This window comes from Engystomops pustulosus, chromosome 10 (assembly GCF_040894005.1).
Source record: "Engystomops pustulosus chromosome 10, aEngPut4.maternal, whole genome shotgun sequence".
NCBI lineage: Eukaryota > Metazoa > Chordata > Amphibia > Anura > Leptodactylidae > Engystomops > Engystomops pustulosus.
Window position 1 is genome coordinate 71,431,136 of NC_092420.1, and position 144,179 is coordinate 71,575,314.

General features: G+C 44.4%; 1 protein-coding gene and 1 long non-coding RNA gene across 6 annotated transcripts; one reads left to right on the top strand and one right to left on the bottom strand.

Moving 5' to 3' along the window:
- Positions 1-24,791: 24,791 nt before the first annotated feature.
- LOC140103576 (uncharacterized) lies at positions 24,792-105,380 on the bottom strand. 2 transcript variants are annotated; one of them, XR_011850133.1, is made up of 15 exons: positions 105,270-105,380; positions 105,000-105,130; positions 100,776-100,835; positions 92,847-92,882; positions 90,669-90,719; positions 66,659-66,724; positions 66,212-66,250; positions 63,543-63,587; positions 55,111-55,158; positions 51,083-51,121; positions 43,446-43,499; positions 43,273-43,341; positions 39,884-39,935; positions 30,864-30,900; positions 24,792-24,949 (listed from the first exon to the last, which is right to left on the bottom strand). XR_011850133.1 is itself a non-coding variant. In XM_072126715.1 (14 exons), the coding sequence occupies exons 1-13, from the start codon at positions 105,316-105,318 to the stop codon at positions 39,918-39,920; spliced, it is 705 nt and encodes a 234-aa protein (XP_071982816.1). In that variant the 5' UTR covers positions 105,319-105,380; the 3' UTR covers positions 24,792-24,949; positions 39,884-39,917. The 2 variants fall into 2 exon arrangements, 1 of the variants encoding a protein (XP_071982816.1); XM_072126715.1 differs by lacking the exon at positions 30,864-30,900.
- On the top strand, positions 69,216-86,313 carry LOC140103577 (uncharacterized). Of its 4 annotated transcripts, none has more exons than XR_011850136.1 (3): positions 69,219-82,108; positions 82,429-82,559; positions 82,839-86,313. It is a non-coding gene; the product is annotated as an uncharacterized lncRNA (long non-coding RNA). The 4 variants fall into 4 exon arrangements; XR_011850137.1 differs by having other exon boundaries at positions 69,228-75,909; positions 76,230-82,559; XR_011850135.1 differs by having other exon boundaries at positions 69,230-82,559; positions 82,839-84,118; positions 85,242-86,313.
- Positions 105,381-144,179: the final 38,799 nt, after the last annotated feature.

Sequence of the window (144,179 nt, forward strand, 5' to 3'; positions counted from 1 at the left end):
AACAAACATTAAATACAATTGAAATGAACAATATAGACACATCTACACACGATTGATGTACAGACCCCAATATGGATATGGGGACTTAATTCATCTTTTTCTATATATGCAATGTCTTGCTGACAGAAAGATTAGATTTTGACAATTAATAATATATAATACTTTTTTTTAACAATTAATAATATATAATGCTTATGAACAATATAGTGGTATATATCGTAATTTCTTAAAATGCGAGGATTTAGTTTATCCTGTTATCCCTCTCCGTAGGATCATATATTGTACACAATGTGAAATCCTATATTTTTTATTTTTTTATTTTTTATAGTGTCCCAATTTTTAGAGTGTCCCAATTTTTAGACAAAAGGATGAGTCCTTAGTTGATTCCTCTAGTGTAAACATCAATACAAAGAATAAGAAGGTAAAAATGAAAAGTACGTAAAAAATTCGTAAAAAATTGCATGCATTAAAATGAAAAAGTTAAAAAGGTAAAGAATTTTTCTGAGGATAAATTGGTATCCAGGAGGTTTTGAAGTTGCACAAGGTGTAGGGCCCTACACCTGTGTAGACTCTTACAGATCTTTTATAATGATACTTAAAATTTTGAGCACTCACGGTTGGTTGGTCTTATGTGGCTGTCTTTATGTTCGTATTTCTGTTTCTAGTTAGCGGAGATGTCTGGAGACGTTCTATTTTGTAGGGATTTCTTTGTTGGCCGCTTTCAATGCGCGATGGCGTCCTCCACGTGCAGCGGCGTCCGTATGTATCCTCCGGGAACGCCACCAAGAAGAACGAGTCTGCACGCTCCCCACTCCTTGGTCTTCTCCCTTCACAGTGCGGGCTCCGCAACCGCTGTGTGCCACGGATGATGTTGTGCTTGCTAACGTGCAGTGCTCTGAACAATGGACTCCAGCCCACCAGCGACCCGCAAGTGTAAGTCTTCCTATAGTTGTATAGAGAGTGGTGTGGTGGATCCGATTTTGGGAGTGTTCTAGTTTTGTAAGAGTCTAGTGGTTATAGTTAATGTCTATGGCTAAACGCGTTTCGAAGCGCAATGCTTCTTCCTCAGTAGCTTGAAAATTATCTTTTTTGAACTGCCCGCAATCCGAAGCACCATATGTGGGAGATTTGGCCCAGTAGAGACCGTGGTAGCGGGGTGCTGTGATGCAGTTCACGACAGTGACACCAAAGTACAGTCCAAAACAGGTCTAGCCTGCGTTTATTTCAGCAGGAATCAAAATAAAACAGCCTTCACATTCAGGCATCAAAACAAAATAATATCCTACCCGTCAGGGTGCTAACTAAACAATGGTTCTCTGACTCACCGCTAACAAAATCACTTGGCTGCTCCAGGCACAGAGGTCAGTGCTGTGTGCTCTCCAGCCTCCTTCCAGAGAGAGACAACATTCTGAGCTCTGCTGAGCGGCTTTATTAGCCTGATTGGCTGTTCCCACCACCTGTGTCCAAGGTGCTGGACAACACAACCTCAGCACTAAGGCCCCTTCTACACTGGCGTTTTTCACGCGCGAGTTCTGCGCGTGCATTTGACGCTCAGAACTCGCATTGCACTCTGTCCCATTGTATTCAATGGGTCTTTCTCCATTTGCGTGGTTTTCAACGCGCGTGCTTGCGTTCGTTTGCACGCGCGTCAAAATCGCAGCATGCTCTATTTTTGCGAGTCACGCGCAATTTTCACGCACCATTCAAGTCTATGGAGATGCATCAAGGACGCATTGCACTCGCAATCATTGCAAGTGCAATGCGAGTGCAATGCGTTTTTAACGTAAGGGTTGCTAGGTGACCAGAATAACATTATTTCCCCTGCTCGCGAACGATCATTTAATTAATAAAACACAGTGAAGAACAGTGAAGAATAGAATAAAATCATTGTACACAGTGAACACAGTGACCACAGGATCATTTAAGATAAAAACACAGTGCAGAACACAGTGCAGAATAGATTACAGATGTTCGGCACATCTGCTTACTTGTCGGGAGATACGCGCGGAACGGCGCGAACAAAATAGCATGTGAAGAACAATATATATGTGTGAAGAAGACATTGCAGATGTATGGAAACATCTGCAATGTGTTCTTTACACACATATATATTGTTCTTCACATGCTATTTTGTTCGCACCGCTCCGCGCGTATCTCCCGACAAGTAAGCAGATGTGCCGAACATCTGTAATCTATTCTGCACTGTGTTCTGCACTGTGTTTTTATCTTAAATGATCCTGTGGTCACTGTGTTCACTGTGTACAATGATTTTATTCTATTCTTCACTGTTCTTCACATCTGCTAAATTGTCGGGAGATAATATACGCGCGGAACAGTGAAGAATAGATCGCAGATGTTTGCAAATTATAAGAAGACATTATTTTTCAATTAAATAACACATTTTAATCCCAAACCATGGTCCCTTTGAAATATGCTCGAGTCTCCCATTGAATCGTGCGTCAAAAATGCGCCGAAAACGCAACAAAAACGCAAATTACTCTTTAGGAAAAATGGAACAAAAACGCAGCAAAAACGTCAGTTTTTCACGCATTGCACCCGCACGTGAAACGCAACGCTAGTGTGCAAGAGGCCTAAGGCCTTGCATAATAGCAAAACCTAGGGGAAACATACCGCCCATCCACAGTTAACCCCTTCAGTATCTCACAATATGTTAACCATCATGTAGCACTTGTACAACTGTCCTTCTCAACTGCCTCTATGTAGGCAAAATGTCCTTTCATATGTACCTCTTGCCTATGTTTTTATCTATCAGAAAACGAAAAACCAAATAAAAACAATATTCCAAAAAAGGGATATCTTAATGATTTAATCAGTCTCGCAGTTAAATTATTTCTGTCTAATAAATATGGAGATGAATCTGTATGTTCTTCATTCCACTATATTCATTTTTCAATGGTATATACTGTACTCCAATATTAAATACTGTTTGGACCATACAGCAGGTAACCTGTATGTTTATTAATGCTTATAGAGGTATCCTGGGAATATATATCTGATACAAAAACCTATAATGCTATAAATAAATGAATATAATAAAACTCAATGTCATTAGTAAACAAAATCGAGCTTAAATTGTTTGATTTTATTATTCACAAAATTTTAAAGGCTTTCTAAAGAAGGAGGAGTTAGCACCAAGAAGGCCGTCACTCTAAACTACAAGTCCCATAATCCTTTAGATCTCAGTGACTCCTCCTCCCTCTTATGCTCTGCTCCCAGTGATGATGTAACAGACTGTCCTGCTCTGTTACCATAGTAATGATGTGTAACTGCCATCCCTGCACATTACATCCTTGTGATGGCGTCTCACCACAACACCGGCCATACTGGATGCCCTGCAGGTGCAAAACTTGTGATATAGACATGTGACCAACGGCCATATTCTGTCCTATATCTGCTCCATGCAGAGAAAATCAACAGACTGATTAACCCTTTAACGACCCATGACGTAATAGCTCGTTACAGGTCGGCTGCAGGTGCATGGAGAGAGCTGAGCCCTCTCCAAAGCCGGTAAGTCTTTGCTGCATATCGCAGCAAAGACATACCGGTAACACCCGCAATCGGTGCCCACAGATCGCCACCCATCTTATTGGAGATCGTTGCTCCGCATGAGGTCATCAGGAGAGGCAATAGGTTGCCATGACAGCCTTGCGTTTCATGCAACACAAATCGGGTGGCGGGCTGTCGAACGATAAGACAGATTCCGACTGAACGCGGGATTTAACATTTGAATTTGTGTCACAAGCCATGCACTTACAAGCACCAGTAAGAAGATGGTGAACTCTGGTGGACCTGAGCGGGGAAGTGACACAAGCAGGAAATCGGGTGCACGATCTTAGTGAATCGCACTGAAGTCCATAATCATTGGACAATGCACAGCGGGATCCAGCAAGGGACGGTAAGTAAATGTGCGCCACAGTGTGGATTCTAGAGCAATTTATTGAAATAAAAACATAGAAATGATCCCTAGTTAACTATTTTAAGCCCCTCATCGCTATAGTCAAACGAATCCGCCGTAGTCCATGGATTAAAAATGCTTATTGAATAGGGAAAAGGTAGTTCACTAGTTGCCGATCATGTTCATTGACTAGTGGACATGCTCAATGGCAGTGGGGCGAGGGGCTGTTGTGGTGTGGGGACATCCAACTTAATGATGCCCAGTAGCCACTAGTCACAGATGACCCCCATTATCCATGCCAATAATTGCTGCCCAGTAGTCACTAGTCACAAATCGCCCCATTTTGCCATGCTAACCATTGCTGCCCAATAGACACTAGTCACAGATGACCCCCATCAGCCATGCCAATCATTTCTGCCCAATAGCCACTAGTCACAGATGACCCCCATCAGCCATGCCAATCATTGCTGCCCAGTAGCCACTAGTCACAGATGACCCCCATTAGCCATGCCAATCATTGCTGCCCAGTAGTCACTAGTCACAAATTAGCCCTAATAGCCCAAATCATTGCTGCCCAGTAGCCACTAGCCACAGATGACACCCATTAGCCATGCCAATAATTGCTTCCCTGTAGCCCCTAGTCATAGATCCCCCATCAGCCAAGCCAATTATTGCTGTCAAGTAGCCACTGGTGACTGATGACTCCCATCCGCCATGCCAATCTTTGCTGCACACTATAAAATAGTTACAGTTGCCCCTCTAGGAATCCTACCCAACTGCCAAATACATATTTAGTTGTGACTGACAGAACAATAAAAGAGTTTACTTACTTTTGGATAATGTAAAACTCTGGAGAGCCGCAGAACAACAAACAAACAGAGTGCTAGTACAACACCCCTGCCAATGCAAGGGTTAAACACGGTGTTGCAAAACTGAATCCATCTACATGCCATAGAGCTTTTAGCATGATTAACTCACTAGAGGTCTCAAGTGCTGAATAATGATAATGCAGCAAAAAATTCTCTGCCTGAGGAGCAATGTTAATAATGTAACCAATCTGATGCTTTGTTACTGTTCCTTTGTACAGAAGTGCTGGTTGGATGATTCCTTGAGCTGGACACTGCCCATGCACATGGCCTGCAGCCATCAGGGCCCTGCAGACCTCCACTACCATTATTCTGTCTCAACCTGCTGCTGAAGCAGCTAACTATCCTATCCAGCCTGAAGCTAACTTACCAGGCTGAGAGAATTCCTGTGGAAGGAAATCCAACCAGCCATCTCTATCCAGTTGAAGTTACTGCTTTTATGGCCATTGCCAAGTTCCCATAAAAGGACTGTAAATTAAATGCTTTACCAACGTTGCCTCTGAATGATCTCTGTGCCAGTCTGTTTATAACCAAGAGCGTCTCACTCGCCAACACCAGGGATCCTTACACCTAGGTTGCCCCAGCGAGAACTCTACACCTTAGTCCTCTCCCTTCATTTTCTTGTACATTCCACCTGTTTGAGACCTGCCAGGCTGTGGGCGAGGCCTCCGTTTCCTGGTACCAAGAACGCCAACAAGTGCTAGTCTGCGCTCAGCCAGCCACTCAGGTACCAAAAAGGCTAGGCTCCAGTGGGGTATGTTTCAAGTAGCGTCAAGAACAGGATATCTACTTCTGTCCCTTCTACTGGAATATTGAACTGTATTTTTTTTTAACTATGTTGCCTAACCCTGATGCTTATCGGGTTAAGGCCCCTTCGTGATTGAACTTTGCAAGTCAGACTGTGTTATTTTGCCTTGTGCTGCTGGCATCACAGTAACAGCTCTCTGCACCATCCGGTTATTCAACTCTATCTGTGCCCGTCAGTGTCAACATTGCAATTTAAGCAGTAACTTCTTGCTCCCTTCTCTATCATAGCTTTCAATCGTATTCTTATCCTGAGAACACCAATACAGTAGAAAGAAGGAGTGATAAATTCAGGTTCCCCCAAATAGGAAGAATTCTTGGACCTGAAGCCGGTGTAACATTGATAATCCAGATCATGCCACACCTTCCCATTCCTCCTGTTGTCTCAGGCAGAACTGTCACTTTAAGATAGCACTAGTCCTGGGCTGTCTGGGAATCCATGAAGATACCTTGTGTCCTCTTTGGTGTTGGCCTGGGTGCCCACAGTAAGGGCTCCGAGTGCCACCCCTGGCACCCGTGCCATAGGTTCGCCACCACTGCTCTATTGAATAATGTACACACATAACGCAGCCTGTGCATTATACACAGTGAGCCCAAATCAAAATGTCCCAAATATGTCCTAATTATTGTACATATAATCCTGTCCAAATTATGAATTTGCATACAGCACCCCTTAAATGCTAAGGGTGCAGTCACGCAGGGCATCTGGGGGCACGGTTCATCCTGATCACATATGCATTTCCATTAAAGTACATGCAATAACATATAGTAATGAGCAGCTGGTGTTTTTCACCTAAATTATGCAAATGTTTCAATGGAAATTAGAGCCCCGCCCCCGGGCGTTTGCATTGCATTTCTAAACACACCGTGTAACACTACCCTCTCCCCTTGCATCTTATATAAACCCCATCCTCCGTTAATTTTCTATATATTGCTCTGCCTTCTCCTTTGATTACCGTATTTTTCGGACTATAAGACGCTTCTTACTATAGGACGCACCCCAGATTTAGGCTTCCAAAAAAAGGAAAAATATATTTTACACCAATTAAAATATCCCTGTTGGTCGCACTAGAGCACAGCACACACAGACATATATACATTTACACACTCAGCTCTGCATCATCCATACACACACAGCTCACCTATACACACTCACACAGCTCACCTATACACACTCACACAGCTCACCTATACACACTCACTCAGCTCACCTATACACACTCACTCAGCTCACCTATGCACACACACACACACACACACCTATACACACTCACTCAGCTCACCTATACACACACACACACACACACACCTATACACACTCACTCAGCTCACCTATACACACTCACTCAGTTCACCTATACACACTCAGCTCACCTATACACACTCACTCAGCTCACCTATACACACACACACATACATACTTCCCCCATTCCCCTTCTTCTCACCCTGTCCCAGGGCAGTATGAGACCTGTGGTGATGTCAGAAGCATGTGATCAGTCACATGATTCTGACATCACCGCAGGTCCTGGACCTGTTGGACATCGGGGAGAGGTGAGAGCAGTACAGAGGCTCCTCTCTGGGAGATCGGGTGCAGCTCTATATCAGGGCATCACCCGATCTCCATTACAGGGTCAGGAGGGTCTGGCAGTGCTCGATCCTCCTGACCTCTGGTCTATAAGACGCAGGGACTTTTTAGCAAGATTTTATCTTGCTAAAAAGTGCGTCTTATAGTCCAGAAAATACGGGTATGTATATATTTGGCCCCCCTCCTCCTTTTATTTTATATATGCAGGCCCCCTTGCTCATTTACTTTTGTATATACTGCCCACTGCTTCCATTTTTTATATAACCCACCACGCTTTTATTTTATATATACAACAACTTTTTCTCATTAAATTTCATATACACAGCCCCCCTTCTTTAATTTTATGTATACCCTCCCACTCCTTTCATTTTGTACATACAGACCCCTTTTTTAATTTCATATAAACCCCCTTCATTTTATATATACTGCAACCCCTTCCGTCATTATAAATATATCCCCACCTAAAATATACTACACTGCTCCATTCTTGTATTAAATACTGCCCTCCATCCACCTTGGGCTGTAAGAAAAAAAACACTCACTCACTTTTTGCATCCTCTGCCTCTCTTCTCTCTGCAGTGGGAGTCACGAGGGATGGAAATAAGATTTGCGGCTGCACCATGATGTCATCACATGCCACACCTCCAGGGTCAGGGTACAAAGCGAGCCTGGAAGTCCCCAGCTGCGTCACTCTATCAACGACATCTGAAAGATGGCGATGTTAATGGAATTTGACTGTGCTATATCCATGCATGGCACATCTAGCGGCCACATCGAGTGCTATTATTATCTCTGCCAGTCCGACCCTTGTTCAGGGTAACATTGAAACCAGCATTGTCTGGGAGGGACATTGTCCATTGCTACTGAGGAGACATAGTGGTGGCAAGTTAAGCTGAGGGGTAGAGGAGCTATGGTGGTTAGATGTAGGGTGAGAGTGGCAGTTGGGGGATTATATATTACAGGTTTTTCTATTACCAGGGCTTAAATTTCAGCATCAGGTGCTATATGCAGCCATGGTACTGACGTTCTAGTGCACTTGAAATCATGTGCTCCAAATTAGTTTTGTGCCTGAGTCATCAGACAGGCCTAGTATCTGGGCTGCTGTAGCCAGTGTCCAATATGCTGCCATAGTCTTCATGGTGCATGATGTGCCACTGTCTCAGGAGTTCCTCCTGTCTTTGTTCAGTCCCCTCCACAATACAACCATCTGGAGTAGGGGCCTAAGCTTCTGGGGCTGATTGCAGGGTACAGGAAACCAATGCTGCTTAAATGGGAAACAGGAACTGGCACTTTGCGGGGGGCTGGCAGCAGGTCACTCTCCATGCTTCTGGGGCTTACTCCGCTGCTTAAGCAGAATGCAGAAATGCAGGAACTTGAGGCGCTGCAGAGATGGTGGTTGAGCCCCATCAGGCATCTGTTCAGACTTACCCATGGACTCCACTTTTCCTGTGGGTCAACCACAGCATGTAGCGTGTCTCCCCATGCAGGGGGTCAGCAGCTAGCGACTCAGGGCCACTGCTGGGCAGTTGCTCCAGGGGTGGTGAGCGCCTCCCCATGAACCTTCCATCCACCAGCAAGCCATGGATGCTGGCTGTGAAGGTTGAGGCCTGGCTCCATTGAGCACTTTTTAGTGGTTTCTAAGGCCAGAAGCAGGGCCCAGTTGGGAGAAGACATGCACCTGTGATTGTGACTAAGGCTGTGTTTAAAGGAAACCTACCACCACAAATCTACCTATAAAGGTAGATCGGGTGGTAGGTGAATCAATGGGACGTGAGGATAGCCCTTTTAAGGGCTAATCCTCACGTCCCCGCACTTTTTTGTAAACTTTTATTACCCTAATATATTAATTTTGTTATGCGGCTACTTGGGCGTGGAGTAGCCGCATCTGAGGTTACACGAGGCGGCTACTCCACGCCCCGGTAGCCACTTTACCCCTCCTACTCACCATGTTCGGCGCGCAGCTGCTCGTAGCTGCGCGCCCTCGTCCGCCGATCCTGCCGTCTGCGCATGCGCAGAACAGCAGGCCCGCGCCTGCGCGGTCACTGCTCCGAAGCCGGGGCTGCACAGGCGGGGGCCTGCTGTTCTGCGCATGCGCAGACGGCAGGATCGTCGGACGAGGGCGCGCAGCTACGAGCAGCTGCGCGCCGAACATGGTGAGTAGGAGGGGTAAAGTGGCTACCGGGGCGTGGAGTAGCCGCCTCGTGTAACCTCAGATGCGGCTACTCCACGCCCAAGTAGCCGCATAACAAAATTAACATATTAGGGTAATAAAAGTTTACAAAAAAGTGCGGGGACGTGAGGATTAGCCCTTAAAAGGGCTATCCTCACGTCCCATTGATTCACCTACCACCTGATCTACCTTTATAGGTAGATTTGTGGTGGTAGGTTCCCTTTAAGGCTGTGACTAAGAGGAAGAAAGGGGATAATATGCCGGAGCAGACGTAGGGCAGTCATCTATCACGGCACCATCTTGGTATTCCTCAGTGGTGTAACTAAAGTCCACTGGGCAAAATTCCTAATGGGGCCCCCCAATTATACCTAAAAAAACCCCTCAAAACCCTTTCTTCTAACCAACATTTCAGTGATTATTACATATTCTGCCCCCCACAATGAATTATTACATATTCTGTACCCCTCAACAATGAATTATTACATATTCTGCCCCCCCACAATGAATTATTACATATTCTGCCCCCCCACACAATTAATTATTACATATTCTGCCGCCCCCCACAATGAATTATTTCATATTCTGCCCCCCCACAATGAATTATTTCATATTCTGCCCCCCACACAATGAATTATTACATATTCTGCCCGCCCACAATTAATTATTACATATTCTGCCCCCCCCCCCCCCCCACACACACAATGAATTATCACCTCAAATTAATGATTTTATACAATAAGCCCCTTTTACAACTGATTGATTTAAAAAAAAAAACCTGTACTCACCTCAGGCAGCGGGTCCCGCGTCTTTTTTCTTCCACCCACGGCCAGACAGCAAGTGGTGCACGGCAGCGTGATGACGTCATCACGCGGCCGCGCATCCTAGTTCATGGAGCGATGTGGCCTGGGGTTGTCTTCCACATTGCTCCAGTTATAGTGATCGAGCGGCCGCTACCGACCGCATCGAGCACTATTCAGTGACGGGCAGGGTCCGATGGGCCCAGTCTCAATGGCGACCACTGCGACTGCGGTCGGTACGCCACTGGTATTCCTTTTTTACTTGGGTCCATATATTGCTTTCGCTCTTTTTATACAAAACAGCTTGCAAGATATGGACCTAAAGTAAATTCTATGTGCTGTTATTTTTGTGAGTAACCGTCCATGTACAAAAGGCACAGATTTTATATAACTGGTTTTGAACATACTGAATCATTATGCCATATACATGAGAATTTAGTAAACTAGATAGGGAAAGCTCATGTAGATATCTGCAGATATAATTCTCATAAAAACCTAACTTGTGGATTATAATAATAGTATAATATTATCATGATTCTCAAGAAGAAAAATTAAATAAGTAAAATGTAAGTAAGGTGACATCCAGTAGGTTGCATCATCCCATCTACGCTTATAGTTGTGTTATAGAACATCATAGGCAGATACATTGGCAGATGAAACTTTGTTTGCCAATGTAATTATATGTATTAATGTTCTTCTTCCTTCTAGGAAGTTTGCTTCATGAAACAGCTCCAAGGTATATGGACTTATTCCTACAAAGGTTACTTAGGGCAATGATACGACATGCAAACATTGCTGTCATTGTGCCTGAAAACAGACCTGATACTCTGATTTCTCTTCAGAATGCATATTTTATATCTAATCTAATGCGTATTTTATTTAATCCCACATTAACTTTCAATATAATACAGTTATGATGATGATTATAAAAGAAAAATTATGCAAAAATTATCAGAGAGATTCCTAAAAGATCTAAAAGAAGGCTGTGCAACCCTATGGAGTATCCAATTAAGTACCTGCCTGGCCAGTGCCGATTTTAAACTTTCAGGTTATTGGTGTCTTTGTCACAAAGTTCACCATGTTTAGTTATTAAGTCTTGCATTATAAACCTTCTGTTGGAGTTTTAAAAAATGTATTTCAGATAGTGGAAGTTATTTCTTAGTTGCAGTAAATAGAAGTCTTTTATAGATGTTGGTATACTCACAAGTCCATGTAGCTTCAGCTCAATGTATACTCCCAATTGTCTCTCCACTTGCACTGTGATGGATCCGTGCATGGCACTCGGCATTCTGGTAGTGTTTCTGCACATGTGCAGGATGTCGCTTCCTGAGTCTTCACTGACAACAAGGTACTCATTGGGACTTTAAATGAGAGAAAAATACTCCAGCTCACCTAGATCCGCTGTACTGTACACCACGGATCCACCCTGCTGCTTGGCAACAAATCCAAACAAAAATTTCATGGATCCAGTTCTTTGGAGAGATAAAACCGCCTTTATTGTTTAATCCTGTCACGGATGCACCCACGATCCTTGTTGCGGATCGCAGGCACACTCGTGCCTATCTGTGTGGCGCGGTGCCCCAGCCAGGACATACCTTTCCACCAGCCTGCTTACCGTCCTACTAGGCTGCGCGCTCCCCCGATCCCAGGGCACGTGCGCGCCAGCTCTCCTGGACTTAAAGGCATTTTCCAAGGAACTTCCGGGGTTTCCACACCTCCCTTTTAAAAAGCGGTTCCTGTTGAAGAGAAAGCCGCTCCCAGCGTTCCCATATGCCTCTGGTGTCTCCAGCGTTCTTATGTGCTCCTGTGTTTCCAGAATTCCCATACGCTTCTGTGTCTCCAGCATTCCCATATGCACCTGTGTCTCCAGCTTCCCTACTCTTCCAAGCCACCAGCATTCCTCCGTGAGTTCCAGCTCATCCTGCCAAGCCGTTCTCCTGCTGCCACCCTAGGCTCGGACTGTGGCCTGCATCTCTTGCCACTATTTTGTACACTATTTTGTGCTCTTACTCATGACTGAGGGATGTGGAAGGCTTCTGGTACTATATACACCTGGTGTTAACAATGGATACTCCTTCCTTACCACATAATAACATACATAATAACATATATATACATACTAAAAAACAGATTTCCCACAGAACAATTAGTAATATTCACATTGTTTTATATAAATTTCTGAGCGATACACTAAAAATTGGTGTGTAACATCTAGTATGAGTTGTCAGGGAAACCCACTGCTATTCATGGTTCACAGACACATGACAGCATCACGTGACCGCAGGAACTCCGTTTTCCTCACTTGACCACTCCTTCACATTCAGCAAGCACGGGTCCATCCCAGAGCAACCAGCAACTCCGAGCCCAAAACTCTGGTAACTATATAAATCACTTGAATAATATCATGCAGAAAAACTTCCGGTTGATCTAGCAATGGAAACTTTTCTCTAGAGTGGGATTTTCATTGAGCAGTAGTAGGTGTTTTAGAAAAATATTCTTGATGATTTGAAATTGTGGGCTATGACTAAGTACCAAAGTTGGTCTTTTTTTCTTTATCTTCTTCATTGACCTATTAACTTCCCCAGGTTGCTGGTCTTTTTTGTTGCTGAAGTTAATAGCAAGAAATCTGAGTAAAATCCACATAGTTGCAGCAGTGATTTTTGCTCCAATTCCAGGGTGTCTGTTTTGGGGGATCTGTATACCCCAAATTGCTGGTCTTTTTTGTTGCTGAAGTTAATAGCAAGAAATCTGAGTAAAATCCATGTAGTTGCATCAGTGATTTTTGCTCCTATTCCAGGGTGTCAGTTCTTGTGCTTCTGCATACCCCAAATTTCAAGTTTTTTTGGTAGATAAAGTAGATCTGTGTCAAATCAACAAAGTTGATTAACCAATATGTCAGACAGAGAGGTGGCAGGTAGAGCAGGCACAGGTCACGGCACAGTAAGGGGATGTTGTGGATGACTCTGTGAGGCCAGAACTGCCGGTGTCATCTAGCGGCAGTGTGTTGATAAACAACCCAAAGGTTCTCGATTGGTCGACTACGTCATCCACTTCTTCCCAAATGACATATGACAACCCAGTCAAGAGTCTGTGGGTTCGTCAGATACAACCCTTAGTTGGCATGGCCCAGGAACAGGTCAGAGGCCCTCACCTGTTCTCAACCAGCCTCTGTCCTGTTGATTTCCCTCAGCCAGAGATCTACTAGTTGGTCTGTGGTCAGTTATACAGCGAGGATGAATTCTTTGAGGCAGTCAGCAGCTGCTTGGCATCGAAGAGGTGGGGCAGACATCCCCTGCTTCGTGCAGTAGGTGGGAAAGTAGAGATGTGGAGAGTGGCACGGGAGGTTATGTTGCACTTGCAAGTAGTCGGGCTATGCATACTGTGACCATTGAGGAGAATACCATTGACAGGGAAATACAAATTGATGATTATGTAGCCGATCGCAGAAGCCAGGGGTTCATCATCCTCGTCGGGAGAAGAGCTTGTCAGCTTGCGCCTCAGGCAGCAAAGCAGGCAGCAAGTCGCTACTGTGGCTGTGAGTCAGCTGGGTGGCAGCAGTGCGAGGACAGGAGCCAAACAGCCACGTGGTACAAAACCTGCTTTGCAGGTCCAAGTAAGCAGTGGCACAGGGGCTCAGCGAGGCAGTGGCATTAGTAGTCACTCAGTGCAGAGTGTTGGCAGTAAAGTTACCACCTTTGCTGTATGGCAGTTTCTTGTTTGGAAACCAGAGGAGCCGAGTGTGTGTATATCTAGAATATGCGGGCAGAAAGTGAAGTGTGGCCAGGGAGCTAAAGTTGGCACCACGGCCTTGTGTCAACACATGCAGCGTCACCATCCAATGGCCTGGGAGAAACGTGGAACAGATGTGGAGGTCCATCCTGCCTCCGCAGCAACAGCAGCAGCACCTAGTGGCACACATGCCTCTGCCGAAGGGAGCTGTCTGTCTTTGACATCATCTCCCATTCCAGATGCTCCTGCTTCTTGCTACGCATGGCGCCAGCAGTCATTGAGAGAAGCGATTACAAAGAGACAACTGTATGCATCCAGTCTTCCTAAGGTGCAGAAGCTCTTGTCGAAGAGGAGGTAGAAGACGAGGCAGATGACCCAGAAACACTGTGGCAGTATATAGTGGAGATGGAGGCCGGGAGTCCCTCAGAGTCACTTGCACAGATGGCCCGCAGCATGCTACTAGTGACAACCAAATAGTCAAAATCCGGCATAGGGATGACTTTTGGCTCTCTGCCCTCTTGGCCCCTCGCTACCGGTCAAAAATGGGTGACTTTTTTCCAACTGCCGAGAGGGAGGAACAACTGGCGTACTATAGAGAAATACTGAAAAAACAGTTGGTTGCTACCTTTGTGCGCCATTGTCCATCCTCTGTCAGGTCTGACCGAGCGATTCCTGGTAGTGATCGCTCACGTACTACTGCCATGGCTGCTGTGGGGAGATGGGGGGTAGGAACAGTAGCAGCTCCATCAGCAGCAGCTTAAGTCTGGAGTCCTTAATGAGCAACTTCCTTCACCCCTCTATTGAGGAGGGTATCCGCCACCAGCAGCAGCAGGCCATGGCCTACTTGGACAGCACTTTACCACCCCAGGTAGAGTATCCCATAGGCAAACTTGATGCAAAACTTGCAGAGTTCTCAGTAGAGAAGCTGTCCTGCCCTGCCATTCGTGTGGCATCAGAGTGGGTGTTCAGTGCGGCGGAGGCCATCATTACCCAAAGGAGAACCCGCTTGTCCACCCATAATGTGGAGAAACTGATCTTTTTGAAGATGAATCAGGCTTGGATCGGCCCGGATATCAACTCACCAATGCCTTATGCATCAGATTAGATCAGCCATGATACCTCCTCCAAATGTTGAGAAATGTGTCTGGATTCTAACTACCTGCCTCAGTCACTATTCTGATGCTGCCACCCTCCTGATACCACACATCTGCTGCCAGTTGCTCCATCTGCCTCCTACCATCTTTACCAGGGACTGGAATCTTCTGCCACCTTCACAATCTGTCATTGTGCCACTCTGTGGCTTTCCATGTTACTGCCACCTACACACTCTATCAATGTGCCACTCTGTGGGCTCCTGCTGCTACTGCTGCTGCCTCTTCCACACTGTATCATTGTGCCACTCTGTGGGTCATGCTGCTGCTGCCACCTCCACACTCTATCATTGTGTCACTATGTGGCTTACCAGGTTGCCGCCACCTCCACACTCTATCATTGTGCCACTCTGTGGGGTCCTGCTGCTATTCCTGCTTCATCCACCAATTCCACGCTGTATTATTGTGCCACTCTGTGGGCTCCTGCTGCTGACTCCAACTCCACACTACATCATTGTGCCACTCTGTGGGATTCAGCTGCTGCCGCCACCTCCACACTCTTTCATTGTGCCACTCTGTGGGCTCCTGCTGCTGCTGACCCCATCTCCACACTCTATGATTGTGCCACTCTGGGGCTTTTCATGTTGCTGCCACCTGTGGGCTTCTGCTGCTGCTTCTGCTGCTGCCACCTCCACACTCTGTGATTGTGCCACTCTGTGGGCTCCTGCTGCTGCTGACGCCACCTGCACACTATTATTGTGCCACTCTGTAGGCTCCAGCTGCTACAAAATCACTGCCGACACCCTCGTTGCTCTTTTTGGGGGTTTCTACATGTAGCCGCATTTATCAGAACATGTTCTGTTGTAATCTATGGAATCATCTGAAGTCAGTGTAAAAAGAGTGAACTCATTGATGTTATAGTGGGATCTTGGCCCTCAGCTCAGTTCTTTCAAGCTGGCACAGACGTTACCTTGTCAGGTTGCGTTCCCACTTCACTTATTCGGTGAAATTGGCCTCTGTAAGTGCCCATGGAATTGAAGAGTGAAGCGATTCTAAGAGCGGTGACTGTCATGTGCGTGTCATACTAAAACACAGAATTGTTTGAAGACCAAACCACACTCCCTATGCATATTTAAGCATGGCACAAAGTTCTACAACACCCTACAGGCTCTCTGCAGTCAGGAAATACCTGCTTGATTTGGGTCGAATCAAATTTTTTCAAAAAATCTCTACTGCTCGAAAAAGGGACCATCGTGCACCGGAGCTGTCTTATCACCATGGCTGATCCTGAATGAGTACCGCTAGGGAAGTTAAAGTGAGGTAGAGATTGTTTCCAAAGCTAGGTGTATATTGGACCACCTCCCAGGGAATAGTGACTGTGCCTTAAAGGGACCACATCGTCATTATAAGCCATCATCCATAGTAACGGACATTGATAAGCCTCCTAGCCCTTCAGACTCAGGGATACCAGTCCAACCATGTCGGATCAGGAAGAGGACTCTGTGCTGGAGCAACTCCTGTCACCAGAACCCTCATCAGGGCATTGGAGTCTGCCAAATACTGCGAAGAGCCCGCCTAGTTCTACTACAACCAGTGGCAGCACGGTTATGCCCCTGACTATGCCACTATCTTGGAGCCCCATGGATACCCCACTTTGTAGGAAAGTTTCATTTAGTTCTCATTTACTAAGGGTCGCATATCACACTTTTGTCAGACTGTTTGTCGTTTTTGCGATTTGCGCAGCTTTGACAGGTATTTAACAGGGGTGTGCACTGGGATTGTGTTGCAGGCAATTGCATTGTGGCGCAGCTGATTCCAACTGATTCGGACTGAGCGCGGGATTTACCTTTCAAATTGTGTCACAAAATAATGCACCTACATGCACCACTTAAAAGATGGTGAACTCTGTTGGACCTGAGCGGGGAAGCAACATAAGCAGGGTATCGGGCGCACAATCTTAGTGGATCGCAGCAGAGTGCATTATCGTTGGACAATGCACTTTCGGTGAACTCCGTTGGACGGGTAAGCAAATGTGCCCCAATATGTGACTCAGTGTGACATGGCTGCAAGGTGGGGTGCAATGTGTCGTGGGTGCAATATGGGGGTGCAGTGTGACATGGATGTAATGTGTGGCTGCAGTATAACTTGGGTGGGGATGCAGAGTGACAGGGTGACATTGATGTTCTGTGGGGGTGCAAGGTGACATGGATTTAATGCAGGGTGAAGTGTAACATGGATGTAATGTGGGATGCAGTTTTCCATGCGTGGAATGTGAGGTGCAGTGTGACATGGATGTAATGTGAGGGTGCAGTGTGGAATTGATTTCATGTGGGTTGTATTATGACATGAATGCATTGCAGGGTGCACTGTAACATGGACATTATGTGGGGGTGCAGGGGGACAGATGTTATGTGGAGGTAAAGTGTGACATGGATTCAATGTAGGGTGCACTGTGACATGGATGATATGTGGGGAGCAGGGTGGTATGGATGTTTTGTGATGGCGCAATGTGATATGGATGTTATGCGGGGTACAATGTGATATGGATGTTATGCGGGGTGCAAGGTGACAAGGATAAAATGCGGGGTGCAGGTTGTGTCACTTGGAGTCACAATGGGGTGCTGTGTGTCAAGGATGTAATGTGAGGGTGCTGGGTGACATGAATACAATGCGGGGTGTAGTATGACATTTATGTAATGTGGGGTGCAGTTTGACAAATGTAATGCAGGGTGACATGGATGTAATGTGGGGGGGGGGGCAGGGTGACATGAGTGTAATGTGGGGGTGCAGGGTGACATGGATGTCCACCATAGATTGTAGGAGAGATCCCTTAGATATTGAACATCTCCAACAGACGTGTGAGGAATTTGGGGACATTTAAGAGAGTATGTTGGGTGGTTAGATATCACCTATATAAAAGCTTTTTGGCAGTCTCCAGGTGGTTAACACACCTAGACGCTTTGCTACTGGAAGTACTAGCAAGGTTCCAATGTTCATCTGTATATTCATGTTGGAGCTCAGTTTCCCATTTTTCCCTGTTGGGGGAATAAAGATTGAGTAAACTATAGGGATACCTTTCTTACAAGGTTTCTGGGTTTCAATAGACTCTACATATTTCAAGGGGACCAATACTTTGGTAAATTTTCACTTAGTAAGAAAATCATGGATTTGTAAGAACTTATAAAATCCCTCTTTAGGTAATTGATATGCCAGGGAGATTTGTTCTCAACACCCCTGCTTGCCCAATGGTTGTAATTCATATGTGGAGTAATATGGTTGAGAGTGAGGATTGGCAAGTGACATTGTCCTTGTGGATTTCCCTGAAAGCCAATATGGCTGCTTTCATAAAAGGAGTGACTATGGGGAGTTTTATTTGTGCAAATCTCATGGTCCACGTTAGTAATTTCAGAGAGAAAAGCCTGAGACATTCCTCTTACCCATAACTTGTCCGAGTCATCTATCTACCAGGTTATCCGCTACCGTGTTTCCCCGAAAGTAAGACAGTGTCTTACATTCTTTTTACCCCCAAAAGTCTCACTATGTCTTACTTTTGGGGTATGTCTTATATTGGCGAAAAAATGTAGATTTTTGTTTTAACCATAAAATTAACATTTATTAACAACCTGAACAGTATGGTATTCACCACAAAACAGTTTTATAAAAGCAAGTGCCAAGAATTACACAGTGTAGGGGGTGGTTATACAGTGTAGGGGGTGGTTATACAGTGTAAGGGGAGGCATTGTACAGTGTGGGAGGTTATACAGTGTAAGGGGGGGGGCATTATACAGTGTGGGAGGTTATACAGTGTAAGGAGGGCATTATACAGTGTAAGGGGGGCATTATACAGTGTAAGGCGGGCATTATACAGTGTGGAAGGTTATACAGTGTAAGGGGGGCATTATACAGTGTAAGGGGGGCATTATACAGTGTGGGAGGTTATACAGTGTAAGGGGGGCATTATACAGTGTAAGGGGGGCATTATACAGTGTGGGAGGTTATACAGTGTAAGGGGGGCATTATACAGTGTGGGAGGTTATACAGTGTAAGGGGGGCATTATACAGTGTAAGGGGGGCATTATACAGTGTGGGAGGTTATACAGTGTAAGGGGGAAATTATACAGTGTGGGAGGTTATACAGTGTAAGGGGGGGGCATTATACAGTGTGGGAGGTTATACAGTGTAAGGGGGGGCATTATACAGTGTGGGAGGTTATACAGTGTAAGGGGGGGGCATTATACAGTGTGGGAGGTTATACAGTGTAAGGGGGGGGCATTATACAGTGTGGGAGGTTATACAGTGTAAGGGGGGGCATTATACAGTGCAGGGAGGTTATACATTGTGAGTAGGGGCATTATACAGTGCAGGGAGGTTATACATTGTGAGTAGGGGCATTATACAGTGTGGGAGGTTATACATTGTGAGTAGGGGCATTATACAGTGCAGGGAGGTTATACAGAGAAGGGGCATTATACAGTGCAGGGGGATGGGTGTTTTAACACAAACCATAGAACTGTGCAAGAAAACACACTGACCCACACACTACATGCATACATTATACATGTAAATAAACATGCACACAATGTTCACATATAGATCAGACATCACACCTACATACACATTACACATAAACACATAAACATACATACTCATACCTCCCAACCGTCCCGCTTTCGGCGGGACTGTCACGCTTTTTAACCCCAGTCCCGCCGCCCCGGGAGGATAAGAGAATGTCACGCTATTCCCCGCATTGTCCCGGGCCAGGAGACTGAGCCGACTTGCCTGGCTGAGAGTAACCGCGGTAACCGCGGTAACCGCGAGGGGGGGGCGGGGGGTTCGGGTCGGCAGCGGCACACCTGCTGGCTGCAGCACACACTACCTCTGGGGATCATCACAGCAGTGAATGTGGTCAAGGACCTTCGATGAGGTCATGACCATGTGACACCTGTGTGGGAGGAGCTACTGAAGACCCCGGTAGAGGTTGCTGCCATGCATGCCGAGGTATGTATGAGAAGTTATACAGAAGCAGTGCAAGGAGGTGAGACAGGTATATAATGTGTGGGGGGGCAGTGTGACAGGTATATAATGTGTGGGGGGGCAGTGTGACAGGTATATAATGTGTGGGGGGCAGTGTGACAGGTATATAATGTGTGGGGGGGCAGTGTGACAGGTATATAATGTGTGGGGGGGCAGTGTGACAGGTATATAATGTGTGGGGGGCAGTGTGACAGGTATATAATGTGTGGGGGGGCAGTGTGACAGGTATATAATGTGTGGGGGGCAGTGTGACAGGTATATAATGTGTGGGGGGGCAGTGTGACAGGTATATAATGTGTGGGGGGGCAGTGTGACAGGTATATAATGTGTGGGGGGGCAGTGTGACAGGTATATAATGTGTGGGGGGCAGTGTGACAGGTATATAATGTGTGGGGGGGCAGTGTGACAGGTATATAATGTGTGGGGGGGCAGTGTGACAGGTATATAATGTGTGGGGGGGCAGTGTGACAGGTATATAATGTGCGGGGGGCAGTGTGACAGGTATATAATGTGCGGGGGGCAGTGTGACAGGTATATAATGTGCGGGGGGCAGTGTGACAGGTATATAATGTGCGGGGGGCAGTGTGACAGGTATATAATGTGCGGGGGGCAGTGTGACAGGTATATAATGTGCGGGGGGCAGTGTGACAGGTATATAATGTGTGGGGGGGCAGTGTGACAGGTATATAATGTGTGGGGGGGCAGTGTGACAGGTATATAATGTGTGGGGGGCAGTGTGACAGGTATATAATGTGTGGGGGGGCAGTGTGACAGGTATATAATGTGTGGGGGGGCAGTGTGACAGGTATATAATGTGTGGGGGGGGCAGTGTGACAGGTATATAATGTGTGGGGGGGCAGTGTGACAGGTATATAATGTGTGGGGGGGCAGTGTGACAGGTATATAATGTGTGGGGGACAGTGTGACAGGTATATAATGTGTGGGGGACAGTGTGACAGGTATATAATGTGTGGGGGACAGTGTGACAGGTATATAATGTGTGGGGGGCAGTGTGACAGGTATATAATGTGTGGGGGGCAGTGTGACAGGTATATAATGTGTGGGGGACAGTGTGACAGGTATATAATGTGTGGGGGGCAGTGTGACAGGTATATAATGTGTGGGGGGCAGTGTGACAGGTATATTATGTGTATATATGTGATCTAGTGAAAGGGGGTTGCTTTAAAATTTTTCTTTTTTTTTCAATTTTTAAAAAAAAATGTTACCATTATTTTAGACTCTCTAATATAATATACTGGAATACTAGTGTATAGCAATATTACTGCTGATCTCTAATAGCCTCTCATCTGCTATTAGAGATCATTACACATGGCAGGCCTACTAGTCTCAATGGGACTTTAGGCTACCATGACAGCCGATCACCAAGAGGAGGAGTTTGGGAAATCAGGAGGCTGCTGGAGGAGGAGGCTGGGGACAGGAGGAGGAGGCTGGGGGACAGGAGGAGGCTGGGGGACAGGAGGAGGCTGGGGGACAGGAGGAGGCTGGGGGACAGGAGGAGGCTGGGGACAGGAGGAGGAGGCTGGGGGACAGGAGGAGGCTGGGGGACAGGAGGAGGCTGGGGGACAGGAGGAGGCTGGGGACAGGAGGAGGAGGCTGGGGACAGGAGGAGGAGGCTGGGGGACAGGAGGAGGCTGGGGACAGGAGGAGGAGGCTGGGGACAGGAGGAGGAGGCTGGGGGACAGGTGGAGGCTGGAGCAGGCTGGGGAGCAGAAGGAGGAGGCTGGAGGACAGCAGGAAGATAGAGGATGGAGGGGCTGAGGGACAGGAGGATGCTCGAGGCGGCTGGGGGACAGGAGGATGCTCAAGGCGGCTGGGGGGCAGGAGGAGGCTGGAGGACAGGAGGAGGAGGCTGGAGGAGGAGGCTGGAGGACAGGAGGAGTATGCTGGAGGAGGAGGCTGGGGGACAGGAGGAGTATGCTGGAGGAGGAGGCTGGGGGACAGGAGGAGTATGCTGGAGGAGGAGGCTGGGGGGCTGGAGGAGGAGGCTGGGGGACAGGAGGAGTATGCTGGAGGAGGAGGCTGGGGGACAGGAGGAGGCTGGGGGACAGGAGGAGGAGGCTGGGAAATCAGGAGCAGGCTGGAGCAGAAGGAGGAGGCTGGAGCAGAAGGAGGAGGCTGGAGGACAGCAGGAAGATAGAGGATGGAGGGGCTGGGGGACAGGAGGAGGATGCTGGAGCAGGCTGGGGAACAGGAGGAGACTGGGGGACACGTGGAGGAGGCTGGAGGACAGGGGGGCTACAGGAGGAGGCTGGAGGGCAGGGGGGCTACAGGAGGAGGCTGGAGGGCAGAGTGGCTACAGGAGGGGGCTGGAGGGCAGGCGGGCTACAGGAGGAGGCTGGAGGGCAGGGGGGCTACAGGAGGAGGCGACAGGAGGAGGCGACAGGAGGAGGCGACAGGAGGAGGCTACAGGAGGAGGCTGGAGGACAGGAGGAGGCTACAGGAGGAGGCTGGAGGACAGGAGGAGGCTGGAGGACAGGAGGAGGCGACAGGAGGAGGCTAGAGGACAGGAGGAGGCGACAGTAGGAGGCTAGAGGACAGGAGGAGGCTACAGGAGGAGGCTGGAGGACAGGAGGAGGCTACAAGAGGAGGCTGGAGGACAGGAGGAGGCTACAGGAGGAGGCTGGAGGACAGGAGAAGGCTGGAGGACAAGGGGATACAGGAGAAGGCTGGAGGACAAGGGAATACAGGAGGAGGCTGGAGGACAGGGGGATACAGGAGGAGGCTGGAGGACAGGAGGCTACAGGAGGAGGACAGGGGGCTGGAGGCTACAGGAGGAGACTGGAGGACAGTCTATATGTTTTACATGTTACAGAGTTAGGGGATATTATATTGGTCCACGGGAAGGGGGGCAAATTAAGGGGCGTTGTAGCATTTGGGGACCATCAAGTTCGATATTATACTATGCTTGAGGGTGGGACAATGGGCGTGGCTTAGAATAAGGGGGAGGAGCTTTGTGTCCCTCTTTCTCTTCTCCAAAAGTTGGGAGGTATGCATACTTTTCAGTGTCACTGACTGCAGGGCTGAGTAGAGGCTGGTCCAGGCTGACATGTGCTCCCCTGCTCCCCTCCCCCTCCAGGTCCGACTGATGTAGCAGAGTTTAGCAGCTACACAGGAGGGGGAGGAGCTGCTCCAGTAACACAGACGGCAGCAGCACACAGCAGGAAGCTTCTCCCTGGCTCCATGCTGCAGACTCCACACTGTGCAGAGCTGCCTCCCCTGTCTCCTCTCTCCTCATGTGATCGGAGCCTGCACGGAGTAGCTGAGCTCCGATCACAGTCTTCTACCAGCCAGGAGCTACAGCAGTGACATGAAGAGGCTGCAGCTCCCGGCTCCGTCCGCTCTATGTCATACTTTCGGGGTACGTCTTACATTAGCCTACCCCCCTAAAACACCCACTATGTCTTACTATCGGGGGTGTCTTACTATCGGGGAAACACGGTATTACCGCCTGGTAGTAGTCTAACACATATGGGAATACCCGATCCTCCCTCTGACGTTGGTAAAATAAGGACACTCAAAGGGACTCTCTCGCTCTGTGTCCTTTCCATACCAAGGCTCAATGAAGCTTTAGGCATGTGGATGGGTAGATTCCAGAAACAATATAAAATTTTGGGTAGCACCATAATTTTTGCTGCAGCAATTCTAACCAGCCATTAAATATGGAGATTGGAGAAAGATTCTAAGTCTTTTGTAACAGTATGGGTGAGTGTATTGAGATTTGTCTAAGCTAGTTTACCAATGGGGGCAGTTAGGGTTATGCCAAGGTAGGTCACTAAATTCTCTGCCAATTTAAACGGATATTCTTCAGTCACCTTCTGCTGCAGTTTGGGGGATATATTCACATTTAGAATTACAGACTTAGAAGCATTGAACCTTTAGTAACTAATTGTAAAATGATGCAGTCATCAATTTACCAGATATTTCTCAAAATCCCTGCATATACAGGTTGGCAAAACTTGGGACAAATTTTGCCCCCATTGTTGTGCCCGTACTTTGTCTATAATATTTACCATTGTATCAAAAATGATTTTTCTCCAAACAGACTTGTGTACAATCTACAATACACTTATTTGCAAGGATGTAGAGTGCTGCAGAACCTGTTTCTAAATTTTTCTTAATTACTTCCAGTCCTATTTTCTAAAGGGGATGCACGTATATAGTGAGGACACATCAAGTTGCACCTCTCATTGGTAATTTTAACTCTTTCAATATATCAATTAAATTGTTGGGAGTCTCTTAAGTATGACTTCATTGAAACCCTTTTCTGTAGAAAAATGTCCCTGGGGTTTCAACCGAATCTTATGTACTTTGGGTAAATAGTACATGGCAGGAATTTAGGAAATTTAACTGCTAAATAATTGTATTCTTGATTGTAAATAGCATTTTGTTCTTTTGCTACTCCCAAGAACTTAACAATTTGTTATTTATATTTATCCATGGAATTAAACTTAAATATTTCATATGAGAATTCAGACGAGACCGCGGCAGAATATGGAGTCAACGAGGAGCTCGGATGTAAGGATTTTCCTGTCTGCCCCACCCCCTGACTGGAAGCAGACGGTGGTTATAACTTCATGTTTCTAGCTGTAGGCATCGTTGCCCTTTATAAAGACATGTCCAGCAAACAGGCAGGTGGCCAGATAAGGAAACATTTGGTGGTTTAAAAGCGATTTGGCTGATGGCAGTTAAGAGCAATTCCCTGTATAATATCCTTATTCCCTAACAGGGAAGGGATACAAACATTTACAGAAGTTGTAAAAAGAACTGCAGCACACAGGTTGATATGCTGGACATTTATTGAAATTAGACTTATGATTAGAAGAAAAATTGGCAACAATCAATCAAGAATTAAAAAATTAATCAATAAAAATCAATAAAACAGAGAAGTGATTATTTTCTCATGTCAGATTCTTCAATGTTGGGAGCCTGAGTGGTCCTATAAGGAATAAAGGAAAATATATTAGACTCATTTCTGGAAGGGGACAAACCTACAAAGCTTAAAGTCTGAGCAGCCTATTGATAGAAGCAGAGGACAGAATCAGGTGAAGTACCGAAGGATCCCATTCAGGCTCGGACTGGCCTGCCGGGGTACCGGGGAAATCCCCGGTGGGCCCTGGCCCCTGTCACTGTGCTCCCGTCCTGTCCTACCCCTGCTGTAGACTGTTTGGTGATGTGCATCTTCATTCTGAAGATCGCAGTCACCTTCCCCAGCACTTGTATGCAGCAGCTGCCGGAGTTCCGCGCCTGCTCCTCCCCCTCCCAGGCTCCCGCACACCAGAAAGTGATAGAGATTCCCGGACAGAGCTTGTGGAGGAGGAGGTGAGCAGTGAATATGTAATGACCTCGTAATGACTGTGCTGCAGCTGCTGCTTTGATTCTCCTCCTCTTCTGCTGCTTTCCTGTATACAGTGCGATGTACTGTATGTATTCATGTCTGCTCTGTGTATACTATAGGTGTATTGTGTACTGTATTAAGCTGTGGCGTAACTAGGAGAAGCTGGGCCCCATGACAAACTTCTGCATGGGGCCCCTCTTCCCCTAAAGGCGAATTCACACAAAGGAGGGGATGAGCGCTGCTCTTCCCGTCCCTCTCCTTAACGATGTATGGCGCAATACGGAAAAAGATAGGACATTAGGACATGTTCTATCTTTTCCCCGGGTACGGAATGGTACGGTGCCGCATGTGTCCTGCACCGTACCACTCTGTACCCCGCCATGCACCCATTGCCGGCTAATGGGGGGCGTATATACGTCCCCCAATGGCCGTGTGAATGTAGCCTTACAAAAATACAGTATACATACATGTTTATACATATACACACATTCTATACTTGTACACACATACATGCATGTATACACTTATACCTACACATTTACGTACACACGTACATACAGTATATAAAAGACATGCTGCATATACATAAAACATATATACATACGTACAGTATATACAGCATATACACACACACACACCATATTCATACACTCACACAGCACATTCATACACACAAAGGGCACCCACACCATATACACTCACAGCGCACCCGCATACACCATACACAGCGCATACACACACACAGCTCATGCACATACACACACAGCACATGCGCACAGACCATATACACTCACAGCGCACCCGCACACACCATACACAGCACATATACACTCACAGCGCACCCGCACACACCATACACAGCACATACACACACAGCTCATGCACATACACACAGCACATACACACACCACACACACAGCACATACACACACCCACAGCACATACACACACAGCACATACACACACAGCACATACACACACACAGCACATACATACACAGCACATACACACACACACACACAGCACATACACACACACAGCACATACACACACACAGCAGCACATACATAGAGGCACTTACAGTCAGCTGGCTATATTCGGCGGGAGGAGCGGAGGATCGGGCGGGCAGGAGGAGCGGAGGATCGGGCGGGCGGGTGCTCCCAAGTCTGTAGGCTGTGTCATCCGTGGGGGAAGGGGCAGGCAGTGAGTGGAGAGAGTTTGGGGAAGGGCGGCCAGCGTTGTGGCCGGAGGGAGAGTTGCCGTGCCGCTGGCTGTGGGGGAGGATAGTCGGCTGTGTTGGTGAGGTGGAAGGAGGGTTCCTCCTGGCTTCCCTCTAATGCGCACGGAGTAACGCGCCCAGCATAAAGACGACATTGCGCTGCCAGTGCTGGGATGCTTACCGTCCCATGCGCAGCTTCAGACACCAGTGTGACAGAGCAGGAAGTGTCAGCGCGCGTCCTGCTCTGTCACGGTATTAGAATAGCCGGCGGCACCCAGCCCCCCTCCCCTCTCTCCGGGAATCATTCAGTACTCCACCAGCCCAATGCGTGACAGGGGGGTCCGGGCCACAACAGACAGAGGCATCAGTGACAGCCCCGACCCGGGCCCCCCCCTTCTGATGGGCCCGGTCGCACTTGCGACTGCTGCGACCGTGATTGGTACACCACTGGTATTATGTATACTATGCATGTAAATGTATATATAGGTATGCATATTGTGTTTCCAGCATGTATTAATGTGTATATAGTGTGTCCATGTGTATATAGTGTGTCCAGCATGTGTTCATGTGTATATAGTGTGGCCAGCGTGTGTTCATATGTATATAGTGTGTCCAGCGTGTGTTTATGTTTATATAGTGTGTCCATGTGTATATAGTGTGTCCAGCGTGTGTCCATGGGTGTATATAGTGTGTCCAGCGTGTGTTCATGTGTATATAGTGTGTTCATGTGTATATAGTGTGTCCAGCGTGTGTTCATATGTATATACTGTGTCCATGTGTATATAGTGTGTCCAGCGTGTGTCCATTTGTGTATATAGTGTGCCCAGCATGTGTAAATGTGTATATAGTGTGTCCAGCGTGTTTCCATGTGTATATAGTGTGTCCAGCGTGTTTCCATGTGTATATAGTGTGTCCAGCGTGTTTCCATGTGTATACAGTGTGTCCAGCGTGTTTCCATGTGTATACAGTGTGTCCAGCGTGTTTCCATGTGTATATAGTGAGTCCAGCGTGTGTTCATGTGTGTATATAGTCTGTCCAGCGTGCGTCCATGTGTGTATATAGTGTGTCCAGCATGTGTCCGTGTGTATATAGTGTGTCCAGCGTGTGTTCATGTGTTTGTATATAGTGGGGCACATTTACTTACCCGGCCCATTCGCGATCCAGCGGCGCCTTCTCTGCGGTGGATTCGGGTCCGGCTGGGATTCACTAAGGCAGTTCCTCCGCCGTCCACCAGGTGGCGCTGCTGTGCTGAAGAGCATCGGAACGCACTTGAATACACCGAGGCCGGCTGAGTGAAGGTAAGTGCAAGCTCCGCGACACATTTTCCGTTGTTAAATGCAGCGGTTTTTCCGAATACGTCAGGGTTTTTTTTGTGGCGCTGCGCCACAATCCGATCGCGTGCGCCAAAATCTCGGGGCAATACAGGGAAAATTGGCGCAAAACGGAAATATTCGGGTAACACGTCGGGAAAACGCGAATCGGGCCCTTAGTAAATGACCCCCAATGTGTCCAATGTGTGTTCATGTGTATATACTGTGTCCAATGTGTGTTCATGTGTGTATATATTGTGTCCTGGAAACATTTATAGTAAATAGACTATGATATGTATATACATACACTATATGTAGTTAGAGTGTTAGTGGCGTAACAATCAGGCCTCATGATAGAAGGGGCCTGCTACCTGCGGGTCCATTACGGGAAGATAACACAAATACAATTGATTATTAGAGTTCACGGGCAGAGGCATGTCTGTACGCTTGGGGCGCGCACACTGTGTGACATTATACAGTATGCACTGGGATAGCACACAGACATGTCTATCCCCCCTCTACTGCATGGGGGGCCATGAGGAGACTGTCAATGGACATGTTATTATTAAGTGGAGGCTACCACTAGACATTTTATTAGTGAGGGGAGGCCGCTGCTGGGACATGTTATTAGTGACAGGAGGCCACTGCTGGGACATGTTACTAGTGAGGAGAGTCCGCTGCTGGGACATCACAGCTCTGGGAAGACACCTAAGACCTGAGCTTCTAGTCTCTCCTTACTTGAAAAAGGAATCGCCGCTGATTCCGAAACGCGTTGTGTTACCGAGACACCAATAAACAGTTTTTTTTGTGAAGTACTCTCCGAATCACTTTTGACTACCAGTGTGCGCCATAGTGACAATCACCCCATCATCCCGCTGCTGGGACATGTTATTAGTGAGGGGAGGCCGCTGCTGGGACATGTTATTAGTGAGGGGAGGCCGCTGCTGGGACATGTTATTAGTGAGGGGGTGGCAGCGCAATTTTAGATATATGGGGGCCCCAAACCAAAGGTCACATCAGGTCTCACTGGTGTCTTGTTATGCCACTGTATAGTGTATAATTAACCCCTTCCCACTCAGGCCCTTTTTAGTTTTTGAGTTTTAATTTCTTTACTCCCCACCTTCAAAAACCAAAACCTTTTTTATTTTTCCATGTACAGAGCTGTGTGAGGGCTTGTTTTCTGTGTAACAAATTGCACGTCATAGTGACGGTATTTAATATGAAAAAATTAGTAGTAAGTTAGACGGTATTTAATGAAAAAATGCATTTGCACCATTTTCTTGTGGGCTTGGATTTTAAGGCTTTCACTGTGCGCCCCAAATGATATGTCTACTTTATACTTTGGGTCGTAGCTGTGGGTGGTGACATTTTTTGGGGGACTTTTTCAATGCTACAATTTTTATCACTGTAGAGCCTTTTGATCCCTTTTTAGTTAACTTATATTTCATGAATGGCAAAAATGGCATTATATTTTGATAGATCAGACATTTTCGAACGCGGAGTTACCTAACATGTTTGATTTTTACTGTTTAATTATATTCATATCACTTCTAGGCAATGGGGGCTGATTTTAACTTTTAGGTTTACGTTATTAGCTATATGCCATATCTGGAGGTTGCACTTGAATTGTGTTTTGAAATGCATTTCAATACACTATTCAAGTGCAGCTTGTGAACCTGACGTTAGACCCCATGCACACAAACATATTTGTGAGCCACAAGCTAGTTGTGGCACCATAGGTTTATTGAGACACGCGTGAGCGTTCAGTTCCTTTGGAAGCCTATATTGTAAAAATTGTCGCATGCAGGAGGCCTTAGGCCCGTTCCACACTTGCGAGTGTGATGCGATGAACTCGCATCACACTCGCAACGCAAGCTGCCGGGAACGCACGGCCTGAACGCTGCACACCGGGAGTGAACTGACATGCTGAGTTCAATCCCGTGGTGCAGTGTTCGGGCCGTGCGTTCCCGGCAGCATGCGTTGCGAGTGTGATGTGAGTTCATCGCATCACACTCGCAAGTGTGGAACCGGCCTTAGACTGCGTTCACATCATGGGGGAGATGTATCAAAAGTGTCTGAGAGCAGAAAATAGCTGTTTAAAAAAGGAATCACCATAACTGATTGGTTGACGTACTAGTATCTCACAAGTCGTTAAGGGAATTTTTGCAGCCTTATATTGTACATGGAATATTTCCTCTTAGCAGTAGGTGGGCCCCCAGAATCAACTTTACTGGTGGGCCCTAGGCCCCCCAGTACGACCCTGATCCCATTATACAAAACAGCACAGAACGAATATTGGATACTTTGAAGATATTCACGATATTCCACATGGATATTCCATATCGTGGCCCATTTTTGTTTTTCATTTCCCTTTTTCACTCCCCACCTTCGAAAATCTATAACTTTTTTATTTTTACACGTAAAGAGCTCTGTGATGGTTTATTTTCTGCATAACAAATTACACTTCATAGTGATGGTATTGAATATTCCATGCCGTGTACTGGGAAGCAAGAAAAAATTCTGAATACACTAAAAAATGATGAAAAAACTCATTTGCACCGTTTTCTTGTGGGCTTGGATTTTAGGGCTTTCACTGTGCTCCCCAAATGACATGTCTACGTTATTCTTTGGGTCAGTACGATCACAGGGATACCAAATGTGTATAGGTTTTATAATGTTTTCATACATATCATACATGTATTTTTAGTATAATTTATTTTTTTAACTTTTTTTTTAATTTTTAATATTTTATAGACTCCATAGGGTACTTTAACCCTAGGTTGTCTGATCGATCCTACCATATACTACAGTATGGCAATATATGGAAATTTTCTTATTCATTACAATGTGCAATTAGTACATTGTAATTAATGGGTTAAAACGAGACAGCCTCGGCCGTGCGCCGCCATCTTTTTGAAACCACCGGCAGCTTTGCCGGCAGCGATCACGATGGTGACGGGTATGGCAATATGCAGCAAAGACTTACTGGCTATGGAGAGGGCTCAGCCTGTGAGGAAAATCCCCTGGTGGAAGACACAATGAGGAATAATGTAAATTCTTTTTGGAATGTCAACAGTTTAACCCAGGAAGAGGTACGGCGCCGCCTTGCAACCACTAAGATAGATAAATCACCGGGGCCAGATGGCATACACCCCCGGGTTATGCATGAACTATGTACCGTGATAGACAGACCGTTATTTTTAATATTTGAAGATTCACTGAGGACTGGTTATGTTCCACAGGACTGGCGCATAGCAAATGTGGTACCAATATACAAAAAAGGATCAAATAGCGATCCTGGAAACTACAGACCCGTGAGTCTAACTTCTGTGATGGGGAAAATATTTGAGGGGTTTGTTAGAGATGCTATCCTGGAGTATCTCACTGTGCACAACCTTATAACCGACCGTCAGCATGGGTTTATGAGAGATCGGTCCTGTCAGACTAATCTGATTGGTTTCTACGAGGAGGTAAGTTCCAGACTTGATCTGGGGGACGCTGTGGATGTTGTATATCTGGACTTTTCAAAGGCATTTGACACCGTGCCACATGAAAGGTTGGTATATAAAATGAGACTGCTGTGAATAGGAGAAAATCTGTGTATTTGGGTAAGTAATTGGCTTAGTGATAGAAAACAGAGGGTCGTCATTAATGGCACATTCTCAGATTGGGTTGAGGTTACCAGTGGAGTGCCACAGGGGTCAGTATTGGGGCCACTTCTTTTTAATATTTTTATTAATGACCTTGTAGTGGGTTTACACAGTCAAGTTTCAATATTTGCAGATGATACTAAGCTGTGTAAAGTAATAAATACTGAGGTCGATAGTTTAGCATTACAGAGGGATTTGTGGAAGCTTGAGGAGTGGACAGAGAAATGGTTGATGAGATTTAATGTAGATAAATGTAAAGTTATGCACTTGGGCCATGGAAACAAAAAGTATAATTATGTTCTAAACGGTCAAATACTTGGTAAAACTGGAGCTGAAAAGGACTTGGGGGTATTGGTGGATGGTAAACTTAATTTTAGTGACCAGAGCCAGGTGGCTGCTGCTAAAGCAAATAAAATTATGGGATGTATCAAGAGAGGAACAGATTCTCATGATAAAGACATAGTTTTGCCTTTATACAAATCCCTGGTCAGACCACAAATGGAATATTGTGTACAGTTTTGGGCACCAGTGTATAAAAAGGATATAGTAGAGCTGGAACGGGTGCAGAGGAGAGCAACCAGGATTATTAGGGGAATGGGGGGATTAAAATACAATGACAGATTACAAAATTTGGGATTATTCAGTTTAGAAAAAAGACGACTGAGGGGAGACCTCATTACAATGTACAAATACCTGAATGGACAGTACAAGGATCTCTCCAAAGATCTTTTTATACCTAGGCCTGTGACCAGGACAAGGGGGCATCCTCTACGCCTAGAGGAGAGGCGATTCCACCATCAACATAGATAAAGGTTCTTTACTGTAAGTGAGACTATGGAACGCTCTGCCGCAGGAGGTTGTTATGGCGGACTCTATGTACATGTTCAAGAGAGGCCTGGATGCCTTTCTGGAGAGGAAAAATATCACGGGTTATGGGGATAAAACATTTATTTAATTCTTAAAGGTTGGACTTGATGGACTTGCATCTTTTTCCAGCCTCATATACTATGATACTATGTATCCGCACCTGACACGCCGCACTATGGCGCGGGTCGTTAAGGGGTTAAAGGAGTATTCGCACAAAGACAAGTTTCTTAAATGTACTCGGGATATTAAAATAACATGTTCACTAATTCAGTGAACAAGTCCAATACAAGTCCAACCTGTCTCTATCAGTCCTGCTGTAGACAATTTCAGTTGCCACTAGTTTTCGATACTGTGGGGTAATTTACTAAAGGTCGTTCTGCTTACTTTTGTTGGACTTTGCACTTTTTTGAGGGAATGCGTGGCTTGGACAGGTATTCAACAGGAGTCTTCTGGGATTGTGGCACACGCAATAGTTTTTTGGCGCAGCTGCGCTGGCTTCCATGGGTCACAAATTGGTGAATTTCAAATTGTTTGCAAGCCAAGCAGTTACATGCACCACAAAATAGAAGGTGAACTCTAGCGAACCTGAGTGGGGAAGCAACACATTCACAATATCAGGTGCACGATCTTAGTGAGTCGTGGCACTGTGCATTGGAGTCGGACAATGCACTTTCTGTGAACTCTATCTCTGCTCCCTGCAGGGCCCCTCACCTTGCATTCCGGGATGGAGCTTACACTGATACACACACACTTACTTCCTGCTGCAAGCAGCAGCAAGGGGAGAGAAGCTACAGGCAGATATGTTTGTTATCCAGGGAGGGGGAGGCAGGCACAGCAGATTTGATAGTGTGTGTGTAGCTGATATGTAGTAAGAGCTGGAGAGTGTCATTGTGTGTAATATGCATCTCATGGATCTCATCTCATCTCATCTCTGATCTGTAATCTCTTTCTATGTGTCAAATACTAGTACAATGTTTAGAAGGTAAAGCCACATTGTAAGCTCACAGATATAAAATGGATTAAAATGGGGCAGATTTACTTACTGGTCTCTGCGCTATCCCTGAGGTACGTTCCCCGACGAGAATGCACAGCCGCCGCGATTCACTACGAGCGTGCGACCGATATCCTGCATCTGTCGCTTCCCCTCCGCCGGAGTTCACCTTCTTCTTCCCAGTGCATGTAAGTGCTTGGCTTGCGACACAATTTAAATGTTAAATCCCGCACTTAGTCCGAATGAGTCGGATCGTCCAATGGCCCGCCCCCCCCCGATTTGTGTCGCATGAAAGCCCGTGCCGATGTGCCAAAATCCGATTGCATGCCCCAAAATCCCCAGTTAAATGTGACGCAAATCGGAAATCGGCGGAATATCCGACGATAGTGTGGTCCGCGGACCCTTAGTAAACGAGTCCCAATGTGTCTGCTTAGAGTAGCCCTGCCCAAACCCTGGGATTTTACACTGACCAGCCTAGGGAGTGATAGTATCTAAAACAGCAATAATACTGAGTAAAATTGTAAAGTAAAGGGTTTAAATTATCTTTATTTTGTTAACATCACTAGGGAATTGAAATTTGAGAATTTTCTTTCAATGTTTGTGCTAAAAACCCTGAGTGAGAAGAGGAGCAGCAGTGAGCCCTGGAGGTAACTACTGAGTTTTTCTTAATATAACAGGGCTCCATGTGGAAGGCTGCTGGGCATATCATTAGTGAAGGCAGGCTGCTGGGCATTTTGTTAGCAAAGGAAGACAACTGGCATTTCATAAGTGAGGGGAGGCTGCTGAGAATTTCACTAGTGAGGAAGGTTGCTGGACATTTTAGTAGTGAGGGGAGACTGCTGAGCATTTTGTTACTGGAGGAGGGGGGCTGCCAGACCTTTCATTAGTTGGGGAGACTGCTGGTCATTTCATTAGTGAGGGGAGACTGCAGAGCATTTCATTAGTGAGGGAGGCTGCTGAGCATTTCATTATTGGGGAAGGCTGCTGAGCATTTCATTATTGGGGAAGGCTGCTGGGCATTTTGACACTGTCCCTCACAGATGCCTAAAATAAGATCAATTGGATTGAAAACTGGCTAAAGGATTGTATCTAGAGAGTTGTGGTCAATGATACCTACGCAGAATTGTCACTAATTATAAGAGCTGTACCCATGGGTTCTGTGTTCGGCCCACTACTATTAGATTTATTTATTAATGATATAGACTGAGGAAATAATTAATAGCACTGTGTCTATTTTTGCAGATGACACCAAAATTTGTAGTGTAATACAGTCTAAGGAAGATGTCCATGGGCTGCAGGGTGACTGAGTCTTTAAACCTCATTTGCCAAGTGGATGATCAATGTGGATAAATGTAAGGTTATTCACCTGAGAGATAAAATTTCACATGCAACATATATCCTTGGAGGAGTAAATCTGGGAGATAATTAGGTCTTTTTTCTATGAGAACTGTCAATCTGTGTAATAGCCTGTCTCCGGCGCTGGTCACAGTAGGAACAACAGAGAGCTTCAAGAAAGGCCTTTTAACATCTAAATAACATTAATGGTAATGTTTTATAGAATTATTTCCTTTAAATATCTTCTACATCCAATCTTTTCCGTTCCTTTTTTGAACTTGATGAACATGTGCTGAGTATTTTATTTGTTGGGGAGGCTGTTGGGCATTTCATTATTGGGGAAGCTGCTGGGCATTTCATTAATGAGGAAAGCTGCTGGGAATTTCAATAATGGGGGAGGCTGCTGGGCATTTCATTAGTGAGGGGGACACTGCTGGATGTTTATTTAGTGAGGGGGATGCTGCCGGACAGTTCTTTGGTGAGTTCATTTCTGGACATTTCATTAGTAAGAAACTGCTTGGCATCTCATTGGTAAAGGGTGCCTGCAGAGTATTTAATTAGTGAGGATAAACTGAGTAATTGTTGAGGGGAGGCTGTTAGGCATTTCATTAGTGAGGGGAGGCTGCTGGTCATTCTATTAGTGAGGGGAGGTTGCTAGGCATTTCATTAGTGAGGGGAGGCTGCTGGTTATTCCGTTAGTGTGGGGAGACTGCTGAGCATTTTGTTTGTGAGGGGATGTTGCTGGACATTTCATTAGTGGGGAGACTGCAGCACGTGCTGCTGACCAATGAGACCATGGCTTGTGAATCTTAGGCACAACCACACAGGAAAATGTGCAGCTTGTAGCTAAGAGGCTGAATAATATCCATAAAATGAGTGAAAATGTCAAGGTTTTTTCAATAACAAGCAAAGTTTCGGTACTATATAGCTTTAGCAACTAGAGAATAACGTAATTAGGAAGTGTCACATTCCTCTCCTCCATCACACCTCTAGCTTTTCCATTATCTGTCTTCTGTATCTATCTTATTTATCTATCTATTCTATGTATCCACTACATCTACTCTATCTATTTAAAACTGCAACACATGGGGCAGATTGGAGAAGTGGAGAGGCATAGATCACTGCTCTCCTCTCTGCCACTTCCTGCTGATGAGTGTGAGTAGAAATGGGAGGGGAGACAGTGACCCAGAGCTGTAGCTTCAGGTGGATTATTTGTTTTTATACTGGTATAGGTAAAGCTGAGGGTTAGGCAGATATAAGAGTGCAGGCGTTTTATTTATAAATTTTTTTTGAATCAGATATTTTTATTGAACATTTTTTTTTAAAAAACAACACACCCAACAAGTACAACTTGGAGGGGAGTACGTACATATTTTTACAATAAGCTTTGGCTTTGTACAATAATACAAACTCAAATTATACTCATTAAAGCGTTACAAGATAATTACATTTGTATCCATTTTCTCTTACAGAATGTATGTTTTATCATATATGCTTATTATTAGTAGCATACTCCCTCCCTCCCTTCCCACCTCCCCCCACCCACCCTTGCGAGCCAGCTCTTCAAGACCCTTCAGGTCTCATATAATTATTCACATGTTAAAGAAGACCTAAACCTATCTTTACTTATTTTACCAATGATAGTTGATATTCTAAGCTAGTTCTTAGTCTTCTTAAGCCCCTTCCACACTGGCGTTTTTCACGCGCGAGTTCTGCGCGTGCATTTGACGCGCAGAACTTGCATTGCACTCTGTCCCATTGTATTCAATGGGTCTTTCTTCATTAGCGTTGGTTTTAACGCGCGTGCTTGCGTTCGTTTTCACGCGCGTCGAAATCGCAGCATGCTCTATTTTTGCGTGTCACGCGCGTTTTTCACGCCCCATTCAAGTCTATGGAGATGCATCAAGAACGCATTGCACTCGCAATCATTGCAAGTGCAATGCGAGTGCAATGCGTTTTAAACGTAAGGGTTGCTAGGTGACCAGAATAACATTATTTCCCCTGCTCGCGATCGAGCATTTAATTAAAAAAACACAATGAAGAACAGTGAAGAATAGAATAAAAACATTGAACACAGTGAACACAGTGAACACAGGATCATTTAAGAGAAAAACACAGTGCAGAACACAGTGCAGAATAGATTACAGATGTTCGGCACATCTGCTTACTTGTCGGGAGATGCGCACGGAACGGTGCGCCCAAAATAGCATGTGAAGAACAATATATATGTGTGAAGAACACATTGCAGATGTATTTAAACATCTGCAATGTGTTCTTCACACACATATATTGTTCTTCACATGCTATTTTGTTTGCGCCGTTCCGCGCGTATCTCCCGACAAGTAAGCAGATGTGCCGAACATCTGTAATCTATTCTGCACTGTGTTCTGCACTGAAGACATTATTTTTCAATTAAATAACACATTTTAATCCCAAACCATGGTCCCTTTGAAAAATGCTCGAGTCTCCCATTGAATCGCGCGTGAAAAATGCGCCGAAAACGCAAAAAAACGCTAACAACACGCGCGTGAAAAACGCTAATTACTCCAAGGAAAAATGGAACAAAAACGCAGCCAAAAACGTCAGTTTTTCACGCATTGCACCCTGACGTGAAACGCAACGCTAGTGTGGAAGAGGCCTTAGGGAGCTTGATGGTAAACCAGGTGTATCTAACCACTTGCCCCAAATCTTTTCGAATTTAGAGACCCCATTCCTCTTCACATACGTGCTATATTCCAATAGTATTACTGCATTCAAACGGTCTATAAACTCTTTCTTGTCCGGTGGCCTAGGCCTAATCCAATGGGCAGCTATGACTTTTCTAGCTTGATATAAGGATCTTTGTATTGCAATATTATTAGGTTCTGTCAGGTTGTCTATCTTCAGGACTCCCAATAGACACGCTAGTCGACTTTTTTCAATAGTTACAGAGAAAACTTTACGCGTCAATTCTAATATAGATTTCTAAAAAGACTCCAGTTCCCTGCATCCCCACATCATGTGGAGTATATCTGCTTCTTCAGTTCCACATCTCGGGCAGGGTGTTTTATTTTTACATTAGTTAGGGCTCCTGGCAGCACATGACTGAGTGCTGGGAGCAGCATGTGGAGAATCAGCTGAGCAGTACAGAAAGGAGAGTGGGCGTGTGTGACATGTAAATGTACAATCCGTCTTCAGCACAGAGAGTACGGAGAGAGCATAGCAACATCGATCACGACAAAGGCTGATAGCACAGGGAAGACTGCTGTACAGAGGTGCAAGTAGCAAGATTTGGATGGAGTTTGCTTGTGACTGATATCCTGGCCACATGGAAGATTACCTTGCCCCTGTGGGACCATTTGGAGTTCCCTCAAGGAAGAGATAATGCCATTTTTAGACAATGGAAAGCCGAGGGGATTAATGTGGCAGGTGACATTTCCCACTAATAAACCAAGACTCCTCACGTTCAAGGAACTGGCAACTAAATATGGACCCTTCCTGGGGTATGAACAAGTGAAAGTATTGTACGCAATAGACTTAGGGACTGGATGAAGGAACATAGTCAAACATATTTAGATGATTTTGTTAGAGCAGTCTGTCCATTTCCTCCTTATATTCCAGACTACAAAATGATGCAGCAGTACAACGGTACAAGGTTGTTGTTCTAGAAATGGGAGGCAGTCCTTGATGTCAGGGACCTCTCCCCCAAATCCTTGGAGGTTTTAGTAGGGTCAGAAGGGTTGTGATCTTAGAAAGATAATAGACCAATTGGATATGGACATGGGTACCGATTAACAGAGATTGTCGATCGCTGTGTAACTGTGATACAACTGTGGTATTATAAATGGTAACCCAGTGTAAACGCACCTAAGGTGTTTAAATCCAAAAAAACACTAAATAGATCAGAGGGGTACCCCTTGCATTGTAGGGGAAGTTGGAAAAACACTAAAGACTGTTGTTAGAATAAAAGTACATTTTTATTGGTGGCACAATGCAAACATGTAAAAATATATACAAGTGACAAAAATGGGACACTGATATATGATTAAAATTGGTATGAAAAAATGGCAAAAACAGGTAGTGGGGTGTAGCAGAAACAGAAACGGGACTACCTGGACAAAGTGGAAGGAGATGGTATATACAATAAAACGAATGGAGCTGGGCCTGAGAGTGTATATCTCACTGAAGGTGTGATAGCAATCTATTAATACATCAACTGGGCATTAGTGCCCACCAAGTGGGACAAAAAGTAAGTATAAAAGCCAAGTGACAACAACAGCTCCTACCAGGTAAGGGATGTAAAGGTCCTCCACTGTCCAGGGTGTACCGTGTCCCCACCCTGGACAGTGGAGGACCTTTACATCCCTTACCTGGTAGGAGCTGTTGTTGTCACTTGGCTTTTATACTTACCCATTTACCTTTCCTCAGGGCATTTTTTGTCCCACTTGGTGGGCACTAATGCCCAGTTGATGTATTAATAGATTGCTATCACACCTTCAGTGAGATATACACTCTCAGGCCCAGCTCCATTCGTTTTATTGTATATACCATCTCCTTCCACTTTGTCCAGGTAGTCCCGTTTCTGTTTCTGCTACACCCCACTACCTGTTTTTGCCATTTTTTCATACCAATTTTAATCATATATCAGTGTCCCATTTTTGTCACTTGTATATATTTTTACATGTTTGCATTGTGCCACCAATAAAAATGTACTTTTATTCTAACAACAGTCTTTAGTGTTTTTCCAACTTCCCCTACAATGCAAGGGGTACCCCTCTGATCTTAGAAAGATATAGAGATCATCATTATAGATTTATCCACAGGCAAAATTTGGGTTTCAACATCCCTCCCCACTCTGCTGCCTCTCATAGGGTGATCTTATGCCCCAAATGTAACACCCCCATGACTGACTTACATGGAAGTGGTGGTGGGGATTTAATTGTTACTGTTTTTTTGGCTGTCAATGAAACATTGTGTATACGATGGAACTTGCACGGTAACTGAGCCTGTTGGCTCTACTTGCAATTGTACCCACTATGGCGATGTATTTTTGTTTTGGTCATATAGTTTGAAAACTGAATAAAGGAAATAGAAAACAATATCAAAAGTTGTTTTTAATGATGGCTACTCTTTATATACTTAGGAAATATATTATTAAGTTATATATGTATTATGTTTACCTACCGTAACTTGGTTCTGCTTCCTTTGCCTAACCACTTCAATTTTTCCAGTCTTCCTGTTTGAAAAATAAATATTTGAGTCAAAAGAAGTTAAAACTAAATACTCCACAGCTAGTCATAGTCATCATGTAATGAACACGTATGCCATTGTCTAATATACATTGTTTTATATTCCTCAGAGGTCATAAGCTTATTTATACTTCGAGAATAGAAACATTTTACAGGTTGGGTCTACTTATCAGTTTAGAGTAGATCATTTTATTCCAGGGGAGGTCAAAGATTATACAAGTGTATGCAGAGGAATGTTAGACGATTGTATATCTGTAACTTTGTTGACACAGTTACTGTAGCACAGGTTGGGAGTCCTTTGTAGCCCAGGCGAGCACACAGTCGTGTGCTGGAGAGAGTAGGGATGAGTTCTGCTCACCCCTCCACTTGCTGTAGGGAGAAAAACTCTACCACCCCCCCCCCCCGGTATGGAACAGGAAGGTGGGTGATATGTCCATCAAAATGCACAATGAATGGCATGGGAACGTATACAGCGTGTACGGCAACGGTACAGTACAGGTTTCGTACTGCCGTTTTCTTTGACTCGCGGCCATTGCATCACTTTCAGGGTTGATGTGAAGGAATAGCGGTGTGCACTGTGAGCCCTGCCATCAACTCAAGTGAAATTTCAAAATCTGTGAGCTGTATTACATGACAAGTTGAGTCTCCTGCTGACTTAATGCAGTGCCCAACTCTATATTGGTGCCCCCGATTTTTTAATAGGATGCAATACAAACTCATTTAGATATGATTGTCAGGTCCCCAAATATGGAATTTGTATGTTCTGGAGCTGAGAAGTATATTTATAATATTAAAACTCCTCTGGATAAACACATTGAGGGACATTTATCAGGAATTATGATTATTCTCCCCATGGGCTGGGGCAAGGCAGGAAGACCTTTTCTAGCACAGGCCAGTGTAGACTTGTTCACCAGCGTAGCCGCCACCTGACATTTCTGGCATGTGTACAGATCGGGGTTTGATCACACACTGGTGTAAACCAGTGTATGGTAAATCCCTCCCATTAAGATGAAAATATTGTAATATAAGGGAAAAATTCATGACTTTTATACAATATTGGCAAACTGAAAGTCAAGTTTTTTTCCTGATTTAGTTTTTTTCTGAAAGAAAACTACAGCATGCTGGAAAGGAAGGCAATGTTTCTGGTTTTTGTTGGATCAACTTTCTTTTACACCAGACTAAGGTTTAGATTCCTGTTTGAGGTGTTACTCCATTTTTTTATGAAATCCTTTTTGTCTTTTTGAGAGCTAATCACTGGAGGTTTTGATATGGGTAACTCTTTCTCTACATTGTTGTCCAATTTAGAATGTGACTTATAATTTGTTTTCAGACTTTTAACAGTTTTTTAGCCCAGAAAAAATTGGGGCCAATGTATAAAGTTTTCTGGTGAGCAAGGCATGCCAATTTTAGGCACACAATATTGGAATTAAGATTTTCTGGATCTTTTTATGCCATACGGAAAGACGGAGAACAAGTCAGGCCATAACATGGTAATATGTAACATAGATTGTAATTTACGCACCAAAATACTGACATATTGAACCCTCTTAGTAATTCAGGCACATCACAAATCGGCTGCCCCAATCATTAAGAGTCTTAATTCAATGGTCCCATTGTGCAAAAAGCTATCTCGGCTTATACTTGAGTGTATAAAACAAATTAACACTGTACTCACCTTTCCAACGCCCCCACACCTCAGGTCCTTTCTTGCTTCAGGTGCTCCGGCTCCTCTTTGGGCCCCTGCATGATGCAGGTGGTGCACAAACAATGACTTTGGCAAGCGATATTGTGTGTCGGCTGCACGCCGGGACCCATAGATGGTGCAAGAGGACCTGAAGAGGAGACGAAGCTTGCAATGAAGAGGAACTGCGGGGGGCGTTTCCCAAATGTTTCCGATTTGCGCCGAATTGCCCCGGGATTTTGGTGCATGCGATCGAATTGTGCCGCATCGGTGCCGGCTTTCACGTGACAGAAATCGGGGGGGGGGGGGGGGGCATGGCCGTCGCAAAACCCGACGGATTCGTAAAAACCGCAGAATTTGAAAAAAATTGTGTCGCAAAAATAGCACTCACATACACTGGGACGAAGGAGGTGAATTGCGGCGGACTTCAGAGCAGCAGCGACACCTAGTGGACATCGGGCGCACGACCTTAGTAAATCCCAGCAGAACCCCAATCAGCGTCGGAGAACGCGCCGCGGGATCGCGACTGGACCTGGTAAGTAAATGAGTCCCAGTATGTTTTACACTCCCTTTTTACATCCTAATTTATGGTGCCACAAATGGATCTGGAAAAATGGTTTATGGCCAGAAATTGCGTCTATTTCCCTTCTTACGTAACCACATGAAGAGGGGGCCTTGCAGTAGCGTGGGCAGGCACAGTTCAATTACTGCCTCATGCATATGCACAGGATATGGTATAATTGTACGCCAGGACGCACCTGCTGATGAACTCTCCCCTTGATATATCCAATGGGGGGTTTACCATCATATGCTGGCCATCATACATCTGCATATATCCACACAATATAATTAGGACACAATAATTGCTGTACTGTCGACTCTGCTTCATATAGGAGCAAAATACAGTATGGAAAAAATCTCAAGATGAAATTTATTAATTACTTCCATAAAATATTTTTTGCCATAAAATACACAAATCAATTTGAAAAAATTATACTGGGAGAGATTTATGAATCTGTTCATTGCAGAATTCTGTCTTTAGTTGCTCCAAATAATTAGGAAATACCTTGCACCACATATAAGGGTTTTGGACAGTTTTTAGCAGTGTTTATGATTTTAATAAAGGGGTTGGCCTAAGGAAAAGGGAACATGGATAAAGTGGAAAAGGACATGCTCCAAAAATTATACACCAGTATTTTTGCACATTTTTCGGGATAAAATAAGCCAACTAGTAAGAAGTGCAAGGTTAGACTACACAGACTTACAGTTTAAGACTGCCCCTCTAACCTCGACACTTATAATAATTACCCCAATGTTGTGATCATGACCACAGATCATATAATGAGAACTAGGTAATCTGGGTTTCTAATGTACAGAGAAGTAACAATCACAGTTGATAAAATTGGACTATAACTGGGTCCTGAGGAGGGGACTGGGACACTGGGATACTTCAGACATGGCAGAAGTCACAGATTTCACGCCTGCTGATAAGTTAAATGTTGAGCTTGGCCTAAACCTGTAAATCCCACAAAATGTGTCTATAATTTTATGTAACAGAATGCAGAAAATATATGTATATGTTGAATATGTAATGAATTAATGACTCATTTATAAAAGCCTAAGAAATAAAGCACAAGAATTACCACTAGAGTTTGAGCAATATTTCTCAACATTGGAGCAATTGCACGACCAAGTTCTCCATCAGGGTTTTCCTACAAAATATGAAATATCATAATAAATTACCGTATATTACTATATAGTGCTATTACTATTTCTGCTGATATCCTTCCATATGTTATGGACTGATGAATCTTACCTGTAGTTTATTTTGTATGTGTGCCATGTGCTCTGCCCCACAGCCAACATTTTTCTATAAAAGTCAGATGGCAAAATTTAGAATTAGTATTTCTGGCAAAATATTTTCTTGCAGTTTAACAACAAAATAGAAAACAAACAGAGCCGGTAATTTATCAAGAGATTTTGGCTCAATTTTCAATTTGCTCCTGGATTTATGCAGCAGTGTTGCTGGCTTCCTTGTTTTTGTTACATGTCTTAACCCCTTAACGCTCTGCGCTGTAGCTCTACCACGCAGAGGTATAAGGGATGTATGAAGAGGGCTCACGGGCTGAGTCCTCTTCATACAGAGGTGGGGGTTGTTGCATATTGCAGCAAACCCCCACCGCTAATAACTAATAGGCTATTAACCCTTTCAACGCCGCCGGCAAAGTCGCCGGCAGCGCTTAAAAGACGCCATCTTTATTGCGATCGCCGCGCCCCCGAACGTCATCGGGGGGCGGCGATCGGTTGCCATGGTAGCCTCGGGTCTTCGTTTGACCCGAGACTATCTGGCATCTGCAGATTCGTTACAATGAGCCAGTGGCTCATTGTAATGAATGTGCTGCAAAAATGCCATATATTGCAATACAGAAGTATATAAATTTGGTATCACCGCGATCGCACCAAACCAAAGAATAACGCTGAGGTGTTATTTTGAGTGCACAGTCAAAGTCGAAAAAACTGAGCCCACAAGAACGTGACGTTTTTTTTTTCAATTTTTCCACATTTGGAATTTTTTTCAGCTTCGCAGTACACGGCATGTTAAAATAAATAACATTACGGGAAAGTAAAATTTGTTACGCACAAAATAAGCCCTCACACAGGTCTGTACACGTAAAAATGAAAAAGTTATGGATTTTTGAAGTTGGAGAGCGAGAAATGAGCCGAAAAACCCTCCGTCCTTAAGGGGTTAAAAAGAAAGCATAGCTTACTCCCAGAGCTGCTAGTAGAAAGACTTATCTATTGTGTACAGTTGCACCAAACTTTAGCACTCTCGGGTTCCCATTAAAAAAAGACATCAAACATATGATAACTGTAGCTGCTCCTTTTAATTTGAATTGCACATATATTAGAGCTGTTCCACTAGTTGCGATTATTAGGGGAATGGGGTGATTTATTATGCTCCGACCCAAAGAAGACAATTTGTAACATATTCATTGTTTTTCATTAGATTTCTTTCAGACTAGTGTCATTTGCAGATCAATACAAAGCACATCTATCCATGGTCTGTCGGGTGTCCATATAGTGTCTGCATCTGTTTTTCAATTGAGTTCTTATTTTTATTCACCCATACATTTTTTTGTTCAATATTAAAATAATTTTTGGCTAAAATTAAATAGCAAAAAAAAAATGGTTCCCCAGCTTCATGGGAGAAAAAAATGAGGCTGAACAAGGATGACATTTATTTACTGTCCTTTTTTCTATCTAAAAACCCTTTTACTTCTATGGAAATCCTTGCTCTGCAGGCATGAAAAAAATATTACATGCTCCGATTTTCTCTCGACTGGTCTGTTCAAATGTAAAAAAGAATTAGATAAATAAAAAACAATGCGTCAAAATGCAATCATTACAAACTCAAAATCCAAAGACCCAATCTTTACTCCTTTTTCTAAACTCTAACACCGTTTAAAAGCTCATATTCCCATTTGACTGGAGAAGTGAGAAAATTGAGAAAGAAGCGATGTTCCCATTTTTGTTGAAAACTATGTTTTTATGGAAACTCCTGGAACACCCGCTCCCCATACACGTTAACAGACCCCAAATTCACACTTTTCCTTAGCACATGTTTTTTCAATATTTTCAACTTCAACATTTTGTAAAATATCATTACTACGGGAATAAGATATACAGTATGGCTATGATTTGCCTGTATTCACAAGTCAAGGTTACAGGCCTGAAACCATATTATATATTATAAACATGGTATCTTTACAAAAACCAACCCCATTAGACTCTAGGAAAGAGACTCAAACAGGTCTTACACCCCTAAAGTATGGTTGTTCTTTCAACTGATTGTTTCATCCCTACAATGAACTAAGCATCTAGAAGCTGGTATTACACTCCTGATCTCCTGAAGAAAGCCTATCCTTTAACTGCAGATTCTTACTGGAGAAAGTGCGGGAGGAGAGGGGAATTTACTCCATATTTTATGGGGATGTCCAATCATACAATCTTTCTGGAAGGCTATAAACTCATTTGTTTCGGACCTTACCAAGGCAATGTACCTAATCTGCCAGGAGTTGTAGTATTATTCTTGGACACCTCAGTAATTCTGACAAAATATAGACAATTAGCTTGAAAAATTTTCGACATGGCTGGTCCCGGGTGTCAGATAGTACCAGCTACATCTCCCGCAGTGGTCCAGAGGGTCCACTGGTCCACAGCCTACTCCTTACGGACTCTTCCCACAGAGACTTTTCTCCCTGGTACTCCCAAGTACCTTCTGTTGTCTATGTACTGTTACAATGGCTAAATTAAAACTTTGGATATCAACCTCACCTCCATAAACATGACAAATAGATATGAACAAACGATAGCTCCTGGAAGTGGACATAGCTGTTCATTCAATAATTTGTGGGATGTATGGGTAAAACATTAATCTATTTTTACCGCTTTAATTGGGCTTTAAACCCCTAACTTTCCCTGCTTACAATTATATAACTAAAAATATTAGAGATTAATACATCTAAAATATATTTATTTACAAAATCTAAAAAAAATATACAACTACACATATATAGTCCACAAAATAGAGAAAAAATATTTTCACTATGACCGGAGCTCCAAGGATTCTAAAACTTCGATGAACAGCACCAATCTTCAATTTCTCCTGCTGAAAGTATGTCACCATTCAGACTAGCACCATCGCATTCTCATTCTCCTCCTTTATTATATTGTAACTGGAAGAAAATATGCAGGCAGATGGTGTGGTACGTTCCAACAAGGTTAAAATTTATTCCAATTCATTATACTCACAAAAATCCAATAAAAATGCGCATATCACAAATTCACATAACGGGACGCTAGCTTTCTATCCGCCCGACCCAGGGTTTCGCCGGCAAAGCTTCTTCCGGGGCGTTGCTAGCATCTCAAACATCCGTCCCTTCTTTTATACATATTCCTAATCTACTATACATAAAACTTTATTTTCAACAAACATTATTCTGTATACATTCCAAACCCCTATAAAATCAGTTTACACATAAGACTAATAATATAAAATGATTAGTATTCCATTAGGTTTCTCATCAGAAATGTTTTTACATTTCCCATATAATTCCACATTAGATATTAGATACAATGCTACCACAACCATTACATTCCTCTAAACAAATGTTACAATGTTGCGATCGTATAGATAATACATGCAGTTTGCGAGTAGGGACGATTAAAATTTCCACCACCAGGTGTCGCTCTAACACTAGGATTCCTACTCTGTCAATTAATCTCTCCTGACTTCTCAGTGACACACCCCCCTTTCTTCTCCGTCTCTACCCGAAGCCATCGCTTAACCCTACTGCTTCCACTATAGTCTCCAGATGGATCTCTACCTCGTTTTTCCTCAGAGCTTGAAGCAGAACCTGTACACACCAAGCTAATCTAGTGTGCACAGCTACCCCTTCTTTTTCATTCCAGAGCTTCCTCAATAGGTGAGAACTCGGTGTTACATATAGCTAAAAACATAGTATAATGTATGCATATGACAAATTCCTATAGTTTAATTAGATTCCAAAATTGTCTACAAGTGTTTAGTGTCCTCTATATTGTGATATTTTATAAAAATGCCCATATTAGCCTATCTTCTAACTAAATTATTAAAGTGCCTCGTGCATTCCAATTTTATGCCATATGTGTTTTTTGTCTTAAGAGTACTTCTTTACTATTTGTATAAATTGTGGGTATTATCAAATCTTTTTTGTGTCTCTATCTATTGTTATTCACCCTATTATAATATATTTGATGTGATTCGATGTGTTTAAGATAAATTTATTTTAGTGTCATCTATTTGTGAAGTGTCCAATTATATATCTCTTTTCAATATAATATCTTTTTCTTTATTAGTGGCCAGACAGTGTGCATATAACCAAACTTAGTAATCTTTTAAAAAGCATTTTAATTCAAAATCAATATTTAGACCCCTCGGCATAAAATTGGAATATTATTAGTCTTATGTGTAAACTGATTTTATAGGGGTTTGGAATGTATACAGAATAATGTTTGTTGAAAATAAAGTTTTATGTATAGTAGATTAGGAATATGTATAAAAGAAGGGACGGATGTTTGAGATGCTAGCAACGCCCCGGAAGAAGCCTTGCCGGCGAAACCCTGGGTCGGGCGGATAGAAAGCTAGCGTCCCGTTATGTGAATTTGGGATATGCGCATTTTTATTGGATTTTTGTGAGTATAATGAATTGGAATAAATTTTAACCTTGTTGGAACGTACCACACCATCTGCCTGCATATTTTCTTCCAGTTACAATATAATAAAGGAGGAGAATGACAATGCGATGGTGCTAGTCTGAATGGTGACATACTTTCAGCAGGAGAAATTGAAGATTGGTGCTGTTCATCGAAGTTTTAGAATCCTTGGAGCTCCGGTTATAGTGAAAATATTTTTTTCTCTATTTTGTGGACTTTTTTCAAAGACTGTGTGGACTGGTCTTATACCGTGAGTAGCTCCTTAAGGGGCAAACTGTGCACCACGAACCACTGTGTTTTTATACACATATATAGGATGACTGTTCTAAAAATTAATTAGCATAACTATGCTTTTCTTCCACCTTGATGATTCTGTTTCTTCTTTGGAAGTTTTATAACTGTTGATAAGTTCATTTAGTTTCCCAGCTTGTGCTGGAACAGATTCTAGAGGTTGTGGTTTACCTGAAGGCTGGAATGATCTATCATGGCGACTGGCGCTAGTGTGGCGGATGCTACTAGACCTATTCAGTAGACAATAGGGCAGATTTACTTACCGGTCCTGTCGCGATTCCGCGGTGCATTGTCCGATGAGGATTCAGGTCCGACGCGTTTCACTAAGATCGTGCGCCCGAGTTCCTGCATCTGTCGCTTCTGCGCCGAGGTCCGCAGGAGTTCACCTGCTTCTTCCTGGTACATTTGAGTGCTGATCTTGCAACACAATTTTTTTTTTAATTCCACAGTTTGTCCGCCATGCCCCCCCCCCATTTCTGTCGCATGCAAGCCGGCGCCAATGCGCCACAATCCAATCGCATGCACCTAAAACCTGGGGCAATTCGGACCCCTATTAAATGTGCCCCAATATCTTTACAATAAAGCTTAGTTTAGCTACCATGATACGTGAAATGTGTGTAACATGTATATGCTGCTCATACTGTGCTCACCAGACTTCTCCTTGTTATTTAAGTTGGTTGTTATAATAGAATACTAAAACTTTGATAAAAACATATGAAACTAAAATAATTAAAACCTGTACAAAAAAAAAATCATAATTTTGCCATCTTCTGGAGCTAATATCTTTTTCATACTTCGGTGTACAGAGAGTTTTTTGCGAGTTGAGTGACTTTTTCATTGTCCCCCATTATGGGGAATGTATAATATTTTGATCACTTTTTATAACATTTTTCCTGTGTTGCAAAATAGTGAAAAAGTGTTGTTTTTGATATTTGGGCACAATTTTCTTTTATAGGGATTAAACACTGGGAATAACTGCTATTATATTTTGATAGATCAGGCATATTGGGACGCAGCGATACCTAACATGTTTATGATTTTAACTATTCATTTGTTTTTACTTCAGTTCTAGGTAAAGGGGTTTGAATTTTTTTTTTCTTCACTTTTTTTTATTTATTTTCTACTTTTCAGACCCCTTTGGTTACTTTAACTCCAGGTAGCCACAGTGTGGCAGTATATGGGGTTTTACTGATTATTTATTACAATGGCCTGAAAACATACAGGGGTTCATTTACTTACCCGGTCCATTTGCGACCCCGCGTTGCGTTGTCTGACGTGGATTCACATCCTTCCGGGATTCACTAGGTTCGTGCGCCCGATATCCTGCAGGTGCTGCTGCGCTGAGGTCCACCGAGGTCTGCCGGAGTTTATCATCTTCTTCCCGGTGCATGTAAGTGCGTGTCAAGCAACACAATTTATTTTTAAATACCATGTTTTTTCCGAATCTGTCGGGTTTTCCGACGGCCACGCCCCCTGATTTCCATTGCATGCAAGCCGGCGCCATGTGATCATGCAACACAATTCTTTTTTTAAATTCCGCAGTTTGTCCGAATCCGTCAGGTTGTCTGACGGCCATGCTCCCCCCCCCCGATTTCTGTCGCATGCAAGCCAGCGCCAATGCGCCACAATCCGATCGCGAGCGCCAAAATCCCGGGGCAATTCGGTGCAAATCAGAATGCGCCGTTTGGACCCTTCTTAAATGAGCCCCACAGTCTCAGGTCTTACAAAGACCCAGGTTGAACGTGGATCAAAGTTTTTTTTACCACTGCCGACAGCTTTACCGGCAGCAATCATAGGGGTTACACCCGCAAGGAGCCACCTGATAAATTTGGTGCTTGCGAGGGGACAGGGGCACCATCAAACGCCTATGATCAATGTCCCCAATGTCCCCATTATATTAGGGTTAGGGCTTATTTTCAAAATTCTGTCCTAATTTTTCCATCGCCAAAAATCCATATTTATTTTTTACCTTGAGTAAGAAATGATGAAACGCATAGGTTGTTGTGTGCACCTTAGATATGCACCTGTTTTAAACTTTACATAGACCTAACAATTTTATTTTTGTTGGATTAATGATCTTTCTTGGAACAGGCTAGAAGTGTCACATTTTAATCAGCTGTAATCTCCACTGTGGCGCCTAGAAACACAGTGCGAGTGGGAGCTGTATATGAAAATCACCATCCTGATAGTAAATTTAAAAGTGAATATCTCCATTTTTGTGGCACCTAAAAACCCCTGTGCGAAATTTGAGGGGAAATTCCCCTCTTTAAAATGATGTCAGAACTGTGTTTCTAAGCACCAAGGTTCAGTAGACATCACTGTCTGAAGTTAGCCCTCTGTAAGAGTTTTTTCACAATGGCGTTGTTTTTCAAATCCGTGGTTCAGTGATTTCTGTGATTCCCTCACAAAGCCATTGATTTCCATGGGTATTTTTACATTGGCTTATATTTTCACTGATCCGCTGTCCGTGGAAAAGAATTATGAAATTTGTCCTATTTTTTTCACGGAAGGCAATAGAAGTCTATGGATCCACAAGAAAACAAATGAAACATCAATTTTTTTTTCAGTGATGAGGCTGAAAAACCAGGTGTGATGTTTTCAGAGCAATGTTACACCTTCAGTTTTTTTATGTGGACACAGAGACAAAACTGTTGCATCACGGAGACGAAACCGAAGAAAAGTGGAGACACAACGGAGACAAAACGCAACAGATGCACAATTTAAGCTGAACATCAGCGCCGATGTGCAAGAGCCCTGACAGGAGTTGTTTTTAGGACATATTTTCAAGATAGATGTTATTTTCATGGAAACATATATATAATGTTCAGCAAAAGATTAAATTAGGGTGGTAGAAGGACATACTGGGTAGAGACCAATAATATATTAACCACAGAATCAGCTTCTTACCATACTTTCCACTAGGAGTTCAGCATCCAGTGTCTTTGACTGTTTAGAAACAAAACATTAGGAACACTTTTAGTTATAAAGTGTCTGTAAATTCTGTGATTTGTTTATGCAGGTTTATCCATGTTTTACAAGCTGAAGGTTCTCTTTTATATGAAGATGCTAATAAATAAGAGTCCTTAATGGTTCTAGACCATTTCCTCTGATTGATATACATATACATGATTGAGGACATTAGACAAGTTTATTAGTAGTAATTAGTGATGAGCCAGTATACTCGTCCGAGCTTGATGCTCGGTCGAGTATTAGCATACTCGGACCGGCTCGTTGCTCGGACGAGTATTTGCCCTGCTCGATAACGAGCATTTAATTGAAAAAAAAAGGAGTGAAGAACAGTAAAAAAATACAATTAAAACATTTAATTTAATCATTTAATTGAAGAACACGGTGAAAGAACACAGTGCTGAATAGATTGCAGATGTTCGGGAACATCTGCGATCTGTTCCGGAGACACGCGTGCAGAACGGTGTTCTCCGCAATAGTATTTGAAGAACAATATGTGTGAAGAACAACTTGCAGATATTTCCAAACATCTGCAAGTTGTTCTTCACACATATTGTTCTTCAAATACTATTGCGGAGAACACCGTTCTGCACGCGTGTCTCCGGAACAGAACGCAGATGTTCGCGAACATCTGCAATCTGTTCTGCAGTGTTCTTTCACTGTGCTCGTTCAGTTTGTAATTTTACTGAAAAATGCTCGGGTCTCCCATTGATTTCAATGGGGCTCGTTATTTGAAACGAGCACTCGAGCATCAGGAAATGTTCGGCTCGAGTAACGAGCACCCGAGCATTTTAGTGCTCGCTCATCTCTAGTAGTAATACAACATAGAATACAGAATAAAAGGTTTCTATGCAGTATAAAGATGCATAAATATAGTGTAGGCATGAAGGCAATGTGGGACTTTAAAATACCAATTATACTATATGTTTGTATATTTTGTTATAGGTTTACTCTACTCATATCTACCGTTAAGAAAGCATTGAGCCTTGTAGGATCCAAAATTTTACTGGATTAATCACTTACAAAAATCAAAATTACAGGGGAAATCTGGAAAATGGTAAATCTGAGCTCCTAGAATGAACTGACAATACTCATCAAATGGAAACTGTAATCGTATAATGGGTTGGTATTAGAGATGAGTGAGCTGGATCATTAGGCTCTGCTCAGTAAGAAGAGCCGGCTCTTCTGGCTCCTGAACGGCTCCCTATTAAATATATACTAGGAAGCTGCAGGCCAGTCAGGCGCTTCGCACCGCTCCACTTTTAACCCAATATTATTGGGTTAAAGGGGGCGTGGTCAGCCGTTTAGGGATGAGGTGTTTCCGGCTCAGGTCGTTCACAAACATGAGCCAGCTCTTTGTGCCGGCTAGTTCGTGAACGACCCATCACTACTTCCCTAGAAGTCGGGTCAGTGAGGGAGGGGAAGCTCTGCTCCCAGCTGGGTCACATCAGAGCTCAGAATGCAGAAACCTCCTGTGCCCACACTCCCTCTCCTGCGGCAGTTGGACAAAAAGGAGAAGGGTCTCCTAGACTTCATGTCTGCAGGGATCACAGGATGGAAAGCAGTAAATGTCTGCTTCCTGAGCCTCCTCCTCCCTGCATGTCCGCTTCTTTAAAGTCCATGCATCCTTCATTAAATGGAAGAGGTTTGGATCCATAGGGAAAACTTCTGCCTCCACTACAAGGGAATTCTTATAGGTTGGATTTGATGGACCTGCATTTTTTTGAAACCTGAAACCTTATATACTATGAATGTATGGAAGCAACTGTGTGCCGTATTAGTGAATAACTTGTATTGCAGCCTTTACACATAGCATTTACATTGCGTTATCATACGCAAACACCATATATACACAATGTAAACTGAACATGTAAACGTCTCCTTATTGTATCATGATGTAATTCCAGAGCACAGGTCTAAGTAAAATCTAGTTAAAATATAAAGATTTTAAAAATATAAACAGAACTCAGAGATCCGAAACTGTGTGCATGTACAGGTTTGAAATGTGTTTTTGAAATGCAATTCATAAGGCTGCAGGGAAGAGCTTGCCCCAATCACATAGGTGTTTACAATGAAATGTTTGTGATCAGGAGTGGGGACCAGTGGCGTACCTATCGCGGTCGCAGGGGGTGCAGTTGAGACCGGGCCCATCAGAAGGGGGGGCCCGGGCCGGGGCTGTCAATAATGCCTCTGGCTGTCGTGGCCCGGGCCCCCCGTCATGCATTGGCTACATCGGCAGCTGACACTTTCTCCCTCAGGCTCGCCCCCACAGCTGGCTACTTTTCCCCCAGCTCTCCGCGCTCTCCTGACCCCCTCCCCCTCACGGACAACACAGCCGACAGCCTCCTGGATGGCTCGTCTGCCGAACAGCACGGACTCCGGAGCACCCGCCAGCCCGCCCCTCCGCGGATGCTCTGCTCTGCCGGTCCTCCGCTCCACCAATCCTACGGTCCTCTGCTCCGCTGGTCCTCCGCACTTCCGTTCCGCCGATTCTCTGCTCCGCCGGTCCTCCGCTGCTCCTCTGGTCTTCTGGTTCACCGCTCCTCCGCCGAATGCGACAGCCAACTGTAAGTCCCTGTATGTATGTACTGTGTGTGTATATGTGCTGTGAGTGTATATGGTGTATGAGCTGTGTATGTTCTGTGTGAGTGTATGTGCCCTGTGAGTGTATGTGCTGTATTGTGTATATCGTGTGTATGTGTATGTGCCCTGTGAGTGTATGTGCCCTGTGAGTGCATGTGCTGTATTGTGTATATGGTGTGTGTGCCCTGTGAGTGTATGTGTCCTGTGAGTGTATGTGCCATGAGAGTGCATGTGCTGTATTGTGTATATGGCGTGTGCATGTGCCCTGTGAGTGTATGTGCTGTATTGGGTATATGGTGTGTGTGTGTGCCCTGTGAGTGTGTGTGCCCTGTGAGTGTATGTGCGCTGTTAGTGTATGTGCCATGTGCTGTGAGTGTATGTGCCATGTGCTGTGAGTGTATGTGCCTTGTGCTGTGAGTGTATGTGCCTTGTGCTGTGAGTGTATGTTCTGTGTGTGTTTATGCTGTTTATACTGTACATATGTGTATTTGTTTTATGTGTATGCAGCATGTCTGTATATACTGTATGTGTGTACATGCTGTATGTGCGTGTCTACAAAAATGTGGGGGTATAAGTGTATACATGTATGCGTGTAAAAGTATAGAAATGTGTGTAAATGTATAAACGTGTACAAATATGTATGTATATTTTTTTTACATTCACACGGCCATTAGGGAACGTATATACGGCCACCGTATATACGTTCCCCATTGGCCAGCAATGGGCGCACGGCGGGGTACGGTGCGGCACCATTCTGTACCCGGGGAAAAGATAGGACATGTCCTATCTTTTCCCGTAATACAGCGCTGTGCGCCATGTATCTGTATGTAGTGGGACGAGCATCACTCACCCCCTCCTCCTGTCCTGTGCGCCGTCGTGTGCCCGCTGTGCTACAGTATGGCGGGCACACGTTCGTGTGAATTTTCCCTAAGGGGAAGGGAGGCCCCATGCAGAAGTTCGTCATGGGGCCCAGCCACTCCTAGTTACGCCACTGGTGGGGACTACATTATAGTCAGAGTGTGGATTGGTGCTTGGTGCTACCTTTTTATCTTACTACATGATGTGTCCTGTTTATATGCAAAAAATGTGGTTCTTGTTCCCAATTGCAAGAGATTAGGTGTAAATGCATATGGAATTGGACCAAACATCTCCCCACAGCCACTGCATTGCTTTTCAAAACACAATTCAAATGCTGTGTGTGAATGCAGTCCATGCCAAGGAGATGAGTTGCCCTATGTGTGAAAACTTGTGGTCACATCACAAGCTGACTGTTCAAGGGCCATTCAAGGGCCCCAAACTTCCTAGAAGTGGCCCTGATGGTATCAGTAAATACAGTTTCAGTACAATTTTATTAGCAAACAATTCAATGATCTACTTATTCTTACCGCAGAGATGAGTCTTTTCAAGTTATCAACTACATCTTCAGCCTTGCTCTAAAATGAAAGACTTTATCAGTGTAAGTTGTAAAGTTAGGAACGAAGCCTACAAAAAGCTTTACCAATAAGTGCAGACTCCACACTATGTCATTGTAGTGCTTAAAAAAAAATCTACCATTAAAATCCTTTACGATAAACCAGAGCACTTTTATTATGCTGATGAGCACAAAGAGCCCTTTAAGTGCTGCAGATTCATAGGCTGTTACAATTCCCATTCCCATTGTGTGCCGTAAATTCCTGTTTTGCAGTGCGATTACACCAGGCAGAGAGAGGAGAAGTGCCGAGTGGGAGCACAGAGGCAGGAAGAGACAGTGTAACATCCTGTAAATCTGCAGCATTGAGCGGCCCTGGGAAAAGTCCAGTAACCTTCCAGGCTTATAAGCATACCGTATGCCGAGTTTTTCAGCACAAAAAATGTGCTAAAAAGCAGACCTCGGCTTATACACAAGTCTATAAAAAAAAAAACAACTTACATACTCACCTTTCGGCGCTCCCAATGCTCGGCACAGCTCCCCGCCACCCTGCTGGAAGAGTGACCTTGAAGGAGACCGGGTTAACAATTTGAGAAATAACAAAAGGACCTACAAACCTGGGCGCAAACTTCAAAGAGGGGACCTTCAATTTAAGTTTTTTTGTGGATAACCACAATTTATCCCCTACCACAAACGTATCGGAGTAAGTGCACCTTCTTTGAGTCTGTTGGACCATAGAATTTTGTGCCCTCCGAATATTCTGCTGAACTTGTGACCAGAGCATGTGAAGAATTACAGTGGTTATTAATAGCAAATTCTGCCAACTGAAGAAATTTCACCCACTGGTCCTGACTGTCTGAGACAAAGAGTCCCAGATATTGAATCGTCTCCTGATTCATTCTCTCGGACTGACCATTAGTCTCCGGGTGAAACACCAACAAGAACGGCAAATTCACTTCCAGTCTAAAAACAAAATCGTCGCCAAAACTTGGAGACAAATTTTACGCCCCAATCTGACAAAATATCATCTGGTATACCATGGAGACGTACAATATTTTGTATAAACAGTTCAGCCAACTCTTCAGCATAAGGCAAGTTTTTTAATATAGTAAAGTGTCCCATCTTAGAGAAATGATCCACCACCACCCAAAACACCGCGTACCCTTGAGATGCTGGCAGATCAGTGACAAAATCCATAGAGACTTTTGACCATGGTCTGGTAGGAACTGGGAGCGGAAGAAGAGGCCCCTCAGGACGTCTCCTGGGAGTTTTTCTCCACGCACAGACCTAACAGGCTTGGACGAATGCACGCACATCATTAGTCATGTGAGGCAACCAATAACTTCTCTTTAAGAGATCCAAGGTACCCCGCATTCCCGGATGACCGGCCTATACCGAGCAGTGCGTCTCCTCCAACACTCTCAAATGACAGGAAAGAGGAAAGAATAATTTGTCTTCCGAAAGGTCTTTAGGTGCAGATCTTTGTCCTGCTAAAATTTGAGAGGAGAGGTGGGAGGAGACAGCTGCCAGCACAACAACTGGTGACAAAATATTACTGGCCGTAGCCTCTGGAAGCTCAGGTGTCCCAAAGCTATAGGAGAAGGCATCAGCCTTCACATTTTTTGACCCAGGTCGGTAGGTGACCACAAAATTAAAGGTTGAGAAAAACAAGGCCCACCTAGTCTGGCGTGAGTTCAAGCGATTAGCCGTATCCAAATATACTAAGTTCTTATGATCCGTGAGCACAGTTATTGGATGAAGAGCTCCCTCCAAAAAGTGTCAAAAGACTCTCGATTACCGATTCTTGTGATTCCTCTCACAAGAAGAAAACTTTCTAGAGAAATATGCACAGGGTCTGAGTCTGGTGAGAGTGGAGGACCCCTGAGACAACACTGCACCTACTCCAACCTCAGAGGCGTCTACCTCCAAAACAAAGGGTTGAGAGAGGTAAGTTTGAATCAAACTGGAGCCGACGAGAAAGCCGCTTTAGTGTTTCAAACGCGGAGCAAACGGTAGGAGACCAATTACTGGGATCAGCACCCTTCCGGGTTAGATCCATGAGGGGTTTGGCAATCACGAAAAAGTTCTTAATAAAGTTCGGATAATAATTAGCGAAACCCAAAAAACTTGTAAGGCCTTAAGATTGGTAGTGCCGAACCCAGTCAGTGAGCGGCTGAACCTTACTCGGATCCATCTGTACATCAGAGGGAGTAACAACATAACCTAAGAAGGAAACCTTCCGGACACAAAAAAACCCACACTTTTCTAGCTTAGCGAAGAGGTGTTTTTTGTGTAACCGGGTAAGTACCTGGCGAAGATTCTGCTGGCATGAAACCAAGTCAGGAGAGAAAAATCTAAATATCGTCAAGATACACCACCATAAACACACTAATGTAATCATGAAAGATGGAGTTCATAAACCCTTGAAAAAACGTTGGAGCATTACTCAAACCAAAGGGCATAACCAGGTATTCAGAGTGTCCAAAAGGTGTATTAAAACCAGCCGGAGTCACAACGAGAGGGTATGTCAAGAGCAAAATCAGTATTTATCAGCATGGTTGTGAACTAAAACTTATATTTTTATTAGATATACCTTAAAATATACAAAGGTCACAGGTTGTGAATTCTAAAAACAACAACAACAATCCGTACTATAGACGCCGACCTAGGCGACTATACTGATCACCACAACCCCCAACGGTTGTGGATCAAACAATGGGGATACCACGTACCTGCAAATCACTGTGCCATGCACCATACCATCCAAAAAATACCTTGCAAAGAGGAAATAAAAGATGGTTCTTACCACAACTGGTATTGGTCTGTAGTTGTGTCCAGTGGTCAGCTGTGCTGTTTCCAAAGTACGTGTATTGACGGGAGCATTAAGATGGTAAAGGACATACCTGTATATGTTAGATCCAAAAACGTCACGAACTGTAACAAGGCTACAACTGTCCCTGTCCCCAGGTGTGATTAGCTCCCGCCCTGACAAGGGCAGTCCCAATAACTTGCCCTAGTTTAGAAAAAAAAAAAAAAAAAAAAAAAAAACACCCTGCATTCCCCTTCCCTGACGCGTTTCTTCCTGCTGTAGGTTCTTCAGAGGGATTGCGGTGGAATCAATAAAACATGGGGTCTCCAATGTAGAGGAGCATCCCTTGGGGTGTAGTAAATAGTCTGATAAACCCAAGTGTAGGGTCATCTACTGGGTCCCTGGTGTGGAGCCCCAGGCGTTGATCCCTATCTGATGGTGTAGGGATAACTTTCCCCATCAACTGACGGATAATATATACTCTCCTTAGTACATCCCCCTGTGGATCACTCACCAATCGGGGATCCTATCACACACATGTCCGTCTGTGGTGCCAGCTGCGTTCTGTAATTACCACACGAGCTGCCCTCACATGCCGGCGGAACTTCCGGTCACATGATACCGTCACGTGATCACCAGTCACGTGATCCGGTCACATGACCGCTCGGGGTGTATCTAATGTGGTTGTCATGAGTGCATGACGCTGTCATCTGTGAGAGCATCAGCTCTCTACTGATGATCCTTACACAGTTTAAAATGGCTCGTAAAACTTAGCGACCAGATCGGCTGAGCAACAAGTGTCTGAATAAGTGATCAACACAGGTCACGTCGCAACCTTTTTTAGAGAACAATTACCCCCTGCGGAGTCGGAACACAGTACAAAAAACATACCCTCCCAGACCATAAATATATCCAGTAAGATATTATCCCCTGAAGAACAAAGAGTATTAGATAAAGGTTTATCGTTCGTACCTACGTCTGACTTTAATATATTCGAATGGGTAAAGGACCTCCATCTATTTGCCAGACGTATACACTGGCGTAAGCACTTCAAAAGGATGGATGAGAGGGAAAGCCGGGAACTCGGGATACCTACAAACATGTTAGAAGATGTAAGATTGCTCTACCAACTGGGGGACACTTCTAACCTTGAGGGTAAAGGACCCTTCACCGACTTAAGATTGGGGAGCACAAAAATGCCACCCAAAGGGGAGGTCTCTTGTATGGATGTATTTGTTGAGGTGGTTACAAGGGATCTCGAAAAGTTGGCGAACAAACACATCAGTAAGAGATACAATATGTCCGAGGGAGAAATGCAAGCCCTACAGGGACTTGAGAGGGACAAGAATTTAATCATTAAACCCTCAGACAAAGGGGGTAACATCGTCTTACTCGATGCCCCCCGATATAAAGAGATGTGTTTGAACCTATTGGAGGATAAACAGTGCTACAATCCACTAGATAGGGACCCCACGGAACGCTTCTCAACGGAACTGAAACAGATTCTGTTAGAGGCAAAAAGAGACGAACTCATTACTGATGCTGAATTTGAATTCATGTTTCCCCGGACTCCAACATGCAGCACCTTCTATGCCCTACCGAAGGTGCATAAGGGCCTTGATCCACTGAAAGGCCGCCCCATAGTGTCGGGGGTGGGATCGTTATGCCAAAACATCGGCATTTACGTAGACAAAGTCCTCAGACCATTTGTACTGGCACTCCCTACCTAAATAAGGGACACGACTGACCTACTTAAACACGTAGGAGGCATCAATATAGGGAGCAACTACCTCTTAGCCAGTATAGACGTAGAGGCTCTCTATTCGTCTATCCCACACGACAAAGGATTAGAGGCAGTGGCATTTTTTCTTTCAAGTCGAGGCACCCAGTTCACTAAACACAACCGGTTTATTTTACGCTTGCTTGAATTTTCACTTAAACATAACTTTTTTCTGTTTAACGGCAAGATCTACCACCAGCTCAGGGGCACGGCAATGGGGAGCCCAAGTGCCCCCACGTATGCCAATTTGCTCCTGGGCTGGTGGGAGAACACGGTTTTATTTGGTGACACCCCATATCCAGGGATTGATGGAGCGGAGATATTTCTCCGCTTTATCGACGATATATTTATACTATGGAAAGGGGATAAGGAAAGCTTCAAAAATTTTGCAGAAAGCCTTAACAGGAACTCAATAGGGCTGCGGTTCACCTATGAGACAAATCCTGACAGACTCCCGTTCTTAGACGTACTTTTAACAAGAACTAAGGAAAACACGCTTGCAACAACCATCTATCGCAAACCAACTGCGACAAATTCCCTCCTGCGGTGGGATAGCCATCATCCTCTCCCACTTCGCAAAGGGATACCCAAAGGCCAATATCTCCGCATGCGGAGAAACTGTAGTGACAACAGGGAATACAGTAAGCAAGCGGGTGACCTTAGGAAACGGTTCAGGGAAAGGGGATACCCGGACAGGGTACTCCGCTCCGCTTACCAACACTCCTCACGGTTTAATCAAACAGAACTATTTGTGAGCACCACCAAAAACAATGAGGGGTCTGCAACATTGTCCCGACTAGTTACCACCTTTGACAATGGAGCAAACGAGGCGAGAGCCATACTTGAACAACACTGGCCAATACTAATGCTAGATGAGGACATTAAGGGAATGGTTGGCCCCAGACCGTTAATCACCTTCAGGAGAGGACGATCCATAAAAGACAGGATTGTCCATAGCCATTTCTCTCCTGCGAAACCAGAGGGGTCATGGCTTAATCGTTGTCCTAAAGGTTGTTTTAAGTGTGGGAAAAACTGTGTCGCTTGCCCCTACATCAAAACCACCAAAACTTTTTACAGTAATGTAATTGGTAGAACCTTTGATATACGTGGCTTCATCAACTGCCGATCGAAGGGTGTGATTTACAAGGCAACGTGTAACTGCGGACTTGAGTACGTTGGAAAAACCTATAGGGAGTTTAGGAGAAGAGTTGGTGACCATCTAGGGGACATAAGGCATGACAGAGACACACCAATAGCCAGACATATGCATCAGATTCATGGGGGGGACCCTAAACAAATACAGTTTGTGGGTATTGACATAATACCATACCCTGAGAGAGGAGGGGACTGGAACAAGAGGATTCTGCAAGTAGAGGCCAAGTGGATCTACAGACTGGGGACAGTGACACCAAGGGGACTAAATGAACAACTACAATTTACATGTTTCCTCTAAAAATTGTTCCCCACAAGATCCAACTACAGATACAACATTACATCTCCCCACCTCCGGGTAAGGACTGGGCCCCCTCAACAGCGCCGAGATTAAGCACCAGCCCAATAATCCTAGTAAAAATACCTTATGACTAATTTGTATTAGTAAATTGTATTAGTAAACAAAGGAATAAATCTCATTTTTTTTTTTTTGTTTATTTGTTTTTTTAAATAAAGAAGGGAGAAGAAAAAAAAAAAAAAAAAAAAAATTCACTTATTCAGACACTTGTTGCTCAGCCGATCTGGTCGCTAAGTTTTACTAGCCATTTTAAACTGTGTAAGGATCATCAGTAGAGAGCTGATGCTCTCACAGATGACAGCGTCATGCACTCATGACAACCACATTAGATACACCCCGAGCGGTCATGTGACCGGATCACGTGACTGGTGATCACGTGACGGTATCATGTGACCGGAAGTTCCGCCGGCATGTGAGGGCAGCTCGTGTGGTAATTACAGAACGCAGCTGGCACCACAGACGGACATGTGTGTGATAGGATCCCCGATTGGTGAGTGATCCACAGGGGGATGTACTAAGGAGAGTATATATTATCCGTCAGTTGATGGGGAAAGTTATCCCTACACCATCAGATAGGGATCAACGCCTGGGGCTCCACACCAGGGACCCAGTAGATGACCCTACACTTGGGTTTATCAGACTATTTACTACACCCCAAGGGATGCTCCTCTACATTGGAGACCCCATGTTTTATTGATTCCACCGCAATCCCTCTGAAGAACCTACAGCAGGAAGAAACGCGTCAGGGAAGGGGAATGCAGGGTGTTTTTTTTTTTTTTTTTTTTTTTTTCTAAACTAGGGCAAGTTATTGGGACTGCCCTTGTCAGGGCGGGAGCTAATCACACCTGGGGACAGGGACAGTTGTAGCCTTGTTACAGTTCGTGACGTTTTTGGATCTAACATATACAGGTATGTCCTTTACCATCTTAATGCTCCCGTCAATACACGTACTTTGGAAACAGCACAGCTGACCACTGGACACAACTACAGACCAATACCAGTTGTGGTAAGAACCATCTTTTATTTCCTCTTTGCAAGGTATTTTTTGGATGGTATGGTGCATGGCACAGTGATTTGCAGGTACGTGGTATCCCCATTGTTTGATCCACAACCGTTGGGGGTTGTGGTGATCAGTATAGTCGCCTAGGTCGGCGTCTATAGTACGGGTTGTTGTTGTTTTTAGAATTCACAACCTGTGACCTTTGTATATTTTAAGGTATATCTAATAAAAATATAAGTTTTAGTTCACAACCATGCTGATAAATTTTGAATATTGAGTGAACCAGAGGCAAAAACGTCCTTGATTTTGGGCCATAATAATACATGCTTTGTGTTTAGCAAAATCAGTAAGCAAAAGGGTAAACATCAAAAACTAGCCGAGATCACAACAATACAGAACAAGAGCAGGTCAAACTCCAAGCAGAGAGCAAGCAATGAAGGGAATTCAAACACTGGTACAGGTGACTAGTGAAGCTGCAATTTATGCAGCCAGAACCCCATCTCCAGAACCTGATAGGAGCTGGATAACTTCTGGAAACTAACCCCTCATGGTGCAGAACAACAAAGCACACTCGCAGACACCATGCAGAGGTACCACAACTCCCTGGAGTCCAGAACACAACCCCTAAACAGCGCGAGGTCTTAGCAGCCGCTGTCCGGAGCGCACACCAGAGACTGCTGATAGCAGATTAGAGGTGAAGTTGCGCAGGAGGACGGAGAACACTGCTAGCACCACCCCGAAGCATTGGAGGAAGGACCACAAGTCCCAGGGTTCTCCCCTGAAAACCCAACAGTCTGGTCATTAAGGAGTTAAGAATGCAGTTATTGAACAGCACACCCCTGCTAGGGGAATTCAATATGCTCTTCAGCAATGATAGAGAAAAAGTTAGATGAATGCTGAAAGTATAGAGAAGTCCTTCCATTCCCATCAGTTCTCATCAGGTCCCTTCCATGATGCTTCCATTATTATAAAGAATAATGTGGGCTGCAGCATTATTTTTCCATTATATATAACAGAAGCTTGATGAAAGGGACCCTTGTGTCCCCTTAGTCAATGGGAACTGAGGTTTAATAGAAAGTCCTAACTATAACAGAAGATCATAATGGAAACTCCTAGCAAACACCCTGTAGCACAAATTAAAGAAATTCCTTTTATCTAAAGGTTGCAAAAAAAAAAAATATATGTTTGATGCCTAAACTAAATGAAACTAATTTCCTGCAACACATTTTCTAGGAAAATGGGTATGTAATTGTGGTCCATGTCTATTCATGCATTTTATCTATGTAGTAAGTTATAGAGTAAACACTTACATCCACATAGGTTTCCACACACTTAGAGGTACTAGCATTTTCCAACTGTTAAAATAAATAGATATTATTAACAAGGAACAGAAGAAAGATCTGGAATTTCTGTAGTTGCCTTTAGATACTAAAGTGAATATACAAATTGTATAGAAGCAAATGGACAACATGGAAGATTTTATAATATGACTGTTATGATTGCTGTTTTAAAAATATGAAACTATGCTGCACATCTCATGCTGTTTCAGGTTATTGCAGATCAGCTCCCTTTCCGCTTAAAGGGGTATTCTCACGAAGACATGTTTCTTATATGTACTCAGGATAACAAAATAACACATTCTCTAATTCACTGTTATTAACAAAAATACAGCATTTCACAGATACAATTCCAACCTGTCCCTATCAGTCCTGGTGTAAACAATTTCAGTTGCCCCTAGACCCGACCCTGTAACTTCTGAATTAGGATCGGGGACGCCATCTTGGATTCCTGTGTGATGCCCGGAGCAGAGTTTCTGTCTTTCTCTTCTCTGAGCCTGTAGCCACGCCCCCTACAGCACAGCACGGAGCTCAAAGACACTCACTGACTCACTTCCTGCCAGCACCACATGGTGAGGACAGAGAAGCTGCAAACTACAAACTCCAGGCAGATAAGTTATCCTGGGGTAGGGGGAGGCAGGCACATGTCTGTGAGAGATGTAGCAGTGCTGACAGTGTAAAAGTCTGTTAGCCTCTGTCTGTCATGCCTCTGTATAATAGGCATCTCATGTATCTCATCTCTGATCTGTCTCATCTATCTTTCTATGTGTCAGTGTGTTAGTACAGTGTCAGAAGCCAGATGAAAGTATATATACACCTGTTCCCTGATAATGTAACCACATTGTCCCCACACAGCACTAAAGGGATCATGAGGTGTCTGCTTAGAGAGTCCCCGCCCACACCCTGGAATCCCTGGACCAGCCTAGGGAGTGATAGGAGCTAAAACAGCAATAAAACTAAGTAAAATTGTAATGGTTTAAAATGATTGTTATTGTGTTAACATCATAAGGGGCATGCCGGCTCCAGGTTTTAGTAGGCCCCTGGGCGACAGAGACTTAGTGGGCCCCTTTGTGGGTCGCCCTCCAGTAGCCATACTGCCCTCCGCCCTACATAGCCATACTGCCCCCCTCCCCCTGTAGACACACTGCCCCCATAACCCTGCATAGTTACACTGCTCCCCTCCCCCTGTAGCCACACTGCCCCTCCTCCCCCTGTAGCCACACTGCCTGCCTCTCCCTGTAGCCACACTCCCCACCTCCCCCTGTGACCACATGGCTCCCCATGTAGCCATTCTGCCCCCCTCCTCTGTAGACACACTACTGCCCCCCTCCCCCTGTAGACACACTGCCCCCATAACCCTGCATAGTTACACTGCCCCTCCTCCCCCTGTAGCCACACTGCCCCTCCTCCCCCTGTAGACACACTGCCTGCCTCTCCCTGTAGCCACACTCCCCACCTCCCCCTGTGACCACATGGCTCCCCATGTAGCCATTCTGCCCCCCTTCTCTGTAGACACACTACTGCCCCCCTCCCCCTGTAGACACACTGCTGCCCCCTCCCCCTGTAGACACACTGCCCCCCTCCCGCTGTAGACACATTGCCCCCTCCCCCTGTAGCCACACTGCCCCTCCTCCCCCTGTAGACACACTGTCTGCCTCTCCCTGTAGCCACACTCCCCACCTCCCCCTGTGACCACATGGCTCCCCATGTAGCCATTCTACCCCCCTCCCCTGTAGACACACTGCCCCCCCTGTAGACACACTGCTGCCCCCCTCCCACTGTAGACACACTGCTGCCTCCTCCCCCTGTAGACACACTGCCCCCCTCCCCCTGTAGCCACACTGCCCCCCTCCCCCTGTAGCCACACTGCCCCCCTCCCCCTGTAGCCACACTGCCCCCCTCCCCCTGTAGCTACAGTGCCCTCCCCCTGTAGCTACACTGCCCCTCTCCCCCTTTAGTTACACTGCCCCCCTCTCCGGGAAAGAAAAAACCCTCAACGTTCCTCGTTCCCCTGAAGCAGCGCTTGCAGCCGCCTTCTTTCTTTGGCATGTGCCTGCCCTACGTGCCGGCTCTGAAGCCGACACACGTGATGTGATGACATCATCATGTGTGCCGGCTTCAGAGCCATCGCATACAGTGCGGAGAGCCGCTTCAGGGGAACGAGGAAAGGTGAGTTTGGGATTCTGCCTCTATGTTGTACTCCCGATGAGCGCAGCACAGAGGTAGAAAAATACACAAGGTAATTTTTTTTACCAGTGTCTTAAAGCGACACTGGTACAATTGATCCTGGAGCCTGAGTCGGCCCATCCAGCACCCTGGGGCCCTGGCACTTGCCCGGGTCAGCTGGGTGCTAGGCCTGACTAGAGGATTGAGATGTGAGGATTTTCTTTTGTGGGAAAACACCTTTAATAGAAGCTAAGCTACAGCGACTCTGTTTGCCCACTACAAGGAGAACAGCGCTGTCTGCTTCCTGTCATCTTCCTCTTTGCTGCTGAGATGGGGTGATGGGTGTTGGGTGCTCATCCATCTGAAGCTGATTACTATTCTAGGCATATTTCATCCATACATTTACCAGTATTTATCTGTAATTTTTTTCAATGTTAATGAAAAAATATACATAGGAGAAAGGGATGTCGTCTTACCAGGTCGCACAACGAATCCAAAATACCACCTAGACCACCCTAAATGAAGGAATATATTTGCAAATTGAGCAATTTCCTGCATCATTAGAAAAGTTTGTATTGATCAATAAAAGTTATTTTAATAATAGTAGAAAGAGGTAGCGTGGAAAAACTGATCATACTTCTGATTATTAGTAATTGTGATCTATAAGTTTCTTGCTATTGTGTTTTGAGCTGCAATATTGTAGGCTGCTTCTTTACAGAACTGTAGCCATGACTTTGCAGCTGTCATTAGTAAAAGATCAATCCACTCTTACACATCCCATTAGAGTAAAGAAATGGACCCTGGGTCCCCCTATGTGAGACTGCAGTTTTTATTCCATACAAAGGGAAGTAGGAAGAGTGGTTCAGTGTACGCAGTGCACAGAAATTGCAGTAATGTGATCAGAATAAGAATAAAGCACTTACGAGCAGGCCCTTTATGGTTTTAACCAAGTCTCCTACAGTTTCACCACCTTTTTCTCCGACTGACGCCTGTAATGAATGTAAAATTGCAATTCACTTTTCATTTTACCTTTTTATGCCAGGAGTTCCAGGACATTTTGCACCTCTGCTGGTCAATTGTCAAATTACACACTTCCTAGGCTGGGTTCACATTGCGCTTTTTGTAAAGACTCGTTGAGAGGAGTTCAATGTTTCCTTACAACGTATGGCATAGATGTATGTGGCGGTATACTTATACAGTGGGATACAAGGGCTGACTGGGAATTTATAGTGGCTCTGGAAAAAACTCTAAAAGTGGCCCCATTCTGTGGGCGGGGTCAAAACATGTAGGCGTGCCCACGTTATGTGAGTGAAGTTACCAAACTCCACACAAGCTGTCTTAATCAAAATGTACAGCACAGAGAAAGAGACTCATACTGTCTCCCCTGTGAAGGAATAAAGCTTTTTTTTACAGAGAAATTAATACTGCCACATATATATATATATGTAAAAAAAACTACTACACTACCTTTGCTGATAAACAGCAATGTAACTACTATAATTGCAAACAGACATGAGAAAAATGGCAGTGGTAGGTCGCTCCTTAGTATGCTGTGCTCCATGGAGAGAAATTCTTGATCCCGTCCAAAAGAGGAAATAGGAACTATAGAAAAATTGTGTAGCCCATAGGGCACAACGCTGGTGGCTATGGACTACACCAAATTACTTTAGAAACTACTGTAGTACTGCCCATAAATAAAATAATAAATTATAATGCTGCATCTTATGTACAAGAATATAATACTATAATACTGCTCTTATGCACAAAATTATAATGACTATGATACTGCCCCCTATGTACAGGAATATAACTACTATAATACTGCCTCCTATGTACAAGAATATAACTACTATAATATTGCCTCCTATGTACAGGAATATAACTACTATAATACTGCCTCCTATGTACAAGACTATAACTACTATAATACTGCCCCCTATGTACAGGAATATAACTACTATAATACTGCCCCCTATGTACAAGAATATAACTACTATAATACTGCCTCCTATGTACAGGAATATAACTACTATAATACTGCCTCCTATGTACAAGAATATAACTACTATAATACTGCCCCCTATGTACAAGAATATAACTACTATAATACTGCCCCCTATGTACAGGAATATAACTACTATAATACTGCCTCCTATGTACAAGAATATAACTACTATAATATTGCCTCCTATGTACAGGAATATAACTACTATAATACTGCCTCCTATGTACAAGACTATAACTACTATAATACTGCCCCTTATGTACAGGAATATAACTACTATAATACTGCCCCCTATGTACAGGAATATAACTACTATAATACTACCCCCTATGTACAGGAATATAACTACTATAATACTACCCCCTATGTACAGGAATATAACTACTATAATACTGCCTCCTATGTACAAGAATAGAACTAATATAATCCTTCAGAAAACACCATCATTCACCATCTCCTATTTTCACAGGTAGATGAGACCAGGTGCCGAAATCAGGAAAGGTTCAGAGGATTGCGTCCGCTGGCTACGGAGCTATGTAACGGATACTTGAAAACGAAAGCATCAATCTTCATAAAAGCAGATCTTTATTCTTGCATATTAAAAGTCAATGGCTGAGCAGACAGCGGACACGTTTCTAGGGAACACCCTCTATATCAGAATATAAGAATAAAAGACATTTTACACAGACATTTAAAATACACACCAGCCAATCACGGTATTCTTGGAGAAAACATCATATCCCCTTACATATGGATACAAATTAGGATAGAGGAAAAGAAATACAATAGTAGTATAACATTCATTTACAGTATCAATATATAGTGATGAAATCATCGTGAAAATGCATTCCTTTAGTGGTCCTGGTATTCAACATAAGAATCCATAAGGCTTTGTGTTTGTGAAGCTTTTCGATCCAGTTTCCCCCAGTTACATTCAGGAGCGCGCATACCATGAGGCGAGTTGAGAATCTCGCCTTAGGCGGCAGGGTCCCTGCTGGTTGTGGAGTTGGCATTTTGAGGTCTGAATGTAGGAAGCCAGGACGTGTCACTGTAAAATGTGCCGGCACATCCTGGCTGCCTGTGACTGCAGGAGGAAAGGTCTGGGAAGACACTGCTGGAGGGCTGGGGGGGAGGGGGAGCTGCACTGGGGCACTGGTTGTTCGGGTTCCTGCTTGTAAGCAGAGCGGGTGACTTAAAAGAGGAAGAAACACGCTAAAGAGGAGCAGAAGAGTCTTCAGGTAACAGCAGACACACGGCAGACACCACAAGATAAGATTCAGTGCGTGTCCTCCCCTAAGGGGTGTACCAGGGCTGTCTGCTGCCTGAGGCGAGCCATAGAAAGCCCCCCCCCCCCTCCTCCCTCCCGAACATATATGTAATATTTCAGGGAGTGTCAGGACCAGATCCATCATATTGGTTTGGTGTGAAAATACAGCAATGCAAAATGCATACAGCGTACCGCCATGTAGTATAAAATGCATACAGCATGCCGCCATGTTATATAAAATGCATACAGAATATCGCCATGTGGTATAAAATGCATACAGAATATGGCCATGTAGTATAAAATGCATACAGCGGCCCCCCCATGTAGTATAACATGCATACAGAATATCGCCATGTAGTATAAAATGCATACAGAGTACCGCTATGTAGTATAAAATGCACACAGAGTACCGCCATGTAGTATAAAAAACATACAGCATATCACCATGTAGTATAACATACATACAGCATATCGCCATGTAGTATATAATGCATACAGCATATCGCCATGTAGTACAAAATACATGTAGTGTACCGCCATGTAGAATAAAAAGCATACAGCGTACAGCCATGTAGTATAAAATGCATAGGGAATATCGCCATGTAGTATAAAATGCATACGGAATACATATATACACATATAAACACATACATATACACATTACATACACACATCACATACATGTACACATACATATACACATATTTATATACATTACATATGTTAAGGAGGTCGCACTGGTTTCGGACGCCATCTTGACTACTGTCCGCCATCTTAGATACAGCGGCCATGTTCCCTGACCATTTTCAAGTTAATGTCATGATTCAAACTTCATTTTATGTAACATGTTTGCTCGCCTGTCAGCTAATACCCTTTGACATTTAATGAGAAGCCAGTCTGTCCTCGATGCTGCATGATATTAGGATTCTGGAGCCACTTATCACCTTCTTCTCAGCAAACTAGTATAAACAATATCTGTGTACAAGGTCTCTGAGAACTGAGCACAATTAATTCACTTTTTTCCCAGAATGTGCTGATGTCCAATAGCTTTGCAGTATACTATTCACGCCCCTTTGATGACTCTTCTGTCTGATATATATTATGCATTTTGATTATTAAACGAGAGAAGATCTTGACTAAGAGATTGACGTGTATGTCTTGGTCTTTATGTTCAATCATGAAAGGGTTAATTAGGACTCACCTTACAAAAGTCAAGAGGGCTGTTGGGGCCCTGCATAAAAATCCCTAACAATATTTGGCGTCCTTTCTGGGTGGGCTTAGAAGTGAGCAACAACAGCACCAAGACAGCCTCCGTGAAGGGTCCCCGCCGGCTTGGTGAACAGAACTGACCAGAGCGCTCTCAGGGTAAGAGATTAATTTTTATTGTCTACCTTGATATGTCACTTCTGGTTCACTGGTTGGACGGACCGGGTAAGACTGTCTCTGTGTTATGTATTTGCCACTGTTGTTCACCTAAGCTCAGAGTTTTTGGCAAAGAACCACTTTGTAAGGTGATGGACAGAGACTGAACAGAGACTGGACAGTGACAGATGCTCAGACAGTCTGTGGTGTTAGCTGAAGCTGTGAGACGGGAAGTAGTAACCCTTAGATGTCTGCAATGCTAGAGTGGGAGATATTCTGTTGTGATAGTCGGATTATCATAGTGTCTGGGATACTGTTTGTTTGGGACTGGTTTTTTCCCATAGATTGTGACAGAGTTCAGATTGCGGAGACCCGCCCTGATCAGGCGAGCGCTAGACTTTCTACGGGAGTCTGAGCGGTCTCGTGTGGCTGTGAGAACTAGTGGAGGATGGCGGCATGTTTTAGTCAGTCTGGAAGACAGTGACTTGGTATACAGTCAGTCTAGTCAGGCAGTGGCTTGGTGTAGCGTCCTTTGTGAGATATTCTCTGGTAGCTATTTTCTTTGTTTGTCAATAAATCGAGATGTTGGCATCCGCTGAATCTTTGGGGATGTGTCCCTGTAACGGTATCGTAGTTGTAGATACAGAGAGCACAGCCGAGTGAATTGGAATTGAGCCAAGTGCGTTGCATTGCAGACAAAGGGATAAGGGAGATTGTGTCCCACATGAAGGGGAAAGATGCACAGAGACAGAAGGTTGTTGAGTTCAGTAGGACTGATGGAAAAGTGTAAGTTGACATGATCGGACATAAGGGCTGGTAGTTTTGTGTTGAAATGAAAAGTGATATTGAAGGTTTGAAGGTTTTGGGATGTGTCAGATGATCTGATGATTGTACAAGTGAGAAAACTTGATCAGATTTGGAAACAGACACTTATAGCCTCTGACTGACGGACGGACCAGGACAGAGTGACAGGAATCCTTCAGAGTGCCCAATGAAGAAAGAGACAGGCGATAAGGGACATTTCAAAGTTTTTGATGTGGAAAGAATTTGAGAAAAAGAGATTTAATTATATTTTCCTTGGAGTGAAAAATGGCCCCTGTAATCCAGACTCCACCCCTGTATCTGGTGGTTAGAGAAGATGACACGCCCTACCATTCTTCAGTGGCGGCCATCTTAAGTCAGTTTATTTTTCAGTGGCGGCCATTTTAAGTTATATTCCCTTTAAGTCCCTGAAAGTTGATTGCTGTTGGCAGCCATAAAAGCTGTTGTGGGGCTTTGTAGGATAACAGCTGACCATGCTTGGGCCGCCTACTAGGGGTCTTGGGAGTGAGGGATGTTGTTTGTTTGAGTATTATTAAAATTTATTGATCCCGACAATTAAAGAAAAATTACTATAAAAAGTGTTACAATGTCTCCGGTACCTGCTTTCTGGCATTTAAGGGGTTAACAAAAGGGTGGGGGCTGTTGGAGCTGCGTTTTGTTTTGTAAAGAACTGACATGTGCTGTGTCTGTCTTATCTACGAGAGAGACGATAGTGACCTTGATGTTCACGGAAAACTGAATTTCTCCATATTGAGTTGCTTGGAATCTGTGTTCTGTTATCTCGTGGTTTACAGGCTAGTGAGAACATTCACATTTGGGAGGGGTAGATTGCTGCGTTTAGAGTACTCCCTGACAATCTAAAAAAGACTTGAAGGAAGTTATTTGGTTGCGGAACAGGGATACAGTATGATGTGATGTCCTCCTGTGTACCCCATGAACAGACTAAGCAAGAACGAGCCCCCCAACTGTATTAAAGAGCCTATGACTGACTTTTGTTCCTTTTTGATTAAAAACCATCTTAAGTGTACCTGGATTTTATTGAGACGTTGGAGTCTGGCCAGAACTTTATAGGTAGCACAGAACACTGGGCTGGAGATGTGGTGGAGGGACTCTGACACATTGACGTACAGAGGGAATAGAGGATGTTTCACAGACCACGCCGAAGTGAGATGGACAACATCTCCGGAAGTCTCAACCGACCAACCCAAGTGGGCGTTGCGGGGAGGCGACATTACTGTAGTGAGTGGCGGAGACGGCCCCGACAGGGCAAGGGGGGTGGTTATGGACAAGGATGTCAGCGAGAACGGCCCCCCCAAACAGAGTTAGTGCCTTTCATTGTAAAACTGATGTGTGACTCCCCTGCTAGCCTGATGATGATTTTAACCCATTTTCGGTTAAGAAAAGACCCAGAAAGAACAGCCGGATACATGTAGCATGGTCCAAGACCTCTAAGCTGCCAATGAGTGTACTGAAGCCCAGTGGTCCCTAGCCCAAACTGGTAGCAGTCCCCGGGAGTGACATATTATTCACTGTTATTGATTTGGCAAATGTTTTCCTCTCTGTGCCCCTACATGAGGATTGCCAGTACCTATTTGCCTTTACCAGTTCAGTATTCCAGTATACCTGATGTAGATTCCCACAAGGAGGGGTAAAACTCACCCAGCCAATACCCCACGGCCCTACAGGGAGTAGACTGGCAGACTATCCCCTTACTGGATGTTCTCCTTTTCAGTATGCGGATGACCTACTGTTCTTGTTTGCCAGGATGCATTTATTGACCTTATGTTTTCTGTTCCAGAAGGGTTACAAAGTTTCCAGAGACAAGCTCCAGTACTGCAAGGAGAAGGTGGTCTTCCTAGGCCACTGCTTCTCAGCCACAGGCAGACACCTGACAGAGGAGAGAAAGCTGGCAGTCCAGAATGTGCCCCTGCCCTGAGGCCCTAAGCCTCTTCACCTGTTTCTAGGACTGGCCAGCTCCTGCAGCCTGGGATAAGGTCTGCTGCCTCCAGCCTGATGCTGCCCCTTTCTGACTGAATTGCCTCTTCCCCATTTGCCCTTAGTCAGGAGGCAGTTGATGCATTCCATAGCCTTAAGCTGGCAAATCCTGTCTGCCCCGGCTCTAGGCACATGCCACTGAACCAGACCTTTTATTTTATTTTGCACAGAGTATCTAGGCCACAGGTGTCTTAGCCCAGGAACGCGGTGGCCTCCCCAGTGGCCCACAATTAGGCCCGGTTCGACTCAGACGTGAGGGGAGCCCTGCATGTGTCAGTAGCTGCAGCCAGCAATCTGCTCACCAAGGCCAGTGAGCTGATCCTAGACCAGCGATGGCGAACCTTTTAGAGACCGAGTGCCCAAACTACAACCAAGACCCACTTATTTATCGCATAGTGCCAACACAGAAATTTAATTTGTGATTTATACTCCGTTCTCTTTCACAGCTTTCATTGATACCAGCACCCTGGGGACACCAATAAAGCAGAAAATAGAAGAAATTTGGATGTTCATTGTAGCTTCTTCCAGGGTCCCATAAACAGGAAGAATTGTCAGGGCCGGAGCAGGAGCTACAATGATGATCCAGATCTGTCCACACCTTCCCACTCCTCCAGTAGTCCCAAGTAGCACTGTCACTTTAAAATAGCTTTGTGCACAGCAAGTCCTGGGCTGTCTGGGACTGCAGGAAGATACCTGGAATCATCTCTGGTGATGGCCTGAGTGCCCACAGAAAGGGCTCTGAGTGCCACCTCTGGCACCCGTGCCATAGGTTAGCCACCACTGTCCTAGACCCTAGATCACTCAGTTACAGTGTGAACCCCACATGACTTGCACAGTGTCCTCACCCAAGTACAGCCCAAGCATCTGAGCAAAGGCCAGACAGCTCAGACTCCAGTGTGCACTCCTGATGCCTCAGGATACACTCATAAGGTGCACAGCTCTGAATCCTTCGTTCGATCGCCAGTCTTCCAGGATTCAGAGGGGGGGAGAGAAGGGTGATTAACCCAGATGTTGAGTTTTTTTCTCATAGATGGCTCCAGGTCTGCAGGAGAAGACAGACGGTTCTACACTGGATATACAGTGGTCAGTGGCGCACATGAGGTAGTACAAGCAGAACCACTCCCTCCACACAGGTCAGCGCAGGAGGTGAAGTGATGGCACTCAGGGAAGCGCTACAGCTGGTGGAAGGTAAAAGGGCGAACGTCTATACTCAAGGTATAGTTCTGGGGTCTAAACACGACTATGAACCCTTATGGAAGGCCAGAGATTTCCTCACCTCTGCAGGAACCCCCGTTAAGCATGGCACGCTGGTTAAAGAGCTCATGGATGCTCTCCTACTTCCACAAGAGGTGAGGATAATAAAAGTTAAACCACACACAATTTGGTAACTCCACAAGCCAAGGGCAAGTATGTGGCCGACGGGATGGCAAAGGCAGCTGCACCGATGGAACCCAGAGACTGTTGGGGCCCTGCATAAAAATCCCTAACACTAGCCCAAACTGACAGCAGTCCCTGAGAGTGACATATTATTCACTGTTGATTTGGCAAATGTTTTCCTCTCTGTGCCCCTACATGAAGATTGCCAGTACCTATTTTCCTTTACCAGTTCAGTATTCCAGTACACCTGGTGCAGATTCCCACAAGGGGGGTAAAACTCACCCAGCCAATACCCCACGGCCCTACAAGGAGTAAACTGGCAGACTAACCCCTTACTGGATGTTCTCCTTTTCAGTATGCAGAGGACCTACTGTTTTTGTTTGCCAGGATGCTTTTATTGACCTTATGTGTTTTCTGTTCCAGAAGGGTTGCAAAGTTTCCAGAGATAAGCTCCAGTACTGCCAGTAGAAGGTGGTCTTCCTAGGCCACTGCTTCTCGGCCACAGGCAGAGACCTGACAGAGGAAAGAAAGCTGGCAGTCCAGAATGTGCCCCTGCCCTGAGGCCCTAAGCCTCTTCACATGTTTCTAGGACTGGCCAGCTCCTGCAGGCCTGGGATAAGTCTGCTGCATCCAGCCTTTTGCTACCCCTTTCTGACTGAATTGCCTCTTCCCCATTTGCCCTTAGTCAGGAGGCAGTTGATGCATTCCATAGCCTTAAGCTGGCAAATCCTGTCTGCCCTGGCCCTAGGCACATGCCACTGAACCAGACCTTTTATTTTATTTTGCACGGAGTATCTAGGAGACAGGTGTCCTAGCCCAGGAACGTGGTGGCCTCCCCAATGGCCCACTATTAGGCCCGGTTAGACTCAGTTGTGAGGGGAGTCCCGCATGCGTCAGTAGCTGCAGCCAGCAATCTGCTCAGCAAGGCCAGTGAGCTGATCCTAGACCCTAGATCACTCAGTTACAGTGCAAACCCCACATACCTTGCACAGTGTCCTCACCCAAGTACAGCCCAAGCATCTGAGCAAAGGCCAGACAGCTCAGACTCCAGTGTGCACTCCTGATGCCCCAGGATACACTGATAAGGTGCACAGCTCTGAATCCTTCATTTTTATCACCAGTCTTCCAGGATTCAGAGAGGGGGGAGAGAAGGGTGATTAACCCAGATGTTGAGTTTTTTTCTCATAGATGGCTCCAGGTCTGCAGGAGAAAACAGACGGTTCTATGCTGGATATACAGTGGTCAGTGGCACACATGAGGTAGTACAAGCAGAACCATTCCCTCCACACAGGTCAGCGCAGGAGGTGAAGTGACGGCACTCAGGGAAGCGCTACAGCTGGTGGAAGGTAAAAGGGCGAACATCTATACTGAAGGTATAGTTCTGGGGTCTAAACACGACTATGAACCCTTATGGAAGGCTAGAGATTTCCTCACCTCTGCAGGGACCCCCTCTAAGCATGGCACGCTGGTTAAAGAGCTCATGGATGCTCTCTTACTTCCATAAGAGGTGAGGATAATAAAAGTTAAACCACACACAATTTGGTAACTCCACAAGCCAAGGGCAAGTATGTGGCTGACAGGATGGCGAAGGCAGCTGCACCGATGGAACCCAGAGACTGTCCTGAAGTCTCAGCGGTGAGTTCTGAGCTAAAAGTTTGATCCACAGGTGTTCCAGTCCCTGGTGGCCCGAGTGTCATCAGAAGTGAAGGAAGTGTGGAGGAAAGCTGGAGCCCAGATGCCGATGGGACCTGGATGCTGGGAGAGAGGGTGTGCCTGGCCGGAGCCCTGCACCCGACAGTAAGTCAAGTAGCCCACGGACACACACACATATCCAAAATGGCCATGCTAGTGCTCATCAACCACCAGTGGTTTGCCCCGGGCATTACTTCCCCTGTCACTAGACTTCGAAAGCCGTTATAGTCTGTGCCTGCCACAACCCGGGTAAGGTGGTACAGACCCCACAAAAGGTGACACCCAAGCCGCTGTATCCCTTCCAGAGACTGCAGATGGATTTTATCCAGCTACCAAAAGTGGTACGTAGGAATACGTGCCTGTGTGCATTGATCTCTTTCCAGGGTGGCCAGAAGCTTCTCCCATGACAAAGGCTACTGCCAGAGCTGCAGCCAAGAAGTTGGTGAGTGAGATTTTTTCTGCAGGTTTGGACTTCCAGAGACCATAGAGTCCAGTCGCAGAACCCACTTCATTGGACAGGTAAAGACCTGAAGCCTTGTCCCTCCTGGGTGTAGAACAGGCCCTGAACACCCCATACCCTTCCCAAGTTGGTGGTGGTGCGTTTGAGATACTTTAAACAGCACTCTTAAGTTAGAGATCCGGGAGGCCATGGAAGTAACAGGGAAACCATGGCGCGAGTGCTTTCCTGCTGCCCACCATTCAGTTAGGACCACACCCAACAGAAAGATGGGATTGTCCTCCTTTGAAGTACTTTTTGGCTGTGCACCCAGACTAGGCCCCTACTTCCCACAGACCCTATAGCTGATGGCAGGAAAACCAGGTGGAACATGCCACAAAGTTGAGCCAGGCCTTGGAAAAGGTCCGCAAAAGTGTTTCTGATTCCTTTTTCAGATCCAGACAGACCTCAGGACGCATAACCTGAAGCCTGGAGACTACGTGGTGGTAAAGAGACACCAGGGAGAGAGTCTGGAGCCTCGCTACGATGGTCCTTTCCAAGTCCTGCTGACCAGTGCCACGTCTGTGAAGCTAGAGGGAAGTCAGCACGCTTCCACGCTTTCCATGCTTACTTATTCTTCTTGCTAGCTGGTCTCGTCTGACTGACTTGTATGCTCAGGGACACCCCAACCATGACTATCACTGTATCTATAGGGCTGACCAGGATGCCCCCAGGGTAGGAGACTTTACCTACGGTTGGTGCAACACGACAATGACCTTCTTTAACATTTACAGCACAGGTAACCCTGTATTAGCAGTGTCTGATGTGTGCAGGATTTGTGGGGATAGGAGAGTCAGGTCAGGCCTAGAGGCTGGGAAGGTGAGTGTGCTGTGATAAAATTTGTGTATTCCTTCCTCGTGATCCCCAGGGATAAGGTTGATCAGACACATAAGAAAAGGTAGAGAATCCCAAAGGATTCTGGAGGTCGGAGAGAAGCACCTAGATGACAATGTTTATATAGATACAGTGGGAGCACCAAGGGGGGTCCCAGATGAGTACAAGGCCCACAATCAGATATGGGCAGGTCTAGAGTCCATTATTCCCCAGAGAGCTATGAGCAAAGATGTTGGTTGGGTAACTGTTTTTTATTGTAATCAACAGAGATTTTTGAATTATACCGGAGATGCTTCCCAGAACCGCATGGCTTTGGACATTGTTAAGGAGGTCGCACTGGTTTCGGACGCCATCTTGACTACTGTCCGCCATCTTAGATACAGCGGCCACCTTGGGGGGGGGGTATGCTTCCCTCTTAGAAGCTATAGAGTTAAATGTTTTAATTCAGCTATTTTTCTCATTTAAACTGTTGTTTGCCTTTTCACAATATCCTTGGCATTTCTTACCGTCCTTCGGGCCTCTGTATTCTTGCTATTTATTTTGGTTATGAAGAAGCTTCTAGGAGCCATTGTGTAGATAAGCATGGCTGTAAACAAGGCCTAGTCATTTTTCCCAGAATGTGCTGGGACAAAAACATAATGGCCAATAGAATCTAAGTACCTTATCAACACCCCAAATGCTGATCTCTATGTGTTAAAATATAGCTGTATCTGTTTGAAATAAACAGTTTGATTGGAGTGCATGGGAAGACCGACTGTGTCTTTTCATTTACTCTGTCAGCTCGCTGCCGGCAGCTATCTCATCCTCCCTCAAAGGGTTAATTAGGACTCACCTTACAAAAGTCAAGAGGGCTGTTGGGGCCCTGCATAAAAATCTCTAACAATATTTGGCATCCTTTTCTGGGTGGGCTTAGAAGTGAGCAACAACAGCACCAAGACAGCCTCCGTGAAGTGTCCCCGCCGGCTTGGTGAACAGAACTGACCAGAGCGCTCTCAGGGTAAGATATTAATTTTTATTGTCTACCTTGATATGTCACTTCTGGTTCACTGGTTGGACGGACCGGGTAAGACTGTCTCTGTGTTATGTATTTGCCACTGTTGTTCACTGTAACCTAAGCTCAGAGTTTTGGCAAAGAACCACTTTGTAAGGTGATGGACAGAAACTGAACAGAGACTGGACAGTGACGGATGGTCAGACAGTCTGTGGTGTTAGCTGAAGCAGTGAGACGGGAAGTAGTAACCCTTAGATGTCTGCAATGCTAGAGTGGGAGAGTGGGAGATATTCTGTTGTGATTATCATAGTGTCTATAGTACTGTTTGACTGGTGCCAATAGGGTTGCCCATAGAGGTATAGAGCTCAATTTGTGGACGTGCAGCGGAGACCCGCTCTGATCAAGTCTGTGTTTAGCTTTCTTTTTTTGGGAGTCTGAACAGCCTCGTGGGACTGTAAGAACTAGTAGTGACTTAGTAAAGAGTCGGTAAGAGAGTGGACTTGGTGTAGTCGGTGAAAGAGTAGTGACAGGTCAGAGTTGACTTGGTGTAGAGTCCTCTGTGGAAGTCTGGTATCTAGTTTCTTTGGGGTCAGTAAATCGAGGTGTTGGCATTCGCTGTGTCTGTGGGGACAAGTTTGGTTGTGTTGCAGTAGTAGGCATTTATGATGAGTTGTGAATTGGAATTGAGCCAGGTGCATTGCAGACAAAAAGATGTAGGTAGACAGAAGATTGGCATGATGTAAGTAGACAGAAGGTTGTTGAGTTAAGTAGGACTGATGGAAAAGTGCAAGTTGACATGATCGGACATAAGGGCTGGTAGTTTTGTGTTGAAATGAAAAGTGATATTGAAGGTTTGAAGGTTTTGGGATGTGTCAGATGATCTGATGATTGTACAAGTGAGAAAACTTGATCAGATTTGGAAACAGACACTTATAGCCTCTGACTTTGATGGACGGACCAGGACAGAGTGACCCGAATCCTTCAGAGTGCCCAATGAAGAAAGAGACAGGCGATAAGGGACATTTCAAAGTTTTTGATGTGGAAAGAATTTGAGAAAAAGAGATTTTATTATATTTTCCTTGGAGTGAAAAATGGCCCCTGTAATCCAGACTCCACCCCTGTATCTGGTGGTTAGAGAAGATGACACGCCCTACCATTCTTCAGTGGCGGCCATCTTAAGTCAGTTTATTTTTCAGTGGCGGCCATTTTAAGTTATATTCCCTTCAAGTCCCTGAAAGTTGATTGCTGTTGGCAGCCATAAAAGCTGTTGTGGGGCTTTGTAGGATAGCAGCTGACCATGCTTGGGGCGTCTGCTAGGGGTCTTGGAGTGTGGGAGGTTGTTTGAGTATTATTAAAATTTATTGATCCCGACAATTAGAGAAAAATTACTATGAAAAAGTGTTACAATGTCTCTGGTACCTGCTTTTTGGCATTTAAGGGGTTAACAAAAGGGTGGGGGCTGTTGGAGCTGCGTTTTGTTTTGTAAAGGACTGACATGTAAGTCTAGGGCTTTGCCTGAATGCTGTGTCTGTCTCTTATACACGAGAGACGATAGTTACCTTGATGTTCACGGAAAACTGAATTTCTCCATATTGAGTTGCTTGGAATCTGTGTTCTGTTATCTTGTGGTTTACAGGCTAGTGAGAACATTTACATTTGGGAGGGGTAGATCGCTGCATTTAGACTTCTCCCTGACAATCTAAAAAAGACTTGAATGAAGTTATTTGGTTGTGGAACAGGGATACAGTATGATGTGATGTCCTCCTGTGTACCCCATGAACAGACTAAGCAAGAATGAGCCCCCCAACTGTATTACAGAGCCTATGACTGACTTTTGTTCCTTTTTGATTAAAAACCATCTTAAGTGTACCTGGATTTTATTGAGACGTTGGAGTCTTGCCAGAACTTTATAGGAAGCACAGAACACTGGGCTGGAGATGTGGTGGAGGGACTCTGACACATTGACAAACAGAGGGAATAGAGGATGTTTCACAGACCACGCCGAAGTGAGATTGACAACATCTCCGGAAGTCTCAACCGACCAACCCAAGTGGGTGTTGCGGGGAGGAGACATTACTGTAGTGAGTGGCGGAGACGGCCACCACAGGGCAAGACAAGGGGGGTGGTTACGGACAAGGATGTCAGTGAGAACAGCCCCCCCAAACAGAGTTATCGCCTTTCATTGTAGAACTCTCCCCTGCTAGCCCGATGATGATTTTAGCCCATTCCCGGTCAAGAAAAGACTCAGAAAGAACAGCTGGATACATGTAGCATGGTCCATGATCTCTAAGCTGCTAATGAGTGTACTGAAGCCCAGTGGTCCCTAGCCCAAACTGGCAGCAGTCCCCGAGAGTGACATATTATTCACTGTTGATTTGGCAAATGTTTTCCTCTCTGTGCCCCTACATGAAGATTGCCAGTACCTATTTTCCTTTACCAGTTCAGTATTCCAGTATATCTGATGTAGATTCCCACAAAGGGGGGTAAAACTCACCCAGCCAATACCCCATGGCCCTACAGGGAGTAGACTGGCAGACTAGCCCCTCACTGGATGTTCTCCTTTTCAGTATGCGGATGACCTACTGTTTTTGTTTGCCAGGATGCATTTATTGACCTTATGTGTTTTCTGTTCCAGAGGGTTACAAAGTTTCCAGAGACAAACTCCGGTATTGCCAGGAGAAGGTGGTCTTCCTAGGCCACTGCTTCTCAGCCACAGGCAGATACCTGACAGAGGAAAGAAAGCTGGCAGTCCAGAATATACCCCTGCCCTGAGGCCCTAAGCCTCTTCACATGTTTCTAGGACTGGCCAGCTCCTGCAGGCCTAGGATAAGGTCTGCTGCCCCATTCTGACTGAATTGCCTCTTCCCCATTTGCCCTTAGTCAGGAGGCAATTGATGCATTCCATAGCCCTAAGCTGGCAAGTCTGGGCACTGGGCACATGCCACTGAACCAGACCTTTTATTTTATTTTGCACTGAGTATGTAGGCCACAGGTGTCTTAGCCCAGGAATGTGGTGGCCTCCCCAGTGGCCCACTATTAGGCCCGGTTAGACTCTGTCGTGAGGGGAGCTCCTCATGTCTCAGTAGCTGCAGCCAGCAATCTACTCAGCAAGACCAGTGAGCTGATCCTAGACCCTAGATCACTCAGTTACTGTGCAAACCCCACATACCTTGCACAGTGTCCTCACCCAAGTACAGCCCAAGCATCTGAGCAAAGGCCAGACAGCTCAGACTCCAGTGTGCCCTCCTGATGCCCCAGGATACACTGAGAAGGTGAACAGCTCTGAATCCTTCATTCTATCGCCAGTCTTCCAGGATTCAGAGAGGGGGGAGGGAAGGGTGATTAACCCAGATGTTGAGTTTTATTTCTCATAGATGGCTCCAGGTCTACAGGAGAAGACAGATGGTTCTATACTGGATATACAGTGGTCAGTGGCGCACATGAGGTAGTACAAGCAGAACCACTCCCTCCACACAGGTCAGCGCAGGAGGTGAAGTGACGGCACTCAGGGAAGTGCTACAGCTGGTGGAAGGTAAAAGGGCAAACATCTATACTCAAGGTATAGTTTTGGGGTCTAAACACGACTATGAACCCATATGGAAGGCTAGAGATTTCCTCACCCCTGCAGGGACCCCCGTTAAGCATGGCACGCTGATTATAGCGCTCATGGATGCTCTCCTACTTCCATAAGCGGTGAGGATAATAAAAGTTAAACCACACACAATTTGGTAACTCCACAAGCCAAGGGCAAGTATGTGGCTGACGGGATGGCGATGGCAGCTGCACAGATGGAGCCCGGAGACTGTCCTGAAGTCTCAGCGGTGAGTTCTGAGCTAAAAGTTTGATCCACAGGTGTTCCAGTCCCTGGTGGCCCGAGAGTCATCAGAAGTGAAGGAAGAGTGGAGGAAAGCTGGAGCCCAGATGCCGATGGGACCTGGATGCTGGGAGAGAGGGTGTGCCTGCCAGGAGCCCTGCACCCGAAAGTAAGTCAAGTAGCCCACGGACACACACACATATTCCAAATGGCCATGCTAGTACTGATAAACCGCAAGTGGTTTGCCCCGGGCATTACTACCCCTGTCACTAGAGTAGTGAAAGCCTGTATAGTCTGTGCCCACCACAGCCCGGGTAAGGTGGTAAAGACCCCACGGAAGGTGACACCCAAGCTGCTGTATCCCTTCCAAAGACTGCAGATGGATTTTATCCAGCTACCAAAAGTGGTACGTAGGAGTACGTGCCTGTGTGCATTGATCTCTTTCCAGGGTGGCCAGAAGCTTCTCCCATGACCAAGGCTACTGCCAGAGCTGCAGCCAAAGAAGTTGGTGAGTGAGATTTTTCTGCAGGTTTGGACTTCCAGAGACCATAGAGTCCGGTCGCAGAACCCACTTCACTGGACAGGTAAAAACCTGAAACCTTGTCCCTCCTGGGTGTAGAACAGGCCCTGAACACCCCTTAGCATCCCCAAGTTAGTGGTGGGATTGAAAGACTAAACAGCACTCTTAAGTTAGAGATCCGGGAGGCCATGGAAGTAAAAGGGAAACCATGGCGTGAGTGCTTTCCTGCTGCCCACCATTCAGTTAGGACCACACTCAACAGAAAGATGGGATTGTCCCCCTTTGAAGTACTTTTTGGCTGTGCACCCAGACTAAGCCCCTACTTCCCACAGATCCTATAGCTGATGGCAGGAAACCAGGTGGAATGTGCCACACAGTTGAGCCAGGCCTTGGAAAAGCTCCGCAAAAGTGTTTCTGATTCCTTTTTCAGAACCAGACAGAGACCTCAGGACGCATAACCTGAAGCCTGGAGACTACGGGTGGTGAAGACACACCAAAGAGAGAGTCTGGAGCCTCGCTACGATGGTCCTTTCCAAGTCCTGCTGACCAGTGCCACGCCTGTGAAGCTAGAGGGAAGTCAGCATGCTTCCACGCTTTCTATTGTAAACTTACTTCTTGCTAGCTGGTCTCTTCTGACTGACTTGTATGCTCAGGGACACCCCAACCATGACTATCACTGTATCTATAGGGGTGACCAGGATGCCCCCAGGGTAGGAGACTTTACCTACGGTTGGTGCAACACGACAATGACCTTCTTTAACATTGACAGCACAGGTAACCCTGTCTTAGCAATGTCTGATGTGTACAGGATTTGTGGGGATAGAGTCAGGTCAGGCCTAGAGGCTGGGAAGGTGAGTGTGCTGTGATAAGATTTGTACATTCCTTCCTCGTGATCCCCAGGGATAAGTTTGATCAGACACATAAAGAAAAGGTAGAGAATCCCAAAGGATTCTGGAGGTCGGAGAGAAGCACCTAGATGACAACGTTTATATGGCTACAGTGGGAGCACCAAGGGGGGGTCCTAGATGAGTACAAGGCCCACAATCAGATATGGGCAGGTCTAGAGTCCATTATTCCCCAGATAGCTATGAGCAAAGATGTTGGTTGGGTAACTGTTTTTTATTGTAATCAACAGAGATTTGTGAACTATATCGGAGATGCTTCCCAGAACCGCATGGCTTTGGACATGATCCTTGCTGAGAAGGGAGGTCTGTAAGATGGTGGGTGTGGCTTGTTGCATGTACATCCCAGATTACATCGCCCCCTATGGATCCATTACCCATGCTCGTGAAAAGATTGAAGGACTGTCCAGGGAACTCAAGAGAAACTCTGGGGTGGACACTTTGTCCTTCACTTTGTGGTTGGGGGATTGGAAGGGTTTCCTTTAAGTGGGGGTAATATTGGGGATTGTGATTTTGCTCTTGTCACTTATGGCGTGTTGTGTGGTCCCCCTCATCAAGTCCACCATGTCCCAGATGGCCGTCCAAGCGGTAAGAACCACGACAGGAGAAGTGCCCGGAGCAGAGGATGATGCTGCCTGTTTACAAACCTATGGACTATGGGAACTCAGTGATGTGATTTGAGTGTGCGGGCCTGTAACCTCTGAGTGACCAGCCTCCAGGGGATCTGGTGAAGAGTTAACAAGTCCAGCAGGTACGGGCTTAGCCTACCTGTGGGTACCTGGAGCTTGAGGAGGTCGCTCAGGATGGAGTTACAGGCCAGCAAAGCTCAAAGGGGGGAATTGTTAAGGAGGTCGCACTGGTTTCGGACGCCATCTTGACTACTGTCCGCCATCTTAGATACAGTGGCCACCTTGGGGGGGGGGAGTATGCTTCTCTCTTAGAAGCTATAGAGTTAAATGTTTTAATTCAGCTATTCTTCTCATTTAAACTGTTGTTTGCCTTTTCACAATATCCTTGGCATTTCTTACCGTCCTTCGGGCCTCTGTATTCTTGCTATTTATTTTGGTTATGAAGAAGCTTCTAGGAGCCATTGTGTAGATAAGCATGGCTGTAAACAAGGCCTAGTCATTTTTCCCAGAATGTGCTGGGACAAAAACATAATGGCCAATAGAATCTAAGTACCTTATCAACACCCCAAATGCTGATCTCTATGTGTTAAAATATAGCTGTATCTGTTTGAAATAAACAGTTTGATTGGAGTGCATGGGAAGACCGACTGTGTCTTTTCATTTACTCTGTCAGCTCGCTGCCGGCAGCTATCTCATCCTCCCTCAAAGGGTTAATTAGGACTCACCTTACAAAAGTCAAGAGGGCTGTTGGGGCCCTGCATAAAAATCCCTAACAGACATGACCCTTGCTGAGAAGGGAGGAGTCTGTAAGATGGTGGGAGTGGCTTGTCGCATATACATCCCAGATGACATCGCCCCCTATGGATCCATTACCCATGCTTGTGAAAAGATTGAAGGACTGTCCAGGGAACTCAAGAGAAACTCTGGGGTGGACACTTTGTCCTTCACTTTGTGGTTGGGGGATTGGAAGGGTTTCCTGTAAGTGGGGGTGATATTGGGGATTGTGATTTTGCTCTCGTCACTTATTGCGTGTTGTGTTGTCCCCCTCATCAAGTCCACCATGTCCCAGATGGCCGTCCAGGTGGTAAGAACCAGGACAGGAGAAGTGCCCGGAGCAGAGGATGATGCTGCCTGTTTACAAACCTATGGACTATGGGAACTCAGTGATGTGATTTGAGTGTGCGGGTCTGTAACCCCTGAGTGACCAGCCTCCAGGGGATCTGGTGAAGAGTTAACAAGTCCAGCAGGTACGGGCTTAGCCTACCTGTGGGTACCTGGAGCTTGAGGAGGTCGCTCAGGATGGAGTTACAGGCCAGCAAAGCTCAAAGGGGGGAATTGTTAAGGAGGTCGCACTGGTTTCGGACGCCATCTTGACTACTGTCCGCCATCTTAGATACAGCGGCCATGTTCCCTAACCATTGCCAAGTTAATGTCATGATTCAAACTTCATTTTATGTAACATGTTTGCTTGCCTGTCAGCTAATACCCTTTGACATTTAATGAGAAGCCAGTCTGTCCTCGATGCTGCATGATATTAGGATTCTGGAGCCACTTATCACCTTCTTCTCAGCAAACTAGTATAAACAATATCTGTGTACAAGGTCTCTGAGAACTGAGCACAATTAATTCACTTTTTTCCCAGAATGTGCTGATGACCAATAGCTTTGCAGTATACTATTCACGCCCCTTTGATGACTCTTCTGTCTGATATATATTATGCATTTTGATTATTAAACGAGAGAAGATCTTGACTAAGAGATTGACGTGTATGTCTTGGTCTTTATGTTCAATCATGAAAGGGTTAATTAGGACTCACCTTACAAAAGTCAAGAGGGCTGTTGGGGCCCTGCAGAAAAATCCCTAACACATACACACATCACATACATGTACACATACATATACACATATTTATATACATTACATACACACATCACATACATAGACACAGATAAACTTACTTTATTCTCTTTTATTCTCCAGGAAGGTTCTCCAGGAGTGGAGGGGGGGAGCTGAGCAGAGCGGAGGAGGGGGGGAGGGGAGCGGAGTGGAGGAGAGGGGGAGCGGAGTGGAGGAGAGGGGGAGCGGAGTGGAGGAGAGGGGGGGCGGAGCGGAGCATAGCGGAGGAAGGGGGGAGCGGAGCATAGCGGAGGAAGGGGGGAGCGGAGCATAGCGGAGGAAGGGGGAGAGATGAACGGGACAGAGGGAGCGGAGGGAAGTGGAGGAGAGGGGGATAGCGGAGCGGAGATGAACGGGACAGAGGGAGCGGTGCGGAGTTGAGGAGAGCGGAGGAGGGGGAGAGCGGAGTGGAGATAAAAGGGACAGAGGGAGCGGTGCAGACAGCTGCTCAGGAAGATGTGGCGGGCAGCGGGTAAAAGGATGTGCAGGCTGGCGGGAAAGAGGATGTGCCAGCCGGCATGAAGGGGGGGGTGTCAGCCTGGGCGGGCGGCAGCACCATCCAGTGGGCGGCAGCACGGCATCACGGGTGGGGGTTCCACCGACACCATAGGCAGACTGGCGGGTGGCAGCATGGACGGGCGGGCACACAATGCCGCCCCCTCATCCAGCAGGTGGCGTGCCGCCTGCGGCGAGATTCTCAACTCGCCTCATGGCAGGTGCGCCCCTGCCTCCCCTCCCTCTACTGTCTGCTGGTGCCCACCAGTGCTTGCATTAACCCCTCACTGCCCTGCGAGGAGGGGCTGTCATGAAAGTTGGCCGTTGTTTTATGTTCCAAGCAGCTCTTCTTTATAGCATTGAAGTCTCTTGACTCCCACATCACCTCTGCTACACCTGGCCACCACAGCCCTGCAACACCTGACCAACAAAGCCCTGCAACACCTGACCAACACAGCCCTGCTACACCTGACCAACAAAGCTCTGCTACACCTGACCAACACAACCCTGCTACATCAGACCAACACAGCCCTGCTTCACCTGACCAACTTAGCCCTGCTACACCTCACCAACTCAGCCCTGCTACACCTGACCAACTTAGCCCTGCTACACCTGACCAACTTAGCCCTGCTACACCTGACCAACTCAGCCCTGCTGCACCTGACCATCTCAGCCCTACTACACCTGACAAACACAGCGCTGCCACACCTGACCGACTCAGCGCTGCAGCATCTATACATCATCATAACCATTTTGCCACACATAAAAATCTTAATTAAAAGTGATCATTAGGCTGTACAATTCCTAAAATGCTATTGATGGAAACATCTTGGAAACAAGATGAGAACATCTTATCCTGCAAAAAGTTATACTTAAAGCTCCATAAGTATGAAAAAGTCCTACATATATGTTAGAATATTTGCTATCTTCCTGATCTTATTGACCTAAAGATTAAAAGGGAGATATCATTTGGAGTGCAAAGTGACAGCCGTAAAAACAGACCACAAGAAAATTGCACAATTGTGTTTTTTTCTGTGTTAAGTGTACAGCAAATTAAATATATTTCCACTTTTTTGGTACATAGCATGGATTATTAAATGCTGCTGTTCCCACTGCAGTATACTTCTCTGTTGTAATGACAAGTAGTGCCTTTGGTAGAAAAAAACACTTTTTTAAAATTTCTTTTATTACTAATATTTTTCTTTTTATTCGATGAATTATTTATAGAGGACAAAATGTCCTTCTGTGTTAAATACAATCAGCCCTACTCAACAAAGTGTTTTTTTCCACCAAATTTTGTTCTAATTACAAGGCACTATGGGGGTCATTTATCTTATTTCCCCCTTCTCTGCGCTCTTTTTTGCACCTGGTGTAAGACTATTTTTTGCATCTCATTTGTCCTTGTCGTTTGGCTCTTTGTCAAATGCAGGTTTTTTTGCGGCTTATGAGGCACAATTTTCTTTTAAAAAGGCGTCTTTCCTAAGCATGGTCAGGACTGGCTTGTTATTTGCACCCATATAGGCACATCAGCGTGATAAATCGGGCACAAACATCTATAAAGAGGTGCAATGTCATGACAAATACGGCGTAAAAACACATGGGCGAATTGAGGCGTAACATTCCAAAACAGCGCAAAATAGTTACAAAACAGCCATTACGCAGCAAAAGCCGCATAAACACCCACGGAAGGAAAATGACCCCCTATGTTCCATCATTCACAAATATTTGCCCATATTAAATACTGATCCCATTTTGAGTAAAATCCTAAAAAACTGCATCAAATTTGTGTCAGAAGAGGCAGAACGCTTGGTAATGTTTTATCTCCGATTGACTATTGAGCAAATGAAACTAATAAAATGTGGCTTTTTTCCATGATCACGGAGCAGATGCAATATGTGTAAATATACAAAGAAACGGTTAGACATTGTATCAGATGAACATAAAATATATAAATTGAAATCATTTATGAACTGTGAAACTGACCATGCAGTTTATCTGATGGAATGGAAGTGCACAGAATGTAACATCTGATACATATATAGTACTAAGAGAAAAATTATGGATCTTATAAGCGAACATTTATCGGATATAGTTAAAAGGTGCTACAAAGCATTTAATAGGTAAACACAAACGACTCACGCATTCATTTTCTTTTTGTGGGTTGGAACAGGTTTATAGACCTGATAGAGAAGGAAACTAGATCGAAAAGCTTCACAAATGCGAAGCCCTTTGGATTGTTATGTTGAATACCAGGAGCCCTTAACGCAAAAAATATGTTTCTGAACATACAGCAGTGTAGGGGGGAGTATGAAGTGGGCTCATGGGCTGAGCCCTTTTTAAACTCACCGGGAGTTTGCTGCACAATGGAGCAAAGATCTGTCGCTAACACCCACGATTGGTGCTAGCACCGATCGCAGGTGTCAATCCTTTGATTGCTGCTTTGCCGGCCATCTTGGCTCGGATCATCAGGTAGCGGCGATCCATTGCCATTACAACTTGGGGTCACACAAAGATCTGAAGCTGTCATATGTCATGGTTTTAGGCGATTTGCACATTGTAATAGATGATCTGCATCTATTCCATAGAACTGATATAAATATAAATAAACAGTAAAAATCATAAACATGTTATAAATAGCCGCATCCCAAAATGTCCGAGCTATCAAAATATAAAAATGTTTTCCCAGCGTTAAACTCTGTAACCGAAAATAGCGCCCAAAGTCAAAAATGTCACTTTTTTGCCTTTTTGAAAAATATAAGAAATTGAATAAAAAGTGATCACAGCTCTGTACACCGAAGTATGAAAAAGTTATTAGTGCCAGAAGACAGCAAAATGAACAATTTTTTTGCACAGAAGGTTTTAGTTTTTTGTAAATGTATGAAAATATACTAAAACGTATACAAATATGGTATCTCCGTGATCGTACTGACCCAAACAATAAAGTAGATATGTCATTTGGGGCGCTCAGGGAAAGCCGTAAAATCCAAGCCCACAAGAAAATGGCACAAATGCGTTTTTTCATCATTTTCACAGTATTCAGAATTTTCCTGCCTCCCAGTACATGGCATGGAATATTAAATACAGTCACTATGAAGTGCAATTTGTTATGCAGAAAACAAGCCCTCATACAGCTCTTTACATGGAAAAATATAAAAAAAATATAGATTTTTAAAGGTGGGGAGTGAAAAATGAAAATGCAAAAACGAAAAAGGGCCTGGTCCTTAAGGGGTTAAAGGGATGAATTTTTGTGGTGATCTCATCACTATATATTAATACTATAAGCGAATGTTATACTACTATTGTATTTCTTTTCCTCTATCCTAAATTGTATCCATATGTGAATGTTTACTCTAAGAATACCGTGATTGGCTGGTGTGGATCCTGTATATAGCCATTCAGCCCCTGTATATGGCCAGCCAGTCCCCTGTATACAGCCAGCCAGCCCCTGTATACAGCCAGCCAGTCTCCCGTATTCAGCCAGCCAGCCAGCCCCTGTATATGGCCAGTCTGCCCCAGTATGTAGCCAGATATAAATCATTTAAAACCACAATGGAAGCTTCAACTGAAAACAGATCTTGTTTTGGCACAATTGAGAGTCCATCTTTTTTAGATGACCATTTTCTTGAAAGCCGTTCATGTACTTTCTATACAGAGAAACTCCATGGCTGGATACTATTGTATAACAGCTGTATAACAGGAGGGCAGAGAGATAGGAATGGTGGGTTTAACAAATCAATGATTATTATTTAGCATCCTGAATGGACCAAGCCATAGAAGCATCCAAAATAGTTTATTATTATATTTATATAAATACTAAATCTTCTTTACGAACTTACCAGAAAGGGGTAAGAGCCAGTAATTTCACCACGCTCACAGCCAGCACAATCCTGTCAAGTAAATAGAAAGGTGCATATCACGATAACAGTCAGGTTATTGAATATTATGATCCATACACACGGACATGAAATAGGGACGTTTGCTTTCCATTTTTTCAGCAGCTAGAATCTGTTCCCATCCTTTTCATGGGCTCATGCACATGACCGCGGATACCGAGGCCTCAAGCATGGGAATTCTGCCTGAGCCACAAACTATAGGGCGAGTCCTACCTGCGGCTCGTGTAGGGATTTTTCTTTTGTCATTGGCGAGTGTGCCTCACCCACTCACCAATGACATTTGGCAAATGACTTGGCACTGTTCCTAAAATGACAAGGAGATGTCCCTGCAAAGAGTTTTCCAAAATACACAAATTAGGGACACCACAGCCAGCTAGATTGAAACAGAAAACATAGTGATACCTTAAACAATCCTTGGAAATATTTTTTAGGGATATTATTTAATTGGGATTTCACCCCATTCCATTCATGTCTGCGTCTTTCGCTATACAGATTAGTGTTGTCATTGCTGGGTGTCGTGTAGCCTGTTGCAGCTTAGCCCCGTGTATTTCTACAATGTAACTTGCTCTGTTAAACACAACGGGGCTTATTTACTAAGGGTCCCGAGGACACATTTCCATCGGGTTTTCCAGCCTTTTCGGGGATCGCGCCTCTGGGACAGGTATTTAGCAGGCAATTGTGCCGCACGCAATCGGATTTTGGTGCCGGCTTTCATGCGACACAAATCAGGGGCCGGGCCATCGGATGATCCGACTGATTTGGACTGAGCGTGGGATTTTACTTACAAATGCAAGCCATGCACTTACATACACCTGGAGATGGTGAACTGATCGGGGAAGCAACACATTCAGGAAATCGGGCGCACGATCTTATTGAATCATGGCACAGTGCATTGTCTTTGGACAATGTACTTTCGTGTTCTCCTCCAGACCGAGTAAGTAAATGTGCCCCATTAGGTTCATTTCCGAACTGGTTTCCACAACATGTCCTTGATATTTTTTAAAATCTCACACTCATGCATGGTGTTGTAGTTGAATGAATAATTTCCATGTATAAATCATCAGATAAAATATTTGTTTCTGTGCTGAATTAGATTTTAACATGACGACGTTCCCAGTATGGAGTGCTTCCACATTGAATTTGACATGACATGTGGAATTTCTTATCTGCAGCGTATAAAGTTTATGTTGTTAGGGGATTCTCCTCTGTCAAAGGAAAAAGAGAAATCCTGTATTTATCTGCTGATTTTCTTTGGATTTTCCCTGTGGATGCGGTGGAAAGGCATTTCCAACAATGACCTGGCTATAGATACATTCTACTACTATGTAATTGTCTCCATTTATGTGGCTGAAGTCCTGAAGTCCAGCGATCTTCTATGGAATGCACTGCCCCGGACTAACAGACTAACAACCAACCTCCTCCCATTCATTATCCAGCAACCAGCAGACACCAAGCTTCAGGCTTCTCTGCAGCTCTATTCATGTATATGTATATAAGATGACGGCTGATGACTGGGTCAAGCTTTCCTCACTCCTTTTGTTCCTTATGTTTTATATGAATGTTTTTGCTCTGTCATGTTTTATTATCATTTTTTCTCCCCTACAATTTATAAAGCGCTATGGAATACAATGGCACTTCATAAATAAAGATTATTATTATAGGACTCCTCGTTCTTCTGATCTGAGGGGGTCTCATTACTCAGACCCCCATTGAGCAGCAAATTAGGCCCTGTGCCTGGAAAAAACCCTTTAATTAAAAAATGGAGTGTTGTTGATGTTAAATAGCATTTATCACTAGGATGAAGGATTGTAAACCAAGCACTCTGGGGCTCCAGTCTCTATAGATGTTAATGGAGCATGGAGCCCCTCAGGCTAATTTGAATTATTTTAAAAACCTTTTATTCTTAAAAACAAGGACATAAGAAGCTAAAAGAAGAACAGATCCTGCCAGAGGGGGCACACACCAGTATATTAGTGTGATTGGTTTATAACCCTTGGTGGTTGATGTCCTTTAATTTATTTATTTGAAGTCCTGTATCCTGAAAACTCCAGCAGGATTTGCTGGCTGCTTCCAGATAGTACAGATTCCCTAATACACCATAATAGTCATATGTTTTCTTACCCCAATTTCCCCTAATGCGTTCTTCATATCTTCATACTGTCCATCATGCCAGATATAAAAAAGTAAAAGTCAGTTGAAAAAACAAAATGGAAAAATCACATCACTTATTTATACTTATCTACTTAATTTCACTAATGCAGACAAGGAGACTGATATACAGTATAAAGTCTTCATCACTGGATCCAAATTCTTAATAATATTGGCCAGAGTTGAAATCTATGGTCAGGGAGTGATATAGATTTCAGCGAGCACATACATCACAGAGGGATTTCCCATAAAGAAAGTTAGGAACTATCCACGGAATAGGGCCTAACTTGCTCATCAGTGGGGGTCTCAATGCTGAGACCCCCACAGATCGCAAAAACGAGGGGTCTGTTGGATCCCTCGCCGCTCCGTCAGATAAATGGAGCAGTCGGCCGCGCATGACCACTCTGTTCCATTAATCTCAGCACTGCAACCCCCACTGATCAGCAAGTTAGGTCCTATCCCATGGATAATGCCGTCTCTACCATCATTTCTTCTCTCTTCCTGAAATTTAATCTTTCTAAGACTGAACCTTTTGTCTTTCCACCATCCACTAACAGAGTCTATCCTAACCTCTCCAACTCAGTATGTGGGGTCACCATAACCCAAAAGCACTAGGCCCGCTGTCTTGGGGTTGTGCTGTACTCCGATCTCTGCTTTGCGCCATATATTCAATCACTTGCTTGCTCTTGCCACATTTATTTCTCATTACCCATTTCTCACATTTGAAACTTATAAAATGCTAACTGTTGCTCTGATTCACACTCAGCTAGACTACTGTAACTCTCTCCTAATCAGTCTTCCACTCATTAAACTCTGTCCTTTACAATCTATTCTTAATGCAGCAGCCAGGCAGACCAAACGCTGCACAGATGCCTCCAGTTTGTGCCAGTCACTGCACTGGCTGCCCGTCTACTTTCGAATACAGTGCAATCATTACCTTCATCCACAAAGCTCTGCATAATGCTGCTACCTCTCCTCTCTCATCTCTTCCAACCCATGGTCTTGGATCTGCCAGCGATCTTCTATGGAATGCACTGCCCCGGACTAACAGACTAACAACCAACCTCCTCCCATTCATTATCCAGCAACCAGCAGACACCAAGCTTCAGGCTTCTCTGCAGCTCTATTCATGTATATGTATATAAGATGACGGCTGATGACTGGGTCAAGCTTTCCTCACTCCTTTTGTTCCTTATGTTTTATATGAATGTTTTTGCTCTGTCATGTTTTATTATCATTTTTTCTCCCCTACAATTTATAAAGCGCAATGGCACTTCATAAATAAAGATTATTATTATAGGACTCCTCGTTCTTCTGATCTGAGGGGGTCTCATTACTCAGACCCCCATTGAGCAGCAAATTAGGCCCTGTGCCTGGAAAAAACCCTTTAATTAAAAAATGGAGTGTTGTTGATGTTAAATAGCATTTATCACTAGGATGAAGGATTGTAAACCAAGCACTCTGGGGCTCCAGTCTCTATAGATGTTAATGGAGCATGGAGCCCCTCAGGCTAATTTGAATTATTTTAAAAACCTTTTATTCTTAAAAACAAGGACATAAGAAGCTAAAAGAAGAACAGATCCTGCCAGAGGGGGCACACACCAGTATATTAGTGTGATTGGTTTATAACCCTTGGTGGTTGATGTCCTTTAATTTATTTATTGATGTTAATGGTGGAGTACATAACCTCGGAGAAGGAGGGGATTAATAAGGTATGATATTTGGAGGAGATAGTCTGAGGTTGGAGCAGTGAGGGAGCGGGTGGGATTGGGGACTTGAGATGAGGGGAGATGCAAGAGAATACATATATTTGCTTTACTTTTCTTCCATAGAAGACTGTTCACCCATATATATATATATATATATATATATATATATATATATATATATATATATATATATATATAATTTATTGCGATAAGGCACAGGGTATTGTGGTTGAGGGACGATACGTGTCACCGAGGGGCCTGGCCTCAGTGAAGTAAGCCGCTAATCTTTGTCAGGAACCTTAGGTTTCTGACCCTTATTTAAAAGTAGTATAGCTGCTTGCTGCAGCTGATCCGGGCCGGCTTTTACTGGAGTAGTCTGAGAGCTTGCTGGGATGACTACTGACCCATGTATCCAGGCCAGGTGTTGCCTTGCATTTATTAGCCTGGAGCTTTAGCAGAGCTTAGAGTGTGTGGCTCCAAGCCTGAAGTGTTGATCTGGTGTCTTTCTCCTGCTGTTTTACAAAAAAGCAATGGACCAATTGTCAGGCAGGGTTTGTTTTAAAGTAAAATACGAAAACCGCCCTAGGACGGCACAAAAGAGCCCATATCCTGACAATGAAAAGTGGCAGTTAAAACTTAACTTTTATTTTTGAACTAAAGTATATAATGTAGAGTATATACTGACACTTGGTGCTCAAAACAAGAATAGTGGCTTAAAAGCACAAGTGTCCTAGATGAGGAGGCCTTAGAGTATAAGGTCGTATATATAACTATGTAGTTACATCAGAGTAGGCTGGAGAGTCAGAGCCCCAGTGGATGGGGGGAGGGGAAACGGGGGCATGAGTGAACACCCTAACCAATAAAGTAATAGTTAGTGGGTAAGGTATTGAAGGGGTGGGTGGTGGTAGCTAGTATGGCAAATATACAAGCCTGAACGCTATGGGTTATTAGCATTTAAACCCATGCGTTGATTCCTGTGGTATGGGATCAATGAGATCCCAGACTTATACAGGAATCTGTGATGGTGTCCACAGCCCACGAGACCCTAAATCTATCCAGCCTACAGAACAAAGGTACCACCTCTAAATAGGAACACTGCAATTTAAAATAAGGAGAGAGATTAGCCCCCCGACATGTTTCGCCAGTCACCTGGCTTCATCAGGGGTCGGGCTAATACTAATCGGCGGCGCTGTCTCGCCGGGTATATAAAGATCTTAACCCCTCCCCTCTGAGGATGTTTGACCTATGGGTGAAACGGCTGGTCGCCGCCACCTACTATCCTGATGTGATTGATGTGTGACAGAGGTGGGTGGGACCGAGATCCGTGCCAATGGTGCGCGGCAAGGGGTGGTGCTACCTTAGACAGCTGGCAATGACACTCACCAATCCCAGCGAGCGTCGCATCCTCCCCTGGGTTGGTGTGCGCATGACAGGTTCGGCAGTGTTGATTCGGCGGTGGAGACAACCGCGCATGCCCAGGCACTCTGCCTCCGGAGTGCGCACGGCAGGCGGAGAGATACTGTCGGCGATAGGGCAAACTGCGCATGCCCAGGCACTCTGTCCACGATCACCACGGTAAAAGACAGGCAGAATGCGCCCATCCATTGAGTTAGGTAAGTATATTTCTGAACATTTCTCATATGTTAGCAATAGATGTTGGGGTTATATATTGTTATTAATGTCCCGAATCCAGTGTGCACCCAGATGTTAGTGAGAGAATCAAACGGGTAGCCAAATGCCTAGCCGCAATCGAGCCAGTACTTTAAGGAAGAGGAAAACAATGTAGGCTCACTCAACATAAGAGCACCACTCACGGATATGCGACCAAAGTCTTCTTTACAACAAACACCCTACTATAGCCACATTTTATGCGCTACTAAAAGTGCATAAATGTCGATCCCCTGTTCCAGGGAGACCGATTGTCTCCGGCTGCGATTGCCTCACACAATCCTGCAGCGTATACATTGATAAGATGCTGCAGCCATTTGTAGTAGCCCTTCCCTCATATCTACGTGATACGAAGGATATCATTGAGAAAATCCAGGAATTACCACTGACCCACACCACCATGATTGCTAGTCTAGATGTGGAGTCCCTGTATAGTAACATCGAGCACAAGCTAGGCCTGAAGGCAGTCGAACATTTCCTGGCCACTAAGGCGATACAGTTCAGAGAACACAACCAGTTCATACTTCAACTGCTGTACTTTATCCTTACTCACAATTACTTCCTCTTTAATGGGTCCTTTTACCACCAAGTCAGGGGGACCGCGATGGGGGCGACTTGTGCGCCCTCATACGCCAACCTCTTTCTTGGATGGTGGGAGGACACCATAGTGTTCTCTGAGGAATACACCAAATACACCCAGTATATCTCATACTGGGGCAGATTTATAGACGATATCCTTATCCTGTGGGAGGGAGGTAAGGATTTATTTAAGGAATTCGTCAACCAGCTGAATTGTAACCAGATCGGGATGAAATTTACATCAGAGATCAATGAGAATGAGATCTGCTTCCTAGACCTAACGATCAGTATGGACTCACTGAGATGTCTCAAAACTGATATTTATCGGAAACCGACTTCCACCAACAGTTTTTTACAGTGGCAGAGTTGGCACCCGCAGCCACTTAAGTCAGGTATACCGATAGGACAATACCTGAGGGCGCGCAGAAACTGCTCTGACGATGCCCTGTTTAAAAAGGAATGTGACAACCTCTACCGTAGATTCAGGAGTCGGGGGTATCCGAAGAAATGCCTGTATAAAGCATATGCGAGAGCCAAGAACACCGACAGGAACACACTGTTTGCCAAAAAAGACCAACAACCAACTGAACAAATTGTCAGGTGCATCGGTACATATGATGCGTACGCTGAGACCATTAGGAACATTATGTCTCGCTATTGGCCAATACTTACGTCTGACCCCGACCTAGCAGAAAAACTGACAGCAAGACCCACTATTACCTTTCGGAGAGGCCCAAATCTACGCAATCTCTTAGTGCATAGTCACTTTAGAGAATCCTCTGAATCAACCCAGAGATTAAGGAGTACTGTACAAGGCTCATACCCCTGCGGGACCTGCTCGTTTTGCCCGTTGATGCTAAAAACTAAAACATACACCAATCCAGTAGATGGTTCCACCTACACGATTAAACACCATCTAAACTGTAAAAGCACAGCTGTGATATACGTGGCACAATGTACCTGCCCACTCTGGTATGTGGGCAAGACGATCCAAGACGATCCAACAGGAGAATGTCTAGTCACATCAGCTCCATCACGACAGGGAAGGATACTCCGATCTCTAGACATGTGAAACTGCATCATGAAGGAGATGCCAATGTCCTGCGTTTCTGGGCCATAGACCAGGTCCGATCGGGACCCCGACAGGGAAACATTGATCATAAGCTTCTACAGTTGGAAGCAAGATGGATTCATCGACTTAAATCCCTGAGCCCATCGGGCCTAAATGAAGGTTTCACCTTTGCAGCATTTCTCTAAGGGGCCATCTACGTGCATTTTCATTTTTTTGTTTCTATTATAGTAGTATTGTATGTCTTATCACCTCTTAAATTACGGATATTTATCACTTGGTATGCCCATCAAGAATTCTATACCCCTCCCCTCCATGTACTTTTCTATTGACCTAGGACTAACCTCACCAATATCCTTATTTGATTAAATATAGAAAGAACAACTCATCTGAAGCAAATACTTCCGACTCTTCATCAATTGAAGGGCACAGCGCATCTATTGAGCCCTGAAGTATTGGCTCTGCTGCCTTTAGGTACTCGACTACCCTGATAATCCACCGAGCCCTTAGGTACCCGACTACCTTTATAATCTAACGAGCCTTAAAGTACTGGCTCGATTGCGGCTAGGCATTTGGCTACCCGTTTGATTCTCTCACTAACATCTGGGTGCACACTGGATTCGGGACATTAATAACAATATATAACCCCAACATCTATTGCTAACATATGAGAAATGTTCAGAAATATACTTACCTAACTCAATGGATGGGCGCATTCTGCCTGTCTTTTACCGTGGTGATCGTGGACAGAGTGCCTGGGCATGCGCAGTTTGCCCTATCGCCGACAGTATCTCTCCGCCTGCCGTGCGCACTCCGGAGGCAGAGTGCCTGGGCATGCGCGGTTGTCTCCACCGCCGAATCAACACTGCCGAACCTGTCATGCGCACACCAACCCAGGGGAGGATGCGACGCTCGCTGGGATTGGTGAGTGTCATCGCCAGCTGTCTAAGGTAGCACCACCCCTTGCCGCGCACCATTGGCACGGATCTCGGTCCCACCCACCTCTGTCACACATCAATCACATCAGGATAGTAGGTGGCGGCGACCAGCCGCTTCACCCATAGGTCAAACATCCTCAGAGGGGAGGGGTTAAGATCTTTATATACCCGGCGAGACAGCGCCGCCGATTAGTATTAGCCCGACCCCTGATGAAGCCAGGTGACTGGCGAAACATGTCGGGGGGCTAATCTCTCTCCTTATTTTAAATTGCAGTGTTCCTATTTAGAGGCGGTACCTTTGTTCTGTAGGCTGGATAGATTTAGGGTCTCGTGGGCTGTGGACACCATCACAGATTCCTGTATAAGTCTGGGATCTCATTGATCCCATACCACAGGAATGGCATGGGTTTAAATGCTAATAACCCATAGCGTTCAGGCTTGTATATTTGCCATACTAGCTACCACCACCCACCCCTTCAATACCTTACCCACTAACTATTACTTTATTGGTTAGGGTGTTCACTCATGCCCCCGTTTCCCCTCCCCCCATCCACTGGGGGTCTGACTCTCCAGCCTACTCTGATGTAACTACATAGTTATATATACGACCTTATACTCTAAGGCCTCCTCATCTAGGACACTTGTGCTTTTAAGCCACTATTCTTGTTTTGAGCACCAAGTGTCAGTATATACTCTACATTATATATTTTAGTTCAAAAATAAAAGTTAAGTTTTAACTGCCACTTTTCATTGTCAGGATATGGGCTCTTTTGTGCCGTCCTAGGGCGGTTTTCGTATTTCTCCTGCTGTTGTCTCAGGACTGGGTCAGAGATGCTGGAGGACTCTGCTGTAACTTTACAGAGTGTATGGAGAGGATTACCTGTCTTATGTTAAAGCCTTTTGCCTGCAGAAAAAGTCAACTTTATGTTGTGCCTTCATTTTGCACCCTGCTGAAGAAAGCTGTTTATGTTTATTAGTGACTTTGCTTTAAATAAACTTTCCTTTATTGGACATTACTGTTTTGGTGACCTGTGTGACAAAGCATAACCCCCACAATATATATACAATATATACTCTACTAGAAACCAAGTTTTTCAGCACAAAAACTCGGCTTACACTCGGTTAAAAAAATAAAATCCAAACTCACCTTTACGACACCCCTTCCCGGCTTGTCCCCTTCTTACTTCCAAGAGCAGCAGGTCTATGCACGCCAGCCGCACACACACTATGATGACAGCAGCACAGATCTGCTAATTCTTGAAGTAAGAAGAAGACCTGTAGGGGTGTTGGAAAGGTGATTTTTTAACTTTATTTTTAAGTGCTAAGCATACAGCGGCCTTTGTTTATAAGGGAGCAGGTGCTAGCTATATAGAGGCAGAGGTGCTGGCTACATACTGAGAGCTGGCTGGATGGCTATGATCTAGGGGCTGGTTGGGGGGCATGGGCTGGCTATATACTAAGGGGGATGGGCTGGCTGGCTGTATACTAGGAGCAGGAGGCAGGCTATATACTGGGGGCATGGGCAGGCTAGCTATATACTAGGGCCGGGCTGGTTATATACTAGGGGTTATCTATATACTGGGAGGCAGGCGGCTGGCTAGCTATATATTGAGGGGCATGGCCTGGCACCAATACATTTCCCCGCTCGGCTTATACTCGGTTCAATAGGTTTTCCCAGTTTTTTTGTGATAAAGTTAGCTTAAATTGACTTATATTTGGGTTGGTTTATACTCGAGTACGTAATATATATTATATATATATATATATATATATATATATATATATATATATATTTATATATATATGGGGGAAGGAGGGAAAAGGGAAAATATAAAATCCAATATTGTTGTTTAAGAAGAATGTGATAATTTTGTTTAATATGCTAAAATAATTTATATTTTCTAAAAAGATTATTTATAAAGGAAAAAGTTTACTGTACATTATAGTAAGTTAGTTCACATGTCAGTTTTGCAAAATCTTGTGTAAGGTCTGGCTCCGCCTGAAAAATAAAATAAATAAAATAAATTATATAAATACAAAATAAATATCTTATAGATGCCTTTCCCACCATCCCACTACCAGACGAGATGTTTCTCTTATGTCAAACGATTTCCGTTTTGCACCGCATTTAACAGGGGATTTTGGCAAACACGATCAGATTTCGGCGCCGGCTTGCACATGACAGAAATGGAGGGGGGTTTCGTCGGACAATCTGACGGATTCGGTCTACGCGCATGATTTAACATTTTGAATTGTGCTGCAAGAAACACAATTACAAGCACCGGGATGAAAAAGGTGAACTCTGGCGGAACTCGGCGGGCAACCGACAGATGCAGGAACTTGGGCGCACGAGCTTCGTGAATCGCGAAAAGACCAGGTAAGTAAATTTGCCCCATGGAGTCCATTGTTCTAATGGGGATTACAAGAGAAATATTAAAGAAAAGAAGAATTCCCAGTAAAACTAACACAAAATACAGCAGTTACCTGCTAAAGTCCCTCAAACTTCCCTAAAGTCCCTTAATCCTAAATCCCACTTTGGACACTGCACACACTTAGAATCAATGCTCGCACACTCGCTTTTCTGAATGCTTTTTAAAAGGTTATTTGCCACAAAAATCCGCTGTGCTCACTGCAACAAGATCTGGCTGCAAAAAGAAGTCAGCAGCATGATACAGGTATTATTGGAATTATTATCAAAGGATCACTCCAGCTGTGCAAAATCTATATTTTGTCAAATAACTTTGCAGTTATGCTTTAAGGAATCTTTAAAGTTGCATCTATTAGGAAATGTAAAGAGTTGAAGTTGGTGGTGTGTCCATAACCGTATATACTCATGTATAAGCCGAGTTTTTCAGCACAAAAAATGTGCTGAAAAATCTCACCTCGAGTCAATAAAAAAAAAATGTATATATACTCACCCTCTGGTGGCCCCGATGTCGGTGTGGGTCCTCTTTTGTCTTCCCTGCTGCTCCTCTTCTGTCTTTGGTCTTCTGTAAAATTCTGACATGAGCAGTGGCCACGTCATAGTATGCGCCTGCCAGGAAGATAACAGGCCGCGCCCTGCAGGCTTTTACAGAAGACCAAAGACAGAAAAGGAGCTGTGGGGAAGACAGAAGAGGAGCCAAGCCAACAACAGGGAGCCGCGCTGAGCAGCGGGGCCACCAGAGGGTGGGTATATTAGATTTTTTTTAAGTGCTGGCTGTACACCACAGGGGCAGGTTGGGCTGGCTGTATACCACAAGGGGCTGGGTGGGCTGGCTGTATACTACAGGGGGCTTGGTGGGCTGGCTGTATACTACAGGGGGCTGGGTGGGCTGGCTGTATACTACAGGGGGCTGAGTGGGCTGGCTATATACTACAGGGGGCTGGCCGGGCTGGCTGTATACTACAGGGGACTGGCCGGGCGGACTGTATACTACAGGGGGCAGGCTAGCTGTATACTACAGGGGGCAGGCTGGCTGTATACTACATGGGGCTGGCTGTATACTACAGGGGGCAGGCTGGTTGTATACTACAGGGGGCAGGCTGGCTGTATACTACAGGGGGCAGGCTAGCTGTGTACTACATGGGGCAGGCTGGCTGTATACTACAGGAGGCAGTCTGGCTATATACTACTGGGAGCTGGCTGGCTATAAACTGGGAGGCTGTAACCAATGCATTTCCCACCCTCGGCTTATACTTAAGTCAATAGGTTTTCACAGTTTTTGGTGGTAAAATTAGGGGTCTCGGCTTATACTTGGGTCGGCTTATACTTGAGTATATACAGTTATATCAAGCATTTGTAATTACTGTGTATATATATATATATATATATATATATATATATATATATATATATCGAGTGTAAGCCAACCCGAGTATAAGCCAAGGCCCTTAATTTTACTGCAAAAAATAGGAAAACCTATTAACTCCAGTATAAGCCTAAGGTGGAAAATGTATTGGTACAGCCTCCCACCAGTATATAGAAAGCCCCTGCCCCCCGGTACATAGCCAGTCCCTGAGTATATAGCCCGTCCCTGATCCAGTATATAGCCAGCCAGTCTCCTTTGTATAGCAAGCAAGCCAGTCTCCTGTATATGACCAGCACCTACCACCAAGTCAGCCCATGTCCCCCAGTATATAGCCAGCCAATGCCCCTAGTATATAGCCAGCCAGCCCCCAGTATTTAGCTAGCCAGCCTCCTGACACCCAGTATATAGCCAGCCAACCCATGCCCCAGTACATAGTTGGCCACAGTATATAACCAGTCAGTCCCCTAGTATATAGCGAGCCAGCCCCCATATATATCTAGCCTGCCATGTCTCCTAGTGTATAGCCAGCCAGGCCCTAGAAAATATCCAACCAGCCCATACCCCCTAGTATAGAACCAGCCCATGACCACAGTATATAGCCAGCCCCTGCCCTAGTATATAGCCAGCAAGTCCCTTTTATATAGCCAGCTGGTCCTCTCTATATAGCCAGCCAGTCCCCTCTATATAGCCAGCCAGTCCCTGTCCTCAGTATAAAGCTAGCCAGCGAGTTCCCAGTATATAGCCAGCCAGCCCCTGTATATAGCCCATCAGTCCCTGTATATAGCCAGCCAAGCCCCTGTATATAACAAGTCATTCAACTTTATATAGCCAGCCAGTCCCCTTCATATAGCCAGACCGTTCCTTATATATAGCCAGCCCCTGTATATAGCCACCCAATCCCCTCTATATAGACAGCCCCTGTATATAGCCAGCCAGTCCACTATATATAGACAGCCCCTTTATATAGACAACCAGTCCCCTGTATATGGTCAGTCAGCCACTGTATACAGCCATCCAGTCTCCTGTATATAGCTAGCCAGTCCCTTATATTTATCCAGTCAGCCCCTTTGTATAGCCAGCCAGTCCCCTTTATGTAGCCACTTAGCCCCTGTATACAGCCACCCAATCCCCAGTATTTACCCAGCCCCTGTATATGGCCAGCCCCTGTATATAGCTAGTCAGTCCCTTGTATCTTTCCAGTCAGCCCCTGTATATATTCAGCCAGTCCCCTTTACATTGCCACTTAGCCCCTGTATATAGCCACCCAATCCCCAGTGTATAGCCAGCCCCTGTATATAGCCAGCCAGTCCCCTATATATAGACAGCACCTTTATATAACCCACTAATTCCCTGTATATGGTCAGTCAACCACTATATATAGCCATCCAGTCTCCTGTACATAGCCAGCCATTCCATTATATTTAGCCAGTCAGCCCCTTTATATAGCCAACCAGTCCCCTTTATATTGCCACTTAGCCCCTGTATATAGCCACCCAGTCTCCAGTATTTTGCCAGTCCCTATATATGGCCAGCCAGCCCCAGTATATAGCCAGTCAGTCCCTTGTATTTAGCCAGCCAGTCCCCTTTACATAGCCACGTAGCCCTTGTATATAGCCACCCAATCCCCAGAATATAGCCAGCCCCTGTATATAGCCACCCACTCCCCAGTATTTATCCAGCCCCTGCATATATGGCCATCCAGCCCCTATATTTAGCCAGTCAGTCTCCTGTATATAGCCAGTCAGTCCCTTGTATTTTGCCAGTCAGCCCCTGTATATAGCCAGCCAGTCCCCTTTACATAGCCACATAGCCCCTGTATATAGCCACCCAATCCCCAGTATATATCAAGCCCCTGTATATGGCCATCCAGCCCCTGTATATAGCCAGCCAGCCCTCTGTATATAGTCAGTGAGTCTCCTAGTATATAGCTGGCCAACCCCTGTATATATCCAGCTAGTACCCTGTATATAGCTAGCCAGTCCTCTGTATATAGCCAGCCAACCACCTGCCCAGCATATAAAATAATAACTTCTTTTCTCACTTTTCTGACATTCTCCCCTGCGCAGATACACTACTTGATTCAATCCTGCAGGCACTGACAGGTTTGAGTGAGCTGGCAATGCACAGACTATGATGTCAGCTGCTTGCCAACCTAGTCTGTGTGCCACGGACTTGGTGCTGCCGGTGGCACGGAACAAGAAGAGGACCTGCGGGGGTGCAGGGGCATTGTAAGGATAAGTACAGATTTTTTTTTTATTATATACCCGAATATAAGCCAAGTGGTGCTTTTTCAGCACAAAAATTGTGCTGATAAACTCAGATTATACATGAGTATATATGGTAAATAATTAGTTATAGAAAAGTAATTTTACCTTAAGTCCAGTTAACAAACAAGTTTCATCTTTAGAATTGATATTGCGGTATTTTTCTTTACACATAAATGGCTCACGTGAAGGGTGTTGAGGTACAGGATCAGACCCAGGCTTATTATTGTCATAGTGATCTAAGTAAATTAGAAAAAAACTGTTAACTTAATCTATAAACATGTTATGAAGTATATATATATATATATATATATATATATATATATATATATATATATATATATATATACACGTATTGGAGGTGATAACTCTACATACCATTACAGGCACCGACAGTGATCAGTGTAAAGATTAGGATGATCTTCATGGCAGAGAGAGTTGAGTTCGGCAAAAAGGTGTATGGCGTCTTACCTACTGGTGCTCTCCTCTTTTATAATGAGAAAATCAGGGACATCATTAATTGTACAATATTGCGCCTCCCTCATGGAAACTTGTCTTGGCATCTGAAATGTGAAAACCTGGCAGAAAAACAATTACCAGCAGCAGCCAATTTTCCGCTACCTCATTATGTGTAAAAATTCCATGTGCGCAGAAGGGGTAACTTTATATCCCCTCTTCTTTACCACTTCATACACCAGGGCAGACCAGTCCTTTAATTCGCGAGTGATGATACTCAGGACCAATACACAAATATTTTAGCACTCTGAAACAAAGCTTAGCCTAGCCTAAACACACTGGGGCAGATTTACTTACCAGGTCCATTCGCGATCCAGCGGCGCGTTCTCTGCGCTGGATTCGGGTCCGGCCGGGATTTATTAAGGTAGTTCCTCCTCCATCCACCAGGTGGTGCTGCTGCGCTGAAAAGCATCGGAACGCACTGGAGTTCACCGTCTCGGGCTGAGTGAAGGTAAGTGCAAGCTCCGCAACAGATTTTTTGTTTTAAATGCAGCGGTTTTTCCGAATCAGTCGGGTTTTCGTTCGGCCACGCCCCCCGATTTCCATTGCGTGCATGCCAGTGCCGATGCGCCACAATCCGATCGCGTGCGCCAAAATCCCGCGGCAATTCAGGGGAAATCGGTGCAAATCGGAAATATTCGGGTAACACGTCGGGAAAAAGTGAATCGGGCCCTTAGTAAATGACCCCCACTATTTTAATAATTACCAATAAAAGTGACGTACTGATTGAGGGGTCACTAAGGCAGACAGCAGGTGTAAGAGAGGAAGGCCATTTATTGTGTGCATGTCTTAGGCTAAATTCACACAAATGGGTGCCTGTCGTAATGTCGGCGCCCCGGGAGAGGTGGAGGGGATGAGTGCTGCTGAAACCCCAACCCTCTTCATAGAGAAACATGGCGCACAGTGCCTTATTCCAGGTAAAGATACGGCGCCGAACACCTGTTGCCACCCTATGAGGGACGTATATATGATGTATATATGTTGGCCGTATATACACCCCCCTCAATTGCCGTGTGAATGCAGCTTTACATATATACAATTGATTGCGAGGGCGGTTGTTCAACAGTATAAGTCTGTGTAGCAGATATGTGTATTATCAAGTATAATGTGCGGGATTGTGGTACTCAAAATAGGTCATGCATTTTATATCTGGGACAGGACAATTGTAGCAGCAATGCTAATGCTAGAACACATGGGGGATTAACCAGGCCAGCAGCACATGACCATGCTCGAACCATAAAAATACATTGCATGGTGGTCAGATTCCACTCGGAGAGCACAGTACTGGCATAAGACTCCGTGCATCATAGTGATACATATAGGAGTCCCTGTTTTCTGCTGTGCTGCTGTTTAGTGGAGAAATAATAATAATATTGTATTATATAAAAATACATTGCATTATATATCACTATAATGCAAGGAGTCTTACTGTGTTCCATCTGTGAAACAGGACACTGCACTGTCTAAGATATACAGACCGACCACTGTATGTGTGGGCGACTTTTCACTTTTTACCTCAGGCAGCATTAAGGCTTGGTTCATCCCTGCTAGTAGCTGTACCTTTGGATACATTTGATCTATGTATTACTCCACGCTTTCACTGACAGGAGCATTTTCTGATCCACATATTAGTGCGTTATTCTCACTGACCACACTTTTGTGAACGATGTAAATAAATGTATTATTCTCTGACACGAGTACCTATGCAAATAAGGAATGTTTAATGACGATGATTTATGACTTTTTGTGGCTGAATACTAGACAGGCATGGGATCTTCATGATCTTGCTGTATCAAAACTGGTCTTTGCAAGTATTGCTGTATAATCCAGTAATGCAATTCTTCACGGTGCCCTTATAAGGGCAATTATTTTAGATTTCCACCTGCTCCAAATAATAGGAGTCTCTTCTATATACCTATGTTTCCCAGCCAGTGCAAGTTGCTGCCTAGAAGATTGACCCTATGACGAGTAGCAAGCTCTCCCTGTCCCTCTCTTGTGTGTAACAGTGTTTGGACGGGTGACCCTGTTTTTGCAGTACCACTTAAAGATATTAGAGGACACCTACCCTCACATACACAGTCAGGAACATTTATTCACAAGACAATGGAACCTAGCCCTTTAATAACACAATTTTGGCTTTCGTATGTCATACTGATGAATGTTAACTTTAACCTCTCTGTATGTTTTTTTTATATAAACAACCCAAATCTGACATTGTTTATTTCTAATGGAAATTTTCCTTTTTTCTCGGAACCTAAATACCATAAAAACTTTTTCTCTGGGTTAATATACATACAGCAATTTTATTGTTATACCTAATGGGGCATCATCAACAGATTAACCCCACACCGTAATAGTACAGCGTGCGTCGGGTGCATGAAGAAGGCTCACGGGCTGGGGCCTCTCCATAGTTGGTAAGTCTTTGCTGTATATTGCAGCAAAGACTCACCGGTAACAACCGCGATTGGTGCTAGCAACAATCTCAGGTGTTATCCAATCATTGTGACATCATTGGGGAGCATTGATCAGTCACCATGACAGCCTCAAGTCTTCCAACGACCCAAGGTTGTCTCGTTTGAAACCTTTTTATTACAATGTACAAATGAATGAGATGGAAAATCCCAATATACTGTCATACCGTAGTATGGCAGTATTTGGTAGAAACGATCAGACAACCTAGGGTTAAAGTACCCAATGGGGTCTGAAAAATAGTAAAAAAAAAAAAATAAAAAAATATTATAAAAAAACCTAGAAATTATAATCACCCCCCCTTTCCCCAGAACTGATATAAATATAAATAAGCAGTAAAAATCATAAACACATTAGGTATTGCCGCGTCCGAAAATGTCCAATATGTCAAAATGTAATGACTGTTTTTCACTGCATTAAACCTTGTAATGGAAAATAGTCAAAAATGGCATTTTTTTGGCATTTAGAAAAATATGAAAAATTCAATAAAAAGTGATCAAAAGGTCGTACAGTCCCCAAAATGATAGCATTGAAAACGTTATCAAAGGTCACAAAATATGACTCCAGCTTCGGCTTCATACACCGAAGCATGAAAAAGTTATTAGCATCAGAAGATGGCAAAATATTCCTTTTTTTTTTGTACAGGAGGTTTTAATTTTTGTAAATGTATAAAAACATTATAAAACCTATACAAATTTGGTATCCCGTAATCGTACCGACCCAAAGAATACTGGTATCCCGAGTACACAAGGATAATAGAGAATTACAATAGAAAAAACAAGAAATTGCAATATGCACCATCTGCATATATCCCAATAAGACTGTTTCCTCTATTTTGTTATATACATTTTGTTATTTTTTTTAATAAAATAGTATTAAACACAATGATATATAGCAAGATATCATCATAATGTAGCATAATATATCAAAACAATAGTATCACAATATAATCACATGTGTTAGAATGTATTAAATAGTATAAGTGCTGGGCCCACGCACTCACACACCTAATGCTTCTATATCCATAGAGTTCTCAAAGTGTAGCCTTAAAAATCCCAAAGGTGGTCCTTAGAACTATCAAGTGCACCACAAGTGTAAGTATGGCAGCAGTTTTTCACAGCCTCCGTTTAATAGGAGAGATTACTCACTTTAGTGGAGTTTTTGTTACAAGTTTGTTCTTACAGTTCTTTAGTTTAGGATACCGCTTCTCTCTTGGATTTTAGAGCAACATAAGGCATTAAAAACAACTTTAGATTGGCCGATCGCCATTTGTTATCACTCTATAAATGTATCGCTAAACGCGTTTCAAAGGCTCCGCCTTCTTCATCAGTAGCATAACATACAGCTGCTGTATTTCTCTTTTTTGCAATTTCTTAGGAAACTGTGGAAAGGAATTGGTTAATGGAAAAAAACAAGAGTGGATTATTTGTTTGTTTTGACTAGTAAATTAGATGTAACATCATTGTATACTATAATAGAACATAAACAAGGAATAGCAGCAGTAGGTTTCTTTCTCTCCTCAAATCCAGATATGGATATTGAACAATCATCATTTATAAAAAATTGGTTTCATCTTAACTCATAATACTTTTGGTTTGATGGACAATATTACTGTTATCAGAGAGGAATCGCCTTGGGCACCAGGCTCATACCAAGCTATGCCAACCTAATTATGGCATATTTGGAGACATCTACTATAGGACCCAGCCTTGGTGCGGACCTGGTGCTCTGGTGGCGCTTTATAGTGGGGCAGATTTACTTACCCGGTCCATTCGCGATCCAGCGGCGCGTTCTCTGCAGAGGATTCGGGTCTTCCGGCGATTCACTAAGTTAGTTCCCCCGATGTCCACTAGGTGTCGCTGCTGTGCTGAATTCCGTCGGAGTGCACTAAAGTTCACCAAGCCAGGCCGGGTGCAGGTAAGTTCGTGTCAAGCGTCACTTTCTTTTTTTAAATGCGGCGGTTTTTCCGAATCCGTCGGGTTTTCGTACGACCACGCCCCCCGATTTCCGTCGCGTGCACGCCACCGCTGATGCGCCACAATCCGATCACGTGCGCCAAAAACCTGGGACAACATGCTGAACAAACTACTAGGTCAGTGTCATGTACCAAAAACCAATCACTAATAAATATAAAACATAGAAATATTTATTGGTATACTCTAAAAACACCTAAAAGGCACTCCCAAAATGTGCCATCCTATCTCTGTAAAAATAAGACAGAGTAATCCTCCTCACTAATGCCTAAATGTCTGGCAAACACATGGACAAAGTGCAGATAGTACAGGTCAGTATACAACAATGGAAGATAAACATACTAGCTGAATGGAAATGTGAATATTATAGATAAATATCACCCAAGTCCATGTGTGTATGGAGGAGAAAACGTTCCCACGCGTATCGCCGCGCTCCTGCGGCTTCCTCAGGGGTAGCTGGATACCAAATGATCCTTTCTCATATATGTGATTCATGTGATCTCGGCGTCTGACGTCACTTCCGGTTTGCTGTCGGCGTCTGACGTCACTTCCGGTCTGCTATGAGACCGGGCCTGTGCGCATGCGCGCCAGCCACGCCGAGCCGGCACACACCCGCAAGACTCCACCCCCTTACGGGGGCCGGCCCACACCTCCAGGTAAGTGCGACAGCGTGGTAATGATGCAATCTTGCGGTATTAGTCTCGGGATCCGGTCGATTAGATGTATTATGGTGGACATAGTTCTTGGGTAAGTATTTCGGGTTTTCATAATTCTCCCGGGCCCTTCTGGGACAATTCAGGTAAAATCGTCACAAAACTGCTAGAGCATTGGAAAGATCCACCTCGAGATCTACCCAAACATAAATCTATAGGGGAAACAAAACTAGTTTTACCCTTTAATGCCAACTATAAAAAAGTAGAACGTATAGTGAGGAAACATTGGCATTTATTGCAAGGGGATAAAGTCTTGGGTTCTAATCTACCAAACCGCCCACCAATAGTATACACCAGAGCACAAAATTTAGGCAACAAAGTGGCACCAACAATTAAAAGAGTGAAAAACAATATATTAAGAATGCTTCAAACAGGTGAGGGTGCGTAGCACATCCCAAAAGCTTTATTTTTCATACATTAAAAGATGCATACAGCATAGGTAAAAACAACCTACGCGTTTCAGCTTAATCCTAAGACTTACTCATGGTGAATATAAAAACAAAAAAATGGCATGCATTTAAATTACCTACGTGCACCTGATTGGTTGAATACGTCACATCCGATCTCAGTGGGATTGACGGCGTGGAGGCTAGCGGTAAGGACAATGGGGCACATTTACTAAGGGTCCAAATCTCATTTTTCCGCCAGGTTTCCCAAATTTTTCCGATTTGCACCAAGCTGCCCCCGGATTTTGGCGCACGCGATCGGATTGTGGCGCATCGGCACCGACTTTCACGCAACAGAAATTGGGGGGCATGGCCATCGGAAAACCCGACGGATTCTGTTACATATAACTTATATAAATGTTGCTAGACACTACGGATTTTACATGATGACATATATATGGACTGCAACATAAACTTATATAGAAAGAAGAAATAAAGATATAGATGTTGCATATTTTGTGATTCTGCATGTTGGCACGTCTTTTATAAAGGTATATATCTGTATGTAATTGTACGTGATGGACATGCATTATTAGTTCTAGTAGATGTATGATTAATTATTTTTGCAGTTAATTCCTCCTGGATATCTTGATCCTAGAGATAGAATCCAATATGCTTCCCATTTTAGAAGCATTTCTCTCCAGTCACCTCCACAGGCCGGGCAAAAAACACGCTCCAGTGCATTGAAGCGAAGGGAAGAAAAATCTTTGTTGTGGTATTCTATAAGATGTTTTGCTGCTCCAGAGGCATGGATGTCTCCATTTTTAATGTTAGTGATGTGCTGACTAATTTTTTTTTTTTAAGTTTCTGAACTGTACATGTTATATAGATACACATACATTCAATGCATTGTATGGAATATACCACGTGATGTGAGTCGCAATTGATAAACGCATTGATTTTGTGTGTGTTAGTCTTTATGTATTTTTATATTTTATTATTTATTAACTTCTGGTTCCCAAATTCATATTGTCATTTGTGCAATAGCTTATTGTCAGTGCTTATTACTATTTACTTTTCATCTAGTCAAAACAAACAAAAATTACACTCCAATTTTTTCCATTAACCAAATCCTTTCCACAGAAAGAAAATGCATAGAAGAAATTGCATAGAAGAGAAGCACAACCACTGTATGGTATGCTACTGATGAAGAAGGCGGAGCCTTTGCAACACGTTTAGGGATACAGCGATAGAGTGATAACAAATGAAGTTGCTTTTAAAACCATAAGTTGCTCTAAAATCGAAGTTAGAGAGAGGCAGTATCCTAAACCAAAGAACTGTAAGAACAAACTTATAATAGAAACTCCACTAAAGTAATTTCTTCTATTAAACGGAGGCCATGAACAAACTGCTGCCATACTTACATTTGTGGTGCGCCGGGACTTCCAAATATGCATGCGCATGAAAAGAAACCACATTAACCATGTAAGTAAAGAAGAGATGGCAAAAGAAGCCCATTCCCCAGGACGCGGGTGGTGAGTAAAATTGCATATAATACTGCACCAGTAACGTAAGACGTCAGCTTATGGTATATACCGCGAAGGATATTATTTACACACCATCTACGGACACCGCAGTGGATATTGCAGCTTAGATGTTCACATTGCATATGATATTGCAAGTATATATATCATTTTTTTTTTTGTATAATTTTGTTTTTATTGGTAACCGGAATACAAGAAGAAAACAGGAACACAGTCCTTCTCACATCAATAATATGCATGAAAAAGGTATAAAACAGTCAAACAATAGGTCATACATGAATCATAAATGCTGGTATATGATTTTTATCTAGGGCTTAAACCGCCCTTATCAGTTGTAAAGGTGACTTTCTAATTAACTCTTTCATGGCTGCCTGGTACCGGGACGAGAGAACAAACCCAAGACACATCAGTCTCTTAGTGAATGTAGAATCTCCCCCCAGTTTATTAGTGTCCAGTTGCATATATCAAACAGAACATTATCATAAAAGGGGCGTGAACAGAAGATAGAATACTGAAATGCTGTTGGCCATAATGAATTTACCAGAACATTCTCTGAAGACATTCTATCAAAGGGTTAATGAAGTATAAAGTATTCCCTGTTCTCAGAGACCTCTATCTCAGACTAATTGCCCTTGTGTTAGCTCTGTTAAGTCCTAACATAGCCTTCACACAGAGAAACTTCAGACATATAAGAGCTAAAATGAAAACACAGCAATTTCTAAACAGTGACATTAGCTGTAAGCAGGTTAGCACCCCTGGCTAAAACTAAAATGTCTGCTTTGTCTAAGATGGCTGCTGTTTGGTTCTCTTGGTTCAAAATGGCCGCTGTAGAGGAATATATCACTAACAGTATACATTACACATAATCACTTTAGGGGTTACTCATACATGTTCTTGTTCATGAGGAAAGAAGTATGGGAGAATGGGGAAAGTGTACGGGAGGGGGAAGGAAGGGGTGGAGGATAAAACAAGAGGGACAACATAAGAGGGGGGGCATCCAGGTCGGGGGTTGAAAGGCTACCTAAAAAGGCTGGAGGAAAGACCCATCCAACATTTCAAATGGATTGTCTGAATTCAGTAGATTGTTGGAAGAGGATCCACAGTTGCCAGGTTTTATTAAACTTGGCATATGTGCCACAGAGAGAGGAGGTGAGGTCTTCCATGTGCATAATGTTGTTGACTTTATTGATCCACATGGCTATTGTTGGAGGAGTGGTTTGCTTTGAGAGTATTGGGATACAGGATCAGGCCCCTTTATTAAGATACTTCACCAAAAACATAAGGACCATTAGCCATTTTTTCATTAATAAAACATGAAATAAATATTTATTTTGTATTGCTTAAAAAACATCAAATTAACATGAATAAAACACAATAGTCCCCAAAGTTTTTGGGAGGAACGGACCCTACTGTAGCATGAGTGCGCTTAATATTAATGACTCCTATGTCATAGTTTGTTTTGGAAAGTTCCATACAATTGCATATACGATCATAAGTGTATTGCTAATACGAGATTATACCATGAACATAGTCATAACAATGTATATATTCCCACTATGAAGATCGCTACCTCTGCGTTCAGCTGCCATTATCTCCATTAATAAGAATCCTAGCAGAGATCGTTTGTATGTGTGTGTTGAGATATCGCAGTGGTGGAGGAGGAGGAGAGGAGGACCCAGCCTTACTTAGTCTCCACATACTAAGGAGATAAGAAATTGCAGCCAAAATGAAAGAAGCATCCATCCTCCACTCCGCATCTCCAGCACCTGGGGGGCACATGCAGGAAAATGTTGTGCAATCGGGTAGGAGCCCTATACCATCTGGCCATGAGTTTGTACCCTACCTCCTGGTATCTTGAGCTCAGTGAGGTGCTGTGACATAATTAAAAAATATATGTCTACTGTTCAGATGTGAGTGAAATATTTAAGTCAGTTTCCAATTGTGTCAAGTACAGTGGGCCAGGATATCAAGAATGGATAGGAGACACTGATACGAGTAGGAGAGTGTGTGTCGTACGGTTCCCGTGTTGGAGCAGAGGCATTCAAATGAGTTTAAGTTTCTAGAGAATTGAGAGCAAGGAGGAAGAGGTCAAATAATGATGCAACTGTTGAGCTCTCTATGCTCCCAGTGGGCATGGGTCCGTAAGTTCCATGAGCTTTTGACAAAAGTGTCCGCTCTAAACCTGCCTGCTCATCCCGATTGTTTTAATTCAGTGTCCTCACACCCTGGAGGGAAGTCGGGGTGCCCCAATATTGGTGTCAATGGTATTTGGGCAGTTTTTTTCCCTTTTAGGGAAAAAAAAATTACTTTTTCCATGCATGTTCATCGTACAATCATTGTAGCTGTGTGCATAAAGACCTGTAGTTTTTATTTGCTCATGTTTAATGTAATTTTTAGTTTGATGGGTGATTAAAATATTTGGAGAATGGTTTTCCTTTATTTTTTTAAAAGTTTGGTCCATGTTTGATGCCAGTGTCTAAGTTGTTAAAGTCCTGGGATCTGATCTTTTCCAATCCTGGGTGTTGGGCTGGGCTTTGGTAACGCAGCCCAGTGCTGGCAATCGTATTCTGATGCCTTAGAAAGGTGTCTAATCAGAAGCAGTTATGTGAAGTGATGTATACACATGCAGCACATTGCTCTCCAGAAATTTTTATGACAAAATAATCTGTTCTGTACATCTGAATAGGACTGTTTTGGTGAAATGCGTTTGGATTTCTACCTGCCATATTCACTTGAATTGTTGCAGATATATGGTAGCTGTGCACGTTTCATTGTGCGTGCAACATGTACTATTTGCTGGTTATATTCATTTGGTGATTCTAAAGTAAGTCTGAAATAGAATTTAATTACAGATGGGTTTATTTTGGCAACCTTAACTGGAAAGATGGTAATTAGAGATGAGCGAGCACTAAAATGCTCGAGTGCTCGTTATTCGAGACGAACTTTTCCAGATGCTCGAGTGCTCGTCTCGAATAACGAGCCCCATTGAAGTCAATGGGAGACTCGAGCATTTTTCAAAGGGACCATGGTTCGGGAATAAAATGTGTTAATTAATTGAAAAAGAATGTCTTCTGATAAGTGATCAGATGTATGCAAACATCTGCAATCTATTCTTCACTGTTCCGCGCGTATATTATCTCCCGACAAGTTAACAGATGTGAAGAACAGTGAAGAATAGAATAAAAACAGTGACCACATGATCATTTAAGTGAAAAACACAGTGAAGAATAGATTGTAGATGTTCTGCACATCTGCTTACTTGTCGGGAGATACGCTGTCCCGGGATCCGCTGCTCTTCTTCCACTGAAGTCTCCCCGATGTCTCCGTGCCCCTATGTCTCCGTGCCCATATGTCTCCGTGCCCATATGTCTCCGTGCCCATATGTCTCCGTGCCCATATGTCTCCGTGCCCCGATGTCTCCGTGCCCATATGTCTCCGTGCCCATATGTCTCCGTGCCCCGATGTCTCCGTGCCCATATGTCTCCGTGCCCCGATGTCTCCGTGCCCATATGTTTCCGTGCCCATATGTCTCCGTGCCCATATGTCTCCGTGCCCATATGTCTCCGTGCCCCGATGTCTCCGTGCCCCGATGTCTCCGTGCCCCGATGTCTCCGTGCCCCGATGTCTCCGTGCCCCGATGTCTCCGTGCCCATATGTCTCCGTGCCCATATGTCTCCGTGCCCATATGTCTCCGTGCCCATATGTCTCCGTGCCCATATGACTCCGTGCCCCGATGTCTCCGTGCCCCGATGTCTCCGTGCCGCTCCCCGATGTCTCCGTGCCGCTGCCGGATGTCTCTGTGCTGCTCCCCGGTGTCTCTGTGCTGCTCCCTTGTGTCTCCGTCCTGCTCACCGTGTTCTGCAATGTCTTCTTCACACATATATATTGTTCTTCACATACTATTTTGTTCGCACCGTTCCGCGCGTATCTTCCGACAAGTAAGCAGATGTGCCGAACATCTGTAATCTATTCTTCACTGTGTTTTTCACTTAAATGATCCTGTGTTCACTGTTTTTATTCTATTCTTCATTGTTCTTCACTGTGTTTTTTTAATTAAATGCTCGATCTCGAGCAGGGGAAATACTCGTCCGAGCAACGAGCCGTCTCGAGTACCTTAATGCTCGAACGAGCATCAAGCTCGGACGAGCATGTTCGCTCATCTCTAATGGTAATATGAGAGCACCCTGGAGGCATTCAGTGTTTTCAGACTTCTGAATATATATTGTATCTAAGTATTTCCATATAAGACAATTTTGCAACTTTTCACTCCTACAAAGAATGAAAAAGTCTGTAATGTTTGTCATATGTACTGAGTGAGACAGAATTAAAAAAAACCTATAAAATGATATTGGGTCTTTGTTACTAAGAGTTGTGCAAGCTGCACTAAATATGGTGTGCAGGGTTCACTCGAGGTCATTCCTGGCTCCCGTTCTTCATGAATCATGTGACCTCTGCCCAGCTCCCACAGAGTTCACCAACTTTTTCGAGGTGCACCTTTAACAAAGGGCGTTTCTGTGAGACTTTGCATGATAAATCTGGCGCATGGTCTGACTGAGCACCGGAACACCCCCTGATTTGTGTTGCATGATGAGTAGTGCACAATTGTGGTGCAGACACTTCTTAAATACCTGTGCAAGCAGTTTGCACCTAAAAGAACGTGCAAAGTCTGGCAGATGGCCCTTAATAAATGTGCCCCACTGTTTTCTTTTTAAATAACTAATTTGCTACATATTTGATACAAAAAAACAGAACTTAAAGGGAAATTGTCATAAGGTTATAAACCACAAAATGTACCTTATATGGCAGGATGAATGTATTCTGTTGGTGTCTTTATGAAGGGCCAACATTGCCTCATGCCAAAAAAATTAAGTTATATTCAAAGTCTTCCTCCAGTCAGGGAGGTGGGGTGAATGGTGCAGCAGTCAACCTGGCACCCCTCCTCACGGCCGTTTAGTCAGAGAACCCCGCCTCCTTCCTCCTCTGCAGCCACTCCATGCCTTGCCTCCTTGCTTGTAGGGGATTCCCCGTCCTGCCGTGGTCTCCCCAGAGTTCTCATGCATGTGTATTGTGCACATGTTCATCCCATCAGGATCGTGTTTCCTTTAATATCTGGTACAGAAACCTTTGTTTGCAATTACAGAGGTCCCCTAAATATTACCAAAACAACAACAACAACAAAAATACAAAGCTATGACTCTATAGATCTAAAAAATATCATATTTTATTGTTACGATAAATACATAAATAAGATACAGAAAACTGCATAGAGGAGAGGAGGATAAAAACCTAGCCGGATGTAATAAATATTCTAGCGAGAACAGAATACATAGATTTGACCACAAAACTGGAATTAATGTATCGGCACACAATGTAATCCTATCATTAACAGAAAATACCAGTTATAACATATCTATTCGCTCTATGAAAGAGGCCTACAATACACTTATGCCTACCACATTTAGTTGTTATGTAATGCAATATTCCTGTTGGTAAAATAACCATATCACACTTTGAATGCAATGATAGAAAGAAGAAATAAAGATATAGATGTTGCATATTTTGTGTTCCTGCATGTTGGCACGTCTTTTATATAGGTATATAAATCTGTATGTAATTGTACGTGATGGACATACATTATTAGTTCTAGTAGATGTATGATAAGTTCATTCCTCCTGGGTATCCTGATCCTAGAGATAGAATATGCTTCCCATTTTAGAAGCATTTTTCTCCAGTCACCTCCCCAGGCCGGGCAAAAAACACGCTCCAGTCCAATGAAGCGAAGGGAAGAAAAATCTTTGTTGTGGTATTCTATAAGATGTTTTGCTGCTCCAGAGGCATGGATGTCTCCATTTTTAATGTTAGTGATGTGCTGACTAATTATTTTCTTAAGTTTCTGAACTGTACATGTTATATAGATACACATACATTCAATGCATCGTATGGAATATACCACGTGATGTGAGTCGCAATTGATAAACGCATTGATTTTGTGTGTGTTAGTCTTTATGTATTTTTATATTTTATTATTTATTAACTTCTGGTTTTTGTCAGTATATATTACTATTTGCTTTTCATCTAGTTAAAACAAACAAAAATTACACTCCAATTTTTTCCATTAACCAAATTCTTTCCACAGTTTCCTAAGAAATTGCATAGAAGAGAAGCACAACCACTGTATGGTACGCTACTGATGAAGAAGGCGGAGCCTTTGCAACGCGTTTAGCGATACAGCGATAGAGTGATAACAAATGAAGTTGTTTCTTACTTTTAATACCATAAGTTACTCTAAAATCGAAGACAGAGAGAGGCAGTATCCTAAACTAAAGAACTGTAAGAACAAACTTATAACAGAAACTCCACTAAAGTGAGTAATTTCTTCTAATAAACGGAGGCCATGAACAAACTGCTGCCATACTTACATTTGTGGTGCGCCGGGACTTCCAAATATGCATGCGCATGAAAAGAAACCACATTAACCATGTAAGTAAAGAAGAGACGGCAAAAGAAGCCCATTCCCCACGACGCGGGTGGTGAGTAAAATTGCATATGATACTGCACCAGTAACGTAAGACGTCAGCTTATGGTTTATACCGCAAAGGATATTATTTACACACCATCTACGGACACAGCATACACTCTGTGTGACTGGATATCGCAGCTTACATGTTCACATTGCATATGATATTGCAAGTATATATATAATCTTTTTTTTTTGTATAATTTTGTTTTTATTGGTAACCGGAATACAAGAAGAAAGGAGGAACGCAGTCCTTGTCACATCAATAATATGCATGAAAAAGATATAAAACTGTCAATCAATAGGTCATACATGAATCATAAATGGTGGTATACATTACATATAATCACTTAAGGGGTTACTCATACACGTTCATGTTCCAGTCTCCACCGTACTCCAGCCATTTTTATAATAGTAATGAACAGAACCGCTGGGGAGTCCTGTAACTCTGTGGAGAATTCACAAAGGGCTCCCCAGGACAACGCTATCTAAGACAGAGGAAAGAAGTATGGGAGAATGGGGAAGGAGTACGGGAGGGGGAAGGAAGGGTTGGAGGATAGAACAAGAGGGACAAAATAAGAGAGGGGGGTATTCAGGTCGGGGGGTAAAAGGCTACCTAAAAAGGCTGGAGGAAAGACCCTTCCAACATTTCAAATGGATTGTCCGAATTCAGTAGATTGTTGGAATAGGATCCACAGTTGCCAGGTTTTATTAAACTTGGCATATGTGCCATAGAGAGAGGATGTGAGGTCTTCCATGTGCATAATGTTGTTAACTTTATTGATCCACATGGCTATCGTTGGAGGATTGGTTTGCTTCCAGAGTATTGGGATACAGGATCGGGCCGTCATTATTAAGATACTTCACCAAAAACATAAGGACCATTAGCCATTTTTTCAGTAATAAAACATAAAATAAAGATTTATTTCATATTGCTTAAAAAACATCATTAGCATGAATAAAACGAAATGGTCCCCAAAGTTTTTGGGAGGAATGGACCAGACTGTAGCATGAGGGCGCTAAATATTAATGACTCCTATGTTATAGTTTGTTTTGGAAAGTTCCATACAATTGCATATATACGATCATAAGTGTATTGCTAATACAAGATTATACCATGCACATAGTCATAACAATGTCAAAATAAAATAATGACACACCTGTTGAGCTCTCTATGCTCCCAGTGGGCATGGGTCCATGAGCTTTGGAGTAGTCAACCATGCCGTCCCTACAAAAGTTTTCTGCTCTAAACTTGCCCGCTCATCCCCATTGTTTAAATACAGTGCCCTTACACCCTGGAGGGGAGTCGGGTTGCCCTAATATTGGTGTCAATGGTGAGTATTTGGGCAATATTTTTTCCCTTACGGTTTCAAATTGACAGTGGAGAATAGTCGGGCCGATCGTGGGATGTGTTTTTAAAGCTGTAGTCCTTTTGGCAATCAGCCATGGTAGCACTTGCAGCGGAGTTGTAGTAAAGGTCTGCTCCAGACATATCTGAAGCTTTAGGCCAGAATTACAGCACCAGTCCAATGCTACGGCCAGAAGGGCCGCTGTGTGATAGCGTTTGAGGTCTGACAATCCAATACCCCCAGAAAATTGAGTGATATAGGGTGGTATGCTTCATTGTAGCAGGTTTAGCAGCCCAAATAAATTTGGCATTCAGGGAGCGAAAGTATACTTCTGGTAATTTGATTGGGATTGCCAGGAAGAGATGGAAGAACATTCATTTTGAATGTAGCACATCTACCAAACCATGACAAATGCTTTTAACCCACCTGGTGAAGTCCTCCCGCACTCTCTAAGTTAAGTGTGTAGAGCTTGGATAGGTCAACAGCTGGGTCCCTAAATAGGTGATACTCTGGGATGCCCACTTAAAATTGATGTCCTGATTAGATCGTACACAACGGAGAAAAGGCTTCAGGAAAGGAGACAGTGGGCAGCAGTATCTTCTGATCTTCTGATCAGCTACGTGTGCTCCAAACAGACTGTACCTGTCACACATATATTAACCCCTTAAGAACGCAGCCATTTTACAGCTTAAGGCTCAGCCCCATTTTTTTGGATTCAACCCATTTTCAAATCTGCACCCCTCAAACTATCAGAAACAGCTTTTAAGAAGATTGTTAACCCCTTGAGAACTTCGTAGTAATTCATAGTAATTGAATCAAAATGGAGGTGAAATTTAGAATGGTCAAATTGTGCCGGTTATACGTTCATTTAGCCCTAAAATTTACACATTTCCAAAAGATAAAAATACAATCTCCCAAGTACAGATACCCCCAACATGTGGACATTACTTGTTTTATGGGTGCACAGCGAGGTGCAGAAGGGAAGGAGCGCCCTGCAGCTGCCAGGATTTTAGTTTTCTCATTGCCTCCTTTTGTAGGCTATCAAATTTGCGCTTTTTCATTATTGGTGCCATGTGATGGCATTTTTTTTTTTGCGGGGTGAGATGCTTTTTCCAGTGTTACCATTTTGGGGTTGGTATCACCTATTGTTGAAAATTTAGGAACCTGTTTTTTAAGGGCAGGAGTAGAAAAGCATCAATTCTGTACTGGAATTTTGACCTCACCGTATAGCCTAATAATCAGGTTATCTTTATTCTGTGGGTCAATACGATTGCGGGGATACCAGACTTGAATATATTTTCTTACGTTTTACTTAATTTGTCAAATAAAACCGTAATGTGGGGAAAAATCTATCATTTTTGCATTGCCATCTTCCAAGTGGCATAAGATTTTTACTTTTTGGCTATGGAGCTGGTTGATGGCTTGTTTTTTGCGGGACATGTTGTACTTTGCACCAGTATCATTCTGGAGTACATATGTTTTTTTTATCACGTTTTATTGCATTTTTTGTAAGATTGAATAGGTAAAAATGATAATTTTGTGGATTTTCAACAGTTTTTTTAAACTGTACGGGTTCAATAATGATTTACTTTTATTCTACGGGTTGTTAAATATGCGGTAATACTATATATGTGGGGTTTTTATTATGATTTAGACATTTTTGGGGGGTTATATGTCTCTTTATATGTTAAGGGGCTTTTTGGGATTTTTATTGATTTATTTTTTATTGAATAACATTTTTTTTTTTACTTTTTCACTTTTTCCACCATGGGACATGAACAAGCAATCATCTGATTGCTTGTTCATGATAATACTCTGCAATATACCCTGATGTATTGCAGGGTATTAGCAGTGCCAGCCTATGCACATGCCTAGGATGGCACTGTGCCTGAAAGATGACGTCACAGACGCCATCTTTCAGGCACTGCCTTCAGACACTTCTGGGGTCCCGATCGGACCCCAGAAATGCCATAGCAACGATCGGCGCCCCCCAAAAACGGTTCGGGGTGGCCGATCGTGGGGGAAAGATCTCCCATAGGCATGTTAGATGCATTTAACGGGTTACACACCCGCAATCGGAGCTCACTCCGATCGCGGGTGTTACACTGGAGTGCCGGCTATTAGTTACAGCCAGCACCACATGTTTCCCGATGCCGGTTCGGCTCCAATCCAGAACCGAGCCAGCATCAGCTCAGATATATCCGCCACTGAGCCCTAAGTCACTGCGCTCCATGGCGGATATATCTGCCACGGAGCGCTAAGGGGTTAAACATCTGCTCAATTTCTGCATTTTTCCGATGTTTTTGCACAGGAAATGTTCAGATACCTTAAACATAAAATTGAGCAAAATGGTCCATAGTAGCAATGGACCCACATACACCACCTCCTATGTGGTGTAGTTTTGCGATTAAATTTGCGTTCTTATGAAAATTCTCAAATGATAAATGTGGTGTTGCAGACTCTGTGGTGTATTTTTTCCACCATTGCATGACTTTAGAGTTGCTTGTTATTATTGCAAAGAAAAAAAACCATGCAAAAACAATGTTTGCGCAAAAATTAGCGACAATTATACGCCAAGAAGCTACATAGGACTAATGATAAATATCCCTCCATGTGTCCGTCAATTGGTGATCATCAAGTAGCCCCCTTAGCCTGCGCAGCCTGCAATGTGACAAGGAGGAAGAGCCCAAAGTATCGATGCTAGGGTCCAGGGCAACGTTGTCTCCCACAACTAGGTGGCCCTCAGCGAAGTCTTCTATGGGATATAGAGGATAAAGCTTGGGCTTGCACTGTATTAGGGAGACACTGAGGCAAAGATTAAGATGGAGGTGCCTCTTGCATATGGATTAGTAGTGTAGCTATATAATCTTATAATAACTTTAGTGGCAAGTGGATTCGGATTAACTGTGGATTCTCTGTTGATTCTTATGGACATATCTTTAAAGGATATTTTGAAGAACATATTGTAAGGATAGTTCTAAGGACATACTTCTAGGACATAGGACATAGTTTTTTTAAGGATACACTTTGAGAACTCTATGGATATAGAAGCATTAGGTGTGTGAGTGCGTGGGCCCAGCACTTATACTATTTGATACATTCTGACACATGTGATTATATTGTGATACTATTGTTTTGATATATTATGCTACATTGTGGTATCTGTCTATACATCATTGTGTTTTAAACTATTTTATTAAAATAATAACAAAACTTGTATAACAAAACTGAGGGAACAGTCTTATTGGGGTATATGCAGATGGTGCATATTGCAATTTCTTGTTTTTCCTATTGTAATACATACAGCAATGCCAAATTCATAGTGGTTTTTCATTTGCATAATGAAATCCATCAGGGAAAAAAATAACTTTTTCCATGCATCTTCATCTTACAATCATTGTAGCTGTGTGCATAAAGACCTGCAGTTTTTATTTGCTCATGTTTAATGTCATTTTTAGTTTGATGGATGATTAAAAAATTTGGAGAATGGTTTTCCTTTATCTTTTTTTAAAGTTTGACCAATGTTTGGTCCATGTTTGATGGCAGTGTCTAAGTGGTTAAACTCCTGGGATCTGATCTTTTTTCCAATCCTGGGTGTTGGGCTGGGCTTTGGTAACGCAGCCCAGTGCTGGCAATCGTATTCTGATGCCTTAGAAAGGCATCTCATCAGAAGAGGCTATATGAAGTGATGTATACACATGCAGCAGATTGTTCTCCAGAAATTTTTATGACAAAATAATCTGTTCTGTACATCTGAATGGGACTGTTTTGGTGAAATGCGCTTGGATTTCTACCTGCCATATTCACTTGAATTGTTGCAGATATATGGTAGCTGTGCACTTTTCATTGTGCGTGCAACGTGTACTATTTGCTGGTTATATTTATTTGGTGATTCTAAAGTAAATCTGGAATAGAATTTAATTAGATTATATTACAGATGGGTTTATTTTGGCAACCTTAACTGGTAAGATGGTAATATGAGAGCACCCTGGAGGCATTTAGTGTCTTCTTTTGACCTGTATACTGCATATAAGAATTTCCATACACAGACAATTTTGCAACTTTTCCCTCATACATAGAATTAAAAAATCTGTAATTTTTCTCATAGCTACAGAGTGAGACAGGATTTAAAAAAAAAAACCTATAAAATGATATTGGGGCTTTTTTTTTACTAAGAGTAGAGCAAACTGCACTTAATGCAGTGTGCCTGTGTAGTGTGCAGGGTTCATGATTCCCGGCTCCGTTCTATATGAATCTGGTGCCCTCTGCCCACCTCCAACAGAGTTCAGCAACTTTTTTGTGGTTCACTTTTATCATAGGGGGGCACATTTACTTACCTGTCCGAGTCGCGATCCCCCAATCCAGACTCTCCGGCGATGATGCACTGTGCCACGATCCACGTAGATCCTGCGCCCAATATCCTGCATGTGTCGCTCCCCGCTCAGGTGTGCCGGAGTTCCCCTTCCTTCTTCACTTTGCAACACAAATTTAAATGTAAATCATGTGCGATCGTCCGACGGCCCACCCCCGATTTGTGTTGAATGAAATCCGGCGTGATTGCGACACAATCCGATCCCGTGTGACACAATTCCCTGGCGCGATCCCTGAAAAGTTAGTAAACACAACAAAAATGCAGCCATGGGACCCTTAGTAAATAAGCCCCAGAGTGTTTCTTTCAGACTTTGCATGATAAATCTGGTGCACAGTCCAACTGAGCAGTGTAACACCCCCTAATTTGTGTTGCTTGATGAGTAGTGCATAATTGTGATGCGGACACTTCTTTAATACCTGTGCAAGCAGTTTGCACCTAAAGGAATGTGCAAAGTCTTACAGAAAACTGGCACAAAGCCCTTAGTAAATGTGGCCCACTGTTTTATTTTTAAATAACTAATTTGCTACATATTTGATACAAAAAAAACAAAACTTAAAGGGAAATTTTCATAAGGTTTTAAACCCCAAAATGTACCTTATATGGCAGGATGAATGTATTATGTTGGTTTTTTTTCGAAGGGCCAACATTGCCTGATGCCAGAAAAATGATGTTCTATTCACAGTCTTCTTCCAGTCAGGGAGGTGGGGTGCAGAAGTCAACCTGGCACCCCTCCTCATGACCGTTTAGTCAGAGAACCCCGCCTCCTTCCTCCTCTGCAGCCACTCCATGCCTTGCCTCTTTGCTTTTTAGGGGAATCCCTGTCCTGCCACGGTCTCCCCAGAGTTCTCATAAATGCATATTGGGGCTCATTTACTAAGGGTCCGAATAGCGCTAGTGCATTTTCGCTGGGTCTCCCGAATTTTTCCGATTTGCGCCGAAGTGCCGCAGGATTTTTTGCGCACGCGATCGGATTGAGGCGCATCTGCGCTGGCTTGCACACGACAGAAATCGGGGGGTGTGGCTGTTGGAAAACCTGACAGATTCGGAAAAAACATGAAATTTTTTTTAAAAATTGTGTCACAAGAATAGCACTTCAGCTTCAGCACTTCAGAACACCTATTGGATATCGGGCGCACGACCTTAGTGAATCCCGGCAAGCTCCGAATCAACCTCGGACAACACGCTGCAGGATCACGACTGGACCGGGTAAGTAAATGAGCCCCATTGTGTATTGTGTACATGTATTCGGCCAGAGACACAGGCGCACTGCACATGTTCATCCCATTAGGATCGCGTTTCCTTTAATATCTGGTCCAGAAACCTTTATTTGCAATTACTGAGGTCACCTAAATATTACCAAAACAGCAACACAAAAACATACAAAGCTATGACTCAATAGATCTAAAAAATATCAAATTTAATTTTTATACGATAAAAACATAAATAATATATAGAAAACTGCATAGAGGAGAGGAGGATAAAAACCTAGCTGGATGTAATTAATATTCTGGAGAGAACAGAATACATAGATTTGACCACAAAACTGGAATGAATGTATCGGCACACAATATAATCCTATCTTTAACAGAAAATACCAGTTATCACATATCCATTGAGCAATGTCTATCCGCTCTATGAAAGAGGTCTGAAATGCACTTATGTCTACCACTTTTAGTTGTTATGTAATGCAATATTCCTGTTGGTAAAATAACCATATCACAGTTTGCATGCAATGATACTCAAACTGTCCCATACATTTAAGGAGCCCGTCATAGCCCCCCTGGCCAAGGGAGGTAAATTTAGGAACATAAGTAGTTTGATATTAGGATCCAAAACATTGTGTACCTTGTGTCATGATGGACGCCCATCAAAGAAAGACAACCCGCATTGCACTACTATCGGCTTCGTCAGGAGGTCACCTAAATATTACACCTACAGGAGCTGATATGACATCCCCTTTCAAATAGAGATAGACTAATATGGTGTTAGCCCCCTGGTTGCAGCTCAAACAGTCTTCAATTTCCAGATTGACTTAAAGATTAGCCTTCATGACCATTATTGAGGCCTGAACTCTCAATCTCTCTTTTAATTCACCCAAAAAATTGTTTGACAGGGTTTATACATCAAGCTCACCGAACCACCCCCCTTTTGCGGCGGATACATCAAGAGACATAGGCCTCTTAATGTCTCTACCACACCACTGAGTAAAACTATGCCATGTCTGACCCAAGGTAGTTTTGCGCAAAAACCTGTGGTAGAATGTATGCAGATTTTTAGAAAGTATACAGGCATGGTTCAAGATACCCTCAAACTGGTCCCTACTCGCCCACATGGCTTAATAATTGCAATTTCTTGCAGTTGGTATTGTACTCAAAGGGGTTTGTCCATGGAAGAAAATTCTCTAATTTATTTTTGTATTATCGCTTATCACTCAGTGATGGTCATTGTAAGATTCCAGGGTGTAGACAGGGACTCTCTAAGCAGACACATTATGATCCATCTAGTTCTGTGGGCTGACAATGTGATTAGATTATCAGGGTACAAGGTGTATATACACTTTCATTTACCTTCTGAACATTGTACTAGTAGCTGACACATAAAAAGAGAGATGAGACAGATCACAGATGAGATGATGAGATCCATGAGATGTATATTACATGGTCAGATCTGCTGCATCTTTGTTCTGCCACACACACTATTAGATCTGCTGTGCCTCCCTCCCCCTTACCCCGGATAAAAAAACTTACCTGCCTGTAGCTTGTAGTTCTCCTCTATCTTCTACAGTTGTTTGTATGGAGGAAGTCAGTGTGTATCCGTGTGAGCTCATCCTGGAAAATAGGGGGAGTGGGAGGGTCAGAAGATACAGAGTCAGAAACCAGAAGGCAACTGAAATTGTGTACAGCAGGACTGATAGAGACAAATTGGAATTATATCTGTGAAATGCTGTATTTTTGTTAATAACAGGGTATTAGAGAATGTGTTATTTTGTTATCCTGAGTGTATTTAAGAAACTTGTCTTCATGGGAATACCCATTTAAGGTAAGCGTATTTTTTATTTCCTGAGAATAGCATCCAGGGTCTAGGTCCTCCTACAAGGTTTAGATGTAACACAATGGGGGTCATTTACTAAGGGCCCGATTCACGATTTCCCGACGTGTTACCTGAATATTTCCGTTTTGCGCAGATTTTCCCTGTATTGCCCTGGGATTTTGGCGCATCGGCGCTGGCATTCACGCGACAGAAATCGGGGGCGTGGCCGAAAGAAAACCCGCAGAATTCGGAAAAACCGCCGCATTTAAAAAAAGGTGTCGCGGGACTCGCGCTTACCTTCACCAGGAATAGGCTGGTGTACTTCAGTGCATTCCGGCGGGCCTCGGCGGACTTCAGCGCAGCAGCGCCACCTGGTAGACATCGGAGGAACTACCTTAGTGAATCCCGGCCGGACCCGAATCCAAAGCAGAGAATGCGCTGCTGGATCGCGAAGGGACCGGGTAAGTAAATCTGCCCCAATGTGCCCTTTTCACTCCATAAAACTTTAGTAATGATGTTTACTAATTATATTCATAATCCAAGATAGTACGATCCCCACAGGGACTTCTTTCTTTACTCCTTCTAGGAGTATTTTGCAAGCATTTGCTATCTTTATGTAACTCATTCCATTTTTATCATATTATCCTCCAGTGCTCTGACCACTTTTTCTGCTTCATCAAATCTTTCCATTACTTTTCCTGTCTCAGTCATAATTATTGAAATATCCGCTCTTCTCAATACTGGTTGCCACTGCTAAAGTTGACAGATTTACATTTATATATTTTACCAACATTTGGAGAGAGAAAAAAGTAGACCGCACATCCACACACTATACAATGATCTATTATTGCTAAAATACACTAACAAAACCCACTAACCACTTCACAGCACTAACAGCCCCCTCAGTACCCATAGCTATGGCCCCCCGGATCCTGACTAGCACCGCACCACAGCAACATCCCAGGTGGTCTTTCACAGGAGACCGTATATATATATATATATATATATATATATATATATATATATATATATATATATATATTTATAAGTAAGGAAAGTCCAAACAGCACACAAAAACAATGGTTTGTTGTGGGTGCAAGCTCAATATGACTAGGCTCCAAGTCCTTCAAAGTAGGTTGAAAAAGGCTCCTTGGAACCGAAACGTTGTTGCACTATGATGTACTTTTAAACATGGAATAAACAACACTTTTCTTCACTGAAAAACTATACGACTTGGAGTGCTGCCTATTTTCGTTTACATATATATATATATATATATATATATATATATATATATTAATAAGATCAAAGAAGTTCAGCTCACCTTCTATAGAAAACCCCTTTCGCACGGACAGCAAGATGAACCCCACGGACTTAGGGTCTATGATATGATTTCAAACGAAGAAATGCGATCCAGCGTCTCAGGGGAATATAATGATAAAACTTTGCTTTTATTGAAGTTCCAAAAAACATAAAAACGTTAGGCAAGGTACACAGCCTCTATTGTCATGGTCTGCAGGAATTGACCTACGCGTTTCGCTCAGGCGAGCTTACTCATGGTCTACTTGCAGCTATTTAAAGATCGCGGTCCTCCTCGGCATGTGATATCACAGTCACATGACACATGACCCGGCATGTGACGTCACGGTCACGTGACCCGCGTCACATGACCCAAGAAGCTCCGCCTCCAGGAGGATCGCGATCATGTACAAATTTTAAAAAGACTTATAAAGTATTAAAAAAGAGAGAGTGCCACAAGAAAAGGTAAGTGGGGTGGCATGTGGATACAGATCTATGCAACAATTAAATGTTGAACTTACATAAAAAACATTGCGGATAACAACAAAAGAGAAAAAATAATTAATTACATTTCTTATGGTACTGGTGTTGGTAAAGTTGCAGGGAATAACACTGGAATACTACGGAAGACAGTAGAACAGCACAACATTAGGGAATTGCGGAAGACAGTAAGGTAACACAATATATTTAGAGTTAATAACATAGGATTAAATCCTGTCTTAAGTTCATACCCAAAGGTTGGACGGTTTTCAGGATAAACATCCAATATGTCTCCCTATTCATAAGTTTTTTCCTGTGGTCTCCACCTCTTATTGGTTTCGTAACTTTTTCGATTCCCTGCCACCTAAATGTGTTGCAGTTACTGTCGTGTAGGTCGCGGAAGTGTTTCGAGGCGGCTGACATATTAGTTAAATTAGTGTTTTTGACATCTGAGAGATGTTTTCTAATGCGGGTCTCTCTCTTTTTTAGGAGTTGTGTGCAGGAGGCAGACATTGCACTGCTAAAGTTTCTGGTATGATCTGTCCTCCGATGTGCGATGTGACTCCTTATCAAAGCTGAAGCGTTACAGTGTCCTCTGTCCAGGCAGCGTCTCATTACAGCCCACTGTGACATGTCAGTGACAGACCGTGTAGCAGGGAAAGGACATCCCTGCACAGAGAGCTCACAGGACGCTGTAGAGTCAGTGCTCATGGATGTGTATGGTCACATGACCCATCATCTCCTGCCATCTTATGGACCGGAGCAGCAGGCTGCAGAGCAGGAAGGCATTTCTGAAGGAGGGCTGTGGATTCTGATTTCATGAAGAGGGTGCAGACCTTTATCTAAGTAAATATTAATATGTTGTTTGATATCATCTACCCCTTTAAAATGGTTTTCCAACAGATTCAAATTAGGCCCTATCCACAGGATATCCTCCTGTAACTTTTTCTCTGCCGATAATTGAATTTTTCAAGACTGAAAATTAAAATCTTGCACAGGTCCAACAACAACCAGTAGGTTTCATCATCCAATTCATAATGTCACTGCTGTAATTTATTGAAACCATTGTTGGTTTTCTTATTTAACTTCAGAGTAAGGCAGAAACTTTGGCAGATTAAACTTTGTTTAATATCCTTTAATATAGTTACTTGTCTTCTTTTTTTGTGAGGGACTGCTTAAGACTGCTACAAAACAGCTCCTAGAAGTATAAAGCCTCCACCTAAAGAAGAGTCCACTTGATGCAATGAGACAACATGATAAATGATGTTGTGCTGGAGTAAACAATTTGAGATTATGATATAGAATCTATGTAGTTTTACTTTTCCACTCCATATAAAGTCTAGAAATACTGATTTGCTAGGTTATGATGTATACACCTCACTGGCTACATCTCTATCCTGGGCCACTGCATACAAAGAGCAAACTGTAAGACCTAGAATTTGTAGATTTACTTCCGTGATTTCCTACCTTTTTAAAATATGTGTCTCTACCTTATGGAGGGAAATCATGCATGGGAAAGGGGTGCATTGAATCTTTATTCTGTACATAAAAATGGTATCAGAAACCTTATTATACACTTTCGTGCAATTTTACATGAGTGCAGATAATCAATTAAAATTAATCATATTGGCAAAAGAAGTTGTGTTGGATGGATAAATTTAGAGAAGGCCTTAGAAAATATTTTTAGGAGGTTTATTAAGCAACTTAAAGCTATGAAAGCTTTGTTTTTAATACTGGGTGTACACCAAATGAAGGTCAGATAAATTGTTTATAAACTGAGAAAATGAAGGGATGCTACAGTACTCTTCATGGAGGGGATTTTCTATTCAGTTCACTTCAAGAGTCAAACTGGACCACTAAACAAGTGGTGTTTATCCCTATCACAAAGGTAACTACTGCAGTGTCATAGCTACCGGGGAGGGGGAAGACTTGGCTACAGGCCCAGTGGGTCCCACCATGTAAGACTATTGGCCTGTTTAATACCATCCTATGATGTGCTGCTCTGAGTGCTGCTAGCAGACGGCAGGTCCTGGGCTGAAGCAGCAGAATAGTGTGTGTGCTGAGAGCTCCAAGTAAGGAGACACAGGGGGTCGACGTGAAAAAGCTATGCTGTGAAAAAGAACAAACTTCACAGTACACACATCGGGGCACATTTACTTAGAACAATGCAAACAGCGCTATATGCACTTTGCCTGTGAATAGTTCAGGGGGCGCCATATTCAGAACTTGTGGTGCACATTCTTCATGAATCTGGCACCCTCTGCACTGCTCCGACAGAAACCACTTTTTTTTGGTGCACCTTTAAAATGGGATTTGCGACACAATTCTGTCAGACTGAGCACCAAAACGCCCCTTTCAGCACAGAAATTTGTGTCACATGAAGGGTAGTGCAGTGTACACCACAAAGTGTTGCGTGTGCCACAAATGTGTCTCAGCCATTTCTTCATTACCTTTGCAAGCAGTTTGCACTGAAAAGGCAGAAAAGTAGTGCAAAGACTTTAGTAAATGTGCTCCATTGTTCCTGGGATGTTTTAAAGAGGTCACTGAGCAGGGAAAACTATTTACTGTACCTGGAGCCTTCAGTCTCCCCAAGGTCCTGCTTGGGAGGACGGGACTAATAAATCAAATGTGTGATGCAATGAAACTTTGCAGGAGAGCACAGTGTCATGTGTCATCCCCCCCATGCTCACTTGTAGTGGCAGGTTTCCGATGGAAATACCGGGCACCAGCTCAGGGTGAGCTGGTGCCGGAGCTTATTTTAGTTAGTGTTTTAAACCGCGATATCGCGGTTTAAAACACTTTTTAAACGTTATAGCCGGCGCAGGCAGGTACGCGCTCGGCGCTTACCGTGCGTGGCTACATAGGAAGTGAATGAGAGCCGCGTGCACGGTAAGCGCCGAGCGCGTACCTGCCTGCGCCGGCTATAAAGTTTAAAAAGTGTTTTAAACCGCGATACCGCGGTTTAAAACACTAACTAAAATAAGCTCTGGCACCAGCTCACCCTGAGCTGGTGCCCGGTATTGCCATCGGAAACCTGCCACTACAAGTGGTAGGTTTCCTTTAACTTCTCTGCCCTCTTGTCAAAGCATTGGATGCTAGTTAGGATCAGGGGCGTTGCTAGGGTACCAAAAGATTCAGGGCACGGACCCCAATGCATATGTACCAAATGTTCTGAAGTGTACACTCCTGTACTGTCCTGATTTTGGCTACCAAAATTAGCAATGACTTATGAGTATTAAACTCCACTTTCATGTTTAGACACTATACATTAGCCACATTTTATAATGAACTGTCTAATTACTCGTCCTAGTATATGATCCCATACATTACATTATCCTCTCTCCTGTGTCACTTGCACTTAATAATGACACCCATTGTGCCACCCACCCACCCAATTAATGTTATATAATTGTGGCTTATGTGTTATAATGCCACCCGCTTAATCCCTGTATACCCCACTAATTCCCTCTCACTGTGATCCCTAACACTAAAGAATGCCCTATTAAAGACCCTAGCCTTTACACCCCATAATTGTTTGTTTGTTTGTTTTTTTACCCCATAATTGTGTCCCCCTTCCTAATAACTCCCCCATCCCCAAATGGTCTCTCTTTCCTAATAATGCCCCCTCTCCAACTGGTTTCTCCTTCCTAATAATTCCCCATCCCCAATTGTGGTTCCTGTCCTAAAATTGCCCACTGAAAGGAATCCCTACCTAAAAGTGCCTTCCCACGTTTCACATTCCTTAGTGATGCCCCCAAACTCCCCACTAATGCCCGGATTATTGGCCACAGTCAACGTAAAATGCCCACAGTAATTACCCTCCAGCCACAGTATTACCTACACTCTACATTAATGCGCCCCAGTCCAAAAATGCCCCCTCTATATAGAAATGGCAGTAGTTGACAGCAATGCCCCTGTCACAAACTCGGGGAATAAACAGTGGACTCCCTGGACCACCGCGGGAGATAACAACCTTAGCCACACCCGGGAGCGGAGTCTAAGTGAACTCCTGGTCTTCGCCAGAGCCCGCCGCAAAGCGGCATGGTCTTGCTGCGGCGGGGAGTCACCAGGTCGCTCCACGGGTGCGACTAGGCCCACGGTGGCAGCCAAGGTAGAGACACGGGGACCCCTGGAAGGACAGCTGGCAGGCAGGACCCCTGGAAGGACGGCTGGCAGGCAGGACCCCTGGAAGGACGGCTGGCAGGCAGGACGGCTGGCAGGCAGGACCCCGGGAAGGACAGCTGGCAGGCAGGACCCCTGGAAGGACGGCTGGCAGGCAGGACCCCTGGAAGGACGGCTGGCAGGACCTCTGAAGGACACTAGGATACAGGACCGCCACAGGATTGCAGGACCGTCACAGGAATGCAGGACCGCCACAGGAATGCAGGACCGCCACAGGAATGCAGGACCGCCACAGGAATGACACAGAACAAGGGAACACAGGAAACCAGGAACACGGGAATCACAGAATCCACAGAGGCGTCTGGAAACGCTCGGGAACATGGAGGGCTTTCTCTTCAGTAACAGGACATGAAGATCCGGCAGGGGATGCTGGGAGTCGCCAGACTATATAGCCGAGCCAGGAATGCCAGAGCCAATAAGGAGGATGCTGGCCCTTTAAGGCTGGGAGAAGTCCGCGCGCCCCCTCTAGTGGCAGGAGCACGCGACTGCATGGAAGAAGCATACGGCCTACACGCTGGGAGCAAGAGTGCAGGCCGGAGCCTGGAGAGGTAAGTGAGAGCTGGGGGAGTGGGGACCGCGGTAGCAGGCACGGGTACACCCTCAATCCGTACCGAGGATCACGGGTGTAACCATGACAGTACCCCCCCCCCTTAGGGCCCCTCGTCTCTTCTTTTTTAGCCCGCTGTTCTTCTTCCTTTGACTCCTCCAATTCTTCTTGGTGAGACACCTTAGGAGGAGAGAAGGCACCGGGAAGACTTTCGAAGCCGTAGGCTGGGTCAGCTCTAGGCACACCTGACTAGCCTCAGGGGAGGCCGGAGCAGCCGTGGCAAGCCGCTGGGAGCCGGGGCGCCACTGGAGCAGCCGTGGGGAGCTGGGGCGCCACTGGAGCAGCCGCGGGGAGCCGGGGCGCCACTGGAGCAGCTCTGGGAAGCTGCGGAGTCACGGGAGCAGCTCTGGGAAGCTGCGCAGGCTTGGGCGCCACTGATGCAGCTCTGGGAAGCTGCGGAGACACTGGAGACCCTGGAACCATGCAGGACAGATGAGGTGGTCGAACTTGAGGTGGTTCAAATCTGGACTGGATTTTTGCCAGGAACTTGGTATGAGTAACCATGTCCGGGTCACCAATAACCCATAGAGGAGTAGCCCAGTCCAGCGCCTCTCCAGTGAGCAAAGAAAAAACGAATGCCAACTTAGAGCGTTCGGGGGTGGACTGGGAGGACATCAATTTGATGTACAACGAGCATTGGAAAACAAAACTCCTGCAAAAATTGGGGTTGCCATCAAATTTGTTTGGCATCAAAAAATCTGTTCCAGAGTTCGCTGCCGAAAAACATGGCTGGGGGACAGTAGCAACAGGAGGAGTCACAGGAGCCTGCTGCTGGAAGGCAATAAACCGCAGGGTGGCAGCGAGTTTATCCAAGAGTTCTTTTTGCTCAGCAATCTCTTGGGACTGCTGGGCAATAGTGCTGGGAAGGTCACCCAGAAGCAGGTATGGATCCTTGACACTGTCCATGGCTTTGGATCATGACCTTGGTGGAGTCAATGGCCAGATCTTACTGTCACAAACTCGGGGAATAAACAGTGGACTCCCTGGACCAACGCAGGAGATAACAACCTTAGCCACACCTGGGAGCGGAGTCTAAGTGAACTCCTGGTCTTCGGGAAGTCACCAGGTCGCTCCACGGGTGCGACTAGGCCCATGGTGGCAGCCAAGGTAGAGACACGGGGACCACAGGAAGGACGGCTGGCAGGCAGGACCACGGGAAGGACGGCTGGCAGGCAGGACCACGGGAAGGATGGCTGGCAGGCAGGACCACGGGAAGGACGGCCGGCAGGCAGGACCACGGGAAGGACGGCCGGCAGGCAGGACCACGGGAAGGACGGCTGGCAGGCAGGACCACGGGAAGGACGGCTGGCAGGCAGGACCACGGGAAGGACGGCTGGCAGGCAGGACCACGGGAAGGACGGCTGGCAGGCAGGGCCACGGGAAGGACGGCTGGCAGGACCTCTGAAGGACACTAGGATACAGGACCGCCACAGGATTGCAGGACCGCCACAGAACAAGGGAACACAGGAAACCAGGAACACGGTAATCACAGAATCCACAGAGGCGTCTGGAAACGCTCGGGAACATGGAGGGCTTTCTCTTCAGTAACAGGACATGAAGATCCGGCAGGGGATGCTGGGAGTCGCCAGGCTATGTAGCCGAGCCAAGAATGCCAGAGCCAATAATGGAGGATGCTGGCCCTTTAAGGCTGGGAGAAGTCCGCGCGCACCCCCTCTAGTGGCAGGAGCACGTGACTGCATGGAAGAAGCATGCGGCCTACAAGCTGGGAGCAAGAGTGCAGGCCGGAGCCTGGAGAGGTAAGTGAGAGCTGGGGGAGCGGGGACCGCAGCAGCAGGCACGGGTACACCCTCAATCTGTACCGAGGATCGCGGATGTAACCGTGACAGCCCCCTTTATAAAGTAATGCTCACAGTCCATAGAAATGCCCCCCTAATAAAGTAATTCCCCCAGTACAGTAATACCCCCTTTATAACTAAATGCTCCCAGTACACAGTAGTGCCCCCTCTATATAGAAATGCCCCCCAGTCCACAGTAATACGCCCTCTACATAGAAATTCCCCCAGGCCACAGTAATGCCCCCTTTATATAGCAATGCCCCCCTAATAAAGTAATTCCCCCAGTCCACAGTAATACCCCCTCTATAACTAAATTCTACAAGTCCACAGTAATGCCCCCTCTATATAGAAATGCCCCCAGTCCACAGTAATGCCCCCCATTTATATAGAAATACCCCCAGTCCACAGTAATACCCCCTTTATAACGTAATGCTCCCAGTCCACAGAAATGTCCCCTCTATATAAAAATGGCAGTAGTCCACAGCAATGCCCCCTTTAAAAAGTAATGCTCACAGTCCACAGAAATGCCCCCTATATAGAAATTCCCCCCTAATAAAGTAATTCCCCCAGTCCACAGTAATATCCCCTTTATAACTAAACGCTCCCAGTCCACAGTAATGCCCCCTCTATATAGAAATGCCCCCAGTCCGCAGTAATGACCCCTCTATATAGAAATTCCCCCAGGCCACAGTAATGCCCCCTTTATATAGAAATGCCCCCCTAATAAAGTTATTCCCCCAGTCCACAGTAATACCCCCTCTATATAGAAATGCCCCCAGTCCACAGTAATGCCCCCTCTATATAGAATCCCCCCAGTCCAGAGCAATGCCCCCATTTATATAAAAATACCCCTAGTCCACAGTAATGCCCCCTCTATATAGAAATTCCCCAAGTCCACAGTAATACCCCCTTTATAACGTAATGCCCCCAGTCCACAGTAATACCCCCTTTATAACGTAATGCTCCCAGTCCACAGTAATGTCCCCTTTATATAGAAAGGCCCCCAGTCTACAGTAATGCCCCCAGTCCACATAGTGCCCTGATATAAAGTAATGCTCCCAGTCAACATAATGCCCCCTGTTCACAGTAATGCCCCCATATAAAGTAACGCCCACTGTCCCCAGTAATGCCCCCATATAAAGTAATGCCCCAGTCTACAGTAATGCCCCCAGTCCACATAGTGCCCTGATATAAAGTTATGCTCCCAGTCCACATAATGCCCCCTGTTAAAAAATAAATCTACAACAGAAGAAACAACCTAATAACAAAATTAGTTAATAAAAGTCTTTTAGAATAATGCTGCTGGAAGGCTGGGGTTCAATTTGTGGTTATATTTCAAACTATTATTGTGCTTCCTTTTTTTCTAAATAAACTGGTTAAAAGTCTCTAAAGTCTCTTTGTAATTGATACATTGGGGCTCATTTACTACAGGGCAGTCGGACACATTTTCGTTGGGATTCCCGACGATTTCCGTTCTATGCCGAATTGCCCCGGGATTTTGGCGCCGGCTTGCACGTGCCAGAAATGGGGGGGAGTGTGTCTGACAACCCGACGGATTCGTACAATGCGCAGGATTTAACAATTAGAATTCTGTCGCAAGACACGCACTTACATGCACCGGGAAGAAGAAGGTTAACTTCGGCGGACCTCGGCGGGGGAAGCAAAGGATGCAGGAATTCGGGCACACAATCTAAGTGAACCGCTCCGGACCCGAATCCTCGTCGGACAATGCAATGCGGGATTGCAAAAGGACCAGGTAAGTAAATCTGCCGTCATTGGCAAACAAAGATCTAAACCAAGATGGAGGGCCCATCTATTTTACACAAAATGCACGGAATAATCCAGACTGTGCAGTCTTATGTCAAGGGCTGACCACACTGCAGGGACCGGATTCCTTGCATCATAATGCTATATTCTTCTCCACTAAATAGCACCTCCAGTTTTGGTGTGCAGGTGGTATTAGGTTGTGTTGTGTTTTTCTCTAATTCTTAAGAACATAAATGATGTGTGCTCTACCACTATTATGCTGATATATACTTGTGGGTTTGTTGCTTATGCTGAATCTAACAATACCCTGCTTACTTTAACCCCTTGCTGCAGATGCTCTTTTTTCCATTTTTTGCTCCCCTCCTTTCAAATTCCATAACTATGTTATTTTTCCATTTACAGAACCATTGTGTTATGTTTACTAAATTGTGCTTCCTAGTGTCAGTATTCAATATTTCATGAATGTTCTGGGAAGCTAACACATTTTCGCCACTTTCTTGTGGGCTCTGCTTTTACTGCTTTCATTCTTCCCTTTATTATGTTGATCGGCACAATATTGGATAAACCAAATTCATGTTGAATTTTTTTTTTATTTTCTTCAGACCCTGGGGTGAATATACTGCAGATCACAGATGCAAGTTACAGATGAAAGTTATAGATCATGTGAAGAGAAATTCACACAAACTCCCTGCTGCCATGGCAAGGGATCGACGTCTCCTGATGACAAGGTGGAGGGCATGCAAATCCAACCCAAGTTGGCACCGTGCATGCACCGACAGCATTCAAATGGTGCTTGTCTGCATTTAAATGGTTAACTTTATTATGCAGCATACCTGCGGGTAGGATATGGTGGAATTGTCATAGTGCAAAAATTTTAGGAAGGTGGGAGCGCCATGTCGTGGCCGCTAAGTGCACTAAAACACATGGAACATACGTGGAAAAGTCAGGAGTTCTCGGAGATGAAATACAATAACATAGTTGGCTGTTCATGTAGCAGCTCCTTCATCTGTTTCCTTCCCTCCGGCGTATTTCAGTTATTCCAATATCTATACACACTAACCTGCAACATCAAAAGATGGGCACAGAAGTGTTTGTTTAATGTTCCCTCTCTGTTTACCAGGGGTGTAGTAGGTAAAGACGTAGGAAGATGCCATCTGGCAATATTCATTGTCACAGAGAAGAGAAATGCGCTGTAATAAGATGCTCGCTGCACCCTGGATTTCTTAAAGGAAACCTACCACATTACATAGTAGGTGTAAGCTGCAAATACCGAGCACCAGCTCAGGGTGAGCTGGTGCCGGAGCATATTTTCGTTATTGTCATAAACCGCTGTATCGCGGTTTTAAACACTTTTTAATCTTTAATCTGAAGCAGCTTCGGCGCACCAAGCGCGCGACCGTGCGCGCCTGACGTCATCGGCTCTCCAGCACTTCCTATGTTGGAGTGTGCATGGTCTTTATATAGGAAGTATCTTCACCGCACCGTGGTCTGTGCTTGGCGCACCATGCGCGCGACCACTTCCTATTCAGACACACGCACGGATGCGCGCATGGTGCGCCGAGCATGTACTGCAGTGCGGTGAAGCTACTTCCTATATAAAGATTAATAAAGCGTTTAAATGCCTTACATCTGTTTAAGAACATAAGGAAGATAAGCGCCAGCACCAGCTCACCCTGAGCTGGTGCTTGGTATTTGCGGCTTAGAAGCACAATTCCAAGTGGTAGGTTTCCTTTAAATTGCATCCCTCAAACTATTTAAAACAACCCTGGTGACGAGTGTTAACTGTTCAAGCATTGAACATGAAAAAAAAACAAAATAGAGGTTACATACGGAATTTTAAAATTTTGCCAAAATGTTTAGTTAGCCCTAAAATCAACATCTTCATGCAATATAAAATGAGAAAACACATCTCAGATTTTGTTGTGCGAGGACCTTATAGGCATAAACATGGGACAGATCCAAGAAACTCAAAGAGAAAATCAACCCACAAAAATGGGACATTTTCACAAATAATGTAAAAAACTGAGAAACACATACCATATAGCAAAAAGCGATACAGGAAAAAGCCAATGTAGTAAACTACTACTGTATGTCACAGAGCATATCCCAGATCACAGGTTCCCCCATGTGCCTCCCTGATCCCCTGGGTTGTGTCTGTGGTCTCACTTACCTTCCCTGGCTCCAGCAGCCGTCCCCGTACTCCGGCTCACACATCCCCGCCTCCTAGTGCGCGCATGTGTCGGCTCTGTAAGATTTAAAGGGCCTGTGTGCCGATAATTGGTGCTGGCTGGCCGTCTGCCCTGATAAATTGCCAGGCCCTTCCTGTGTCCCCTGCAGGATCTTTGAGCCTCGTGCCTTAGAAAAAGCTTGTAACTATGTCCAGTGCGTTTATTGTGATTTCCCGTTGTGACCTCAATTCTGTTCCTGACTTCTCTCCTGTGCTGCCTGTCCTGACCTTCCGTTATGTCTCCAATGCTGATCCCGTTCTGCCTGTCATGACCTCCTGCCTGTCCATGACTCCATCACGATTCTGCACCTCACCTTGGCCACCACCGCAGGCAAAGTTGTGCCTGTGGAACAACTTGTTGGTACCACGCCACAGCAAGTCCAACCCGCTTTGTGGGTCTGGTGAAAACCTGGTGCCACTTAGACTCTGCTCCTAGGTGTCGGCTACCCCTGAATCCTGACACTGTAAGGAGAGCAATAAATGAGATAGATAAGCATTTAAGGTGCTAAAACCCTAAGGTTAGCGCTACAGAAATATATAGAGAAAAATAAATTCTGTAAAAAGCAGATAAAGACAGCAAAAATATAGGCTAAGAAAAAATATTGCCAAGGAAAGTAAAAATATTCCCAATTTTTTTTTCATGTATATAAATGATAAGTAACTAAAAACAGAGGGTATGGGTCCTCTGAGGAGTAACATGGGGGTCATTGTGGAGGAAGATGAAGAAAGGGACAATCTATTAAATGTCGCTTCTTTACCCAGAAAAATGTAAATTCTCTTTGGATTGTCAACAGTTTAACCAAGGAAGAGGTACGGCACCACCTCAAAACCAATAAAATAGACAAATCACCAGGCCCAGATGGCATACACCCCTGAATTCTGCATGAACTATGTACTGTGATAGACAGACCATTATTTTTAATATTTGAAGATTAAGGACTGGTTCTGTTCTAAGGACTGGTACACAGCAAATGTGGTGCCAATGCACAAAAAAGAATCAAAACGCGATCCTGGAAACTATAGACCTGTGAGTCTAACTTTTTAGAAATGCTATCCTGGAGTATCTCACTGTACACAACCAGCATCAGCATGGGTTTATGAGGGATTCATCCTGGCAGACTATTCAGATTGGCTTCTATGAGGAGGTAAGTTCCCGTGGGAGGCTGTGGATATTTTATATCTGGACTTTTCCAAGGCATTTGACACAGTGCCGCATAAAAGGTTGTGAGATAAAATGAGACTGCTTGGACTAGGGGGAAATCTGTGTATTTGGGTAAGTAATGGGCTTTGGCAATTGGGTTGTCATTAATGGCACATTCTCAAATTGGATTGACGTTACCAGTGAGGTGCCACAGACGTCAGTATAGGGACCCCTTTTTAAAATATTTTTATTAATGACATTGTAGAGGGTGCACACAGTTAAAGGAGTTTTCTCTTTTCTGAAAATTAATGTTATTGTTTGCATGATGAAAATTATACGTTTTTTTTTATATATATTCTGTATCAATTCCTCACTGTTTTCTAGATCTCTGCTTGCTGTCATTCTATAGAAAGCTTTTTATATTTACTTCCAGTGGACAGAAACCTGACCATGGTCACACAGGTGCACAGCTCGTTAGTATCGCACAGAGTAATCAGGGCCGTGTGATATAATGAGCAGTGCACCTGTGTGACCATGGTCAGAATTCTATCCACTAGAAGGAAACATTGAAGCTTTCTATTAAAGGAGAGCAAGCAGAGATCTAGAAAACCGTGAGGAATTGATACACAAACTATATTGGAAAATTGTTAACTTTTCATCATATAACCCATCACATTTATTTGCTGAAATGGAAATACCCCTTTAAGTTATTGGCAGATAATGCTAAGCTGTGTAAAGTAATTAATACTGAGGCCTATATCATAACATTAGAGGGATTTATGAAAGCTGGAGGAGTGGATGGAGAGATGGATGATGTGGTTTAACCCCTTAGCGCCCAGCCCCTTTTTGGTTTTTGCATTTTAATTTTTACTCCCCACCTTCAAAAATACATAATTTTTTTTAATTTTTCCATGTTACGAGCTGTATAAGGCTTTGTTTTCTGCATAACAAATTGTAGTTTATAGTGACAATATTTAATCTTCCATGCCGTTTATATTTTTTATATTTCTCAAAATCTGACTGACACCTAACATGTTTATGATTTTTACTGTGTATTCATATCAATTCTAGGGAAGAGGGGGTGATTTTAATTTTTAGGTTTTTTTTTATTTAAACTTTTTTTTTTTTACTATTTGTCAGACTTTAACCCTAGGTTGCCTGATAGATCCTACCATATACTGTTATACTACAGTATGGCTGTATATGGGGATTTTACACATCATGCATTACAATGTGCAAATCACACATTGTAATACATTGGGGCACATTTACTTACCTGGTCCCTGCGTGATCCTTGATCCAGAATGTCCGAAGAGGATGAAGCCTGCCTCGATTCACTACCAGCGTGCGCCCGATATCCTGCATCTGTCGCTTCCCCGATCAGGTCCGCCGGAGTTCACCTTCTTCCCGGTGTATGTAAGTGCTTGGCTTGCGACACAATTTGAGTCGCATGAAAGCCGGCGCGATTGCGACACAATCCGATTGTGTGCTACGCATTACCCAGTGCGATCCCCGAAAACTTCGGGAAACCCGACTGAAATGAGGCCGCCGGGCCTTAATAAATAAGCCCCATTGTGTAAAAAAAGACAGCACACTAAGTGAAAAATGATTATATTAGTCCAGGTGAATAGTGGTGGGTATACAGATCCACACACTGACTATTACACTGCAGGTAACTTGAAAGGGGTACATTAGATGGAAATCTTGTATTGATTATGAGTTTGATGTCATTGGGGGTCATTTACTTGGGGGCCCGATTCGCTTTTTCCCGACGTGTTACCCGAATATTTCCGATTTGCGCCGATTTTCCCTGAATTGCCCCGGAATTTTGGCGCACGCGATCGGTTTGTGGCGCATCGGCGCTGGCATGCACGCAACGGAAATCGGGGGGCGTGGACGAACGAAAACCCGACGGATTCGGAAAAACCGCTGCATTTAAAAAAAAAAAATGGTCGCACGGGCCATACTCACATGCACCACGATGAAGACGATGAACTCCGGGGCACATCGGCGGACTTAGGCACAGCAGCGCCACCTGGTGGACATCGGGCGCAGGACCTTCATGAATCGCCGGAAGACCCGAACGCTCGTCAGAGAAGCCGCCGCTGGAACACGAATGGACCGGGTAAGTAAATGTGCCCCATTATGTTTGATGTCACAAACAGAGGCTTTAAAGCCTGCCGGCTAACGAAAACATGTACAAGTAGAGGGGCTTTCCCATGAAAGAAAATTCTCACATCTCATTCCCCTTTTATTGCTGTTTTATCTCCTATCACTCGGCTGCTCAGTGCAAAATCCCAGGATGTGGGCGGGGCCTCTCTAAGTAGAAATATTGGGGCAGATTTACTTACCCGGTCCTGTCGCGATCCCGCGGTGCGTTGTCCGACGACGATTTGGGTCTTCCGTGATTCACTAAGCTTGTGCGCCCGAGTTCCTGCATCCGTCGCTTCTGTGCCAAGGTCCGCCGCAGTTCACCTGCTTCTTCCTGGTGCTTGCGACACATTTCTAAATGTTAAATCCCGCGCGTTGTTCGAATCTGTTGGGTTGTCCAACGGCCTGCCCCCTGATTTCTGTTGCGTGCAAGCCGACGCCGATGCGCCAAAATCCGATCGCGTGCTCCAAAATCCCGGGGCAATTCGGTGCAAAACAGAAATCGTCGAGAAACCCGACGAAAATGTGCTCCGCGGACCCTTAGTGAATGAGCCCCAGTATGATCCGTCTAGTTTTGTGGGGTGACAATGTGGTTACATTATCAGGGTACAAGGTGTATATACACTTTCATCTGCGTTCTGACATTGTACTGACACATAGGAAAGAGAGAGATCAGAGATGATGAGATACCTGTTACACAGAGGATGACAAACAAAGGGTGACAGCTAGAGATGAGCGAACATGCTCGTCCGAGCTTGATGCTCGGTCG

What these genes read in the sequence shown, in the direction of transcription:
- LOC140103576 (XM_072126715.1), bottom strand. Translation starts at nt 105,318, where the DNA reads ATGAAGATCATCCTAATCTTTACACTGATCACTGTCGGTGCCTGTAAT. An exon ending in GTTTGTTAACTGGACTTAAG is followed by an intron (nt 100,836 to 104,999) that starts GTAAAATTACTT and finishes TTTATTTTTCAG; the next exon opens with GCGGAGCCAGACCTTACACA. An exon ending in AAACCATAAAGGGCCTGCTC is followed by an intron (nt 66,251 to 66,658) that starts GTAAGTGCTTTA and finishes TCCTTCATTTAG; the next exon opens with GGTGGTCTAGGTGGTATTTT.